A 125,314-nucleotide genomic window follows, 5' to 3' on the forward strand; every position below is an offset into this window, starting at 1 on the left:
TGGGTGATTTCTGTTGTTATTATTTAAAAAGAATCCAAAAAATGATGTGATAAATGGATTCATGTAATTGCTAGCAATCACATGCCTTGCTATTTTTTTGGCATGATCAGTCATATTTTTAATATTAATGGCTTGCCGACCAGCCGCTGTATAGATTATACTTCGGCTCCTTTAAGCGGGATAGCAGGTCGGAGATGCACGTACATGCCCGCTGCACTGCAGGGGTGCTGATGCTCGTGGCCAATGTATGCGATGACCGCAGGCCACAAGCGATCATGGGCAAGAGAGGGAGATCAGGGATATGTGTGTAACACACACATCCCTGTTCTGTTCTGTGAGGAGAGACAGATCTTGAGTTCCTAATAGCTAGGAACCACAATCTGTCAGTTCCTTTAGCTCAGTCCCCTCCCCCTACAATTAGAAACACACACAGGGAACACTGTTAACCCCTTGATCGCCCCCTAGTGTTAACCCTTCCTTGCCAGTGACATTTTTACAGTAATCAGTGTATTTTTATAGCACTGATCATTGTATAAATGCCAATGGTCTCAAAAATGTGTCAAAATTGTCCAATTTGTCTGCCATAATGTCGCAGTCCCGATAAAAAAACGCATATTGCCGCTATTACTAGTAAAAAAAATGTATCAAAATGCTATAAATCTATTCCCTATTTTGTACACGATATAACGTTTGCGCAAACCAATCAATATGCTCTTATTGCAATTGTTTTAACCAACATTATGTAGAAGAATAGATATCGGCCTAAACTGAGAAAAAATTAGCTTTTAAAAAAAATGGGGATATTTATTAGAGCAAAAAGTACAAAATATATATATTTTTTTAAATTGTCTTTTTTTTGTTTATAGCGCAAAAGATAAAACCACTGAGTTTATCAAATACCACCAAAAGAAAGATCTATTTGTGGGGGAAAAAGGAAATCAATTTTGTTTGGGTGCAGCGTTGCAGGGCCGCACAATTGTCAGTTAAAGCAACACAGTGCCGAATAGCAAAAAATGGCCCGGTCATTCAGCAGCCAAATCTTCCGGGGCTGAAGAGGTTAATGCCAAAATTTCTGCCAGGGTATGGAAACTTTTGAGCACAACTATATATATCAGTGATGGCGAACCTTGGCACCCTAGATGTTTTGGAATTGCATTTCCCATGATGCTCATGCACTCTACAATGAAGTTGAGCATCATGGGAAATGTAGTTCCAAAATATCTGGGGTGCCAAGGTTCGCCATCACTGTTATACATAGTTCTTCTCCACCCTATATACAGTGCATCCGGAAAGTATTCACAGCGCTTCACTTCGTCCACATTTTGGTATGTTACAGCCTTATTATAAAATTGTTTAATTACATTATTTTCCTCAAAATTCTTGAAACAATACCCCATAATGACAACGTGAAACAACTAGTTTGAAATCTTTGCAAATGTGTTAAAAATTAAAATAAAAATAAACTAAAAAAATCACATGTACATAAGTATTCACAGCCTTTGCTCAATACTTTGTTGAAGCACCTTCGCCACCAATTACAGCCTCAAGTCTTTTTGAGCATTTTGCTACAAGCTTCAAGTTCTGATGGTTCCAAACTCCTTCCATTTATGGATGGTGGAGGCCACTGTGCTCATTGGGACCTTCAATGCTGCAGAAATTTTTCTGTACCCTTCCCCAGATCTGTGTCTCGATACAATCCTGTCTCTGAGGTCTACAGACAATTCCTTGGACTTCATGGCTTGGTTTGTGCTCTGATATGCCCTGTTAACTATGGGATCTTATATAGACGGTGTGTGCCTTTCTAAATCATGTCCAATCAACTGAATTTACCACGGGTGGACTCCAATCAAGTTGTAGGAACATTTTAGCCCCCGTTCACACCTATGCAAATTAGATGCGGCTTACACCATCCAACATCCAATTCATAGGACTTTTTAAAATCCATTCATTTGAATGCATTTGGTTCACATATGCACCGTGCATTGCACAAAAAATGTGTTATCTTCTATGGGAACTCTTATGATTCGCAGATGCATTTCGTTCTGAACACAAATTCTCTCCTTCTCCTCAACACATCCCCCTCTCCCTGCTTACTGATTTGCAGATAAAACGCAGAGGAACCTCTGAAGAACTGATTTTTATCTATGCAATGAAACCGGGGCTTCAAATCACAATGCACATGTGTGAACCCGGGCTTAGTGTTACTAAACCCAGTAACAGCTTATAAATCTTTTTACATTAAAATACTGCCACTATATACCTTTTTGGCTGATCTGCATACTACGGTCCCATGATAAACTGCAGGGTCTACCTGAGTGTTCAGGTAAGAGGAGATTTCGACTATAGCCTGTGTCCTCATGCTGTTATGGGAGGCGGATCATCCATCAGTTAAAATGTGACATCCCATCCACTGTGGTTTTTTTTTAGTTACTGGGCATACACACTCAAATATGTGATGTCAATACCATGTGACCTAGCTAGCTCTGATCAACCAGGAAATGTTCTCTCCAGCCATCAGCCTCCAGGCAGTCATGACGGCCTCCACTGTCAGGTTCAAGAGGACCTCAGGGTCAACTCCAGGGATAAAAGTCCTGGGGGAAGAAACCTACAAGACAGAATGCTAAAGCCTCTTATGAAGGAGTCGCCCCCGCTTGTTCAAGTGGGGGGGGGGGAGACTTCTGCAGTTCTCAAGGGTCTGGCAGGAGGAGTTTCGAGACAGATGGATGGTCTCCATAATAGCTCTAGGCTAGAGTTCTGAGATTTCCTATCTCCTCGTTTTCCTCAGGGCAAATGTCCAAAGATCCAGAGAAAAAGAAGTCCCCTTTTCTAGCATTAGACTGACTTTTGTCTCGAAAAAGGTCATGGCGGTCCCTGCAATAGAGCAGGAGTTGTTGTTTTTTTCAAACCTTTCACGGTACCAAAACCAGATGGGGATGTCAGACCCATGCTAGATCAAGGATCTAAGCCGGTTCCTGAATATCTGCTTTTTTCACATGGAATCAATCCAATCTGTTGTCTCGATCCTATAAGGAGGAGAACTTATGGCATCAGTCGACATCAGGGATGCATAACTGCATGTGCCTATTTTCCCCGCTCATCAAAAATATCTGCGTTTTGAAGTATAAATACTTCACTTTTAAGTTTGTAGCCTTGCTTTTCAGTCTAGCTACTGCACCTCAGGTCTTTACAAAACTTCTGGCCCTTCTTCTGGCCAGTTTAAGGACTCAAGGTATAACAATTGTAGCATACCTAGATGATCTGCTCTTGATAGACAGGTCAGTAGCCCGCTTAGACCAAAGCACAGTTTCCATAATCAGCTACCTGTAATACCTAGGTTGGGTCCTCAACCTAGAGAGATCTGTTTTAAAACCATTAAAGAGGAAGTAAACCCTGATGGGTTTTACTTCCTCTTTGTTTCCCTGCAAAGGTAAAGCATAATGGGCTACTATGTATCTAGCTTTCTGCCAAAGGTGGTTTCAGGTTTTCATTTAAACCAGAATATTTTTCTGCCTTAATTTTTTCCAGAACCCTTTTCTACGGAAGAAGAGTCACTACATTCTTTGGATGTAGTGAGAGCAGTCAAAATCTATTTGAAGGCGACTGCTCAGTTTTGGAAAACAGAAGTTTGTTTGTGTTGCCTGAAGGTCCTAGGAAAGGACAGGCAGTATTGAAATCCACTATTACCCTGGATTCGGCAAGTAATTATTCAAGCTGAAGAGGAAAGTTCCACCTTTTCAAATCAAAGCGCAGTCCACCAGGGCTGTTAGTGCTTCATAGGCAGTGCATCACCAAGCCTCCATGGCTGAAATCTGCAAGGCTGTAACTTGGTCTTCAGTCCATACATTCACTAGATTCTATCAGGTGTATGCAAGAAGGCATGAGGATATTGCCTTTAGGCGCAGTGTACTGCAGGCACATAGGTCTGATTGCACCCCACTTTTGTTTGTATCTTCCTCCCCTCAGATAGCATTGCTCTGGGACATCCCATACAGTAATTACTGTAGCTCTGTGTACCGTGATGTACAATAAAAAAAAAATAGGATTTTTATAACAGCTTACCTGTAAAATCCTTTTCTTGGAGTACATCATGGGACACAGAGGTCCTTCCCCTCTTTTAATACGTGTATATTGCTTTGCTACAAAACTGAGGTACTCCCAGTAAGGGGAGGGGTTATATAGGGAGCTAAACTTCCTGTCTAGGGTGTGCCAGTGTCCATTACCTAAAGGTGCCTATATAACCAATACAGTAATTACTCAGGCTCTGTGTTCCATGATGTACTCCAAGAAAAGGATTTCACAGGTAAGCTGTAAAAATCCTATTATTATATCTTATCAAAGAGATTTAAAGGGAACAGATAAAAACCTGCCCCTAATAGTTGTTGGGACTTTGAAAGATGCATATGTCTGTCATGAGGCAAGCACGAGCATCCAGGATATTTGAAAAATTCATTTATTACAAAAACTAAACAAGTTAAAACAATATTAGTCATAGAACAAATGACAGAAATTGATACTCATTATGAGAAGATTGAACAGATGCTTGTTGCAAAAAACATTTGACATTAGTATCAGCAAACCGTTATTATACAAACAATATAACAATATATATAAAGCTCACCCAAATAGTTTGACAGTGATCGTGTCACAGCATTGAGGAGAGCGGACAGCATTTCCTGACAAAAAGGAGAGGTCAGAGTCGCCTAGATAGTCTTTTGGATGTTGAACCATGGCAGAAAAATATGGAAGCTGTACAAAAAATTAGCTAAGGTAGCTGCATGCCCCAATGTGCATACAAAAATTGGAGGATATTTCCCTGTGGGGTTTTGAATTGCAGCAATGGAGTCCTATATTAGAAAAAATTATTTTATTACAACAATTAATAAAGTTACATAGGTATAGCCATTGTTAAAAATATGAGCTCTCTGATAGAAATTGGCATACATACAGAGGATACATACAAAATACCGCTGAGCAATGTATATTGAAACATAGCATGAAATGTCATAAAAACCATGCTGGAAGAGCTCCAACGCATTTCGACCATGTAATGTTGGTCTTCTTCAGGGGAAAAACGTTATTGATTTCTAAAAGATACAATATATAAGTAAATATATTAAACAATGTGTATACAATAGCACATAGGTTCAAAACTAGTATATATAGATAAATGATAACTAATTACCATTGACAGGAGTAGAACAGACCACCCAGATGTATGCCTTGGAGTGTCATACAAGGATCCAGACCACTCGGCAGGAGCCGAGCATGGAACCCTCCATGCCAACAATGGGGTGACCACCCGCCCTGCCAAGAAGGGAAAGTAGGAGAGGCCACACTTTACACCGAAACCAAGAGATGTCGGGGGAGAGAGAAAGGGGGTGTAGCGAAGAGGCAGGCTGGACACCAAACCCCAAAATAAGAGTCCAAAATACACTGTAGGGATTTAATAATACATATAATCAATTGTTGGTTGTTTTATACTAATAAGTGTCATAACAGACACAATTTGTAAAGTGCCCGTGCTGAAAAAAGGGTGAAGAATAATGTAGTGTGAGTGGAAAGTGCTAATGAACATAGTGTGAAGAACCATCGGTTGAAAACGAAGAATCAGTGCAAGTGATGTGATAGAAGTGATGCAAGTAGAGAATAGGGAATTTCATATGAGATCAAGGTGAAGGGTGAGAATTGGGGCACCACGCGAAAGAAGGACAATGTGAATGAGCAACACATTTGCATGTTGAATAGAAAAGAACAAGGTAAAGTGCAAAGGCAAGAAGCAAAGCAAAAAGGGTAAGAAAAGGGAATTAGAAATGCGTTCAAGCAAATCTGTGTTCTAGTCTTGAACTAATCCAGTGGAAAACGTGAAACATGAGAAAAAGACACACTAGGACGAAAAGGAGAAGAGAACAGAAAAAGAGAGAAACACGAAAAGAGGGGGGAGGGAAGGAGGAGTGAAACAAAGTGGGGAAGGGAGGTAAACAAAAGCGAGAAAGCAAGAGAAGAAAAAGGAAAATTAAAAATGAAAAGTGAAGGGGATGGGAATGACAAAGAGGGAAAATAAGTGTAAAACAAAAAATGCACGGAAAGAGAAGAAAAGGAACCAATGCACAAAAATGTAGCATTAGGACAACTGAAAAAAGATGAAAGTGAGTGCCTGGTGCTGAACAACGGATGTGAACACTGGTAAGAGTGAAACTTCTGTGCTGGGATACAGAGATGTGCATAAAGAGTGATAATAATCAACAGATGTTAAACACTTTGGGGGTTATTTACGAAAGGCAAATCTACTTTTCACTACAAGTGCAAACTACAAGTGCAAAGTGCACTTTAAATTTAGCTGAAAGTGCACTTAGAAGTTCAGTCAATGTAAATCTGAGGGGGACATGCAAGGAAAATACAAAAACGCATTTTAGCTTGCACATGATTGGATGATAAAATCGGCAGAGCTTCCCCTCATTTCAGATCAACCCCTCAGATTTACAGCGACTGCACTTCCAAGTGCACTTTCAGGGCAATTTCAAGTGCACTTTTGTAGTGCAAAGTGGATTTGCCTTTTGTAAATAACCCCCTATACACCTTATTATAGAAGTGAATTTAGGAGTCTGTATAGCGGTGTACAGGACAAACCTGTAGACCCAATAACAGGTCATTACACTAGGTATAGTATGTTTAGCATAGAGGTCCAACAGATACTAAGTCAATCCACAGAAAATTACTTACTGTTATGTCATGCATGAGTTCTATCCAATCTGATGCCTGTTCAATCTAGCGGTGATCTGGAACCTAGCCTAAGCTAATGTGTCCTATTTATCTTCATGACTGCTAATGAGGGGGATGACCCAATTGGTCCGGTGACCAGGTAAGCCCCTGCCACCCCCCACCACCACCAACCTGTCCCAAACTCCTCCAGCCAGGTGAGGAGGAACGCCACTTCTTCTTAATACATATTTTGCATAATTTTTTATAACTCCCAGCTCATTAACATTCGATTATCTTTTGGGATTATTCTAAGAATTTGATATTCACTATATTATATTTGGCCCTTTTCCAATTAACGTTTATCATTGCCTATATATGCTTTATGTTTCCACTAATATATGGACCTAGCAAGTTTCTAAAATTAAAGTATAGGTGGGCTCTGGCTATTAGGTTTATATAATATTTATTGCTATCTTCTGTAAGAGTGAGTTTCATCTCTCCCTTTTATTATGTTCCTCTCTTTTTTATCCCAAGCCCACCCTTAGTCTTTACTTCATATATGCAAAGTTTATCATTGCATAAACCTGTGTATAGGATACCCAAATAACCTACTCTGTACATAGTTGTACTATTTACAGTATTTATATGCCTCAATTAGGGATGCTAGTGCACCTTAATATATATATGTATTACTATGTTTTAGATATTTCTTACTTGCACACATGGTTCAACATCCACAAGACCATCTAGGCAACTCTGACATCGCCTTTTTGTCAGGAAATGTTGTTCGCTCTCCTCGATGCTGTCACGTGATCAATGTCTAACTATTTGGATGAGCTTTATATATATTGTTATATTGTTTTTATAATAACTGTTTGCTGATACTAATGTCAAATGTTTTAGTAACTTGAACTATAAAGACGCATGGGAAACAGCCCTGAAGAAGCAGTAACTCTAACTGTGAAACGCGTTGGCTGCTCAGTATACCCAAGCATCTGTTCAATGTTCTCATAATGAGTATCAATTTTGGTCATTTGTTCTATGACTAATATTGTTTTAACTTGTATAGTTTTTGTAATAAATTTATTTTTCAAATTTCCTAAATGGTCGTGCTTGCCTTATGACAGACATATGCATCTTTCAAAGTCCCAACAAATATTAACCACTTAAGGACCGCCGTATTGCCATTGTACGTCATCACAATGGCACAGGCAGGCACAAGCACGTACATGTACGTGCCTGCCTTCCAGCGGATGGGGGGGTCCAATCGGACCCCCTCCCACTGGATACGGTGGTCCGGTTCGCTCCAGGAGCGATCCGTGATGAGAGGATGGCCGTTGGTTTCTGGTCACCCCCTCTGGATCGCTCCTGGCCAATGAGAAGCTTCCTCCCACTGTGTTTTGTTTACACAGGAAGGAGGAAGTGATGTCATTCTCCTCGGGGCGGTCTTTTTGACCGGACTACGAGGAGAAGACTAAAAGTAAGTGTGCACCAACACTACACTGACATGTAGGTACACACAGGCACACAAACCCCCCCCCCCCGATCCCCCCCCGATCGCCCCCTGCCCCCCCTCCCCCCAGTCACAGTGTCACTGATTGCATTGATCATTTCTTTACTGATCACTGCATTCAGTGTCAGTTGTAACAGTTAAAACTGTCAGGGCAGTTAGTGTTAGGTCCAGGGTAGCCCCCTATCACCCCCCAATAAAGATTTAACCCCCTGATTGCCCCTAGAGTTAACCCTTTCACCCCCTTTTGCCAGTGTTACTAAGCGATCATTTTTCTGATCGCTGCATTAATGTCGCTACTGACGCTAGGTAGCTAGTTATTTTTTTAGGTTCACCGCCAGGTTTTTATATCGCTAGGTACCCCGATATACTACCCAATAATGGTTTTAACCCCCTGATTGCCCCAGTTAACCCTTTCACCCCCTTTTGCCAGTGTCACTAAGCGATCATTTTTCTGATCGCTGCATTAGTGTCGCAACTGTCGCTAGGTAGCTAGTTATTTTTTTAGGTTCACCGCCTGGTTTTTATAGCGCTAGGTACCCCGATATACTACCCAATAATGGTTTTAACCCCTTGATTGCCCCTAGTTAACCCTTTCACCCCCCTTTTGCCAGTGTCACTAAGCGATCATTTTTCTGATCGCTGCATTAGTGTTGCTACTGTCGCTACGTAGCTAGTTATTTTTTTAGGTTCACCGCCTGGTTTTTATAGCGCTAGGTACACCGATATACTACCCAATAATGGTTTTAACCCCCTGATTGCCCCTAGTTAACCCTTTCACCCCCCTTTTGCCAGTGTCACTAAGCGATCATTTTTCTGATCGCTGCATTAGTGTCGCTACTGTCGCTAGGTAGCTAGTTACTTTTTTAGGTTCACCTCCTGGTTTTTATAGCGCTAGTTACCCCGATATACTACCCAATAATGGTTTTAACCCCCTGATTGCCCCTAGTTAACCCTTTCACCCCCCTTTTGGCAGTGTCACTAAGCGATCATTTTTCTGATCGCTGCATTAGTGTCGCTAGTGTTGCTAGGTAGCTAGTTATTTTTTTAGGTTCACCGCCAGGTTTTTAAAGTGCTAGATACCCCAATATCCTACCCAATAATGTTTTTAACCCCCTGATTGCCCCTAGTTAACCCTTTCACCCCTTTTGCCAGTGTCACTAAGCGATCATTTTTCTGATCGCTGCATTAGTGTCGCTAGTGTCGCTAGGTAGCTAGTTGATTTTTTAGGTTCACCGCCAGGTTTTTATAGCGCTAGGTACCCCGATATACTACCCAATAATGGTTTTAACCCCCTGATTGCCCCTAGTTAACCCTTTCACCCCCTTTTGCCAGTGTCACTAAGCGATAATTTTTCTGATCGCTGCATTAGTGTCGCTAGTGTCGCTAGGTAGCTAGTTTTTTTTTTAGGTTCACCGCCAGGTTTTTATAGTGCTAGGTACCCCGATATACTACCCAATAATGGTTTTAACCCCCTGATTGCCCCTAGTTAACCCTTTCACCCCCATTTGCCAGTGTCACTAAGCGATCGTTTTTCTGATCGCTGCATTAGTGTCACTAGTGCCGCTAGGTAGCTAGTTATTTTTTTAGGTTCACCGCCAGGTTTTTATAGCGCTAGGTACCCCGATATACTACCCAATAATGGTTTTAACCCCCTGATTGCCCCTAGTTAACCCTTTCACCCCCTTTTGCCAGTGTCACTAAGCAATCGTTTTTCTGATCGCAGCATTAGTGTCACTAGTGTCGTTAGGTAGCTAGTTATTTTTTTAGGTTCACCGTCAGGTTTTTATAACGTTAGGTACCCCCATATACTACCCAATAATGGTTTTAACCCCCTGATTGCCCCTAGTTAACCCTTTCACCAGCGATCACAGTATAAGTGTCACTGGTGACGCTGGTTAGCCAGTTAGTTATTTAGGTTCCCCGTCAGGTTTTTATATAGCGCCAGGGACCCCCATGTACTACCTAATAAAAATTTGAACCCCCTGATTGCCCCTAGTTAACCCTTTCACCACTGATCACCGTATAAGTGTTACGGGTGACTCTGGTTAGTTTGCTTTTTATAGCATCAGGGCACCCACCATTTATTACCCAATAAGGGTTTAACCCCCTGATCACCCGGCGGGTGATATCAATTAGGTTTTAGGGTCAGGGTCTGCGTCGCCCCAGGCAGCGCTAGGTTAGTGCCAGTACCGCTAACACCCACACGCAAAGCATAAACCTCCCGTAGTGGTATAGAATCTGAACAGATCAATATCTGATCTGATCAGATCTATATTAGCGTCCCCAGCAGTTCAGGGTTCCAAAAAAATGCATTGTTAGCGGGATCAGCCCAGATACCTGCTAGCACCTGCGTTTTGCCCCTCTGCCCAGCCCACCCAAGTGCAGTATCGATCGCTCACTGTCACTTACAAAACACTAAACACATAACTGCAGCGATCGCAGAGTCAGGCCTGATCCCTGCGATCGCTAACAGTTTTTTTGGTAGCATTTTATATTTAAATCAAGAAAGGCAGTGCTTGGTTTTCGGGGTCCCGTACGTGGCTAGGCTCCCAAAAAGTCCCCCACATGTGGTATCCCCGTACTCGGGAGAAGCAGCAGAATTTATTTTGGGGTGTAATTTGACTTATGCCCATAGCATGTGTGAGCAATATATCATTTAGTGACAACTTTGTGCAAAAAAAAAAGTTTGTAATATTCCCGCAACTTGTGGCAAAATATAAAATATTCCATGGACTCAACATGCCTCTCAGTAAATAGCTTGGGGTGTCTACTTTCCAAAATGGGGTCATTTTGGGGGGTTTTGTGCTATTTTGGCATTTTATGGCCTTTGAAACTGTGATAGGTAGTGAGGAGTGAAATCAAAAATTTGCACCCTTAGAAATCCTGAAGGTGGTGATTGGTTTTCGGGGTGCCGTGCGCGACTAGACTCCCAAAAAGTCCCACACATGTGGTATCCCCATACTCGGGAGAAATAGCGGAATATATTTTGTGGTGCAATTCCACATATAACCATGGCATGTGTGAGCAATATATCATTTAGTGACAACTTTTTGTAAAAAAAAAAAAAAAAAAATTATTTTTTGTCATTATTCAATCCCTTGGGACAAAAAAAAATATTCAATGGTCTCAACATGGCCCTCAGCAAATAGCTTGGGGTGTCCACTTTCCAAAATGGGGTCATTTGGGGGGGTTTTGTGCCATCTTGGCATTTTATGGCCTTCAAAACTGTGATAGGTAGTGATAGGTAGTGAGGAGTAAAATAAAAAATTTATGCTCTTAGAAACCCTGAAGGCGGTGCTTGGATTTCGGGGTCTCGTACGCAGCTAGGCTCCCAAAAAGTCCCACACATGTGATATCCCTGTACTCAGGAGAAGCAGCAGAATGTATTTTGGGGTGTCATTTCACATATGCCCATAGCATGTGTGAGCAATATATCATTTAGTGACAACTTTGTGCAAAAAAAAAAAAGTTTGTAATATTCCCGCAACTTGTGGCAAAATATAAAATATTCCATGGACTCAACATGCCTCTCAGTAAATAGCTTGGGGTGTCTACTTTCCAAAATGGGGTCATTTTGGGGGGTTTTGTGCTATTTTGGCATTTTATGGCCTTCGAAACTGTGATAGGTAGTGAGGAGTGAAATCAAAAATTTGCACCCTTAGAAATCCTGAAGGTGGTGATTGGTTTTCGGGGTGCCGTGCACGACTAGACTCCCAGAAAGTCCCACACATGTGGTATCCCCATACTCGGGAGAAGTAGCGGAATATATTTTGGGGTGCAATTCCACATATAACCATGGCATGTGTGAGCAATATATCATTTAGTGACAACTTTTTGTAAAAAATTTATTTATTTTTTGTCATTATTCAATCCCTTAGGACAAAAAAAATAAATATTCAATGGGCTCAACATACCCATCAGCAATTTCCTTGGGGTGTCTACTTTTCAAAATGGGGTCATTTGGGGGGGGGGTTGTACTGCCCTGCCATTTTAGCACCTCAAGAAATGAGATAGGCAGTCATAAATTAAAAGCTGTGTAAATTCCAGAAAATGTACTCTAGTTTGTAGACGCTATAACTTTTGCGCAAACCAAAAAATATACGCTTATTGACATTTTTTTTACTAAAGACATGTGGCTGAATAAATTTTGCCCTCAATGTATGACTAAAATTTAGTTTATTCAATTTTTCTTATAACAAAAAGAAGAAAATATCATTTTTTTTCAAAATTTTCGCTCTTTTTCCATTTATATCGCAAAAAATAAAAATCACAGAGGCAATCAAATACCATCAAAAGAAAGCTCTATTTGTGGGAAGAAAAGGACGCAAATTTCGTTTGGGTGCAATATTGCATGACCGCGCAATTACCAGTTAAAGCAGCGCAGTGCGAAATTGGAAAAAGACCTCTGGTCCTTAAAGCGGAGGTCCACCCTAAAGTGGACCTCCGCTCATCGGAACCCTCCCCCCCTCCGGCGCCACAATTGGCACCTTTCAGGGGGGAGGGGGGTGCAGATACCTGTACAGTACAGGTATTCTGCACCCACTTCCGGGATAGCTCTCTGCGGAAAGGGGCGTAGATTACGCCCCTTTCCGCAAGTGCCCGCCCCTTTCCACAAGTGCCCTGCTGCCTGCTGGGAAACACACAGATCCCAGAGGCAGCGGGGACCATCCTTATTGCGCAGCGCGATTCGCGCATGCGCAGTAGGGAACCGGGAAATGAAGCCGAAAGGCTCCATTTCCTGATTCCCATACCCAAGATGGCGGCGGCAGCACCCGACAAGACGATCTAGAGATCGGCTTCGGGTGCCGACATCGCGGGCGCGCTGGACAGGTAAGTGTCACTATTTTTATTTTTTTTCAAATAACGTTTCATTAACTATCAGTGGTAGCATAGGTATATAAACAGTACAGAAGTACAATGAAAGGCTAACATCTGTAGAGCTGTGCAAGAGAAAATATAGATATGCGATAAGCAGCAACAGATCACAGGCATGTGCAATAGAATCCAGTAGTTTGGGCGGCGGAGTGCTAGGGGGCGGAGGACACCAAAGGTCATCCGCCCACCCCCCAATCCCCATGGCCCAGTGTGAGTTGCCATGCGGCCCATACAAAACACAAAATACATAGCAGACGAGATCCGCTATAAAAACAGGAGAGGTGAGAGGGGAAAAGACAGAGAAGAGAAAGAAAAGAAAGTGCCAGAGATCCAGGTCGCCGTACCTTAACCATTTCGCCCCTAGTCTTCCCGCAGCCGCCATCTCTCCCATACTTGGTCAAATTCCTCCAGCCTGTCCCTCACTCTGGCCGTCATTTTCTCCATTAGTTCCACGTCCTTAATTCTGGAGTAGAGGGCCTCCATAGATGGGGCCAGTCGACTCTTCCAATTAAGGGCTATTAGACAACGGGCTGCGGTAAGAATATGCCGTAGGAGCTGCCGGGACGGCTTAACCATCCGCGGTTGGGACAGGCCAAATAGAAAGAACTTGGGCACAAACGGAACAGGCACCTCAAATACCCGGACAAGGAGCTGTTGGATTGATGTCCAGAACGGGGCTATCAAAGGGCAAGTCCAGTATATATGGAACAGGGTACCCCTGTCCTGTAGACAGCGCCAGCATCGATCAGAGGTGGAGGGATAAATTTTGTGGAGCACAGCTGGGGTCTGGTACCAGTGGTAGAGAATTTTATAAAAGTTTTCCTTATAAAGGGTACATAGGGAGGATTTGGCCGCCTGTCTCCATATCCCCTGCCAAGCTTCCAGTGGAAGTTCCTCACCCAACTCTTTTTCCCATCGCAGCATATACTTGTGCTTGCCCTTTGCGTGAAAGTGGTGCGAGTTAAGGATGCGGTAGAGGTCTGATATCATTCCCCTGCGGTTCCGTCCCTCGAGTATAATCAGTTCGAAGGGAGTGGGCGGGGAGAATTGAAGTCTCGGTGCTATGGTTTGCGCAAAATGTCTGATCTGTAGGTAACTGTAGAACGTCCGCTGGGGGAGGTCGTGTTTAGTCTGCAGCTCTGAGAAAGACAGCAGTTTTCTCGATCTGGGGTCCACTAGGTGTCCCAGGTGAAATAAACCCCGGGACGCCCAGGGCCAAGACATCTGGTGGGTAAGGCTGTCCGGGAGTTTAGGGTTACAAAGAAACGAGGTTAGCAAGGATGCCTCCGAATGGAGCCTGTGTTCCCGGGAGAGTTTCCTCCAGAGCTGGTTAAGCTGAGCCATCGGCCCCAGTAAGCGGTTCGTATCAATCTGTGTTTCCGTGCTCCAGAGCAGGCTATTCGGGTGCACCGGAGCCAACCATAGCTTCTCTATCTCTGACCACTTGTTGTACGACCGCTGCGTGAACCATGAGACTATGGCCCGTAATAAGTGTCACTATTTTAAAAGTCAGCAGCTGCAGTATTTGTAGCTGCTGGCTTTTAAAAAAAAAACGCGGAGTCCCGGCGGACTCCCGCTTTAAGGTGTTTATTGGTCCGGGGCTGTAGTGGTTAAGGGACAGGTTTTTATCTGTTCCCTTTAAATCTCTTTTATTTGCTATTTACTAGGGATGTGGATGCAATACTCTGTTTCTAGATTCTGTCCATAAATGTTTCTATATATATTTTATTATCATATCTTTTCATGTGACAAGACTGAAGAAATGCAACTTTGCTACAATGTAAAGTAGTGAGTGTACGGCTTGTATAACAGTGTAAATTTGCTGTCCCCTCAAAATAACTCAACATACAGCCATTAACGTCTAAACTGCTGGCAACAAAAGTGATTACATTCCTAAGTAAAAATCTCCAAATTGGACCCAATTAGCCATTTTCCCTCCCCGGTGTCATGTGACTCACTAATGTTACAAGGTCTCAGGTGTGAATGGGGAGCATACTAGTCAACGGAAGTTAAACATGGCACCCCATGGCAAAGAACTCCCTGAGGATCTGAAAAAAAGAATTGTGGCGCTACATAAAGATGGTGTCAAGCGTGTGTGGTGGCAACCAGGTAAGGAGTACAAAGACAAGTGTATCTTGCCTACAGTCAAGCATGGTGGTGGGAGTGTCATGGTCTGGGGCTGCATGAGTGCTGCTGGCACTGGGGAGCTACAGTTCATTGAGGAAACCATGACCTCTTACCTTAAGATAGGCCCATTTAAAAAAAAAAATCAGAAAACATAAATGATTGACTTTGAGGGTCGTGGCTCGACGACCAGGGGTCACGTAGAGAATTTAAGGGGTAGGTAGCAAAAGGTCTACCTCACAACTGGTCAAAATGTGGGGCTCCTATCACCTATGGTCCTGGAGATACAGGGCTCCTTGCGCAGCCTGTCAGAAGCTACATACAGAGTGGCCAGTATAAATACAAACTGGCACACTCTGTTTGCAGAAGACTGAGAGGATGAGCTCACAATGCCTCTCCTCACTTTTTGTCAGAGGCACTGAGCTCAATGGACAGCTTGGAGCCTGCAGAGTTTCACAGGCAGCACTGCCTGTCAAACTGACTCGCAGTATCAGCATAGTCACACAATGTAAAAATGCCATTCAGCAATGTAAAAACAAAACAAAAAGGAGGCGACAGTAGCACCTCATGAATGCCTGTCAGCTGCTGCTATACCACTTGTTGAAAAGCAATACAACACAGATCACTTTTCAGAGGGCATGAAACACATCATCCATTTCCAACTCACCACCAGCCAGGTCACTCCACATCCACTTTCCATGATAGCCACCTCCCTTCAACTTATAGCACAAGTGACCATTTCCCAACCTGCAGATGACAGACCTTACTCCAAAAGATATCACTCCCAGTTACTCCCCCCACCCGCTGATTGATATCCCTCCATGACCACCTCACACCCCCCCCCCTGCTCACTGTCATACCCTTCACATTCCTCTTCTGTACATACTGCCCACTGCGGTACCCTCCACACTCCTCTCCATGCTGCCAGCTGTCATACCCTCTGCACTCCTCTCCTGTACATACTGCCAACTATCTTTCTCTCCACACTCCTCTACTGTACATACCACCCCCATAATACCTTCCACACTCCTCTCCTGTACATACTGCCCCTATCATACCCTCTACACTCCTCTCCTGTACATACTGCCCCCATCATACCCTCCATACTCCTCTCCTGTACATACTGCCCACTGGCATACCCTCCACACTCCTCTCCTGTACATAGTGCCCACTGTTATACCCTCCACATTCCTCTCCCTTACCTGCACATATTTCCCACTTTTATACCATCCATACTCCTCCCCTATGCCTCTTACACACAAAAACAGTTCTTTAAAATTATATTGAATATCCTCAATGTTACCAGCTCTAGAATTGGAACACTTTTGTTCCATCTTCACCCTGTCTTCCTTCCGAGTTCTGTGCCTTCGGTCACTTGCCTTGGCCGGGCTGTGTTGCTGTCACTCCCACGCATGCTCATTCGCATCCTCTCTCTCTAATACCCCCTCTATCTCTCATCCTCCCTCCCTTACCTCTCACCTATCTCTCACTCCCTTTCTCTCCCTCTCATCCTCCCTCTCTCTATTTCATTTAATTTGTTATAACAAAAAATTGTTTGCATTTTTAATTATTATTTATTTATTTTTTATAAAACGCCCCACCATAATCCTCAGCACCAGGCCCATGATGTTCTTAATCCGGCCCTGGGTAAAGGTGATGGACTGGCCAAGCATGTCTTCAGACTTAAACCCTATTGAGGATCTGTGGGTCATCCTCAAACAAAAGGTGGGGGAGCACAAGGTCTCTAACATCTACCAGCTCCGTGATGTCCTCAAGGAGGAGTGGAGGAGGACTCCAGTGGCAACCTGTGAAGCTCTGGTGAACTTCATGCCCAAGAGGGTTAAGGCAGTGCTGGAAAATAATGGTGGCCACACAAAATATTGACACCTTGTGCCTAAATTGGACATTTTCACTTAGAGGTGTACTTGCTTTTGTTGCCAGCAGTTTAGACGTTAATGGCTGTGTGTTGAGTTATTTTGAGGGGACAGCAAATTTATACTGTCATACAAGCTGTACACTCACGACTTTACATTGTAGCAAAGTGTCATTTCTTCAGTGTTGTCACATGAAAAGATGTAATAAAATATTTACAAAAATGTGAGGGGTGTACTCACTTTTGTGAGATACTGTATATACACACAGGTGTCTACTGTACACACATGCATGCACCGATTAGCCACAACCTTATGACCACCCACAATAACCCGTTGAGGCACTAGGCCTCTTAACCACCTCAATACAGTGCACTTACACCCCCTTCCTGACCAGACCAATTTTCAGCTTTCAGCGCTCTAACAGTTTGAATGACAATTACTCAGTCATGCAACATTGTACCCATATGACACTTGCGTCCTTTTTTTTACACAAATAGAGCTTTCTTTTAGTGGTATTTAATCACTAGTGGGTTTTTTATTTTTTGTACTATAAATAAAATAAAATGTAAATTTTGTGGAAAAAAATGCCTTTTTCTTTGTTTCTGTCATACATTTTTGCTAATTAGTAATTTTTCTTCATACATTTTGGCGAAAATTTATAGTGCTACATATCTTTGGTAAAAAATAACCCACATTAGTGTATATTATTTGGTCTTTGTGAAAGTTATAGAGTCTACAAACTATGATGCCAATCACTGAAAATTGATCACATCTGATCAGGCCTTCAGTACATCAGGTGTATCTCATTTTTTGAGACACTAACAAGTCAGGAAAGTACAAATACCCCCCAAATGACCACTTTTTACAAAGTAGACATTCCAAGGTATTAAGTAAGTAGCATGGTGAGTTTTTTTAAGTTGTCATTTTTTCCCACAATTCTTTGCAAAATGAAGATTTTTTTTTTTATTATGATTTTTTTTTACAAAATTGTCATATTATCAGGTTATTTCTCACACACAGCATATGCATACAACAAATTACACCCCAAAATACATTCTGCTACTCTTCCCGAGTACGGCGATACCACATGTGTGAGACTTTTACACAGCCTGGCCACATACAGAGTACCAACATTGATGTAGTACCTTCAGACGTTCTACGAGCAAAAATGATGCATCTCATTTCTCAACCACCAATTACATTTTTGAAGGCCCTGGAGTACCAGGACAATGGAATTTCCCATAAAATGACCCCATTTTGGAAAGCAAACACCCCAACGTATAATCTGTAAGGCATAATGAGTCTTTTGAACGGTTCATTTTTTTCCAGAAGTTTTTGGAATATATGAAAAAAAAATTAAAACACATTTTTTTTTTTTACACAAAGTTGTCAATTTATAAGATATTTCTAACACATAGCATGTATATAGCAAAAATTACGCCCCAAAACACATTCTGCTACTCCTCCTGAGTATGGCGTTACCACATGTGTAGGACTTTTACACAGCCTGGCCACATAGAGTGGCCGAACATTGAAGTAGTACATTCAGGCGTTCTAGGAGCATAAATGACACATCTCATTTCATTCCTACCCATCACACTTTTGAAGGTCCTGGACCACCAGGACAGTGAAATTACACACAAAATTACCCTATTTTGGAAAGCAAGCACCCCAATGTATATTCTATGAGACATGGGCTGCAAATAGTTACTCGGGTACTCTGATGGGCTGGAGATAGGTACTCTGATGGCCTGGTGACAGGTACTCAGGTACTCTGATGGCCTGGTGACAGGTACTCGGGTACTCTGATGGCCTGGTGATAGGTACTCGGGTACTCTGATGGCCTGGTGACAGGTACTCTGATGGCTTGGTGACTGGTATTTGGGTACTCTGAAGGGCAGTGACAGGTACTCATATGGACTGTGACAGGTACTCGGGTACTAAGATGAACTGTGACAGGTACTCAGATTAACTGTGACGGGTACTCAGATGGACTGGGACAGGTACTCAGGTACTCAGATGAACTGTGACAGGTACTCGGGTACTCAGATGGACTGGGACAGGTACTCGGGTACTCAGATGGGCTGTGACAGGTATTCGGGTACTCTAATGGGCTTGACAGGTACCCGGGTACTCGGATGAACCGTGACAGGTACTCGGGTACTTTGATGGGCTGTGACGGCTACTCGGGTACTCGGATGAACCGTGACAGGTACTCGGGTACTTTGATGGGCTGTGACAGGTATCCGGGTACTTTGATGGGCTGTGACAGGTACTCGGGTACTCTGATGGACCGTGACAGGTACTCGGGTACTCTGATGGGCTGTGACAGGTACTCGGGTCTTCTGATGGACCGTGACAGGTACTCGGGTCTTCTGATGGACCGTGACAGGTACTCGGGTACTCTGATGGACCGTGACAGGTACTCGGGTACTCTGATGGGCTGTGACAGGTACTCGGGTACTCTGATGTGCCGTGACAGGTACTCGGGTACTCTGATGGGCTGGGACAGGTACTCGGGTACTCTGATGGGCTGTAACAGGTGCTCAAATACTCTGATGGACTGTGACAGGTACTCTGATGGACTGTGATTGACAGGTACTATGAGGGGTGGTAACAGGCCCTCTTTATTGGAGGGGGGGCAATCAGTGTGATTGGTGTACACTGTAGGCGGTAATGAGATGTTACCGCAATCTCCTCCTCACACACGATCGGTGTGTGAGGAGGAGGACCCGGTAACATCTCGTTACCACGGTTTGTTTACATTTTAGTGAAAGGATCACAGCCGATCACGTGGGTAAACAGCCAGCCAATGGCTGTTTACCAGCGTCGGTGACGAGCAGTGTTCCCGGGGAACGCGCCGTCACCGATGTGCACGAGCAGCATGCGCAGTGCACAGTGGGGGTGTGACCATCTGTGATCGGCCGTGATGAAGATCACGTGGTAAACAGCCATCGGTGGCGAGCGGTATCTCTGTGACACGCCGCCACTGAAGAAACAGGGATGCGTGCGCACGATCGCGCGCATTCCCTGTTTAAACGGGAGACCGTCATATGATGGCCTCCCGCCACAATAGGTGCACCGCCTGGCCGTCATTTGACTGCCAGCGGTCAGCAAGTAGTTAAAGGAGTAAAGGTAGAAGTTTTTTTTGCTCCCCCCTCCCGTGTCACATTTTGCACCTTTCAAGGGGGAGGAGGGAGCAAATACATGTCTAATACAGGTATTTGCTCCCACTTCCGTTGAAAGATTGCCACAGAATCTGCAGCGATCTAGACCATGTCCGGCCCCTCCTCTGTCCCCCACGCTGTCTTCTGGGAGACACACAGGTCCCAGAAGGCAGCAGGGACCAGTCAGGATGTGCAGCGCGATTCACACATGTGCAGTAGGGAACCAGGCTGTGAAGCCGCAAGGCTTCACTTCCTGATTTCCTTACTGAAGAGGCCGGTGCCTGCACCCGGAGCCGAAGGACGGGTCGGCTTTGGGTGAGGACACGTAAGTGTCCTTATTTTAAAAGTCAACAGCTGCAGTATTTGTAGCTGCTGACTTTTATTTTATTTGTTTCGGCGGAACTCCGCTTTAATGCATTCTATGCAATAAGAGAAAAAAAACCTTCTGTGTGTAGCAGCCTCCCCAGCACCCCCCAATGACTTACCTGAGCCCTATCTCTATCCAGCAATGTCCACGAGTGTCTAAGCTATTCGGGACACTCCTCCTGATTGGCAGAGACACAGCAGCGGCGTCGTTGGCTCCCGTGGCTATCAATCAAAGTCAGTCAGCCAATGAGGGGAGAGAGGGGGTGGGGCCAGGTCAGAGCTCCGTATCTGAATGGGTACACGGAGCTCTGACTCGGCTCAGGTGCCACATAGAGAGCTGCTGGCTGTGGGGGCACTCTATAGAAGGGAGGGGCCAGGAGCAGCGAAGAGGAAACCGAGAAGAAGAGGATCAGGGCTGTTCTGTACCAGTGGTAGCTGGTGGGTTCTCCTTTTGGGGGAGCGGAAAACATGTGGTGCACTGACCATTGCTCCTCTGGTCCAGTTATTATGCTCACATATAATTTATTCACATTACAAAATACCTTATAACAAAGCTCCTGCAGCGTGCCTGGTCACCGCTGAGGGAGCTGACATGATCCCTCTGCGTTTCTTCCGGGATCGCTGGCTCCAGCTATGTGAGTGGCCAGAGCCTTGATGACATCACTCCCACGCATGTGCGTGGGAGCCCTGCGTTCGGCAAGTTCTGACAGGATACACCGGAACTGCAGAGCACATGCACAGCTGATGTCAGCGGCTGAATGCAGGGTCAATATCTAGGAGATAGTCTTTTTACCTACAGGTAAGCCTTATTATAGGCTTGCCTGTAGGTAAAAATCAACAAGCGGGCAATACAACCACTTTAGTGAGCCCCTGAAGCTCTGCACTCCAGTTCGCCTTTGAGTTTCTACATTCCAAAGTAACATCTAAGCTTGTATATCTCATTCCCTTGGCTGAAATGTTGAACTTTATTCCTGCTGACATGGACCCTACTTCACTTTCCTCCAGGCTTAGACTCATATCTATGTCATACATCAAATTTGTGTTTCATTCAGTCATGTAAAACCCCACCCTCTTGTTTCCTCCAAAACTGAGCTTGGTGCCGCTAAAGTAAACCTGTCTTTTCTGAGTCAAAGCCATTCTTTTCTGTGTGTGCATTTACCTTTTCCATACAAAATGCAGGCAATCTAAAATCTTTTCATATCTCCATTAGAGGTTTCTCCAGAGTGCAACATTTGGACCCGGGATGTGCTCCTTCTTAATGATTTTTTGTGCCCGAGACTCAATAAGTGTTGCTCTTTCCTAAGTCACACCTAATCAGTGTGAAATCTCTGGGTTAGAGGATTTACTGTAGTAATGTGATATTTGAAGTCGTCAGTAAAAATGTGCATTGTCAGTACATTTTCTAAGTTTTTTTAATAAAAATAAGTTTCAGGAGGTTGGAAAACCTGCTGAGCAGAAGGTAATGAGCAGTGGCACCTTGCAATAAAGACCCAAAGCAATAAAAGCAGTTGCTTGCTGTCTCCCCATTTCCTCGTTTCAAATTTCTTACATTCTCTACTTTTGTGTCAAATGGATAGAAAGTAATAGAAAACTTCTGCAACCAGGATACCTATAACAATAAAAATTCAACAGTGGTTCAATTCAGTATACATATTATATGTGCTACAGGTAAAGAGAAAAAAAATGGTTTGCTGAGGTTCCATATTAAGATACATTGTCTTGAAAGACATACTGTACTTGCTGATCTCATTCTCTATACAGTATATTAATTTCTTGGCTGACATGCTGCCCCTTTCGTTTCCATGCATTGTGAGTGACTGACCCAGAAGAAATATTAAAAGATAAGGAGTTCTGCCCTTTTTCCAAGTATTTTTGCTGTATGCTTGTTCCAGGTCAGCAACGCAAAAAGGCTGGGCTTCTAGGATTTTTAGATGGAGGTCACCAATGAGTACCCATACTTCTCCCTTGACAAGTTTCCTTCTAATACCAGCAACATACAGGATGTAGGAGTTGTTCTTTAGGCTAGAATCACTCCTGTGCATTTTTTTTACTGCATTTTCAAAAGGGCAGGAATGCACGACACTTGATTTAATTGATGCGTCCTAATCTAAACTATGCAGCTTCCTGCAGTGCATTTTTGGAGGAGGTGCAGGGACTATTTTCATGCAAAAAGATGTATTTTTGGGTCCATAGACTTCAATGCAAATGCATCAAAATGCATGAAAAACGCACGTACATCCATTTTTGGTAGGGTTTTGTGTTTAACAGCCAGTGTCCTCCACCTACAAAAAAATACATGAAGCATGAAAATGCATCAAACGCGAGCTTGAAAGCGAATGAAAAATGCGCTGCAAAAAAACACCAAATATGCATAAAAAGCACACGCACGTGTGAACCTAATCTTAGTTACAGAGCTGTTTTTGTTTATTTTAAAATTAGTTTTGTAAGTATTAATGTGCCCAATTAAAACTTATTTTATAGGCGTATGGTATCCTGTTAAAATGATTTTAATGTATTTGATGATTTCATTATAATGGCTAGTTTAGATGCCATGGGGGTTATTTACTAAAGGTAACTCCATTTTGCACTACAAGTGCACTTGGAAGTAAAGTCGCTGTAGATCCGAGGGGGACATGCAAGGACAATAAAAAACAGTATTTTAGCTTGCACATGATTGGATGATAAAATCAGCAGAGCTTCCACTCATTTCAGATCTACCCCTAAGCCCTTGTACACACGGTTGGAGATTCCGACAACCAAATCCGTCGGATTTTGTCCAACAGATTTTGTCCGAAACTGTTGCATACACACGGTCAGACAAAGTTGTTGGAAAATCCGACGTGATGACGTTATTTCGTTACGACGGGACTACGTTCAGGCTAGTAGCCAATAGCTTTGGTGTAGGAATTTGATCTGAGCATGCGTGGCACTTTGTCCGATCGGAATTCTCTACACATGATCGGAGTATGTCTGATCGGAGCATTTTGTCTGAAAATTTTGCCAACAAGTTAGAAAACTTGGTCCGTCGGAGTATCCGACGGAAACAGCTCGATGCAGACCACACAAAGTCGGAATATCCGACAAAACGGTCCTATCGGACACATTCCGTCGGAATCTCCGACCGTGTGTACAAGGGCTTAGATTTACAGTGACTGGACTTCCAAGTGCACTTTCAGTACAATTTCAAGTGCACTTTGCACTTGTAGTTTGTACTTGTAGTGCAAAGTGAATTTGCCTTTCGTAATAACCCCCCTTGTGTTACTGCAGAATGACTTTCGTGGAATTTTGTGTTCTCCTGAAATCTTCCTACGGCTTGTCAGCTTGCACTGCACTGTCAAAATACACGGTCTTCCTCATATGTTAGCTTGGGCAAGCAGAAACCATCCTAGACTTTTGGCATTTGGGAAGAATCTGTGAAATTCTTGTTAAACTCAATCTTTTCTATCCCAAACTCTTACAGGCTTATTATGTAAAATAGTAAAAGGAATAAAGTACATTACTTGTAGAAACCAATTAAATGCTGACTTGTACTGAGGTTTTCAATAAAGTGTACTGTAGATTTGTTTACATCAAGTCAAAGATGTCTTCTCTGAAAAGGTCTACCCTCCATGAGTGCACAGCTTCCTTTAAGTAGTGTGGTGTGCCTGAGTGAATATACATTGAATGGAATCGTTAGGCAAGCCCTCATACTATGTAATAATTGGTAAACGTAAAGCTAATCATTTCACATTTTTTAATTTTTTAATATTGAAGAAAAAATAATACCAGCAATCAAATGACAGATTAGGCAAAATTGATTTTGTTCCTAGCCCTGCGTATACTAATACTGTAAGTAAAAAAAAATTCTACCACAATGTGCTTTAAGAGTCAAGAAGCTTTAGATCAAATTTTACTTAGTAGTCTGATCTGGATTAAAGTGGTAGTAAACTGCATTTATTTATTTATTTTTTAAACCCTGTAAGACAATTGCATAATGAGCTTGTATGCATTGCATACTAGTTCATTATGAAATACCTTACAACAAAGCCTTCCAGCGCCACACTGTCACCGCTGAAGGCGCTTCCATCTTCACCCGGTCTTCCTTCCGGGTTTGCATACACCGGCTGCCTGATTGGCTGCGATGACATCACTACTGCGCATGCAAAAGTCACGGAGCTCTGAAGCGACGGCACAGGTATGCTGTCCCTTCAGAGTGCATGCACTGGAGACATCTCCAGCTGCATGCAGTGTGAATATCTCCTAAACAGAGCTATAATAAGGCTTACCTGTAGGTACCACTGTAAAAAAAAGGGTTTTCTTCCACTATAAACTGCACAGACTTTAAAGCAGTATTAAACCTAAAATCCAACATGAATTATATATTGCAGCTTACTAATCTTTAGATGTGGTGGCTGCATTTTCTTTTTTTTTTAAGCTTTTTACCCTCTGTTTTCACCTAGTGATCAAGCCAGTAACATTTCCTCCATTAAGTTGCCTACACCCTGAAAGAAAGAAGACAGAGACACCTTTGAAAAGAAGTATTGTTTGTCTGGGGGGAGGGAAGCGTTGGACGTACTAGCAGATTTAGATGCATTAAACAAATTAGAGCAAAGTCTAACTAACATTTTTTTCAGCAGTTACAACAATTGTGTTGCTTTTGGGATAAAGGGTTTAAATAAATTAATAAAAGCTGACCATTGTAAGCACTCCTGTTACTGGTAAATTATTTGTCTTAACCCCGTTACTGATACATCTGCAGGACAGCTTGTTCTGTTGAAAAACAACAGAGATACTGGCTAGGTGAAAAAAAAAATAAAGCCCCAAAAAAACAAAACAAATGCAGCCATGACATCTAGGAATTGGTGAACTGCAATATTATTATTATACATGATTTATATAGTGCCAACAGTTTGTGCAGTGCTTTACAACATGAGGGCAGACAGGCAGACAGTACAGTTACAATACAACACTGGAGGAATTAGACATAATAAAACGTTTACTTTTTGGTTTAATATTGCTTTAAAGCCTCTTTCACGTGGGTTTAGACACTTTCAGAGTACGTTTTTGAAGCATTTACAGCATTCACTTCCCCTTGTAAAAAAACAGAAAACCAGAGGTGGTAATTGGGTAACATTTATTATTGCAACCTAATACCGCGTACACACGACCGGATTTTTCGACGGACTTGGCCCGGCAGACTGGAATCCGTCGGACAATTCGATCGTGTGTGGGCTCCGGCTGAATTTTTTCTTCCCAAAAGTTCGGCGGACCTAGAAATAAAATGGTCTGGTCAAAAAATCCGGTCGTCTGAGTGCTAGTCCGACAGACTAAAACCAACGCTAGGGCAGCTATTGGCTACTGGCTATGAACTTCCTTATTCTACGTCATCACGTTAGAATCCATCAGTCTTTTGGAGTGATCGTGTGTGGCCAAGTCCGTTCATTTGAAAGTCCGGCGGACCTCAGCTGCAAAGTTTGTCGGGTTGTCCGCCGGACCAAGTCCGTTGAAAAGTCCGGTTGTGTGTATGCGGCATTACACATGTGAAAAGAATCCCCCATTTGTCATTTTGCCATATCTCAAAGCTGATGTGAAAGAGGCCTTAATCTTTCAGCGCCATCAATTCATGTCTAAAACATTCAAGTCAGCAGAATATAAATTACTTATCTGTCAACAAAAAGTTCATTTTAGGATTTTATGTAATTACAAATCTCAGTAGTTTAGACTGTACTCTTTGCTTTACTGTTATCATGTTTTATATTTGATGCCTTAATATACTTCAACTTCACCTGTGATGGTAACAGTCCAACATTGTCAATCACATCTCCAGATGTTTCTTCTGCATCCCTTTCCCGTTGGATTTCCTGCTACGGCCAGCTAAATATTCCCAGTAGTTACGAGTTAGTATAGTATAAAGTAGAGGATTTACACAGCTATTAGCATATGTTAAGCAGGTAACGCCAATGTTTAGATAAATCTCAGCTGAATGACCCAGTGCTGAAAGTTCCTTCTGATAACATTTGGCTAGCTGCCATGCCCAGAAAGGTACAAAACAAGCCCAATATACAATGATAATTGTAAATATACGCAGCCCAACACAATGCTTTTGTTTTCGCCTTGATTGGTGGACCTCTAGGCCAGATATCCAATATGCCCTAGCAAGGCAACTATAGATGTAAACCAAGATGAAGCCAGGGCCTAGTATGCTGGTGCAGAAAAGGATTGTTAAGTAAGTTCTGAATGAATCTTGTGTCCAAGTGGGAAAACAAATCTTCTTGTCAGATCCATAATGACTGTCCTGTAACCGTATCATGCACATCATTGGTAAAGTGAGAAAAAATGATGTAAGCCAGATTCCCAGACTTGTTACCTTTTGGTGACACTGAGTAATATGTGCCTTGAAAGGTTGCACAATTACCTGATATCTCTGCAGACTCATTGCAGTGAGGGTGTAGATGCTAGCATGCATGGTGAATAAGTCCATGCTTAAAAGAACTCTGCACCCTATATCTCCAAAGTACCAGTTTTGGGCCAGGTATGTGCTTAGAACAAAAGGAATCGTTGAAAGGTAAAGTAGATCAGCCAAAGCAAGATTTATGACATTGATAAACAGGGAGCCAGCTGGCCTGGGTGACAAGACAGTTATCACAAGTACATAAATGTTTCCAGAGGAGCCTAAGACAAACATAATAGAAAGTACAGCGCTCAAGCTGGATGTCACCAGAACCTCGCCATCAAAAATACCTGGAGTTTCCATGGACATGTTTGCCTCATAATTACCTTCCATTTTCTTTACTGCCGCCTACTTCGCAAAAAGCACGATGGGTTGTGTGTCATGATCAGTAATATAACAAATTCTTCATGTATTCATGGTGGCAATGAAAAAATAACTCAATCTATAATCAGAATCCCAGCTCTCCTGTGTTGCCTGGCTTCTGTCATGGTCTCCGAAGAAGTTCCTGTGTATAGTAAACATTCCACGTCTACGAGCTAAGACCTTTCAATGAGGGTGTGAGCGTTTCTTCAGTTTGATTAATAATTGTGATAGAAAGCTAGTCTTAATCCAGGTTAGCTTTCGCACTGGAAAAATAAGGATATATTGTGCCTGTGTTGCAGCATTCTATTTGCTTGGTCTATGCTCATTCCTCACCTCCGCTTCAGATATGCTGGACAAACATCGACAAATCCTATTCACAAAGAAATGTGCAGACTGAGACAAAACTGTTACATTTGTGGTGTGGTCTATTAACCATCTCCCCATACTCTTCTCAGTACACTTTCTGACATTATGAACATATTTTTGCTTTTAAGACTGTTAGAGAATATACTTTACAGTTTACTACCTTTAAATTGTGTTTAATTCAATTATAAAACAGAATTTTCATTCTCCTTAAAATATTATAAGTATATTGAGTAGGAGAGGGTAAAACTGCTGTCATTTTTTATTTTTTTGCCATCTGTGTATCATTGGTGAGATTTCCCCCACTTCCTGTCCTGTAGACTCAACAGGAAGTAAGAGGATATTTATCCAATATATAGGATATCCCCTCTTGGACAGCAGTCATGAGAACTGGAAGATTTTTCCACTATTTCTGTTTTGGTGGCAACTCAACATTTTGGCGTTACCCTCACTTTTATTCCCAGTGCAACTGGAATTTAGGACAATTTGAGAGAGTACATCTCCCTCATGGGATCACAGATAACAATACAATACTAAAAAAGTGGTCTATCCAAATCTTAATTTTGTTTCGCATTTCATACTTTAATTGAATGTTAAATATGTCCCATTTCTGGAACATAGGTGATACACTGCCATACAAATGTAGTCATAATTACATATGCTTGTGCATAAAAAATGATAAAAGGAAAAAATTTATTTTAAAGTCCAGTAATGAGATGTCCTGATATCTGTCATGAGAAAATGAAAAGTTGGAGGACCTGAATCAGGAACATGCTATGTATGATGCTTTAACCTCGATTGGACTAAAAAGAGAGAAAAAAAAGAGAGAAAATTTGAGTATCAATTTGAGTATCAATTTATAACAATGAATAATTACACTATTGTGGTAAAAAAAAAAAAAAGCAATTTAGATTTCTGTAAAGTGGATATCTTTAGTGAAATGTAGGATTTTTAAATCTCAAGCTTTATATGGTTGTATTTTGTCTCTCTCAGGTCCCGATAACCCGCCCCCCCCCCCCCCCATTTACTACAAAATATGAAATAAATAATATTAGAGAAAAACATCTTTTCATTACATACCTTATTTTAGACCAAGTGATCTAATCACTGCGTCTTTGTGCTTCTCTATGCAATAAAGGCAGATCATGGTTGGTGGGAGGTGCCAGTGGGGTTCTGTATGTGGCCCCCTAAAAAACATCACAGCTCCCTGCCTCAGTACTCCCCTCAAGAGCCCTCAGCCCTGATTGCAAGCAAGTGACTGTGAGAAACTATACAAATATTAAAATGTCTTGATGGGTGAATGTCAGTCTAGAGGAGTGTAAGAGGGGTTGAAATTTAAGCGACACACCACTTGGCAGGCAGCTTCTACAATCCAGAGGATATCCACAGTCTCCTTGGCTTGTAGTGTAATGTAAGAAGGCAGTGGCAGTATGATTATTTCAGATTTTTGTTGCACAAAGCGGTACAATGTTTTGCATGGAAATTTGGCATTTTATATTGTAGGCCTGTAATTCTTAGTAATATCTCACTTAAATCTATCCAAACAAGAGTCTAGTAGACATCCCGGGTATGATAAAGTTTGAAACATGAAATCATAAGTTATAATACAATAAATAACTATAAATAATTATAACAAATAATAATAAAAATAAAATGTAATCAAATCAAAAACACATAAATTTGCTCAGTTGCAGAATTGTCTATGTCGTTACTTTCAGTGTTTGATGATGGATTTCCCCACGAATCACTATCGCTCAATTCTGCGAGTGATTCAAATTTATTAACGCTGTTTTCTAGCTGGTCTAAAACCACTTTTGATGTAAAGGGACGCTTTTTGGTTGCTATGGACAATCTCCAGTTTTCAGGCAGAAAGAACAGTATTTATGATATAAAACTGCATGCAGGGCACTGGACAAACCACTAGGGACAAAAGGAATGTGAAATAATTTGATACAGTAATGTAATCTGTAAGATTACAGTGTACTGTATGTATTGTGTGTTTTTCACTGTTTGAATTTGGTGCTGTGATCCGTCCATATTTGTCACAACGCTCGCAGGGAATGGAGCTCGGCACTGTGATAGATCGAGCAGAGGACACAGCTCGCACACACAGTGGGGAGACATCACAGGATCCTGGGGACAAGGCAAATAACTTTGCCTGCGATGCGTTCCTGAGTGTGGCTCGGGGTTACCGCTTTTGGTACTGAAAATTCACCCCGAGCCACACTCGGGAATACCATTAAGTAGGTTAAAGGTCAGGGGTACAATTTAAGAAATAGCCAGCATTTTTCGGGGGTCTACGTGCCCCCTTCATCAGGGCTTAACTGGCAACCAAGTGAACTGGACCTACAATGGTATATATTCCAGTGTGAGTTGAAAGCACAGGCCTAATCAGCAGCTTGTTTGGTTCACTACCGGTTTGTTCACTTGGTTGCCAGTCAAGCCCTGATGAAGGGGGAACGTAGACCCCCAAAGTGCATTGGCTATTTCTTGAATTGTACCCCTGACCTTTAATGGAATAAAGTTACATAGTTACATAGTAAGTGAGGTTGAAAAAAGACAGCCCAAAGTCCATCAAGTTCAACTTATGTGTTTGATTATATGTCAGTATTACATTGTATATCCCTGTATGTTGTGGTCATTCAGGTGCTTATCTAATAGTTCTTTGAAACTATCAATGCTCCCTGCTGAAACCACCGCCTGTGGAAGGGAATTCCACATCCTTTACACTCTTATAGTAAAGAACCCTCTACGTAGTTTAAGGTTAAACCTCTTTTTCCTAATCTTAGTGAGTGGCCATGTGTCTTATTAAACTCCCTTCCACAAAAAAGTTTTATCCCTATTTTGAGGTCACCATCTCCAGTATGGTATTTGTAAATTTAAACCATATCCCCTCTCAAACGTCTCTTCTCCAGAGAGAAAGTTGTATCTGGACCTCGTAGCAGCGGTGTGACGGTTACGTTTCAACCCTTCTTACATTACACTACAAGCCAAGGAGACTGTGGAGATCCTCTGGGATGTAGAACCTGCCTGCCCAGGTACTAGATTGTTTACACCAACAATAACACCTTAAGATAACAATACCAGTAAAATGACCCTATGTGTCCATAACTAACTTTTCACTTTTGTCAACAGTCTAGAGGAGTGGGCATTCCTGGGCAGACAGCATTTGCATGCAGACTGCCCCAGGTAATGCCCACATGTAATGCTAACCAAGGACAGCCAGGCTGGGGAGGAAAGAATGAGATGAAGCTGGATGTCCTCCAGCCTGAAAATGAGGAAGGCTCTGCCTGTGTGAACTCTAATTAGCGTAAGCAAATTTAGGTGAGGTGCTTGTACAACTGTATTATTTATTCACTGTTGATTGCTAGTAATTATTTTGTTCTATACGAGACTAGCAAAAGGAAGTTTTTTTTGTCACAGGGTAGGGCTCTTTATATATTTCTTTCACATTACAATTTTATTACCTTTATCTTTTTTTTTCTTTAATTATCCCTTAATATATTTTTATTTTAAACTAGACACCATTTAAAAACATATGCTTCACAATTAATTTAAAAAACATTTTTTTTAAAAGTTGAAATGTTACCTGCATAATATTCTCGAATATTCATAGGAAGACTGGTCACTTTCTTGAATGCACTGAGCCAGTTATCTCGGTCTGTCTCACTCTCACATGTAAATAGGTAAGTACGATCAGGGGTACTTATGGATATACCATAACTCCACAAGTTGCCTTGTGTACATGAAATTGTTTCTGGCTTTACTTGGTATCCATTCTCACTGCTTCCCAAAAACACTTCACCTTTGGCAAAGGCATCCTGAGTGAAAGAGATCAAACAGTGGTCAGATTCGATACAGAAGCGCAATAGGCCTGATTTACTAAAGAAAGCAAACACAATTTCCTTACATATGGATAAAGACTCCATTATAGGGGCAATTACTATGGCAGTGAAAGGCACCCAGGCATGCTGGCTGTGGTAAGTGACATCTAAAGCATATATAAACACAGCTTACAAATCCTTAGATGCGGTGTATGAATTAGTTTGCTTTTTTTTAACATTTTCTCTTAATTTTCTTTTTTTTTTATTCTTTATTTACGGATTGCAGGTAATACAGAGACAACACAAATCACTCAGTTTTCCAATACATCAAAATAAACAGTTAGTACATCATGGGGGACCGGGTGAAACCTAATATATTACAGCAGCGTTGGCCCTAAGAATACTAAGGCCACTGCGTTATCTCACGTCAATGAGCCGTATCCCCAGTGATCACCTATTTGCCAAGGCGGTCCCCGAGGTGGTCCCCCTCCAAGCCCAGTCTGAGGGGTCTCCGTCATTGGCTGCCTTCATTCTATAGAGCAGTGATGGCGAACCTTGGCACTCCAGATGTTTTGGAACTACATTTCCCATGATGCTCATGCACTCTGCAGTGTAGCTGAGCATCATGGGAAATGTAGTTCCAAAACACCTGGGGTGCCAAGGTTCGCCATCACTGCTATAGAGTATAGAGCTCAACCGGGACCACCCCAAGGGCCGCCGAACCCTGGCTGGGAAACTAAGAGAACAGAATGGTAAAGCCCTGGCAATCAACAGTTATTTTGATTATTCCTTTAATTTTCATCTGGTAACCCTACAAATAACATACTTCCTGTCCCCTTTTGTTTACACCCACTTCTCTACTATCTAGTGAGGGGGACATTTTTAAACTTCAAACACATTCTCATTTATTCATCTCCTTTACATTGTAGCTGATGGGATTAGTAGGCAGCACAAGGAAGATAATGTTGCTTTTCTTTCTTTTCAGCTCACAGTGACAATGACATTTCTAGTAAGATCAATATGTATTTTCTGTACTTGCTGAAATGTTCTAAGCCTGAAAAATGAAAACTAATGTAGTCACCATGTGCAAGGACTGGTAATCTGCAATATATTACATTTGTTTTTGAGTTTAGCTACATTTTGATGTCACTGCTACACATCACAGGGACTTATAACAATCATAATTTAAAAAACTGTCTACAACTTTCTTTGGTGCCTGTGACCTGTATAACAATGCAAAGTGCAGCATGTGATTTTTAATTAAGGTAATCTCTGCTTAAGCAGGCTTCCATCATAGGCTTTGTTTTAATGATCCAGATTTGTGCCTTCCTACTAGGAATTAGTGCATGATAGAGCACACATATGTAGCCCCCGTAGAGGATAATATCCAGTGCCAGGCTCATTTCACTGAAACTACAGCAAGTAGCCAGGAAAATTTAATCCAGCTGACATTTCCTCAAAGACTAGTAGTACAGCCGTGACCAAAAGTTTTGAGAATGACACTAATATTAATTTTCACAAAGTCTGCTGCTTCAGTGTTTTTTGATATTTTTGTCAAATGTTCCGATGGTATACTGAAGTATAATTACAAGCATTGTATAAGTGTCAATTGATTTTATTGACAACTACATTAAGTTTATGTCCCAGAGGATGCTGGGACTGTGACATCATAATGGGCGGGGACATCATCCGGCGATGTCCATATATAAGTGGCCGCACGCAGCGTCCCTGTCATTGTGACTAGAGACAGCGACGAGGCAACAGCTCAAGAAGAGAAGAACAGAAGGCCAGAAGACAGCGGCGACAGAAGACCGGGCCACCGCTTGTAAAAGAGCTAGAAGAAGGCGCGGTGGGCAGACAAGACCCCCAAAGTCGCAAGAAGAGGGCGGCGGCGAAGAAGAAAGCCAGGCTCCTCCGCTAGTAAAAGAGCTAGCAGAAGATAGCGGAGGAGTCCGGCGAGAAGACCCCCGAAGATGGAAGAAGACCCCCGGAGCTGTGCAATAAACTATTTTAATCCTTGTGTGTTGTGTTTTTTTACATTTTTTTCACAGGTGAATGGGTAGGGGTACATTGTACCCCATACTCATTCACATAGGGTGGGGGGCCGGGATCCGGGGGCCCCCTTATTAAAGGGGGCTCACAGATTCCGATAAGCCCCCCGCCCGCAGACCACGACAACCAACGGCCAGGGTTGTCGGGAAGAGGCCCTTGTCCTCATCAACATGGCGACAAGGTGCTTTGGTGTGGTGCGGCTCAGGAGGGGGGCGCTTGCTCGTCCCCACCCCCTTTCCTGGCCGGCTGGGTAGCGTGCTCAGATAAGGGTAATATATGGACCTGGGGGAGACCCCCACGCTGTTTTTTCGGCGTAGGCATTCCCCTTTAAGTCCATACCAGGTGACGGGGCCAGCGACGCTTCCTTCGCTGGTCATGGCTACCTGGCTAAAATGAACGGACTTTACTCCATGTGTGTGGGTGAGTCCGTTCATTTCAAAAGTACGGCAGATAGTCTGAGACGTGTGTACGCAGCATTAGAAGGAAATTGTGGTAGTCTCATTATTCTTAGTGCTCTGACAGCATTCATCTTTTAGATCTAGCCTTAAGAGATTTAGGTGGCAATTCTGGATGACTCGCAGCTATCTCTGCTGATCATGCAATGAGACAGTGCTGTGATTCACATCCTATGAGCACTCTTCTGATATGCCTTGAACATTTGATATGTTTTGAAAAAGGAAAAAAATGACATCTTCACTTATATATATGACACTAAAGCTTTACAGTAAGAGAGGATCCAAAGGAAATGGCACAATATTTTTTTGAATGTAAGGACTGGACACAATCAAATCTGAAAACAAACATAGGCTACAATGTATAAAACATTTACAATGTACAGTGTTTTCTACTTAAGCAGCTATAATACAAGTGAAGATCTTACCAGGGGGTCTTTGAAGTACATGAGCCTTCGTTGATCCAGAGTAAACCACCTCTTCTTAAATGCATCAGTTGGCTACAACAACAAAAAATGAGACACCTTCTTAGCACTTTTGTAATATAATGTACCAACTGCAAAAGAGACTATATTTCCCACAAATATAACTGTTAAATGATCAGTACTATTATGATTTTTGTTCAAGCAGCTTACAATGGTATCCAAATGTTCTTGAAATCTTTAATCCCAGCAGGGTAAAATATCAATGTTAAGTGAGGCCTAAGGCAATTATGGAATTCATAACCTAACTGGATTTTTAATTGCATTTGGAAATTGGTGAACATAATACGGGAATTTATAATGTAAGTATTCTATAGTGTGAATGCCTTCTTTTCTAAAAAAAAAGGTGCTACCCAATGATTCAGTTGGAGGGCTTTTTGATTCCTTTAGTCCCTTTTCACTATAACCTTAATTGTTATACTTTCTCATAGCAGCACATGCATGTTGTTTCTGGGATCTCTAAATTTCTAAAGTAAACCTCAGGTGTCAAAGATATTTTGTTTCTCTAAAGACACAGGCCTTTACGAATCTGAATACCTGTCAAATGACATGAAAAGTCGCTCCAATGTGAATAAGGGTTAAGGGCAGATCACTTTGTTTATTTTCTGTAAAACGCTTCAATTAAATAAATAATAACAGAAAAAAGAGCAATCAGTGAAAATTGTGGTGTCCAATAACATAAGTGGTTAATGTCAAAGTGACCCTTTACATTGGTGAGCAGTGGAAAATTGCCCCTTGCATTGGTGATCATTGTACGCAGGCCATCAATTTACCGCTAATCAAGCAACGGCAGCACCCTCAGGGCGATTTGTAGGATTCCACAGAACCCTGGCTGAGAAAAAGTTGCTCTACCCCAACCATCAAACTCCTACCCATTTACCAGTGACCAAAAAACTTTTTTGTTGTGGCTTTTCTGTTTTTCAGACTTAAAGCAAGTGCCTTAGATCCCTTGTTCTTTTCCTGTGCTAAAGAAACATGGAGGTAGCTATTGCTAAAGTTTCTTTCCCAAAATGATAGCTGCTTGACTGACATACTTACATAATGACTTTAATAGTATGATCACTGATATGAAACAAATACAACTCCATTGTTTTGGCCTCTTCTGCTGCATATTTGTTCTTAATCAGCAATTCAAAGTATTGAATCCAAAGCGTTTTTAGTTGTTACTTTACAACTGTAAAACTAAAGCAGTGCCAGTGCCTTATACTATGGTCCAAGCAAAATGAGCTCTGCTTCTTTATCAAATATTATTGGCTAGCCATCAGAAAACCAGGGCTGTATATAGTACTGATCCCAGCATCCTGAATGACTCTTAAGAGAATGGATAGATGGATGTTCAAGTAAATAGGCTTGAACCCCTCTCTGCTCCACGTCACCTACTGTCCCTCCCCCTTCTCCCCCTATAAAGGCTGCTGCAATAGTGTTGGATAGCTAAAGAGGGTTTCACCAGCACTAAGGGCATTCCGTGTTCACAAGGGTGCATTCCAAAAGGGGGTTACTTAAAGATGTGCCTTTCCTGGCAATCTATGGGTCTGTACAAGCTTGGGATGAGGCAAGGTTAGGGTAACAGAGGTGTCCATTGCACCATTGCCATCGTGTTTCTAAAGGCAAACTTATATGTTACTTGTGTTTTTTTAGAGTGCTTTGCAAGCAATTTTGACCTTCGCCAGAATCCTGCAAATAACAGTTTGAAAACATTTAGCCCCTGTACACACGGTCGGAGATTCTGCCAACCAAATCCGTCGGATTTTGTCCGTCGGATTTAGTCCGACGGATTGTGTCCGAAACTGTTGCATACACACGGTCGGGCCAAGTTGTCTGACTTAGCGGTTGCCAAGAACACGGTGACGTAAGCCGTGTACGGCGGGACTAGAAAAAGGAAGTTCAGCACCACGTCTGGCACCCTTTGGGCTCCTTCTGCTGATCTCATGTTTTAGTAGAAGTTTGCTTAGACGATTCGCGCTTTTCAGATTAGTGATTCAGATCGCTACCGCTCTTCAGTTTGTGCTTGTCTTTGCGTATCTGATAATCAGTGCGTGCAGTCATTAAGTATTTGCTTCTCATTGTGGACTATATCTTGGTATAGTACGCTTTGAAAGGCATTTTTTATTGTCTGCTTGCTTCTGCTATTCAGGTCGTCCTTTCAGGCCTTGCTGTTTATCGGTGCTTTCTGGTGTCCGTTCTGACCAGCCGACCGTTTTTCAAACATGTTTCGTCTACGTACTCATCGTACAGTTTGTGCTGTGCAGGGGCTTCGTGTTGGGGTTCTTACTTTGACTTTGACACAAGCCCGGTCCATGAACAGGGAGGGGAGGCGTTTGTGGACCAAGAATTGGTTGCGCCAGCATCACCAGTTCTCCCACATGCCTTTGCTCTGTGAGATCCACGAGAATAATTCTGATCATTTCTGGATTTTTCTCAGGATGACGGACCCCGTTTTTCACCGTCTGCTGGCTTTGCTGACCCCTTATATCACCAGGCAGGATACCTCCATGTGGCAAGCCATCACTCCGGAGCAGAGGCTCATTGCCACGTTGCGCTACTTGGCGACAGGGAGAAGCCTTCAGGACCTCAAGTTCTCTACAGGCATCTCCCCCCAGGCTCTGGGGATCATTATTCCAGAGACCTGTTCTGCCATCATTCAGCTCCTGCAGAAGGACTATATTATGCTAAGTTTTATCCTTAAACATCACATTCTATGTATTTCATGATTGCTAATGTCTTGCATTTCTTTCCTCATTCCCTAATTACCATCATTGCAATATGCTCTGATTCATATGGTCTGCCCCTTTGTCCTCATGCATATTTGCCTCACTAACTTCCCCACCATGCTCTTCTTGGCCCCTAAAACTATAGTCTAGTCACTTAACAATGTCTTTTGGCAGCTCCATAGTATTGCTTTCCCCTAAACTCCCCCTAAAATCTCTACAAATGTGATGTGTGTGCTTCAATTCATGCAAAGTGACCTTTTTTGGATTTTTGGAGTTGTGCCAAACTCATTAGTAACCCCCCTCTCCCCAACTGCTAGCTCAGCTGATAGCAATCTTCTATCTGATGACTTGACCCAACCCAATACACACTCTAAATACCTTTTTCATGATCACATATATGGACAAATTCACCAAAGCATGTAGTGTAAGGGCCTGCCTCAATACTTTCAAATGCTATTTTTATTTTTTTAACACATTCATTTTCTTGCTATGTAATAGCAGAATGTCAGAATGTGCTTCCATTGTGTTATTATGACACTTCTTACCTCTCCGGTGGGCTGCCAATAGTGTAATTAAGGAGGGGCTTCCCAAAGTATCACACATTATTTAGGCATTCAGCTCTCAATCAAGTGGAGAGGGTTACCTGTCCTAAACATCCCCCCTCATTTTTTAGCAAGGGCCCATCAGATGGGGGGTGGGGGGGTGGGGGGGGGGGGGTTATGACTCTCATAAGGGGACCTTATACTTTAGGCTTTAAATACTCAGTTAAAAAAATGTTATACTAATTTTGTCCAAAAATGTGGGTGTCTAATCTGCATGCAATGTTGATTTGTCAAATTACTAGTTTTTGTTCTTGTGTTACTACACAGTGTCCTTCAACGCCACAGAACTGTGGCCTCCCACTTTGCCAGTTTTATTAAAGTTGTGCCTTTTTCACCAACAGTGCAAACCTAAGTTCAGAGCGAGATGAGGGGACAGTCTCTTCTTAAGATAATGTTATTATGTTGTGGGTCTGCTACACACACACCTTCTTTTTGTTAACTAATGTATGTAGTGCATTACTGATCAAAATCATGCTCATTTTCAGCACCATGGCAGGAAAATGGCATGATTGTACAAATGTACACCTCACTGTGGGTGCTTTTTACTAAAGGCACATCCACTATGCACTACAAGTGCAGTGCAAAAGTACACCTGAAACTGCACTTGGAGTGCAAAGTGGAGTTACCTTTAGTAAATCGCACTCCTTCTCAGCACAAACTCAAATTTGACTACAAATACATTTTAGGACCAATGAAAAAGGAAGCCACACATTGTTGACAATTAAACTTTTTAATACAAGCACATTCATATGTGCGTTTATTAAAGGTTTTTACAACAAACCAAGAGATTTTGTGTATCCAAAACAGAGTTTAATCATATTTTTTTTTACTTGTTTTTTTTGTGTAAACAGGCATGTATCAAACCGTAAAATACAGAACACAGGAATTTACAAAGTTCAACTTTGAAAAGTGAAGACAATATCAGACAGTATGTACAAACTGGGCTGATATTGCCTTCATCACATGGGGTGTGACCCCTGAAAAATCCAAATTTGGAAGATGCACACAGTGTGCCAACATGTGCTATCTCCCATCATGGGGGATCAATGTACATGCTTTGGGGCTGCAACCCCTTCATCTCAGACACTTTACACAAAACACGTACATTGATCCCCCATGATGGGAGATAGCGCATGTTTACACACTCTGTGCATCTTCCAAATTTTAAATTTTGCAAAATACAGCATTTTTATGTTAAAAAGCAAAAATAAAACCCTATCTAGTTTTTTAGTTTTCACACTCTCCCCAAAACATCAATGATGCTCTTCATTTTATTTTTAACATCATTGATGTTTTGTTGTACAATTTCCAAATCCCGATTGCACCCCATTATCTCCCCGATCAAGATCTGGGCACTTTCACTGGTAAAACGGGAATCTTCTTCCACATCACCTAGAAAACAAAGCAAACAAACACACCATGTAATCCAAATATGGTGATATACATTGATGAGCTTACCGGAAGCTGTGTTCTCCGACACTCACCTGTTGTGGTGACAATTTGTCCAACCTCCACAATCTCTTCTTCCTCCTCCTCCTCCGGCTCCTGCTCCTGCTCCTCTGTTTCTGCTTTTGGAAGTTGCCCTTCTTTGGGAGGGGTGTGGTCCCTGGTGTCCTCATACTTGCCGAGTCTTCTCTCCCCTATGAGAATGTAAACAAAGATTAATTAGCACACAGGGGGCAGAAATAGGAATATGAAACATTGCTTGGAAGTGTTGTACAATTGTGTTTTGGGCCGAGTTACAAGGTGAGAACATTATTGGGGACACTTTGTTAAGCTGGAATACTTCCCTGCAGAACGATGTTTCATACGAACGAACGAAACCATGACCTTGAAAGTGGCCATTTTAAAATGCACAACATGAAATCAAAGCACATGGAGCATGTATGCAGTCAAGAATAATCACATGAATACACGACATCTACTTACTTTTTTTAAGAACACGCTTGATCCTTAGGTACTGCTCGTGCTCCCTCAGTTTCAGGTCTGACCAGCGTTTTCTCAGTTGATCCTTGGATCGGCGTACCCCAAAATTCTTCAGAAGACTCTTCACAACTTTATTCATGATCTTGGCCTTTCTGATATTTGGGTTTGGGTAAGGTCCATACTTCCCATCATAGTCGGTCCTGTTCAATATGTCGACCATCTCCAACATCTCTTCAAAAGACATATTTGAGGCCTTAAATCTTGTCTTCCTGGATCAGGAAGTTTCAGGCTCCAGGCTTTCCTCACCCTCCTCCTCGTTAGTGGAACTATTAGTGCGCACCTGCGTTCTCTCCGCCATGTGCTCTACCCACTGCGCGGGAAGCGAAGGGGCGGGAAATAGTCTGGAAAGAACGTCAGGGGCAGGCGGAGTTTCACGCATGCGCAATGTATATAAAACGCAACACGTGTGTATCGTTCGTACAATCTGGGAGGAGAGTGTGAGGCATGGAAGCGACGAACGTGGAAACGAAGGTAACATTTTTAACTTGGTGCTTCACTAGACTAGACTGCTTCTATCTAGGCCGATTTGGGACAAGATTAGAAGGGATTTTAATTGCATTATTAGTATTTGAGGGTTTGTCTTGTGTTGTGTCTTGCAGACAATATGGATCCATTCACCAATGCCAACTTTATGGGGCTATTCATAGAACTGTACATGGAGATGCCCTGCCTGTGGCAGTTCCACAACAAGTTTTACAATGACAGATCAAAGAGGAACGCAGCACTGGAGAAACTGCTTGCTTTGTTGCGGATCATGGTCCCCACGGCAGACATGACCTATCTGAATCGCAAAATTGTGGCCATGAAGCTTACATATTTCAGGGAGAGAAAGAAGCACCTGGAGTCATTGAGAGCAGGAGATACAGATGCTGTTTATTACCCCAGGATGGTGCACTTTGACAGGCTGCATTTTTGGTAGACCAAGGGGTACCCAGGCCACCACTCTCCAGGCTTCCTCCAAGGCATCCGTCACCCCCAGCTGAGGCTTCTGATGTCCAACCTGGGCCTTCCAGGCAGCACCATGTGGTGGGGCCCAGCTTGAGACAGGTATTGCATTGTTGAACATATTTCTTGTGTTACATTTAATGATGTTAACTAGATGTTCTTATTGATCAGTAAGTTGAGATTTCTCCAAGTGGTTTACATCTCAAGAGACAGTAGTGACCAAAAATGTTTGGGACGGGAAATAAAAATGCTGGTGTCAGAATGATAGTCTGTTCTATTTGGTAACATTCAATTAGCAAAAGCCAGGAGCACAAAATGGTGTGATTGATGATCAAAAAACTAAAACTATGTCCCCTTTTCATACACAGGATGACCTCAGTCGGGGGGAGGCTGTGGCAAGTGGCAGCCAGGAGGTTGACCAACGCCCTCCTCCTCCTGCCCCAGCTACAGGAGCCCAGCCACAGCCTGGAAGGATGCCTGGTGTGGGAAGTCCCAAAGGAAGACCAGAGAATGATGGCCTGGGTTGAGTCTGGTGTGCCAGAAGATGCAGCCTCTTGAAGATCCACATCCTGGGGACATAAATGGCATCTGAATTTCCTGCTCTCTAGGACTTCGGGACCAGACTTCTCTCCCTGAGATATCTACTCCTCAGGCCACCCATTTTTTAATATCTAATTTAGTCATGTCTGCCCTGGGGGCCAAAGGCTGCACCAAAGTTAAGAAGTTTCTCCAGTGCTGCGTTCCTATTTTTAGTTTCTAGCGAACAAAATAAATTTTTTTTTGTTTGATGAAATACTTGTGTAATGTGTTTTCCTTCAAAAAGTACAGTTTATTTGTGAGCAGGCAGGTACATTTCAAAAATACAAAGTGAACTAAATAACAAGGGGTAACAACACTAAACAACCTCCTGTAGATTAAATAAGAAAAAGAAAATATAAAAAATACAATAATGTTGTTGTTGTAAGTGTCTTTAAAGGAGATTTTTAGGGAATCCCCCCCCAAAAACATCCAAAAAATAAAAAACCAAATCAAAAATTGTGTAGATGTGACGCAAACTAAAATTGTATTGCTGAAATGGTTAAAAAAGAGTAATGAAATCCGTTCGGGAGAAGTGTGTGTGACTATGAGCATCAAAAGAAGTTAGTTCTTGCAGCATTGTAAAGAACAAGAGAATGCGCTTGATGAAAGAATTTTTAACATTGCAGCGTGACGAATGTGCTATATCGCTTACGAGCAGTAGTTTTACCTGAATGAACACTTCCGTGTCGGAATTTGAATGTGAGCATGCGTGGCACTTGGTCCGATCAAAATGCTCTACACATGATCGGATTAGGTCTGACCGGCCCAGTTGGTCGGGAAATATTTCCAACATGTTGGAAAATTGGGTCCGACGGAGATTCGGACGGAATCAGTCCGATGCATACCACACACAGTCGGATTATCCGACGACACGGTCCGATAGGACACATTCCGACGGATTCTCCGACCGTGTGTACAAGGCTTTACTGTTTTCAGGTGTGCACTGTGTATGGGAATTCTGTAGGAAATTATATAGGCATAGCTCCCAACTTTCCCTGATTTCGGGGAATTGTCCCTGATTTGGAACAAAGGCACTCTGTCCCTCTTTCATTCTCATTTGTCCCTCATTTCGGGCTCATCTATATAGTCTTATATAAAATGCAACCTTTTATCTTTCAAAAAGTGTTTCCCAGTGCTAAACCTTTCATCCAATGTCTACATTGTTGCATTTGTACACTTCAAAAGCCAGTATAAAGGAATACTAGTGGTAAAAAAAAACACTTGTGGGTTTAACTAATATTTTTTTTTGTATACAGTGCCTTGAAAAAGTATTCATACCCCTTGAAATATTCTACATTTTGTAACCAAAAATGTAAATCTATTTTATTAGGATTTTATGTGATAAATCAAAGTGGCAAATAATTGTGAAGTGGAACGAAAATTATAAATGGTTTTCAAATTTTTTTACAAATAAATATCTGAAAAATGTGATGTGCATTTGTATTCAGCACCCCAGAGGTAATACTTTGTAGAACCACCTTTCGCTGCAATTACAGCTGCAAGTCTTTTTGGGGATGTCTCCACCAGCTTTGCATATCTACAGAGTAACATTTTTGCCCATTCTTCTTTGCAAAATAGCTCAAGCTCTGTCAGATTGGATGGAGAGGATCTGTGAACAGCCATTTTTAAATATTTCCACAGATTCTAAATTGGATTCTCAATTTTATTTAGGCCTGGACTTTGACTGGGCCATTCTAACCATTCCACTGTAGCTCTGGCTGTATGTCTATGGTTATTGTTCTGCTGGAAGGTGAACCTCCACCTCAGTCTCATGTCTTTTGCAGACTCTAACAGGTTTTCTTCTAAGATTACCCTGTACTTGGCTTCATCCATCCTCCCATCAACTCTGACCAGCTTCCATGTCCCTGCTGAAGAAAAGCATCCCCACAATATAATATATATATATATATATATATATATATATATATATATACAGTGGTGTGAAAAAGTGTTTGCCCCTTCCTCATTTCCTGTTCCTTTGCATGTTTGTCACACTTAAGTGTTTCGGAACATCAAACCAATTTAAACAATAGTCAAGGACAACACAAGTAAACACAAAATGCAACTTGTAAATGAAGGTGTTTATTATTAAAGGTGAAAAAAAATCCAAACCATCATGGCCCTGTGTGAAAAAGTGATTGCCCCCTAAACCTAATAACTGGTTGGGCCACCCTTAGCAGCAACAACTGCAACCAAGCGTTTGCGATAACGTGCAATGAGTCTTTTACAGCGTCCTGGAGGAATTTTGGCCCACTCATCTTTGCAGAATTGTCCTAATTCAGTTACATTAGAGGGTTTTCGAGCATGAACGGCCTTTTTAAGGTCATACCACAACATCTCAATAGGATTCAGGTCAGGACTTTGGCTAGGCCACTCCAAAGTCTTCATTTTGTTTTTCTTCAGCCATTCGGTGGTGGACTTGCTGGTGTGTTTAGGATCATTGTCCTGCTGCAGAACCCAAGTTCGTTTCAGCTTGAGTACACGAACAGATGGTCGGACATTCTCCTTCAGGATCTCTTGGTAGACAGCAGAATTCATAGTTCCTTTATCACGGCAAGTCTTCCAGGTCCTGAAGCAGCAAAACAGCCCCAGACCATCACACTACCACCACCATATTTTACTGTTGGTATAATGTTCTTTTTATGAAATGCAGTGTTCCTTCTACGCCAGATATACTTGGACACACACCTTCCAAAGAGTTCCACTTTTGTCTCATCGGTCCACAGAATGTTGTCCCAAAAGTCTTGGGGATCATCAAGATGTGTTGTGGAGAAATTGAGATGAGCTTTGATGTTCTTTTTGCTCAGCAGTGGTTTTCTCCTTGGAACTCTGCCATGCAGGCCATTTTTGCCCAGTCTTTTCCTGATGGTGGAGGCATGAACGCTGACCTTAACTGAGGCAAGTGAGGCCTGCAGTTCCTTGGACGTTGTTGTGGGATCTTTTGTGACCTCTTGGATGAGTCGTCACTGCGCTCTTGGGGTAATTTTGGGCGGCCGGCCACTCCTGAGAAGGTTCACCACTGTTCCATGTCTTCGCCATTTGTGGATAATGGCTCTCACTGTGGTTCGCTGGATTCCCAAAGCTTTGGAAATGGCTTTATAACCCTTTCCAGACTGATAGATCTCAATTACTTTCTTTCTCAATTGTTCCTGAATTTCTTTGGGTCTCGGCATGATGTGTAGCTTTTAAGGATCTTCTGGTGGACCTTACTGTGTCAAGCAGCTCCTATTTAAGTGATGCCTTGATTGTGAACAGGTGTGGCAATAATCAGGCCTGGGTGTGGCTAGAGAAATTGAACTCAGGTGTGGACAACCACAGTTATAGTATGTTTTAACAAGGGGGGCAATCACTTTTTCACACAGGGCCATGATGGTTTGGATTTTTTTTCACCTTTAATAATAAACACCTTCATTTACAAATTGCATTTTGTGTTTACTTGTGTTGTCCTTGACTATTGTTTAAATTGGTTTGATGTTCCGAAACACTTAAGTGTGACAAACATGCAAAGGAACAGGAAATGAGGAAGGGGGCAAACACTTTTTCACACCACTGTATATATATATATATAAAACACAATATACTTCTAAGCTGCTGTGCCTAACCTCCTCTTTTGACCTAAAACAATGTACAAGCGCTTCTACTCACTCTGTTGGCAACTACCTTGACCTCGTATTCTCCTACCTATGCACTCCGCACATGCCCTATCCAATATTCCTTTTCCTCTCTCTGATCACCACCTTATTAGTTTCACTCTCTCCTTGTCTGCCTCCTCCTTGCCTTCCAACTACCAAACTATTACCTGTAGAAACCTTTGTCATCTTAACCCTTCTCTTCTTTTTTCTGCTACAGATTGTCTCTATGCCAGCAGCTATAAATACTACAGCTGCTGACTTATAATAAATAAACACTCACCTGTCCCAGGGTTCAGCGATGTCGACAGCCGAGACCGAGCGATCGCTCGGGTCTCGGCTGCTGCCGCCGCCATTCTAGGCGAGGGAATCAGGAAGTGAAGCACTGCAGCTTCACTTCCCGATTCCCTACTGCGCATGCGCGAGTGGCGCAGAGCACTAGGAATGGTCCGCGCTGTCTCTGGGACCCGTGAGTGTCGCCGCAAACAGCGCGGCGGGACAGGAAACGGCATAGACTCCCGTGGGAGTCTATGCCCGGAAGTGGGTGGAAATACCTGTCTTGGACAGGTATCTGCACCCCCTCCCCCCTGAAAGGTGCCAAATGTGACACTGGAGGGGGGGAGGGTTCCGATGAGTGGAAGCTCCACTTTAGGGTGGAACCCCGCTTTAACTCATATCTTCAACCTCTCACTCTCTACTGGCATCTTCCCCAACCCTCTAAAACATGCATTAGTCACTCCCATACAAATAAAAGGCCTCAGACCCCACCAATCTTGACAACCTAAGACCCATCTCTTTACTCCCTTTTGCCTCCAAACTCCTTGAACGTTTAGTCTACAACCGACTGAGTGACCATCTCATTGAGAATAACCTTCTTGATCCCCTTCAGTATGGATTTCGTCAACACAGCACTCCACAGAAACTGCCTTCCTAAAACTCACAAAAGACTTACTAACAGCCAAAACCAACAGTCATTATTCTATACTCTTACTCTCTGACCTTTCTGGTGACTTTGATACAGTTGACCACGTCTTCCTTCTAAAAAAACTAAATTTGCTTGGCTGCACTCTCCGTTGGTTCGAATCTTACCTATTTCATCGCACCTTCAGTGTCACTTTCAACTTCACTTCCTCTTCTCCAACTCCTCTTTCTGTTGGAGTCCCCCAAGGTTCTGTCCTTGGACCTCTACTATTCTTGATCTACACATCCTCCCTGGGTCAGTTGATAGCCTCCCATGGCTTTCACTACCATTTATATGCTGATGACACCCAACTCTATCTCTCTGCCCCTCAGCTCACCCCATCAATCTCCTCACGCGTCACTGATCTAACTATCATCCTGGATGTCAAACCACTTCCTCAAACTTATTCTAAATCTAAAACCGAGCTCTTAATATTTCCTCCCCCACGTGCCCCTTCCCCTGACTTCTCTGTCGTCTATCAGTCCAGCCCCACATGCTAGGGTGCTAGGGGTAGCCTTAGACTCTGAACTGTCCTTTCAGGCCCACATACAATCCCTGTCCAAATCATGCCACCATAGCCTCCGCAACATTTCCAGAATACGCTCCTTTTTAACTAATGACACCACCAAGCTTCTAATTCACTCCGTGGTCATCGCTCGCCTCAACTACTGCAATTCCATCCTCATTGGATTACCTTTACATAGACTATCCCCCCTTCAGTCCATAATGAATGTGGCTGCAAGACTCATCCACCTTACCAACCATCCACCCCTCTCTGCCAATCCCTCCACTGGCTTCCACTCACCCAACAAATAAAATTTAAAGTTCTTACAATAATTTCAAATTTTCAATTCTACAACTCTGCCCCCAGCTACATCACTAACCTAGCCCCAAAATACCAACCAAGCCGCTCTCTTCGGTCATCCCAAGACCTCCTGCTCTCTAACTCCCTTGTCACCTCCTCACTTGCTCGCCTCCAGGATTTCTCCAGAGCTTCTCCCATTCTTTGGAACTTCCTACCTCAATCTGTCTGACTGTCTCCTAATCTTTCCTCCATCTTTAGGCGATAATTGAAAACCCTTCTCTTCAAAGAAGCCTATCCTGCTTCTAACTAACACTGTTATAACCCTTCCTTTTTAGATTGTAAGCTCTAAGGAGCAGGGCCCTCTAATTCCTCTTGTACCAAATTGTAATGTAACTGTAATGTCTGCCCTTATGTTGTAAAGCGCTGCGCAAACTGTTGGCGCTATATAAAACCTGTATAATAATAATAATAATAATAATAATAATAATAATAATAATAATATAATGCTGCTACCACCATGTTTCACAGTGGGGATGGTGTGTTCAAGGTGATGTGCAGTATTCGTTTTCCGCCACACATAGCGTTTTGCTTTTAGGCCAAAAAGTTCAATTTTGGTCTCATCTGACCAGAGCACCTTCATCTAAATGTTTGCTGTGTCCTCCACATGGCTTCATGCAAACTGCAAATGGGAGTTCTTATGGCTTTATTTCAGAAGTGGCTTTCTTCTCGCCACTCTTCCATAAAGGCCAGATTTGTGGCGTGCATGACTAATAGTTGTCCTGTGGACAGATTCTGCCATCAGAGCTGTGGATCTCTGCAGCTCCTTCAGAGTTACCATGGGCCTCTTGACTACTTCTCTAAATAATCTTCTCCTTTCAGTTTAGGTGGACGACCATATCTTGGTAGGTTTGCAGTTGTGCCATACTCTTTCCATTTCCGGGTGATGGATTGAACTGTGCTCCGTGTGATGTTCAAAGCTTGGGATAATTTTTTTTTATAACCTAACCCTGCTTTAAACTACTTTACAACTTCATCCCTGACTTGTCTGGTGTGTTCCATGGCCTTCATGATGCTATTTTTCACTAAGGTTCTCTAACAAACCCAAGAGGGCTTCACAGAACAGCTGTATTTATATTGAGATTAAATTACACACAGGTGGACAGAGCAAAGGGGCCTAAATACAAATGCATGCCACACTTTTCAGATAATTATTTGTAAAAAAATGTTGAAAACATTTAAAATTTTCCATCCACTTCACAATTGTATGCCACTTTGTGTTGGTCCATCACATAAAATTCCAACAAAATACATTTGCCTCTTTGGTTGTACCATGACAATATGTGGAAAATTTCAAGGGGTATGACTACTTTTTCAAGGCACTGTTTTTGCTAATAGGCGTCCCTCGTTCCCATCTTAAAAAGTTGGGAGGTGTGTACAGGAAGCATACATCTAAACCAGTGTCTTCCAGTAAGCTGTAGTGCTGGGCACTGGTTAGGAGCAATGGCTACAGCACTCTATGTTTACCCGACTCCACCTTTCAATTGTAGCTTATAAGTTATTAAGGCCTCATGCACACTGCAGCTCAAAAAAGGTGCTCCTACAGGCGTTTGAATAGTGGAAAACAGAGAAGAAAGGGAATGACTCAGGAAAAGGTCAGGACCACATAAGGATCATAATGCCGTGTACACATGATCAAACTATCCGGCGGACAATCCGCCCGTGTGTGGGCTCCGGCGGACTTTTTTCCCCCAAAAGTCTGGCGGACTTAGAGAGTAGTTTTGACTCAAAAATTGTGGCAACAGAAGACCGGGCCACCGGTAGTAAAAGAGCTGGAAGAAGAAAGTGGAGGCCCCGGCAAGAAGAACTGAAGAGGGGGACAAAACCCCCCAAGTCGGAAGAAGAGGCGGCGGCGACGGAAGACCGTGCTATTGCTAGTAAAAGAGCTATAGGAAGAAAGCGGAGGCCCGGCAAGAAGAACCGAAGAGGGGGACAAGACCCCCCAAGTCGGAAGAAGACCCCCGGATGGCGACTAAGAAGAAATCCGGGCTCCTCCGCTAGTAAAAGAGCTAGCAAAAGAGCAGAAAATATCGGAGGAGTCCGGCAAGAAGACCCCCTAAGACAGAAGAAGACCCCAGGAGCTGTGCAATAAATTATTTTAAAACCTTGTGTTGTCTTTTATTTAAATTTTTTTCACCAGTTGAATGGGTAGGGGTACATTGTACCCCATACTCATTCACATAGGGTGGGGGGCCGGTATCTGGGGGCCCCTTATTAATTACTGATTACGATAAGCCCCCCGCCCGCAGACCCCGACAACCAACGGCTAGGGTTGTCGGGAAGAGGCCCTTGTCCTCATCAACATGGGGACAATGTGCTTTGGGGTGGGGGGACACAGGGCCTCCCTTCCCCAAAGCACCCCCCAGGTTGAGGGCACATGGCCTGGTATGGCTCAGGAGGGGGTGGGGACGAGCGAGCGGCCGGGTTGCATGCTCAGATAAGGGTCTTATATGGACCTTGGGGGGGACCCCCACGCCGTTTTTTCGGCGTAGGGCTTCCCCTTTAAGTCCATACCAGGTGATGGGCCAGCGATGTGTCAATCTCGCCGCTGAAGTCCGGTTGTATGTGGGAAGGTCCGCTTGTTCGGAAAGTCTGGCGAACTTTCCAGCGGTTTGTCTGCCAGACTAAGTCCGCCGGATAGTCTGATCATGTGTATGTGGCAAAATCCCCACATATATGTTTTTTTATGTTCAACCCACTGATGAGTAACAGAGGAGCTGGAGTTTCTCATTATTATTGGAGGATAGCGGCATGGTGAGGTGGTAATTTTATGTACTCCTGGTTGATGTGGCTGGCATAAGTGGATGAGTTGGAAATTCTAGCTATAAGTTACAGAGAACGAAGCCTGGTTGTTGTTTTACATATTACATCTGGCTCATATGACCTGCTTACCAATAGGAGATCATAGGTTTCTAGTGTGCTTTCTGTGTGTACAGTTTTGGTCACTAAGGTGGAGAACAAAGGAAATAAAGATTTTCACTATCAATAATCTCTTATATACTGGACTTTTTAAATCATGGACACATGAGTTTTTTGTACAATTGTGTGTATGCTGGAATATTGCAGATGTCACTTTGTATACCGTATTTATCGGCGTATAACATGCACCCCAAATTTAGGAGGGAATTTTAAGGAAAAAAACTTTTAGGAGGGAAGTTTAAGGAAAGAAACCTACATTTAAATGCCCATCAATGCAGCCTTATCAGTGTCCATCTGCAGTAGGGTTGCCACCTTTTCATCAAGCCAAACCCGAACACTTTTTTTGTAGTATACATTCTAAATGTACATTGTAAATACCTGGGACACCTTTGGGTGCACTAATGGGAGCAATAATGTGGACAGTGTTACCTCCTATAACAAAGGGGTCATTGTCACCTCCCTTCATAAAATACAGGTCAGTGTTACCCCCTCCAAAATGTAGGGGTGCCCCATAGAGGACCCCCCATTAGGTCCCCTTATATCAGCACCCCCCTTAGACCCCTAAGCACCCCCTTAGACCCTTATTAACACCCCTCTTAGAGACTTCTATTAGATCAGGGAACCCCTCCCCCATCAGTGTACCCCGCCCCTAAATACCCATATTAGACTGCCTTACCGAGAGCCGCTTCGAGCCAGGAAGTGTGGGAGTCGGAGTTTGGGGCAGAGCGAAGCTGCTCTACTGTAGTGCTATTTTCCTTCTTTCGTTCCATTGTGTGTGGGGACTTGGAGAGTAGAGGCAGGTGCTGCATCGCTGTGCCCAGTGTGTCGGCAGGACACAGGAATCAAAACGCCTCCAAACTTGTGCACTCACTCCAAGGGCCGCTGTTAGGAATCATGGGGACCTCGCCCCTGAGGGGGAAAAGAGGTGGGAGAGGGAGGTGAGAAAGGGTGAGAGGAGGAGGTAAGGGGGTGAGGAAGAAGAAGAGAGAGGGGGGTGTGAAAGAGAGAGGGGGAGTGTATTGGGGGTGTGGGGTGAGAGAGAGAGAAGAGGGGTGGGAGAGAAAAGAGGGCTGAGAGGGAGAAGGGGTGAGAGAGAAAGGTGGTAAAAAAAGGGGGTTGCTGACAGAGGGGGGAGTAGCTGACGGGGGGGGGGAGTAGCTGACAAAGAGGAGAAATAGCTGACAGAGAGGGGAAGTAGCTGACAAAGAGGGGGAAATAGCTGACAGAGAGGGGAGCAGCTGACAGAGGGGGGAGTAGCTGACAAAGAGAGGGAGTAGCTAACAGAGAGGGGAGTAGTTGACAGAGGGGGGAGTAGCTGACAGAGGGGGGGAGTAGCTGACTGGGGAGGGAGCTGACAAAGAGGGGGAGTAAGTAGCTGACTGGGGAGGGGAGCTGACAGTGGTAACTGACAGAAGGGGGGGCAACTGACAGGGGATGGAAGCTGACAGAGGGGGGGGGGGAGTAGCTGACAGAGGGGAGACTAGCTGACAGAGGGGGGCAGAGTAGCTGACAGAGGGGGGGAGAGTAGCTGACAGAGGGGGGAGTATCTGAATAAGGGGGGAGTAGTTGACGGGGGGGGAGTAGTTGACATGGGGGGAGTAGTTGACAGGGGGAGGTAGTTGACAGGGGGGAGTAGCTGACGGGGGGTAGCTGACAGAGGGGGAGTAACTGAAAGGGGGGATAACTGACAGAGAAGGCGGTAACTGACAGGGGAGGGGGTAACTGACTGGGGAGGGGGTAACTGAGTGGGGAGGGGAGCTGACAGAGGGGGGTAAATGACAGAAGGGGAGTAGCTGAATGAGGGGGAGAGTAGCTGACAGAGGGGGGGAGTAGCTGACAGAGGGGAGTATCTGACATAGAGGGGGGAGTAGCTGAATGAGGAAGGGGGAGTAGCTGAATGAGGAAGGGGGAGTAGCTGACAGAGGGGGGTAGCTGAATGAGGGGTGGAGTAGCTGAATGAGGGGGGAGAGTAGCTGAATGGGGGGAGTAGCTGACAGGGGGGTAGCTGAATGGGGGGGTAACTGACAGAGGGGGGGTAACTGATAGGGGATGGAAGCTGACAGAGGGGGGTAACTGACAGAAGGGGAGTAGCTGAATGAGGGGGAGAGTAGCTGACAGAGGGGGGGAGTAGCTGACAGAGGGGGGGAGTAGCTGACAGAGGGGGGGGGGGAGTAGCTGACAGAGAGGAGGAGTAGCTGAATGAGGAAGGGGGAGTATCTGACAGAGGGGGGGTAGCTGAATGAGGGGGGTAGCTGAATGAGCGGTGGAGTAGCTGAATGGGGGAGGAGTAGCTGACAGGGGGGGTAGCTGAATGAGGGGGTAGAGGAATGAGGGGGGGTAGCTGAATGAGGGGGGAGAGTAGCTGACAGAGGGGGAGGGGAGCAGCTGACAGAGGGGGGAGAGTAGCTGACAGAGGGGGGAGAGTAGCTGACAGAGGGGGGAGAGTAGCTGACAGAGGGAGGGGAGCAGCTGACAGGGGAGGGGTTAACTGACAGAGGGGGGTAGCTGACAGGGGAGGGTAGCTGACAGGGGAGGGTAGCTGACGGGGGGCTAGTTGACTGGGGAGGGTAGCTGACAGAGGGGGGAGTAGCTGACAGGGGAGGGGAGCTGACACGGGGGGGGGAAACTGACAGAGGGGGGTAGCTGACAGAGGGGGGTAACTGACAGAGGGGGGTAACTGACAGAGGGGGGTAACTGACAGAGGGGATGGAGCTGACAGAGGAGGGAAGTAGCTCATGACAGGGGGGGAGCTGACTGGGGAGAGTAGCTGACAGGGGAGGGGAGCTGACAGAGGAGGGTAACTGATAGATGGGGGGTAACTGACAGAGGGGGGTAACTGACAGGGGAGGGGGGCTGACAGAGGGGGGTAGCTGACATGGGAGCTGACAGAAGGGGTAACTGACAGAGGGGGGTAGCTGACAGGGGAGGGGAGCTGACAGAGGGGGGTAACTGACAGAGGGGGGTAGCTGACATGTGTCCAAACCTGGACTGTCCGGGTCAAAACCAGACAGGTGCCAACCCTAATCTGTAGCCTTGTCAGTGTCATTTTGGGCTTTGGCGTTTAAAAATGGCGCCGCCGAGATACAGAGCCTGATGTCCTGTGTATCTCGGCGGCGCTCGGTAGCTCTCGGCCGTTCTTGGCGGCTTTCGGCCTTTCTCACCAGCTTTCTTGCTGAGAACGGCCGAAAGAGGGCGAAAGCTGCCAAGAACAGGGAAAAGCGGCCAGAGGCTCACAATTGGTGGGGGATCGCACCACGATTTCCACCTGATTTTAAGGGGTAAAAAGTGCGTGTTATAGGCCGATAAATAGGGTAATTGTTTAGAGAAATAAAAAAATATGTATTTCTGCGCTGTTGTGGGGCGGCAAAAGTAAATGAACAGCTATGAAATGTGAATAATGTGTTATAAATGAACACCACATTGAAATAAAGTCCAAAAAGAGTGTTAAAGTGAAAAAAACGCTAAAATGAAAAAATATATATATATAAGTCCAACATTTATGTATTTTCTTTTGAACAACTTTTATATATATATAGTAACTTTGTGGGAGAGGCACACGTTTTCATTGATTATTTATGTTTTATATATGGTTATAATTTATTGATATATTGTCTGAAGGTCTTAGCATTAGTATACAAATAACTACCTGTATAGCTACAGCTTCACAGTGATTGCTATCCACAATCCAACCAGCTGGTTAAACCATGTTGTTTGGGAGAAGAGCTAATTACTCTATTGGAGCTAGATGCCTTGTATGTGTACAGATTTTCCCAGCAAGCTGAATCAGCAGAAGTCTGTTACTTTAGAAAGGAACTTGACCTCCTCTAACCCTTTCACACAGGACGGATCAGTAATGATCCGCCCCTTGATGATCCGCTTGCTCAGCGGGGATCGCTCCGTTGTCCCCGCTGAGCCGGTGGATAACAGAGCGGCGGTCCCTGCACACTGTGCAGGGACCACCCTGTCAGCTCTCCATTCTCTATGGGGGATCGGACGAACACGGACCGTCTGTCCGTGTTCATCTGATCCGCTCTGCAGACGGATAGAAAAATCAGATTTTCCTCCGTCCGCAGAATCGGACAATAGCGGAGGCGGACGATATCGGGTGTCTGCGGATGTTCATCCGCAGACACCCCCTATCCCATAGGAATGCATGTATGTCTGTATTTCATCCACAAACGGATGGATGAAAAACGGACATAATGTCCGCATGTGTGAAAGGGGGGGAGGTATGATGATAGTGAGGTCTGAAAAAAACAAATCATGTGGAGAGAGTGAAGGAGTGGTGCTGAACAACAGGTCACCCTCATTTTCTCTATAATTTGCAAGTCAGTAACAAAAACGGTCAGATTTTAGGCCCCTTTCACACAGGACAGATCAGTAATGATCCACCCCATGATGATCCGCTTGCTCAGTGGGGATCGCTCCGTTGTTCCCGCTGAGCTGGCAGATAACAGGGCGGTCCCGACACCCTCTCAGCTCTCCACTCTCCTCTATGGGGGATCGGATGAGCACGGACCGTCTGTTTATCCGATCCGCTCTGCAGACGGATAGAAAAATAGGATTTTCCTCCGTCTGCAGAATAGGACCATAGCGGAGACGGACGATAACATCCGCAGACACCCGCTATCCCATAGGAATGCATGCATGTCCGTATTTCATCTGCAAACGGATGGATGAAATACGGACATAATGTCCGCATGTGTGAAAGGGGCCTAAATCTCATGTTTGACAAGAACATTTCAGTTTAAGGCTGGGTTCATATATACAGCTGCGGGTTGCAGTCTGGAGTCTTGTGTGTTTCTGTTCACCGCTTCAGGTGCGATTCATTTGCAAATTTTTCCCTAAATTCACACCTGAACCATCCCAAAAACACACAGGATCCTTTTCAAAACCGCACAGCGGCCTCCCTGCATTTGTGTGAACCGGCTCCATTGAAAGCCAGTCACATTCACATGCTATGCAAACTGTTAGGCTCGGTTCACACAGGGGCAACACAACTTTCAACACGACTTTTGGAGGCAACTTGGACACGACTTGAACACGACTTGGACACGACTTGGGGCGACTTACAACACGACTTTAAGTCGCCCCAGGCCAGGCGACTTTTGCCATGGCCAATCAGAGAATGAGCTCTCAAGGGGGAACTCCCCCCCTCCTGAGCCGTACCAGGCGGGGGTGCCCTCAACATGGGGGGGTGCCTTGGGGAACGGGGAGCCGTGCAGCTTCCCCACCCCAAAGAACCTTGTCCCCATGTTGATGAGGACAAGGGCCTCTTCCCGACAACCCTGGCCGTTCACCTGTGAAAAAGGGTTAAAATAGTTTATTTCACAGCTCCGGGGGTCTTCTTCCGTCTTCGGGGGTCTTCTCGCTAGCTTCTGCTCTTTTGCTAGCTCTTTCACTAGAGGAGGAGCCCGGCTTTCTTCTTCGCCACCGCCCTCTTCTTCCGACTTCGGGGGTCTTGTCCCCCTCTTCAGTTCTTCTTGCCGGGCCACTGTGCCTTCTTCTAGCTCTTTTGCAAGCCGGTCTTCTGTCGCCACTGCCGCTGTCTTCTGTTCTTCTCTTCTGGAGATGTTGGTACATTCTAACCCATACTCATTCAAATAGGGTGAGGGACCGGTATCCAGGGGCCCCCTTATTAAAGGGGGCTCACGGATTCCGATAAGCCCCCCGCCCGCAGACCCCGGCCAGGGTTGTTGGGAAAAGGCTCTTGTCCTCATCAACATGGCACCCCCTACGTTGAGGGCACGCGGCCTGGTATGGCTCAGGAGGGGGGGGTGCTTGCTCCTCCCCACCCCCTTTCCTGGCTGGCCGGGGAGCGTGCCCGGATAAGGGTCTGGTATGGATCTGGGGGGACCCCCATGCTGTTTTTTCGGCGTAGGGGGTTCCCCTTAAAATCCATACCAGACCTAAGGGCCTGTTATGCTCTCGGGGGGGCGACTCTCACAGAATTATCAGCTCTCAAAAGGGAACTCCATGCCAAATTTATTTTAAAAAATTGGCGTGGAGTTCCCTTTTGAGAGCTGATAATTCTGTGAGAATCGCCTCCGTATAGACTGATATCCGACTTTGAGGTGACCTCCATTGAAATCAATGGGTACCAGTCGCCTACAAGTCGGATAGAAGTAGTACAGGAACCTTTTCTGAAGTCAGAGCGACTTCAGTAGTGTGCATTAAGACGGCTCTCATTCACTTACATTGATTTTTACATGTAGCGCGACTTAAGGCGACTAGGGGCGACCTGAAGTCAGATCTGAGTCGCCCCTGTGTGAACCGGCTCTTAGTGAAGCCAAGTTGTGAATAGCTTTTCGTAATTGGTAGTAAACAGTCTAAGACCTTGTACACATGGTCGGAGATTCCGTCGGAATGTTTCCTATCGGACCGTTTTGTCGGATATTCCGACTGTATGTGGTCTGCATCGGACTGTTTCCGTCGGATATTCCGACGGACCAATTTTTCCAACTTGCCGGTAAAATTTTCCGACAAAATGCTCCGATCGGACATACTCCGATCATGTGTAGCCTACTTCGACGGACAAGGTGCCACGCATGCTCAGATCAAATTCCTAGACCAAAGCTATTGGCTACTAGCCTGAACGTAGTCCCGTCCTAACGAAATAGCGTCATCACGTTATGTACAATCAGATTTTCCGACAACTTAGTCCGACCGTGTGTATGCAACATCACTTCCGGACCTCTTCCGGAATTAATCCGTCGGAATTACTCCGATGGACTTGGTTGTCGGAATCTCCGACCGTGTGTACAAGGGCTAAGAGCAATACACATCTGCGAAACTATACAGCCAAAGCCAAACCCTATCCATATGCGATAATTCCTGCTGTATTAAAGTCACCTTTCTAAAAAGTGGATACACTGATGTTTAACCTCCCTGGCGGTATGATTATTTCAGATTTTAGGTGCTGAAAGCGGTACAATTATTTTGCATGGAAATTTGGCGTTTTATATTGTAGTCCTGTAATTCTTAGGAATAAATCTGTCCAAACCAGAGTCTAGTAGACATCCCGGGTATGATAAAGTTTGAAAAATTAAATAATAAATTATAATATAATAAATAATTAGAAATAATTATACTAAATAATAATATAATAATAATAAAAATTATTCAATAATGTAATCAAATCAAAAACACAGAAATTTGCTCTGTTTCAGAATTGTCACTGTCATTACTTTTCAGTATTTGATGACGGATCTCCCCACAAATTGTTATTGCTCAATTCTGCGAGTGATTCTAATTTATTGTCGCTGTTTTCTAGTTGGTCTAAAACCATTTTTGATGTAAAGGGACAGTTTTGGTTGCTATGGACAATCTCCAGTTTCCAGGCGTAAAGAACAGTTTTTATAATATAAAACTGCATGCAGCACACTGGAGAAACCACTAGGGACAAAGGGGATGTGAAATAATTACATACAGCAATGTAATCTGTAAGATTACATCATACATGTAATGTGTGTGTTTTACTTTTTTTAATTTCGTCCCAACGCTCGCAGGGAACGGAGCCCGGCGATGTGATGAATCGAGCAGAGGACGAGCCGCTCACAGTGCGGGGAGACATCGCTGGATCCAGGGGACAAGGTAAGAAACTCATCCTGGATCCAGCAATGCGATCCCGAGTCTGGCTCGGGGTTACCGCTTTTGGTTCTGAATTTTCACCCCGAGCCAGACTCGGGAATACCGCCAGGGGGGTTAGGGAGACACCAGGCAGTTAGATATTGAACATGCCTATGATATAAGGTCCAGAGGACTAATAAAACAAGAGAGAAATCCAAGAGAGAAATATGCATGAGATTCATATCATATTGTTAAATAATATGCTGGTTGCCGTAACTGTGAAACCTTATCATATTGACACACAGATGTGCCCAAGATTACTGACATAAGAGTGTATGGGATGAGCGTAATAATGTCCTGGCGTGGCAGAAACTGAAGCAGGCATTTTGCAAAGGTAAGAATGTCAACAGTGAATGCTGTGAAGTGTGCATGTTTCTGTTTAAGCGCATGGTGGAAACTACTATGCGTATGTAAAGGGTTAGGCCAGGTTCACATCTGTGCAGTGCAGTATTTCTGATTCACGCTGTTATGCATGTTACACATGTTTCTAGGTGAGCAGCCATTGAACTTGTTAAATTTATTAGAACGTGCGTTTTATGACAGCGCACCAAAGATGCAACATGCAAGACTTTAATACTCTTTCATAAAAATGTACATTCCAATAGAGTTTAATGGTAGTGCGCATAAAAATGTGTGTAAAACGTGCATAATAACGAGATGCGGAAAAAAGAGCAATATTATTATTATTATTCAGGATTTATATAGCGTTAACAATTTACACAGCGCTTTACAATATAAAAAGGAGACAATACAGTTACAATACAATAAAATACAAGAGGATCAAGATGGGCCGTCTCAGAAGAGCTTACAATCTAATAATACATCTCATATTGTTATGATGCTGGAATTCTTCATCGTGACACCAACCCAATAGACAAGTTTTATAGCCCTAAAAAATCCCAGATGTTCTCGGCAGAGTTTGAAATGATAGAGAATTTTGTCATTTTTACACCTGATATAATTCCCTTTTTTATTATTACCTTTGGTCCTGTCTTCTCCATGTAGCCTTCTTTTATGAAGTTCTGAGGCAAACGTGTTAGGATCTAGAGGTAAGAACAAAAAAATTTCCTTGAGAAGAGAGTCTACTTAGCTGAATGGCTATGTTGAAATTACTGTAAACAATCTAGCAAACATGTCTGAAACATGTTTAACCACTTGCTGTCTGGGGTGGTTTTGACATTTTTCACATACATGTTACAATCAGCATATTTTCACTAGAAAATTTCTTAGAACTCCAAAACATTACATATTTTCTGAAAGCAGAGGCCCTGGAAAATAAAATTGCGGTTGTTTTATAAAGAAAGGTATTTGTGCAGCCGTTTATCAAATGCAAAGATGTGCTTACGTGAATTTTAATGCATATGAACACAATATAATACCACATTTTTAAAAAATATATAAAAGATAATGGTGAATCAAGTAAAGAGATAACAAACATGTCAAAATTAAAAATTGTGCATTTCTGTGAAATGGTGACAAACTACAGTACCTAAAAATATCCATATGGGATGCTTTAAAAGCATGATAGGTTATCAGTTTAGCGTTAAACATGAGCCATAGGACTAGAACTATCGCTCTCACCCTGATGTCTGCAGCGATACCTCACATGTGTGGGGGCAATCGCTGTTTACATATGCGTGTGAATTTGCACTTGCGAGTGCGCACGGGAGTGCTTTAATATATTTTTTTATTTGATTTTAAAAAACATTTTTTTACACTTGAAAAAAATAAAATATTTAATGTTAATGTTTTCACAAGGATTGAACAAACACCCCTTGTTATAGCTTTGGGCAGCGATAGGTACTCCTATATAAAGAGATCAGGGGTCTCTTAGAGTAGGTCAGCAGTATACATAGTTTACCTTCACTGTTTTCAATCACAGAGGGAGAATTTATTTTTGGAAACTATTTTTTACTGCAGGTCACACAGAATTTTTGTAGTATTTTAAGTTGTTATATAAGTATGCATCCATTATTGCATAAAAACGAAAACCTTCATAAATATTTCATCACTACTAGTAACTAGGCATGAGCTTCGAGTTCGAGTCGAACTCATGTTCTACTCGAACATTGCCTGTTCGCCTGTTCAGAGAACAGTGAACAATTTGGGCTGTTCGCAGCAAATTCGAAAAGCCAGAACACCCTATACAAGTCTATGGGAGAAATCTAAAGTGCTAATTTTAAAGGGTAATATGCAGGTTACTGTCCTAAAAAGTGTTTGGGGACCCGGGTCCTGCCCCAGGGGACATGGATCAATACAAAAAAAAGTTTTAAAAACGGCCGTTTTTTCAGGAGCAGTGATTTTAATAATGAATAAAGTGAAACAATAAAAGTGTAATATTCCTTTAAATTTCGTAGCTGGGGGGTATCTATAGTATGCCTGTGAAGGGGCGCATGTTTCTGGTGCTTAGAACTGTCCCTGCACAAAGTGTCATTTGTGCAGGAAAAAAAGTCTTTTAAAATCACTTGCGGCTATTGTCGGGTCCCGTAATACAGAGAACACTCAATGAGTGTTCTCTGCATTAGCCGACAATTCATTCATTCATTGATAAAAAAAAAAAAAAAGCGTGGGGGTTCCCCTAAATTCAATTACCAGGCCCTTCAGGTCTGACATGGATATTAAGGGGAACCCCGTGTCAAATTAAAAAAAAAAAATTGACGTGGGGGTCCCCCTAAATATCCATAACCAGACCCTTCAGGTCTGATATGGATATTAAGGGGAACCCCGCATCAAATTTTTTAAAAAATTGACGTGGGGGTCCCCCTAAAAATCCATATCAGACCCTTTATCCGAGCACGCAACCTGGCAGGCCGCAGGAAAAGAGGGGGGGCGAGAGAGCGGCCCCCCCTCCCTCCTGAACCGTACCAGGCCACATACCCTCAACATTGGGAGGATGCTTTGGGGGTCTGTGACCCCTCAAAGCACCTTGTCCCCATGTTGATGAGGACAAGGGCCTCATCCTCACAACCCTTTGCGTCACACTTGAGCTCAACATAGTAACTTCAATGAAAACACACATATTGGAATACTTTGGAAGTGTTAACAAATCATTTGGATTCTAGCTGACCTCATCTTAAGCTGGCTATATATTTTTTCCAATCATCCAGGGGGCTGCCAGATCAGCGACAGATTCCTCCATCCACACAAGCCAGTTGGATATAGGATTCCCCCCCACAGGGACATTGTATTTTGACGGTGGGACTCCTCTGCTAACAGAATACACTGATCAGCAGCTGAAGCTGATTATCGACTAAAGTTTTCCAACACTCCCATATGACAGAATTTTTTTTTAAGTGATACCTAATTGCATCACCATCCACTCCAGGTTGCTTTATGTCAGGTCTAATCCTTTGTCAAGTGCCCCTGGATTTTTTTCATTTTTTATTGATTTTGCCATTGTCAGGAAGAAGTGAGATTGTTACCTTGCCCAGCTTGTTTATGGCTATTTTTAAATTAGAGACACAATAGGGTTGATTTACTAAAGACAAATACAATGTGCACTTTGCAAAGTTCAGTTGCACTCTGCAAGAGCAGTTGCTCCAGAGATGAAAAGCTTTTTCTTGCACGTAATTGGTTACTCTTTGCAAAGTGAAGCTTCACCTCATTTAGTAAGCTCTGGAGCAACTGCACTTGCAGCGTGCAACTGCAAAGTACACAGTCTATTGGCCTTTAGTAAATCAAACCCTATGAAGCTTGCCATATCTGTGCTGTCATGCTCAAGATAAGATATTAGAACCCTTTCACAAATAAAAGCTGCATGTCTGAATTTGCAATGTACCCGATGACATTATTTTTCTCACTTACCTCTTCGTCAGGAGCTATGGGAAATGCAACTTTCATATAATGAAACTGTGCAGCGCGGATAGCATTAAACCAGCTAACAATTTCCTGCAAAAGCAAAAATATATTTAAAGAGTAACTCCAATTTTGTTGAAAAAGAAACAAACCCCTCTGGGTGATCTATGTACATTGCAAGGACTTTAACAAAAAAACTTTATAGCAGACTCCTCCTACCTGTTTATATAGCTGTATATTCAACTATGTCCTTGGAATACTGTGTCCACTGGCTACCCTGCCAGAACACAGTGATCAGTGCTTGCAGCTATTGGCTGAAAGCACTGATCGGATGCTGGTTTTCCAGCATGCTTGTTAGACGCTTCTGTCAGATGAGGAGCTCTACACATGGGCTAAAGAAGTCAGCCGGTTCCTGATGAGTCTGTGTGTACCCCGCTTAAGACCTTTGCACGGTAGTGTATGTGCACAGGGACAGACTTATTTTCTCACTACATATGCCGGCTTTTCTTCCTGTAGAGCTATTGAGTAGTGTGCTTTATTAGTCCTTCTAATGATGCAAATCAATGTGTCAGATGATCCATTGAAAACAATGCATGCATTGTACAGCTCATATGTTATCTCTACAGTTGCTAAACAATTATGACATTGGAGGAATCTAGGATGGAAAAGGACCTGGGGGTCCTAGTAGATGATAGGCTCAGCAATGGCATGCAATGCTAAGCTGCTGCTAACAAAGCAAACAGAATAGCCGCATGCATTAAAAAAGGGATTAATTCCAGAGATAAAATGATAATTATCCCGCTCTACAAGACTCTGGTCCAGCTGCACCTAGAATATGCTGTCCAGTTCTGGGCACCAGTCCTCAGGAAGGATGTACTGGGAATAGAAGGAGTACAAAGAAGGGCAACAAAGCTAATAAAGGGCCTGGAGGATATTAGTTACGAGGAAAGGCTGCGAGCTCTGAACCTATTCTCTCTGGAGAGGAGTCGCTTGAGAGGGGATATGATTTAAATTTACAAATACCGTACTGGTGAACCCACAATAGGGACACATTTTTTTTCAAGGGAGTTTAACAAGACATGTGACCACTCATTAAAATTAGAAGGAAAAAGGTTTAACCTTAAACTACATAGAGAGTTCTTTACTGTAAGAGTGGCAAGGATGTGGAATTCCCTTCCACAGGTGGTAGTCTCAGTGGGGAGCATCAATAGTTTCTTGAAACTATTAGATAAGCACCTGAACGACCACAACATACAGGGATATACAAGGTAATACTGACATATAATCACATAAATAGGTTGGACTTGATGGACTTGTGGCTTTTTTTTTACCTCACCTACTATGTAACTATGTAACATTAAGTCACTGCAGTAGCTAATGTATCCAGTCTTTAATGGATAAATAAAAATCTTCAAAAATAAACATTTTACCTGCCCATTATTGTGGTACACAAACATATTTCTGGTCCTGTTATCCTTAATGTATGTGATCTGTAAGCCATGATTTTGTTTCATTTTTTCTGGCTGAAAAGTGGCATTAATACTGTCAATTTTAATTACAGCTTTTGGTTCCTTGGCCTAAAAATTAGGACAGATGAAAGTTAAAGAAATGCAGCACATTGATTCATGTTTGCTAAGCAAGTTATTTGTACATTTAATGCATTTTATACATTGTATCTAAAGAAAGTGAAGGTGAAAAACAGCATTCAGTTGTGTTTGGCATTCCTATTTATGCAGCTGACATTCTGCCTTGTAGAAACCATACCAGAGACAGCTAGCCAACTGGCATTTTCAGTAGGAGGTTAACAATGGCATCCATATTGATTGTTGTGCAGGTTTCCTTTAACAAGTGTCTTGCATGATAACTAGGATATTAGATACCTTTCTACAAATCCTTCTACTTTAAAGACCTTATATGTTATGGGTGCTATATGTGGGTGTTGTGTGATGCCAATGAAGATTCAGAATAAACACAGACATGTACAGAACTTCTAGTATAAAGCTGAAGTTTAAGCTTTATTTAAGCAACCATACGTCTGCTATTTTAAGGTTGTGAATCCTTTGTTTCAAGTTGCAAATAAAGTCAAGCACTTTGACAAAGCAAAAGTACGTATCTTGGGTAGTGACCATTGAAGTTACTGCACAATGGAGTAGATCTGCAGCTAACAGTAGCTAATATAACTTGCCCATTCTTCTATCTTTCAGCCAATCTAATATGATGCCAGTCAGGGCCGGTGCAAGGATTTTTGTCTACACGGGCGAAGGTGCATTTTGGTGCAACCCCCCCCCCACTATCTACAGCCTCGCTGGTACCTCCTTTATGTTGTATTCGAACAGGATGACACACAACATTGAAAATTTGATCTGTGCCGAACTGGCCCTAGACAGTATGTAGACAGTGTGTAATGAGGGGGTAGATTTATGCATTCCCCACTTCCCCACACTGGTTACGGGCAGCTGGCAGGTGAGGTAAACTAAAACATCCGTACTGTGCCCGGTAGAAGAGAGGGCACAGCTTTGGGGAATGCATACCCCCCAACACAGAAAGCAGGAGACAGGAGTGTAATGCACAGAATGCATGGGACAGAGGTGTTATGCACAGAATGCAGAGAACAGGAGTGTAATGCACAGAATGCAGGAGACAGGAATGTAATGCACAGAATGCAGGAGAAAGGAGTGTATTGCACAGAATGCAGGAGACAGGAGTGTAATGCACAGAATGCAGGGAACAGGAGTGTAATTCTCAGAATACAGGGGACAGGAGTGGCATGCACAGAATGCAGGGGATAGAGGTGTTATGCACATAATGCAGGGAACAGGAGTGTAATGCACAGAATGCAGGAGACAGGAGTGTAATGCGCAGAATGCAAGAGACAGGAGTGTAATGCGCAGAATGCAGGGAACAGGAGTATAATGTGCAGAATGCAGGGGACAGGAGTGGCATGCGCAGAATGCAGGGGACAGGGGTGTTATGCACAGAATTCAGGAGACAGGAGTGTTATGCACAGAATGCAGGAGACAGGGGTATAATGCACAAAATGGAGGGGGCAGGAGTGTTATGCACAGAATGCAGGGGGCAGGAGTGTTATGCACAGAATGCAGGGGACAGGGATTTAATGCACAGAATGCAGGGGACAAGGGTTTAATGCACAGAATGCAGGAGACAGGAGTGTGTAATGCACAGAAAGCAGAGGACAGGAGTGTGTAATGTACAGAATGCAGGGTACAGGAGTGTGTAATGCACATAATGCAGGGCACAGGAGCGTGTAACACAGAGTGTAGTGGTAAGGAGAGTACAAAATCACCCCTCCCCCAACTTCACCCTTTCAGCAAAAATCCACACTCATTCTCCCCTCACCCCCCCCCCCCCCCCAAAAAAGAAAGAAAAAAATGCAGCCTCCCCAAATCCCCAGTCCCAGCACAATCCCCCCTTCTTCCTCATCCTAGCACTTATCCCCACACCTCTCAATTCCTCTTCCCAACACCAATCCTCATCCCCTCCCAGCACCAATTCTCTTTCCCTCCAATACCCCTCTCAGAATAAATCCTCTTCCACCCCCCAAATCATTCCTCCCAGCACAACCTCCTATTCCAGTACAAATCCTCCCCCACCCCTCTCCAAATCCTCTTTTCCCCCAATCCTCCTTATCAGCACAACAAATCCCTCCCAGCAAAACAAATCCCCCCCAATCCTCCTTCTAGCACAGATCTCCCTCCTAGTGTAAATCTTTTTCCCATTTCTAGCACAAATTCTCTTCTCTAAATACCCCTTCCTAGCACAAATCTTCTTCCACCTCCTAAATACCCCCTCCCACCACAAATCTTCATCCGAGCACAAATACATCACTCCAAAATCCCCTTCCTGCACAAATCCTCTTTCCCCCCAATCCCCCACACCAGCACAAGTCCGTTGCCCAGTTCCATCATAAATCCTCCCACTCAACTCCCTCTTCCCAGTACAAGACCTCCCCCCAAACACTAATCCCCCTCCCCAATACAAATCAATCATCGATACTTCCCAACTGTCCTGCTTTTTGTGGGAACAAAAGAACAAAAGGGCCAGTTCCCACCAACACACAGTGTGGGAAACCTGTGTTCCACGTGCGCTTCCTGCACCACAAGTTCAAAATGCACTGCAGTTGCGATCTGAAGTGGGTGTCAATGTTAATGACACCCCAAACACAGGTTGCAAATGTAATGCTTTTTCCTGCAGCAGATTGTTATGGTACAGCAGTACAATGTGATCCGGTTCCTGTGAATCTTATAACTACTGGTGCAGTCTGAAACGATTTCAGCCCATTCAAATCAATGGGCTGAAATTGCACTGCACCTGGAACTCATGTAAATCACACAGAAACGCACAGTGTGTTTTTGTGCGATTCATGGCGTGAACTGGCTCTGGAGTCCAATACCAAAAAAACTTGAGCCACTTGGCTCTACTAACTTGCCTGGCAGGGAGGCACTAATGTGGGCATTTCTAGCGGGGTGCCCAGGGTCCTAAATGCCAATGTATTCCCTATGAAGAAGCCATTGTGTTTTATTGTGTAATAATCCTCAGATCAGTGTGAAGAATGCTTAGCAGCGTCTCTCTTCCTGATCTCCTCCTGTCTGTGTATAGGAATAGACAGAGCCAAGGAGGAGGGGGCGGGTTCAGTGCACTCTATAGTAGGTGGGGACTGGGCAGAGATGACAGGTGCCGTGCAGACTGCAAAGCGCAGATTGCGCCATGTGGGACTCCAAACACCCTGCAAAAGCTGTGGGGTAGGTGAAACTGGTGCCCACACTAGCCACTCCCCTGCCTGTAAGTGACTGGAGCTATGTTCCAACACTTTTTTTGCTCCTGAATTCGATGGGGCTCCTCCCTAGGAATGGAATTTACCGCCCCACCATCCTGGCGCCCTCAGGCAGCAACCTAAATTGCCTTATGGTGGCACCAACCCTGATGCTAGTGATCATGATGATGAGAGAAATGTTGACATTACAAATGGATGGTAAATTATGCTGTTGACAATCTACTACAATAACTAAATTGGAGATTTTTAACTAGGCATTTATTTACATTGGTACAGTAAATCAGTGAATAATTGTCTGATGTTCATAACCACATCATGTGTCCATTTTAAAAGACACTAGCTAACACATCACTAGTCCTATTTTTCTGATGTTTAGAAGTTGCTCACATCTGCTTTTATGAAGTATTTTAAAGTGCCATCTAGCAATGTAAGGACAAATCTTCTTGCAAAATACTGGCCGTTATCTCGTCCTCGCTTCAATAAGGTCCCTTCCTTCACTCCTGCAAGGAAACATAATAGTTCTGTTAACATCAAGTGTCAGTTTGCCAAACTATCTTAGGTTAATAACATTCCACTTAGGTTAATAACATTCTAGTTGACCACTGTTCGGGTGGCCATGGCTACAATGATCTTCACCTGGCTGTAGCAGTCAGTATTTGGGGAAGACTTATTTGTATATTTCGTACTCGAATAACACAAGGTTCTTGTGTGCTCGATTATCAAATGTAATTGTTAAATGGCAACAGGAAGGACAGTCAACAAATGTAAATTTCAGAACCAGGGAAATCAAGCAGTACCTGTAGTCAGGGCTGCCATCAGGGGGGTACAGGCATTACACCTGTAAGGGGCCTGGCGCCTGTCTCCAGGGCCCCCCCCCCCCCCCCGACAATCAGGTGGCAGCAGAAGAGGAGGAAAGTAAACATGAGGAGATCGCCTCATCAGCACCCCATATCAGCTGAGGAGGAGAGAGGAAACATGAAGAGATCACTAATGTAATGTTCGCCAAACCCCACCCCCCTAATTATCGGTGTGCTATTGGAGAGAGGAGAGGGGGGAAAGAAAAAGAAAGCTTGCTGAGATTAAACTCACAGCGGCTAATGTTTTCTGCTTATCCATCCCTGCGGAGGCAGAGCCTAAGGATTTGTGGCAAGCTCATCGATAGTACACATGGACATGGACACCAAAAACAGATCGGAGAGTGCAGCATGGAGGATAAGTCGCAATTTAATGTGTCCTGCTGACTGTTTCCCCATGTGCTGTTTATCTCCTTCTTGAATGGGACACCCTAAGACCCCTTTCACACTGTGCCGCCACCGTCATCAGCGATCCGGAGCTGCATTTTGCTGGTGGTATCGCAGCGCTTACCCATTGATTTCAATGGGGATAAGCGGTGGAGGAGCGGTGAGTTCACCGCTCCTTCACCACTCCAAAGAAGCTGCTGGTATGACTTTTTCTGCCCTGCCAGCGCACCGGTCCAGTGTGAAAGCGCTCGGGCTTTCATACTGGAGTGAATGGAGCCGCTTTTTACAGGCGCTATGCAGGTGCTATTTTTAGAGATGTAGCACCTGAAAAATGCCAGCAGTGTGAAAGGGGTCTTAGGCTGACTAGGTGTAAGAGTGTTAAAATAAAAGTGGGCACACCAAAGAACTCGGTGGGATGGTCAGTGGGCCGATTCAGTGGGACAACGAGTGGGCGTGCCCTGGAGAATGTTGGGGGCCTGGGCCCCGGAGGGCCCAGGCATAAAGCTGTGTAAGGGGCCCCATTTCTGATGGCTGCCCTGCATGTAGTACACTCAAGTTCAAGCTTAAAGTCTAGCCAGCAGAGTGCACATGAATGAGTGAACAGTCAAGAGACAAGCCAGAAGGTCATAAAAAGTCAATCCAACAAGCTGAAACTTAAACCCAACAAAAAAGTGGGGACAGAGGGGTTGATTTACTACAGGCAAATGAGGGAGGGGGATTTACTAAAACTGGACGGTGCAAAGTCTGGTGCATAGAAACCAAACAGTTTCCAGGTTTTGTTGTCAAAGTTTACCTGAACAAGCTGAAGTTAGAAGCTGATTGGCTACCAAGCAAAGCTGCACCAGATTCTGAGTGCTCAAATTTGAGTAAATCAACCCCGAGTGTTCACTTTGTAAGGGAAGTTTCCCCAGACTAGTGAATGAGGGGAAGGTCTTCCATCATTCGATCATAATCAAGCATAGTTATTGTTTGCAAAATGAAATTTCACCATACCCACTCAGCTCTGGGGATAATTTTCCTTTAGTAAATTGACCCCATTGACTTTGTGGCAGCAAATATCAGGACATACCAGGCCACCAACAGAGAAAGGTATAAAAATCTGTAATCCCAGACTGACCAATCACTGAGAACACTATTGTGTGCCGGAGCACTTGTGTGTGAGAACAGACCTAAGGGGATTCAGAAATGTATACGCAGATTTGTCAAGTCACATGTGAAGCAGCAGTACAACAGGAGCAATCAAGGGGGGTATACAGGAATACCCCACTTTTAAGTACACAATGAGGTTTATTTACTAAAGCTGGAAAGTGCAAAATCAGGCTCACTTCTGCATAGAAACCAATGAGATTCTAACCCCAGCTTGCTCAATTAAGCTTTGGTAATAAAACCCGGAAGCTCATTGGTTTCTATGCAGAAGTGAGCCTGGTTTTGCACTTTTCAGCTTTAGTAAATAAACCCCATTGTGTACTTAAAAGTGGGGTATGCCTGTATATCTTGAGCGCATATAAAAATCCATCTTGTGGACTTGTCAATGAGGCAGTTCATTACATAAAGGCCTCATTCACATTGGCAGATGTTCCGTGCATCCCTGTGCAGACAGTCCCATTTATGTTAACTGTGATGCAGTGGCTGCATGGACACAGCCGCTGCTCCTGAATTCACAGCTATGCAGGTGTGCGGCCCCAAACACAGACAGAAACAGGAAAGTGAGTAAGAGGCAAGATTTGCATACACCCTTAAGGTAACATGTGCTTTTGCATTTTCTTATCGTACATCACGGGACACAGGGCCATAGTAGTTACTATGTGGGTTATAGGCTGCCTTCAGGTGATGGACACTGGCACACCCTAAGACAGGAAGTCCACTTCCTATATAACACCTCCCACTACAGGGAGTACCTCAGTTTTTTTTGCCAGTGTCTAAGGTGTTGGTCACAATTAAAGATGTGCTGTGCTGAGCTCCACTAGAGCAATACTTGCTGGGGCCAGCTATGCAGCCAGATCCATTCAAAGTGTCTTTTCAAGCTAAAATTGAATGGTAACCGGGCCTCGTGGCGGAAGAAACAAGGTTTTGCCTGTAACTCTTCTCTTTTTAAGAGAGTTGGACCCCGGGATCCAAAGCTTTGGTTTTTTTCAGCAATACAGTTATTTCTGGTGAGGTGTTTTATGGGTCCAGGAGTGTGGGTTCCCCGAGGGTCCCTGGTTCCTGAAGGTTTTGTAACATTGAGAGGTGAAGATTGGGTCTGTGGATTTTTACCACAGAAAACCCTGCGGCGGGAAAGGTAGGTGGAGGCTCCTAAATGTTATCATGCCTAAGTTACCACTGGGGGCTATATAGAGCACGTACCTTGTCATGCATTCCTCAAACATCCCGCTGTGTCACAGAAGCAGCAGGCTTCCCTTCAGCGAGCAGCTCAGACCTCCAGTAAGATGGGGAGGATTTTCTTCCATGAAACACCCCCCATCTGGAAAAACCTCTCCCCCTCTTCCTGCAAGGGGGAGGCCAAAAACGATCAGTGATGCCGCTCCATTTTTTCACCGCCCCGCTTGTTACAGGTCTCCTCCTCACCACTCCCCCTCCACACACACACGCTGATCCCATGAGATTCAAGGCACCACGCTTGCATGTGAAAACCCTATTTTGAAAATAGAGGGAGGGGCCGAGATGTGATGTAAGGGACAGGGCTTAGCGCGGCATTGCCGTCCTCCAACATCCAGCGTGGGAGTATGTTTAAAAGCTCAGTTTTTGCTGGCTGCAGATGTCGGAGGGACGCAATAGCAAAAAAGGGGCATATAAGAGGTTGGTGACACAGGCATTCCCTGACACATTTATTAAAAGCATCAGGCTGAGCGTTAATAGCAGCAGCAGTTGCTGGACTATTACTTAAGCAGTGGAATGCGATTTCTTCTGCTTTTGTGCATCCGGCTAAGGTCAGAAGGGGGGGTTGAAACACCCCCAAAAAAGGGATAAAAGGGTCTCCCTCAAGTGCTGGAAAGCCTATTCATCTTTACAATGGTACCCTCTCCTGAGAGGGGGTGGCTGGTCAGAGTGAGCATCGGGGCCATGAAATGTTTGCAACTGTTTTCAACACTGCATCCCCTGTTTATGTTACTAAAAAGGTATTTTTTCCTCAGCCATAATAGGATTGAGAAAAAAAAAAGGTCAGTGGCTTTAATCGCATCCCAGTGTGGGACAAATATGGCAGCTTCTCTTCCATTACCCAGGACCCTCAAACTGAGGAACTAGGGGTGGCAGAAGATGAATTCCCTCAGGGGACCATGGTATGCGGGGGGATCAACTTTCACAATCTATAAGATTGATGGTGTAATTTCTTACTGAATGGTCCGCTTCACATTTATGTACCCTTAACTGAGTGTTTGGGTTCGCTAAAGCCTCCTTAATCTGTGCATGCCTTTCCTGTCCATTTATTGCTAGAAAAGCTTTTTTGTATCTGAGTGGATCACCCAGATAAGCATTTTTTTTGCTTCCTAAAAAGTTTTTTCACACTTTATCCTATGGAGGAGAAAATTCACTAAAAGCAATTAACGCTGCTATATCCTCTGTGAATAAGAGTTTGACTTGTCAGGCAGACAATGCTCAAATGCTTAGGGATCCAATGGATAAAAAGTTGGAAATCCTATAAAAAAAAAAAAAAATACACACTTTTTTCTCTCGCAGATTGAGTATCTCAGCCTGCGCTGACAGTAATTGGTTAATCATTGAGAGACCAGTTTAACCAGTAGAGATTCGCACTATAGCCAAATGACGGCTACAGCGCGGACCTCCTTTGCCGGGACTACATCTATTGACGTCGTCCCGTGCACAAGCGGCCTGCTCTGTGATTGGCGAGTCTGTCAGATGCGAGTAGAGGAGAGCCGATCGGCTGCTCCTCTGACAGGGGGGTCTGTGCTGATCGATTATCAACACAGCCCCCCCGAGGATGCCCACACTGGACCACCAGGGACGCCACCAGACCACCAGGGATGCCCAGCAAACGGTAATCCTCCCTAGACCACCAGGGATGCCAGTCAGTGCCATAATGGATGCCAATCAGTGCCCACAATGGGCATCACTGATTGGCATGCATTATTGTTCGGCACTGATTGGCATCCATTAGTACAGTATAACACCAATGCCGCCTATGAGTGCCCTCCTGTGCTGCCTATCAGTGCCCACCTGTTCCGCCTATCAGTGCCCACCTGTGCCGCCTATCAGTGCCCATCCGTGCCCATCTGTGCCGCCTATCCATGCCCATCTGTGCCGCCCATCCATGCCAATCCGTGCCAGCTATCAGTGCCAATTTGTGCCACCTATCAGTGCCCATCCGTGTCGACCATCAGTGCCACCCATCCGTGTCGCCCATCAGTGCCGCCTATCAGTGCCACATATCAGTGTCCATCAATGCCACCTCATCAGTGCCACTTCATTGGTTCCACATCATTGGTGCCTATCAGTGCCGCCTTATCAGTGCCCATCAGTGTAGCCCCATCAGTGCCCATCAGTGAAGGAGAAAACGTACTTATTTACAAAGTTTTGAAACTGAAACAAAAAAAACTTTTTTTTTTCCAAAATTCTCGGTATTTTTTTATTTGTAGCGCAAAAAATAAAAACTGTAGAGGTGATCAAATACCACAAAAAGGAAAGCTCTATTTGTGGGGAAAAAATGATAAAAATTTCATTTGGGTACGGTGTAGCATGACCGCGCAATTGTCACTCAAAGTGCGACAGCGCTGAAAGCTCAAAATTGGTCTGGGCAGGAAGGTCTTTAAGTGCCCTGTATTGAAGTGGTTAAAGAAACTTTAAAAAACTTGTTTCCAGGGGCTAGGCAGCGCCATCTTAAGTATTGTTTTCTGAGTCCACGGTGGAGTGTATTTCCGCCCTTACATTGAGCACTTCCTGTACTGTTAACCAAGCCTCCTTCTCAATCCAATGTTTCTATGGCAACCCTGCTTCCCTGTACATAGCTGACTTGTTTTATTTCATATTATTTACTTGTGCTGATTACCTAATGTTTGCCGGTATGAGTCCTATCAGCTTCAGCTGATAAGACTGCAGTACTGTTGTCCCATTCCATGGTTTACACTGTATGTCATGTCACATGGTCACATGGTGTGTAGAAGGAAGCTCTGAGTGATTAGCAGCCTGCTTCGAGTTCAGTGCTGTGCCATAGGAAGTCCTGATAACAGATAGATAAGACATAGAGAGTGTGCCGTAAATCAAGGGAGATCTGGGCATGCTCAGTGATGTTTTTCTAAAGAGCAAAAAGGATTACAACAATACTAAGAAAGTAAGGAGATATCTACAAGCAGTGTTCATTAGGGTTTTTTATGCTGATTTACATGGGACAAAGTTGTGGGGCGAGGGTTTACAACCACTTTAAGGACCCAAGGTATAACGATTATAGCTTACCTTGACGATCTGTTCTTGATAGACCAGTCGGTAGCCCGCTTAGAACAAAGTATGGTCACCAGATTCAACTACCTGGAATACCTAGGTTGGATTCTCAACCTAGAAGAAATCTTCCTTAAAACCATGAAGAAGGCTAAAATACTTGGGTCTGATCATAGATACACCCAGAAAAGGGTATTCCTGCACCAGGCAAAGATCAGCGCCATAAAGGAATTGATTCAGGTGGTCGAAGCAAGAGGAATTCTTCTATTCAGCTTTGCATGAGGTTGTTGGCAAAGATGGTGGCTTCATTTGAGTACATTCCTTATGCTCAGTTTTATTCGAGACCGCTGCAAAACAGTATCCTATTGGCTTGGAACAAAAGAGTTCAAGCTCTAGATTTTCCAATGTGTCTGATTTCAAAGGTTTATGGTTAATAACCAAAAATCTGGAAAGGGGAAAATCCTTCCTTCAGTTATCTGGGAAGTGGTAACAACATATGCCAACCTTTTTTGGGTTGGGGAGCAGTCCTGGAAGAGGCAACTGTCCAAGAGAAGTGGCCCAGATCAGAAATGGCCTTGCCCATTAACATTCTAGAAGTTCAGGCAGAGCACTTGGTCCTGAGGGCCTGAACGTTCAGTTTACGAAATTGTCCTGCCAGGATTCAATCCGACAATGCCACAGCAACGGCCTATATTAATCATCAAGGGGGCACAAGAAGTTGTGTGACCCAGAGAGAGGTGAATTATATCCTATCTTGGGCAGAAACAATGTACTTTGCCTATCGGCAGTCTTCATTCTAGGAAGAGAAAATTGGCAGGCGGACTACTTGAGTCGCCAGCAGTTGTTCCCGGGAGAATGGTTCCTTCACCCCGATATCTTCCTGTCAATATGTCAAAGATGGGGGATCCCAGACATAGATCTGTTTGCATCCAGGTTCAACAAAGAAATCGACAACTTTGTGTCAAGAGCAAAGGATCCGCTAGCATGTTGAACAGGTGCCTTGTTATTCCCCTGGAATCGGTTCTCACTGATTTATGCATTCCCTCCTATTCTACCTGCGTCCACAACTTCTTTGCAGGATCAAGCAGGAAGGGAAGTTGGGGATTCTTGTGGCCCAGGAGATCTTGGTATGCAGCGATTGTAAAGATGGTGGTAGGGGACCCATAGACCCTACCGCCATGGCAAGACCATCTCTCGCAAGGTCCGGTATTTCATCCTACTTTACAAACACTGCATTTAACGGTTTGGCTATTGAAACCCACATTGTGAAGTGTGGGCTGTCAGGTTCACTGATGTCTACTCTGGTTAATGCAAGGAACCCAGCCTCCAGATCCATATATTATAGAGTCTAGAGGACATACGTCTCCTGGCGTGAATCCAGGGGTTGGCACCCCAGGAAGTATATCATAGGTAGAACCCTTGACTTTCTACAGATGGGATTAGAAATAAAGCTGCTCTTGAGTACTATCAAGGGCCAGGTTTCGGCCTTATTGGTATTATTTCAGCGACCACTTGCTTTACACTCTTTGGTTCGTAGCTTTATTCAGGGGTAACGCGGCCTAATCCTCCGGTTAGGTCACCCCTGAATCCTTGGGACTTGAATTTAGTCCTGTCGACATTACAGAAGCAGGCTTTTGAGCCGATACAACATATTCCCTTGGTCCTTTTGCCAAGTAAACTAGTTTTTCTGGTAGCCATATCTTCTGCCAGAAGGGTATCAGAGTTGGCTGCTCTTTCTTGCAAAGAGCCATAATTAATTAATTATTCACAAGGATAAGGTTGTATTGCGTCCCCATCCTAATTTTATACCGAAGGTAGTGTCAGGTTTTCATTTAAACCAGGATATTGTTCTACCTTAATTTTTCCCAGAACATCGTTCTGCGGAAGAGAAGTCACTACATTCTCTTGAAGTCAAAATCTATTTAAGGACAACTGCTCAGATTCGAAAAACAGATGATTTGTTTGTGCTGCCTGGAGGTCCTGAAAGAAGACAGGCAGCATTGAAATATACTATTTCTAAATGGATTTGACAAGTGATTGTTCAAGCTTATGGTTTAAAGAGGAAAGTTCTACTTTTTAATTTTAAAGCACACTCCACCAGTGCTTCCTGGGCAGTGCATCACCAAACCTCCACGGCTCAAATCTGCAAGGCCGCAACTTGGTCTTCAGTCCATACATTTACCAGATTCTATCAAGTAGATGTTAAAGACCTCGTCTCATGGTGCCCTACTTTTGTTGTGTCTCCCTGCCTTCAGTTGGCATTGCTATGGCATATCCCACATAGTAACTACTATGGCTCTGTGTCCCGTGATGTACGATAAGAAAATAGGATTTTTATAACAGCTTGCCTGTAAAATCCTTTTCTATGAATTACATCACGGGACACAGAGGTCCTTCCCTTCTTTCTGGTATACACGTGTATTGCTTTTCTACAAAAACTGAGGTACTCCCAGTAGTGGGAGGGGTTATATAGGGAGTGGACTTCCTGTCTTATGCCACATACACACGTAGCAGACTATCCGGCGGACTTAGTCTGGCGGACTGTCCGCCGGACTTTCCGAACGAGCTACTTGCCCACACACGGCACTTTTTCAGCGGACTAATATGGTGTACTAAGTCCGCCGGACTATCCGCCGTACTTTTGAAATGAACGGACTCTCCCACACACGCGGAGGAAAGTCCGCTCATTTTGAGCGCGTCTCCAGGTAGCCGGGGCCAGCGAAGGAGGCGTCGCTGGCCCCGTCACTTGGTATGGACTTAAAGGGGAACCCCTACACCGAAAAATCGGCGTGGGGGTCCCCCCCAGGTCCATATCAGACCCTTATCCGAGCACGCTACCCGGTCGGCCAGGAAAGGGGGTGGGGACGAGCGAGCGCCCCCCCCCCTCCTGAGCCGTACCAGGCCGCGTGTCCTCAACATGGGGGGGGTGACTTCCGAAGTCGGAAGAAGAGGGCGGCAGCGAAGAAGAAAGCCGGGCTCCTCCGCTAGTAAAAGAGCTAGCAGAAGATTGTGGAGGAGTCCGGCGAGAAGATCCCCGAAGAGGGAAGACCCCCGGAGCTGTGCAATAAACTATTTTAACCCTTGTGTGTTGTGTTTTTTTTTTTTTTTTAACAGTTGTGTTTTTTTTGACATTTTTTTTCACAGGTGAATGGGTAGGGGTACATTGTACCCCATACTCATTCACATAGGGTGGGGGCCACTATCCGGGGGCCCCCTTATTAAAGGGGGCTCCCGGATTCCGATAAGCCCCCTGCCCGCAGACCCCGACACCCAACGGCCAAGGTTGTCGGGAAGAGGCCCTTGTCCTCATCAACATGGGGACAAGGTGCTTTGGGGTAGGGGGGCAGCACGGCCCCCCCTTCCCCAAGGCACCCCCCATGTTGAGGGCACGCGGCCTGGTACGGCTCGCTCGTCCCCACCCCCTTTCCTGGCCGGCCGGGTAGCGTGCTCGGATAAGGGTCTGATATGGACCTGGGGGGGACCCCCACGCCGAAGTCCATACCAGGTGACGGGGCCAGCGACGCCTCCTTCGCTGGCCCCGGCTACCTGGAGACGTGCTCAAAATGAGCGGACTTTCCTCTGGGCCGGAAAAGTCCATTCATTTCAAAAGTGCGGTGGACTCGCACACACACGGCCGGATTGTCCGCCGAAATGCGAGTCCGGCAGACAGATTGGAGTGCAAAAATACTTTCTTAGTCCGCCGGACTTTTGGGTAAAAAAAAGTCAGCCGGAGCCCACACACGGCAGGATTGTCTGGCGGACTTGAGTCCGCCGGACTTTTCCACCGGATTGTTTGATCGTGTGTACGAGGCATACGGGTGTGCCAGTGTCCATCACCTGAAGGTGGCCTATAACCCACATAGTAACTACTATGGCTCTGTGTCCCATGATGTACTTCAAAGAAAATGATTTTACAGGTAAGCTGTTATAAAAATCCTATTTTTTCATGAACGGCTTGAATTGTCTGTGTTTTGACAAGTTCATTTTAAAGTAAATTCCTTCCTGTGTGTGTTTTGTCTGATTTGGCAACCCGTCAGAATGTATAACAGAAGCGATGTTTTGTCAATGCCATTTTGCTACACCCCACACTCGCTGACAGTAAGGATACAGTGAGAAGGGGGAAAGCGGACATCTTGTTACACCCATGGAGTTTTGCATTTTACACTTATTTTTAACTGTAAACTGAGGTTATACAGTGAAAAACAGTACTTAGAACTCCACCTGACAGTTTAGATGTCAAATTTTAAAAGCAGTGAACTTCTGTCAGATTAGCAAACCTGTGAGATCAGCAAGCTTGCCGTTGCTTTTAAAATTCAACATGTAAACAGTCAAACAGAGTTCTAAGTACTGTATTTCACTATATAACCTCAGTTTACAGTTAAAAATATGTGTAAAATGCAAAACTACAGTGGGTATAACAAGATGTCCGCTTGCCCCCTTCCCATTCTATCCTTACTGTGGGAGAGTGCGGGGTGTAGCAAGATGTCGACAACGTAATGTCACTTCCGTTACACATTCTGACGGGTCGCAAAATCTTATGAAACAGTGTGAAAGCAACAGTTGGCTGATTGATTTCACCTGGAGTGAGTAACATATTCCTCCATGCATTGGTTCTTGACACTAGAGGTCTACATTCACATAAACACTTAAATATAGAAAGTGTACTACTGGCAAACTTTTATTTTTCTTAGAAAAAAGAGGAAAGGAGATAGTGAAAGGGCATTGGCTTTATCATATTGTCAGGTGATTCTCATCCAGATCTGTTAAGAATGCCCTACATGATTAAAAAAGAATAGATGTCTGCCTACCCCTATAAAGTGCAGTGAGAGGTTATATTACTGAATAAGGCATACGGAATATACTGTAGATGGCTGGTCCTATAACATGTAATAAATATTTAATTACAGGCAAGTGATTAGAATCATAGGGGTCTAATAATGTTGATAGATATAGCTATAGATATATAGAGACTGTCACTTTAAGAATTTATATTATGCTTGCTTTGTTTTTTTCCTTCTTAGATGGCTTGTTTCCTGAGAAACGAAACTAAGGAACACCTTTTACAACACAAACTACTGATAAGGATTTTAATACTAGATACTGCTGAAATCTCTTTTTTTTTTTTGCTAATTACATGATGTAACCACCTACTTAACTGTTCCCTTACTGTTAAGAAGATATGAATGCTGATTGGACTAAACTATACTGTCACACCTATAACACGCCTAGACCTAATGCATAGTCATAAATATATATTGTTAAATTTGATGTTTGTAAGTCAGAGACACTTCTTTCTATCTTCATTCGGCCTGGTAGAGCTGGATATTTGTGTGTGTTGTGTCTCTCCACTGCAGTGTATGAATAAAGCACCTAATATTCTTTTACAAAGATTTGGATCTACTATCTGAATGTCTTGTTTGGAGACTCCCTAACCTGATTTAACACTAAATATGGCTGGAGTCCCCAGAGGAGATGGTAGCTATAGCTAACAAAACTACTCCAAGTTTAGGGAAGAATGGACTCTGTGGGTGGAGTTTTTTGATTCTCCCCTGCTATTGCCTTTTATGATGTTGGCTATACATTATACAATTTTCTTCTATAGATTTCCTTTTCGATTTACTAATACCATATAATATGAGGTCAAATCTAAACACTTATATTTGTGTGCAATCAGACAGGCCCTTGTACCACACAGTTGAAGGGAAATCTAAACTGAATAAGAAAATTGTATGGTGTATGGCCAGCTTAAGATTAATAGATATTGGTATCTTGTGTTCAAAAGTCATGTTTGCTTGACCTTCACAGTTAAAACACCATGGAATAACATGTTTTTTCACAAGTTATCCCTGGTCGAACCCAACCCCCCCCCCCCCCTCCCCCATCGGAGACGTCAGCCGCCGTTTGTTTTTTCCCTTTTTTTGTTGTTTTTTTGGGGGGGGGGGGGTCTCTCTTAACTGGAAAAAGATGGCCCTAAACACTTTGTCATTGTACAACTATTCTATTTTGTGTTATGCAGTTGCTGAGGGATAAGATTGTATGTTGTCACTATTAATTTGTGGAGGTTATATCTTACCAATTTAAATGTTAGTAAGTGTTATTATTACTGTCATAGTGCCACATTTTTCAATAAAATTTTATTATGCAAAAAAAAAAAAAAAAAATTTGATAAACATAACAGTAAAATAAAAAAGAAAATGATCCTATGGCATGTTCAATTCATGACATTTCTGAAATATCATTCTTTGGTTTTGCTAATGATATTTTCATCATCACACCTTCCAGGAGAAATACATAATGTTCTTCACAATCACAATAAATTTTAGTATACTATCTATGTGTATTTGCGGTTTATCCAACTCCACTCCCCCATGCCTTCTTACCTTTGATAAGACCATCTGAACTTTCCTTTTTCATGAATTCTTTACGTTCATATTTAGCGCGTATCCACTGCTCTCGCAACACTCTGTAAACAAGGAAAAGTTAACCTATGAGAAAAACATTAACAATAATGTAACTATCAAATGATAACAGGAAAACCAAAAGAGTAATAGAAGCTAGAGAAAAAGTAGTAAGATAAGGAAATAAGTGAATGATAAGATATTGTGAATGTTCTGCTTGACAGCAGATGGGAAGTTCATAAAGTCACTGGATCAGTTTGCTTACTGGCAGTCTAGATGTGTGGGTCTGTAGAAATACACAGGAACATACGCCTCATATTTTGCTTTGGCTGCATCATTTCCGTGCTTTTGTAGAAACTGAGAAAGCAAGAAGTAGGTAAATAAGCAAACGCAAACAAAGAAAAAAGGTCAAAACATTTGGGGTTTGTTACTTGAACTAATGGAAACACAGCAATGATTGGAAACATTTAAAACGATAAGTTAATTTAAAAAAAAGCACATTTTTTTTAGGTGGAAAAAATTTGCATTTATTTATTTATTGGAGCCTATAAAGCATTGCACCAACGATCAACAGATTACTGGTGCCATGCGGGTCTCCTGCAGATCTGTCAGTGTAACTGTGTGCCCGTTCATCCTGAAATACAAGCCGACAGCTGCAAAGGGTGTCAGGGATTGTAGTTCATTCACACATAGAGCTGTGTGGATGAATGACACTGCCATGGGGGCGGAGCCCCGCACGGCAGTGCTGATTTAAAAAAGTGACAGCTAGTATGGAAACTTCTCCCCGTACTGCTGTCACAGGGAAGGGGGGATCGAGCAGTGGCTGCAACATTGGGAACATGTTATATGTTCCACCCTAAAAATGGGGGGAACATGTAACATGTTCCCAATGATGAACTTTTCCTTTAAGCTGGCCATATACAGTACAATACCTGGAATTCATAAGGACTGACAGACAGATTTTGCGAAAGTGTCTCGCATGTTCTAAAAGTGAAGCAGAATGTGCCAAATTCATGTACCTGTCTAGAAATTGTACTTCTTGAATTTGGTACATGTTGCGCCACTTTTACAATGCATGCGAGACACTTATGCAAAAGCTGTCTCTGTAGACCAAAAGAGAATTGGTGTTAATTAGCTCCACTTTCATTAGATACTAACTGTCTGTATTTTATTTTGTATTTGGTGCAGAAAAGTGCCACAGCAGCTTTATGGAAATCACCCCCCCCCCCCCCCCCCATCTCTGAGTTACGAACCTCCGACTTGCAAACAACTCCTACTTACGAACGGCAGGTGGCGCCAGCGGACACATCGGAAAACAGTGGAAAAGCCATTCTCCGAATTACGAACAAATCTGATTTAGAAACAAACAGGCAGTCCCTAACCCGTTCGCAACTCGGGGACCCCCTGTAAACAAATTGCTTAGTACCAGTTGTGGTTCCAGAGACTTTTTTGTGCCAGTGTAGGGAAGCCTGCATTTAAATCTAATGTTCTGCATAAATAAACTTTGCAACAAAAAGTGCTTCATATTACCATACATTATTTTATTACATTATTATATTCACATTGAACCATATGGAGAGTTAAACTTGTTCGCGTGCATAAAATGCCTGTATATAAAAGGCTCTATCTCCACATGCTACATATCACCTGTGCCAACATTAGCTGCTAATACATACTGTCCTGGGAACCTGGGCAGATCTCTTACTATCATACTGTATACTGCCAGATCTGTAAGCTATAAAAACAGAGGGGCGCCAGACTGAGTGCAGTATTAATCATAGATTTAATAAAAAACAAGTAGGAACTCTGGAAATCATCCTAATAGCCTTGACAGCCTGGGGCACAGATGGTATAATGCAATGGATCCAAGAAGGGGCCAGGAAGCAGGAAGCAAGGAACAGCCGATCATGGCTGTTCTTGGATCCATTGCATTATACCACCTGTGCCCCAGGCTGTCAAGGCTATTAGGACAATTTCCAGAGTTCCCAGGACTGGCGATTTTCATCACACATGCTGATCTTACTAATTATAATTGTCAGTTACTACAACAAAACCTTGGATTGAGAGTAATTTGGTTTGAGAGCATTTTGCAAGACAAGACATTTTTTTAAATACATTTTGACTTGCATATATATGATATACAAAATCGGTCAGGGACTAGCCGTGCTGGAGCTGAGGGACTCTCCTAGCTGTCAGGGGAAGAACTCCTCCAGTGAGAGTGGGGGGGAAGCGAAGGGAAAGGATAGACAGATTCTGGTGGTAGGGGACTCAATTCTTAGAAGGACAGAGAGGCCAATCTGTGACAAAGACCTGAAGCGCCTGTGTGTTGTCAACCGGGTGCTCGGGTTTGGCACATCACGGATCTGGCGGAGAGATTACAGGGAGGGGTTGGGGAAGACCCGGCTGTCATGGTGCACGCTGGCATCAATGACAAAGTCAGAGGCAGATGGAGTGTCCTAAAGAACGATTTTAGGGACTTAGGAGCTAAATTGAGTTAAAGGACCTCCAAGGTAGTACTCTCAGGAATACTACCAGTACACCAGTGGCTGAGGAGCTGGTGTAGTAAGGAGGGGTTTGGGTTACTGGAGAACTGGGCCGAATCTCAGTCGGTTACCAGTTCTATAGAGGAGACAGACTGCACCTAAATGAGGAGGGTGCAGATCTGCTGCGAGTGAAGATGGCCGAAAAGTTAGAGGGGTTTTTAAACTAGGCGACGGGGCGGGGGGTCAAGAGGTAGAGATAGTCAGCAATGAACATATTACAGAGGGTAGTATTGGGGGCATTAGTGGTAGGTGGACTAAAGCACATAAACCCGAGACCTGAGGTAAGTAGAGTAACAAGTCCTATTTGCAATCTCGGAACACCCAATAAGTTTAGACTGGTCTAAACTACATGGCATGTTCACCAATACCAGGAGCCTGGCACACAAGATGGGTGAACTAGAGATACTGTTGAACAAGGAGGATTTCAAATTTGTGGAAATTTCAGAAACTTGGTTCAACAGCTCTCATGATTGGATGGCAACCATTCAAAGGTATTCTCTTTATTGCAGGGATAGAGAGGGTAAAAAGGGGGAGGGGTATGCATATATATCAAGAATAATGTACAAGTGAATGTGAGAGATGATATCAATAAGGGAGCCAAGGAGGAGATGGAATCCTTATGGGTAGAGCTCCCAAGGGATGAAGCTAAGGGAAAAATAGTACTGGGAGTATGCTATAGGCCTCCTAACCAGTGGCGGCTGGTGCTAAAAAATTGTGGGGGGTGCAAACAAACTGAACAATTCTGAAAAAAAACATAAATTCTAGCCCCAATGTACCTTCAATCGTAGCCACTGTGCCATCAATCACCACCACTGTGCCTTCAAACCCAGCCACTGTGCCCATCAAACACAGTCACTGTGACCATCAATTTGCCTATGGCTCTAATCAGGTACTTCAAAACCAACCCCCTCTGCTTTAATTCAGGCATCCTGTGCCCCCGAAAAGGGGCCTGAATAGGGCACGGCAGCGGATGCCATAGATAGATTCATGCATTGCATGAATCTATCTATTGGTGCTAGGGGGTGGCAGGAGAAGGGGGGCGGCGCCCGTGAGCCCTTATGGATGCACAGCCACTGCCCCTAACCTAGCACAATTTGGATTAGCAGCAAGGATGGGAAGCATCATCATAACAGAGGATTTTAGTTATCCAGACATAGAGGGATTCACACATTTGTCTAAGGCTTGTCAGTTCCTAAATGTCTTGCAGGACAATTTCATGGGTCAGATGGTAGAAGCACCAACTAGAAACAAGGTGTTACTAGATCTACTGATTGCCAACAATACAGACCTGATCATGAATGTGGACATATGGGGCAATTTAGGAAACAGTGATCACAGGTCAATTGGCTTCAGTATAAATCACACAAATCGGAATCAGAAGGTGAACACAAAGACACAGAATTTTAAAAGAGCCAACTTCTCTAAACTACAAACCTTGCTAGAAGATATAAATTGACATAAAATCTTAGAAACAAAGAACACGGAGGAGAGAGGAAAGGAAAGGAGAGTCCTGGGTGGCTTAACTCCAATGCAAAAAATATAAAAGCAAAGGAGAAGGCCTTCAGAAAATACAAGGCTGAGGAATTATCCATTTACAAAAAATGCAACAAGATATGTAAGGGTGCAATTAGGGCAGTTAAGAACACGAACGACACATAGCGGAGGAGAGAAGAAAAATCCAAAGAAATTCTTTAACTATATAAACAGTAAAAAAAGGAGGACAGCCCATATTGGCCCCATAAAGAATGAGGAAAGACATCTGGATACAAAGTATGGGGAGATGGCGAAGGTATTGAATTTATTCTTCTCCTCAGTCTTCACGAGGGAATCAGGGGGCTTCAGTAACCAAAACTGCAGTGTTTGTCCTCATGACACATCACTGGAAGCACCCTCATGGCTAACAGAGGACCGAATTAGAAATAGATTTAACAATAATAAATCACCGGGACCAGATGGCTTGCACCCGAGGGTACTTAGAAAACTCAGTCAAGTAATTGTCAGACCATTGTTCCTAATTTTTACTGATAGTCTACTGACTGGAATGATAGCAGCTGATTGGAGAAAAGCCAATGTAGCACTAATATTTTAAAAAGGGCTAAAATACATCCCTGGGAATTACAGACCAGTTAGCCTAACATCAATAGTATGCAAGCTTTTGGAGGGGATGATTAGGGACTATATACAAGATTTTAGTAAAGAAAGGGGTATCATTAGCAGTAATCAGCATGGATTCATGAAGAATCATTCTTGCCAAACCAATCTATGAACCTTCCATGAGGAGGGGAGCTGCCATCTAGATAAAGAAAGGCACGTAGACATGGTGTATCTGGATTTTTCAAAAGCATTTGATACAGTTCCCCATAAACGTTTACTGTACAAAGTAAGGTCCGTTGGCATGGACCATAGAGTGAGTACATGGATTGAAAACTGGCTACAAGGGCGAGTTCAGAGGGTAGTGATAAATGGGGACTACTCAAAATTGTCAGGGTTGGGAAGTGGGGTCCCCCAGGGTTCTATGCTAGGACCAATCATGTTTAATTTGTTCATAAAGGACCTGGAGGATGTGGCAACTTCTCCGCAGGATGTGGAAACCTTGCTAGAAGATCTGAACAAATTAATGGGGTGGGCAACTACATGGCAAATGAGGCTTACTGTAGAAAAATGTAAAATAATGCATTTGGGTGGCAAAAATATGAATACAATCTATTCCCTAGGGGTTGAACCTCTGTTGGAATCTAGGATGAATAAGGACCAGGGGGTCCTAGTAATGATAGACTCAGCAATGGCATACAATGCCAAGCTGCTGCTAACAAAGCAAACAGAATATTGGCATGCATTAAAAAGGGGATTAACTCCAGGGATAAAACTCCAGGGATAAAGTGATTATTCTCCCACTTTACAAGACTTTGGTCCAACCTCACCTAGATTATGCTGTCCAGTTCTGGGCTCCAGTCCTCAGGAAGGATGTGCTGGAAATTGAGCGAGTACAGAGAAGAGAAACAAAGCTAATAAATGGTCTGGAGGATATTAGTTATGAAGAAAGGTTGTGAGAACTGAACTTATTCTCTCTGGAGTAGAGACACTTGAGAGGGGATATGATTTCAATATACAAATACCATACTGGTGACCCCACAATAGGAAGGGAGTTTAATAAGACATGTGGCCACGCATTAAAATTTGAATTAAAGAGGTTTAGCCTTAAACTGCATAGAGGGTCCTTTACTGTAAGAGGGGCAAGGATGTGGAATTCCCTTCCACAGGCGGTGGCTTCAGCGCGCGGGGGGCGCGCATCAGTAGTTTAAAAAACTATTAGATAAGCGACCGCAACATACAGGGATATACAATGTAATACTGACGTATAATCACACACATAGGTTGGACTTGATGGACTTTTTCAACCTCACCTGCTATGTAACCAAGTGTAAAGTCTTTGCACAGGTTAACTTTAAAATGATTGCACAGCTTGATTTGTTTTTAAAACAACAAACATGTCATATTTACCTGCTCTGTGCAATAATTTTGAACAGAGCAGCCCAAATCCTTCTTGGGTCCCCCGCCAACACTTCTGCCCCCCCTCACGAGTGCCCCCATAGGAATTGCTTTCCCATGGGGGCATTTGTGCGTGCTCAATCCTGAGCCAGGCTGTTTTCATCTATTCAGACACACAGCCCAGCTTGGCCCCACCTCCCGCCCTCTGCTCACACACTTTGATTAATAGTAGGAGGAGCCAATGGCTTTGGCTGCTCTCAACCAAGCCTCTGAGAGCAGGGAGAGGGGATGCTGCAGACATGCACCATGCTGGACCCAGATTGAGTTTCGGTGAGTATTTGTGGGGGGTTCCTACTTCTGGGAGCGTCAGCGGCTGGTATTGACGTCACCGCCCGGGCTCCCTCCTCCTCTCCCTGTCACGGGCCAGTAGGAGAGAGGAGCGGAGCCTCGCACATGCGCAGTAGGGTTCCTGGCGTGAAGCCGTAAGGCTTCACTGCCAGGTTCCCTTATTCGCAATGGAGAGGGCATGCACCCAAGAGCTGATGGAAACTAGACATGTGCATTTCGTTTTGTTCCAAATTAGAAATTCGGACGAATTTTCATTATCTGGACATTTGTATGCATCCGAATTACCGAATTACAATGCTAATGAATTCAACCGAATGCGGACGAAATTTCGAATCGAATTCGAAAAAAAATTTGAATTTGGAAACAATTCGAACCAAATTCAAAAACAATTCTAGTCTAATCGAATTTGAAAACAATTCGAATCGAATTTGAATAAAAATCGAAAAAATATAAATCGATTTCAAAAAAAGAATACAATAAAATAGAATATAAAATAATAACACAATAGAATGAAAATAAAAGAATAGTAAAGAACACAATAGACTTTAATAGAATGTAATAAAATACAATAGAAGAATATGAACTTCTTCTGAAATTCTAATTTCGAATAGTATAAATTCGAATTGTAGAATATATTTGAAAATAACTCAAAAAAATGGAAACAAAAATAATATATATTATATTTTATTATAGTCTATTCTTAGTCTATTCTTTTATAATCTAATATTTTCTTTTCGAATTTGATCCAAATTTTTATACTAAATTTCGGAAGATGGTTATATATATATATATATATATATATATATATATATATATATATATATATATATATATATATATATATACACACATCTCTATATAAATATATCTATAACCATCTTCCGAAATTCGAATTTCCTATAGAATGAATTAGAATAGAAAAGAAGAGACTAGACTAGAAAAACAATTGAACAGAATAGCATAAAATATTACTTTATTCTATTCCAATCACTGAGTCCAAGCCTTATTCTTCAAGGGGAAACCCTAACCCCAACCCTAACCCTAAGCCTCACCCGAACCCCAAGTTGTGGACTGCCCACTTGCCACATCACCTGCCACAAGGGGTGTATTGTCCACTTGCCATGACACCTGCCACAAGTGCCACGACACCTGCCACGAGTGCCACGTGATCGGCCACAAGTGCCACGTAACCTGCCACATGACAAAGTTGTGGATTGTCCACGTGCCACGTCACCTGCCACAAGTTGTGTATTGTCCACTTGCCACATCACCTGCCACAAGTTGTGTATTGTCCACTTGCCACGACACCTGCCACGAGTGTCACGTGACTGGCCACGAGTGCCACGTGACCGGGCACGGGTGCCACTTGACCTGCCACGTGACCTGCCATGAGTGTCACGTGACCCGCCATGAGTGCCACGTGACCTGCCACAAGTTGTGGATTGTCCACTTGCCACATCACCTGCCACAAGTTGTGGGGTTCCTAGCACCAAGTGACCCCGAGATATGGGCAATATGCCAAGTACTTTTCTGCAGCAGAAAATTACATTTTGTGACCCGACTTTGGGGCCACGTATCTCGGGGCCACTTATAGCTAGAAGCCCCAAATTTGTTATGCAAACACAGTAGAAATAGCTCTACAAGATCTCCAATTTGGGGTTTCTAGCACCAAGTGATCCCAAGGTACAGGGCCCCAAAATGAGAAGTTGATGTGACAGATGTATATAAGTAAGTAACTAACCATCTTCCAAAATTTCTAATGCAGATAGTACTTAATGTGAGTACTTAATCTCCTCCAATACACAGAGAAAAAAAAAAATAACCGAGTACCTCTAGTCACCACATACAACCCAGCACTAGAAGGGATCAAAAAGATAATCAAAGATTTACAACCCATTATAACAGAGGATGAAACTCTGAAAGGAATATTCCAACAACCCCCATTATTGGCTTTCAGACAACCACCCAACCTCAGACACAAACTAATCAGCGGGAAACTTCACTCTGATTATGAAGTCACAAATAATGAAAGCAAACCCTGCAATAAAAGGCGCTGCAAACTATGCAACCAGATCAATCTATCCAAAAGTGTCACACACACAAACGGGACCTTCAATATCATGGGATCTTACAACCGTACCTCCAGTAATGTTGTGTACCTCATCCAATTCAAAAGGTGCAGCAAAGGATCTTATGTTGGTGAAACAGGACTGCAAGCGAGGATGAATTTACACAGACCTACCATCAAGGAACATAAAGAAGACAGTTTATGCACATCTATAAGACATCACTTCTCACAACCGGACCACACTATAGAAGACCTCAATGTTTTAGTTCTTAAAGGGAATTTCAGAACTATCCAGGAAAGGAAAACCTTTGAACTAAGATTGATAATTCTTTTTGACACAAAAAATAATGGCCTGAATTTAGATATAGGTAGGTTTCCTTACCCATTATACTAAAGTTTTACAACCCCCTCTGTGACTAGCACCCCCCCCCCCCCCTCCATTCCATAGCTCTCCCTCTGTCTTATCCCACTAACTCCTCTGTTATATTTATTGCCATTGATTTGTATGTGTTTTTTTTTCTCTCCTTTCCCTCAGAGGTGTTTTTTTTTTGTTTTTTTTGTTTTTGTTTTGTTTTTACATTCTGCTTAAAAATGTGTAAATCAGTACTGCTTGGACCTTGAAGAAGGTGTCCACAAAGCTTGTCCTGAAAAATTGTATGTTAGTGCAAATAAAAAAAAGTATCACGGACAGTACTCAATTCAATAGAAAAGATTAGAACAGAATAGAAAAAAATATAATTTAATAGAATAAAATAGAAAGAATATACAACCATCTTCTGAAATTCGAATTTCGAATAGAATACATTTGAATTTCGAATAGTATGATTTCAAATTTTTTAATTAATTAATTTTATATTTGGATAGAAAAAATTATAATAAAATAGAAAATAGACTAGAAAACCAATAGAACAGAACAGAATAGAATATATTATATTTTATTCTGTTCTGTTCTATTGTTTTTCTAGTATTATTTTTCTATTTTTCTATTTTCTACTACTAATTCTATTAAAATCTTTTCTATGAAAATTGAAATCATTATATACTACATTCGAATTTCGGATATATATATATATATATATATATATATATATATATATATATATATATATATTTATATTTATTTCCGTCATTTGAATTTCGTATAGAATGAATTCGAATTTGAAAAAAGTCGAAATCATTATATACTAAATGTGAATTTCGGAAGATGGTTATATATAGATTTTTTTTTTCCGACATTCGAATTTTGTATAGAATGAATTCGAATTTGAATAGAAAAGATTAGAATGGAAATAGAGAATAGACTAGAAAAATAATATAACAGAATAGAATATAGATACTATCTATTTCATTTTCATAAGATCTCCTGCAGACTATTGGCATCTATTTCATTTTTTTGCAGCTCTCCTGCAGACTATTAGTATCTATTTAGTTTTCTCACCAGATCTCCTGCAGACTATTAGCATCTATTTCATTGTTTTTGCAGATCTCCTGCAGACTATTAGTATCTATTTCGTTTTCTCACCAGATCTCCTGCAGACTATTAGCATCTATTTCATGTTTTTTTTTTTTTGCAGATCTCCTGCAGACTATTAGTATTTATTTAGTTTTCTCACCAGATCTCCTGCAGACTATTAGAATCTATGTCTTTTTTTAGCAGATCTCCTGTAGACTATTAACAGCCATTTCACTTCTTTTTTTGCAGATCTCCTGCAGACTGTTAGAATCAATTTCATGATTTTTTTTTACAGATTACTATTTATTTCCATCAGATCTCCTGCAGTATATTAACATCTATTTAATTTTTTTGCAGATCTCCTGCAGACTATTAGCATCTATTTCATTTTTCTTTTCTTTTTTTGCATTAGAGCAGCAATTTCCTTAATTTCAGCAGATCTCCTGCAGACTATTAGCATCTATTTCATTTATGAATGGAGGAACAGTTTGAGGAAGAGACAACAAGAGAAACATCATTACCGCTTATATCTCTATACACAGGGAAATGGGTGCTAATAGTTTGCAGGAGACCAGCAAAAAAATAAATAAATAAATAGATGCTTATAGTCTGCAGATCTGATGAGAAAATTAAATCGATACTAATAGTCTGCAGGAGATCTGCTGAACTAAATGAAATGGCTGCTCTAATGCAAAAAAAGAAAAATGAACGAAAAATGAAGTAGATGCTAATAGTCTGCAGGAGATCTGCAAAAAAATGAAATAGCTGTTAATATACTGCAGGTGATCTGATGGAAATAAATAGTAATCTGCAAAAAAAATGAAATTGATTCTAACAGTCAAGCAAGTGAAATGCTAAAAGCTAAAAAAATAAAGAGATGCTAATAGTCTGCAGGAGATCTGGTGAGAAAACTAAATAGATACTAATAGTCTGCAGGAGATCTGCAAAAAAAAATGAAATAGATGCTAATAGTCGGCAGGAGATCTTATGGAAACAAATGGTAATCTGCAAAAAAAAAAAAAAAATGAAACAGATAGTATCTACAGTGGTGTGAAAAAGTGTTTGCCCCCTTCCTCTGCATGTTTGTCACACTTAAGTGTTTCGGAACATCAAACCAATTTAAACAATAGTCAAGGACCACACAAGTAAACACAAAATGCAATTTGTAAATGAAGGTGTTTATTATTAAAGGTGAAAAAAAATCCAAACCATCATGGCCCTGTGTGAAAAAGTGATTGCCCCCCTTGTTAAAACATACTATAACTGTGGTTGTCCACACCTGAGTTCAATTTCTCTAGCCACACCCAGGCCTGATTATTGCCACACCTGTTCACAATCAAGGCATCACTTAAATAGGAGCTGCTTGACACAGTAAGGTCCACCAGAAGATCCTTAAAAGCTACACATCATGCCGAGACCCAAAGAAATTCAGGAACAATTGAGAAAGAAAGTAATTGAGATCTATCAGTCTGGAAAGGGTTATAAAGCCATTTCCAAAGCTTTGGGAATCCAGCGAACCACAGTGAGAGCCATTATCCACAAATGGCGAAGACATGGAACAGTGGTGAACCTTCCCAGGAGTGGCTGGCCGCCCAAAATTACCCCAAGAGCGCAGCGACGACTCATCCAAGAGGTCACAAAAGATCCCACAACAACGTCCAAGGAACTGCAGGCCTCACTTGCCTCAGTTAAGGTCAGCGTTCATGCCTCCACCATCAGGAAAAGACTGGGCAAAAATGGCCTGCATGGCAGAATTCCAAGGAGAAAACCACTGCTGAGCAAAAAGAACATCAAAGCTCGTCTCAATTTCTCCACAACACATCTTGATGATCCCCAAGACTTTTGGGACAACATTCTGTGGACCGATGAGACAAAAGTGGAACTCTTTGGAAGGTGTGTGTCCAAGTATATCTGGCGTAGAAGGAACACTGCATTTCATAAAAAGAACATTATACCAACAGTAAAATATGGTGGTGGTAGTGTGATGGTCTGGGGCTGTTTTGCTGCTTCAGGACCTGGAAGACTTGATAAAAGGAACTATGAATTCTGCTGTCTACCAAGAGATCCTGAAGGAGAATGTCCGACCATCTGTTCGTGTACTCAAGCTGAAACGAACTTGGGTTCTGCAGCAGGACAATGATCCTAAACACACCAGCAAGTCCACCACCGAATGGCTGAAGAAAAACAAAATGAAGACTTTGGAGTGGCCTAGCCAAAGTCCTGACCTGAATCCTATTGAGATGTTGTGGTATGACCTTAAAAAGGCCGTTCATGCTCGAAAACCCTCTAATGTAACTGAATTAGGACAATTCTGCAAAGATGAGTGGGCCAAAATTCCTCCAGGACGCTGTAAAAGCCTCATTGCACGTTATCGCAAAGCTTGGTTGCAGTTGTTGCTGCTAAGGGTGGCCCAACCAGTTATTAGGTTTAGGGGGCAATCACTTTTTCTCACAGGGCCATGATGGTTTGGATTTTTTTTCACCTTTAATAATAAACACCTTCATTTACAAATTGCATTTTGTGTTTACTTGTGTTGTCCTTGACTATTGTTTAAATTGGTTTGATGTTCCGAAACACTTAAGTGTGACAAACATGCAAAGGAACAGGAAATGAGGAAGGGGGCAAACACTTTTTCACACCACTGTATAATCTATTCTGTTCTAGTCTATTCTCTATTTCCATTCAAATGTCGGGAAAAAAAATACAATATAAAAAAAATATATATATATATATATATATATATATATATATATATATATATATATATATATATATATATATATATATATATATATATATAACCATCTTCCGAAATTCACATTTAGTATATAATGATTTAGATTTTAATAGAATATAAAAAATAGACTAGAAAAACAATAGAAAAGAATAGAATAAAATATAACATATTCTATTCTGTTCTATTGTTTTTCTAGTCTATTCTCTATTACTATTCTAATCTTTTCTATTTGAATTCGAATTCATTCTATACAAAATTCGAATGTCGGAAAGAAATGTATATGTATGTGTATATATATATATATATATATATATATATATATATATAAAACCATCTTCCGAAATTCAAATTTAGTATATAATGATTTCGATTTTAATAGAAAAGATTTTATATTTAAGAATATTTTTATTGAATTTTCGAAGTTATACAGAAGAACAATGCATCAAATATAATGATGAATCATATAACAAAAAGTTAACCGGTACGATAGTACATCCATACAGGAGCAGATAGTGCTAGTTAATCATAAAGATCACAGTGATCCAGACAATCACTGTGGATAACAAAATGTATTAATAAACACTCACATTGTGGTCTGGTCTGTCGGGTGGACCCCGTCCAGCCCAGAGCAACCCGACCCAGAAAACCAGAAGTATAAAAAATTCAAGAGTAAATGAAGAGGGGGACCTAGTATAAGGCCACAGGGTGACCCCCGAGAGTCCAGGCTCCCCCACCCCAATGGGAGCTAACTGTGTGAGAGCCCAGAAATCCCAAGGACCACCCCCGACCCATCAGCCAGGGCTGCCCTCTTCTGGAAAAGCCTCTCCGAACAGCGGGTTTCCCAGGCGCCTGAGGCAGAGGTAAACAATATATAAAACTAATACAGAGAGGTCATAGGTTGGAATGTAACCCCTCAACCCACCACTTACCACATAGTGTGTGTGGGTGTCGTTACAGGTTTTTGTAGAAAGAGTAGAGAGGGAGGGACAAGAACGTCTCAAGAGAAGAAAGACGAAAACGTGTGAAAGGAAAGAGGTGAAAAGGAGGATAGTGCCAGAGAGGGTAGGACTTGTGGATCCAGAATCAAATCTTCATTCCTGGTCTAAGGGATAAGTTGCAATAAGTTGCCCAGGGATCCCAGGTGGCATAAAAGCTCTCCACCTTATCATGCAATTTAGCCACTAGGTGTTCCTGAGACATAATCCAAGAGATTTTCCTCCTACAACACTGGAATGAGACCGTAGGCTTCTTCCAGGCTTTCGCTATCATGGTTTTTTCTCCCAGTAAGATAAAGAAAGCTAGTTTCTGTTGATGTTTGGGGATGTATTGGTTAAGGAGAGCCACATTGGGGTTGGGATGGGCAGTGGTATTGGTTAATACGCTAATAGTGTGAAAAATTTTCTGCCAAAATGGGCGGATGCGAAGACAGGTCCACCAAATATGCATCATTGTACCCTCCAGCTCACAGCCCCTATAGCATAGGGGTGAAGTACCTGGGTAGATCCGTGCCAATCTAGAGGGGACATAGTACCAATGGAATAATATTTTTAAGCTGGCTTCTATTAATGAAATATTACAAATACCTTTGAAGGAACGTGTAGAAGTCTGGAACCACTCGGTCAGGGACCATGAACTGCCCGTGTCTTCCTCCCAGGCCCGAGCATAAGTCGGCTTTTCCACATTTGTCATGAGGGCTGTGTGAATCAAAGAGATGCCGCCTTTCTGGTCTGAAGTGTTAACACACCAGTGTTCGTAAGGGGTGATGGAGGGGGGTGTCTGTTGATCTGACCAAATGGATTTTAAAAAATTAGATATTTGGGAGAATCTGAATAATTCTGTATCTGGCATTTCCAGTTTCTTCCTACAGTGGGAAAGGGACAGGGGACCCACAGGAGAAAGGAAGTGGCCTATGCAGTAAAGCCCCTTGTCAGTCCACCATTTGAAAGCCTGTATATTAAAACCCGGGGGGAAGTTTGCATTGTGAAATAGGTGGGCCAGCGGTTTCAAGGGGGAGGTCAAAGTGTTACGTGTGAATACCTTCGAGCAAAGCGCTACGGAGTGGGATAGGGTGGGTGACATAATGGCCGGTCGCACTTTCGGATCACACCATAGAAGGAAGTCAATCGTGTTAAGGGGGACAGCCTTCCTTTCCATTGAAAGACAATCAGGTTTTGGGCCCTTGGAGAAGATTAGAGAAATTTGTGTCAATTGTGCTGCCAGATAATAGCTCCAAAGATCCGGGAGACCCAACCCTTCTTGGGATTTCAAGCGAAGCAGAATTCTTGATGGGCATCTGTAACCCTTTTTCCCCCAGACAAAGCGTATGATCTCAGATTGTAATTTGCTGAGGAACTGCTTTCGGACAGGGATGGGAAGGGACCGAAATAAGTACAGTGAACGGGGAAGGAGGGAAATTTTTACAGCATGTACCCTACCCAGCCAGGACAGGCCACATCTCAACCACTGATCAAGATCTCTTCTGCAGTTGGTTAGCATAGGGGGATAATTTGCATTAAAAAGGTCCTTGATGTCAGGTGTTAGTTTGATTCCAAGATAAGAGATTTCTTTAGGTGCCCAAACAAAGTCAAAGTTTCTAACTAGCTGCGTAAGGCGGTCCGGTGGGAATTAGAAAAGATTTTAATAGAATATAAAAGAAAAGACTAGAAAAACAACAGAACAGAATAACATATAATATATTCTATTTTGTTCTATCATTTTTCTAGTCTATTTTCTATTTTATTATAATCTTTTCTATCCAAATTTAACATTTATAAATTTTTCTAGTCTATTTTCTATTTTATTATAATCTTTTCTATCCAAATTTAACATTTATTAATTTAAACATTTTAATTCATACTATTCGAAATTCTAATTTATTCTATTCGAAATTCAAATTTCAGAAGATGGTTGTATATTCTTTCTATTTTATTCTATTAAATATTTTTTTTTTCTATTCTGTTCTAATCTGTCACATCAACTTCTCATACTTGCAGTGTACCAGTGCAAAAAAACACACATCTTATTTCATTTATATTTATCGCATCAATGAAGTTGTCAGCATGCCTGATTGAAGAAGTCACGGATGTCGATCGCAAGGCAAGTACATATGCTGTATGTCATTGTCCACTTGCCACGTCACCTGCCACAAGTTGTGTATGGTCCACTTGCCACGACACCTGCCACGAGTGCCACATGACCTGCCATGAGTGCCACGTGACCTGCCATGTGACCAAGTTGTGGATTGTCCATTAGCCACGTCACCTGCCACAAGTTCTGGGGTTCCTAGCACCAAGTGACCCGAGATATGGGCAATATGCCAAGTACTTTTCTGCAGCAGAGAATGACATTTTGCGACCCGAATTTGGGGGCACATATCTCGGGGCCACTTATAGCTAGAAACCCCAAATTTGGTATGCAAACATAGTAGAACTAGCACTACAACATTACAAACTTGGGGTTTCTAGCACCAAGTGACCCCGAGAAACGTGGCCCCAAAGTTGGGTCACAAAATGTCATTCTCTGCTGCAGAAAAGTGCTTGACATTTTGCGACCTGAATTTGGGGCCCCGTACCTCGGGGTCACTTAGTGCTAGAAACCCCAAATTTGGAGATGTTGTAGTGCTAGTTCTACTATGTTTGCATACCAAATTTGGGGTTTCTAGCTACAAGTGGCCCCCAAGATACGTGGACCCAAATTCTGGTCACAAAATGTCAAGCATTTTTCTGCAGCAGAGAATGGCATTTTGCAACCCGACTTTGGGGCCACATATCTCGGAGTCACTTGTAGCTAGAAACCCCAAATTTGGTATGCAAACACAATAGAACTAGCACTACAACATCTACAAATTTGGGGTTTCTAGCACCAAGTGACCCAGAGATACGTGGCCCCAAATTTATTTTCGAACCCGGTTGAAATAATTTCGAATCATGTTGAAACAATTTCGAATTTGGTTGAAATATTTTCAAATGCGACCGATTTTTTGAATTTGGTAGAAAATTAAACGAAATCCGAAAATGAATTTAACCAATATAACTAAACTAAATTAATTAATTAATGAATTAAAACTAAACTAAACTAAACAAATTTTTTCCTTTTACACATGTCTAATGGGAAACATCAGCTGCAGTGCCAACATCGCTGGACTCCAGGACAGGTAAGTGTCCGAGTATTAAAAGTCAACAGCTGCAGTATGTGCAGCTGCTGGCTTTTAATTTTTGCAGCGGTGAGCGGACCTCCGCTTTAAGTAGGGAAATTGTCAAAAAGACCAACGCAAATCCAGTATATAGGTAACAAACAAATCTCTCTTACCAGGTGCTAACGCTAACCCTCTCTTTAAATGTGACTTGTAAAGAGAAAAAGATGAAAACAGGTTTTTGGAGAGTTGACCTAGTATATCGTCTAATATACAAAACTTTATTTAATCTTCATTTAAAACCACAAGTCCAAAACTTAAACATCAATGTTGAAAAGATATATTATCTCAAACATAATCAAAGAAGCCAGACACTCTTCACATACTATAACCAGCTAACCATGTCTAGTCATATATCCCCTTAGCGCCGACCGTACGCACATATGCGGCCTCGGCTTTAAGGGGTTATACCGGTATGATGTCTGCAGCTGCAGGCATCATCCTGGTGTTGTTTTTTAGAGCAGGCGGTCTGCTCTTTAGGGATAACAACTGATGTGGCTAAAAGCCGCTCGGCTGTTATCCCAAAGGAGTGAGATGGGACATCCCCCCCTCCCGCCGCCTTCTGCTGCTCTTCCCGGTCCTCCCGTCCTACCAGGAGAACCAAGCCACAATCCAGCACTTCTGCCGGCTACAGTGAGACTGGAAGGAAGCCGAAAGTGGCTTGGTACCAGTCTTCTATACGTAAACACGGAAGCAACATCATAACGTCACTTCCGGTTTACTCGGCTACCAATGGTGCAGTTTAAAGAAAAAATGACAGTATTCAGAATCACTGTTTTTGGCAATTTGAATACTTTGAAGTGCAAAGGAGGGATTTGGAGTCTTTTAGAGTACCTGTCCCCACCTATTACTGTCACAAATAATGTTTTACATTCCTTGCGACAGCAATAAAAGTGATCACATTTTTTTTTTAAAGTGACAATGTAAAACAATAAAAATAAATAATAAAAAAAGATAATATTTTTAAAGTGCCCCTGTCCCTGCGAGCTTGCGCAGCAAAGAAAACACACACATTAGTCGTACCTGCATATGTAAACGGTGTTCAAATCACAAGTGTGAGGTATCACCGTGATCATCAGAGTGAGAGCAATAATTCTAGCACTAGAACTCCTCTGTAACTCTAACCTGGTAACCGTTATTTTTTTTAAAGCGCTGCCTATGGAGATTTTTAGGTACTGTAGTTTGTTGCCATTCCACGAGTGTGCGTAATTTCAAAGCATGATATGTTAGGTATCTATTTACTTGGCGTAACATCAGCTTTTACATTATACAAAAAAATTGGGCTAACTTTACTGTTTAGTTTTTTTAAATTCATGAATGTGTCTTTTTTCCCAAAAAATTGCGTTTAAAAGACCACTGCGCAAATGCAGTGTGACGTAAAATATTGTAACGATTGCCATTTTATTGTCTAGATTCTCTTCTAAACAAAATATATATATAATGTTTGGGTAATTTTCTAGTAAAAAATACAGAGTTTAACTTGTAAGCAACAAATAGTCTTAGGCATGAAAGGGATATAGATCAGAAAGAGTTGTTGAAGCACTTCCTCATAACATCATAATGTAAAACAACATTAGCTTGTCACATTTGATGTCACATTCCAATACTGGGGAAAATTCTTATTTTTTACACTCTAAATTTCCTTGAAAGGAAAACATAAGAATTTTTCACTGTAAAACTCTGTCCTCAAAAGACACTTTATAGATGAAATCAGCTTTGGCAACAATTTACCTGATCTTCCATGACTAATTATTTTTAATTTTGTGCAAAAGTAATAAACATCACAGCCTTCATTTTCCACAAAATCTTTTCAAATTGTATCACGACAAAGGTTGTTTGCCTTTCCAACCTGTATATCTGACAGCTTAGAAATTTTGCAATATTTTTGTGGAGGCTGAATTATATATATATATATATATATATATATATATATATATATATATATATATATATATATATTGTGACAGAGCGAGGCTCTGTCCCTATGAAATTAGAGGTAAAGGAGACACAGAGTTTGCATATCTGCGGACTGCAGGACTACAGAGTGTAGAGTTTAAATGGAGAAAACTGCTCTGTCAGTTTTCTCCAGGTTTTGCTAGCTCCAGATGGGATTCTGTAGTTTGGAGATCCCTGAGAGTTATGGGTGGGACGGGATCTCCAACCCTGTGTCCGGGTCTTGAGGCTAGCGAGCAGGGTGTGTGCCCAGCTGCACACAGCCCATATAACGAGGGGATTTGTGTAGGATGGTGGTGTGTGAGCAGCTTGCTGCTTGAAGCTGTGCATGTCCAAAGCTGTGTGAAGGACTTGAAGCTGTGTGCGTCCAAGGAGCCGTGTGCTGTGTGTCGAAGGGTTGGAAGCTGTGTGCGTCCAAGCAGTTTGTTGGACGGGGCAAGTACCTATAGCAGCAGTACTGCTGAAGAGTAGCCAGGTGGGCTAGCATTTTCGTTCTGATTTTGCTGTATTTAATTTAAGCTTGGACCCCTGCGTGGGATTACTGGATGGACTAATATTTTGTTTTCTTCTAATAAACATGGGCTACCAGGCCCTTAACCATACACGCCTGACTGATGTGGACTAAAAAAGTGCATCTACCAATTGAGCTAATCACCCCAATGTCACAAGTGGTGCTCGAATGCGGGCATGTAGACGGTGGAATCCGGGTCCTTGCTCCATGGTGAGTCGCATCAGGAACTACTGCTAGCTGTGTGTGGCAGCCAGGCGAACAGCATTGCGTATACGTTTATTTGATGGACTGTGTTGCATGCGGGTTGTGTACCTGTGAAGGAAGAATCAAACATCAGATTTTTATTTTTATTTTTTTTCTTTCTCTGCTGAGAACTGTTACAAGCTGCTGTGTGCATGTGATTGCAAGGATGGGACGGTCAAAGCAAAAAAAGGAAGCAATCCTTGCTAAAGCCAGGGAGCGGCTATTGTGGCTAGAGGGTATTTCACCACATGCCCCAGCCACACCAGAGAATTTGTCTGAGTCTGACATCGCTGTGATCTGGGGTAAATTGATCATGTCACCCCGAGTTAAAGGAGAAGTGAAAGAGGATGTTGTTCCTGGCAGCCTGAGCCCAAAGGTGCCACAGCATGACGCAAGGAGGCCTCTGCGCTGCATTAGTTGTAGTGAGTGGGGACATGCTGTTGCCCATTGCCCCTTGTCACAGGAATGTTTGTGGAATAACCAAGCTGGATGGGAGGTTGATGAATTCTGGAGCTCATCTACTAATGATTGTGATCAGCTGTGTCCTCAGAAGTGGTATCCAATGGCAACGAGTGAGAGCCAGTCATGGAGGAGATGCCAAGAAGTGAGCTCAGCATGGCCTGAGAAGATGTCTCCACCTTGTAGGACCAGTAAAAAGGGGCCAGTGACATGTGAGACAGCGAATGAATGGTTCAAGCGGAATCGCAAAGAGTCGGGTGCACTGCAAGGGGCTGAGATCTTGGCCTCTGACTATGTGCAACCCATGCTGCCTACAGAGGAGGTGGGAGACTTCCTTGTAAGATTTGAAAAAGTTGCTGTAAAGAGAAAATGGCCTAGGGACCGTGGCCAAAACTGCTGCAAACCTTATTGCGGATAGAGTTCCGGTCGGTTTACCATTTGATGGATGGGGACCAGGATGACTACAGCAAGTTTAAAGAGGAAATCCTTCTTAGAGGAGAGTTCCATCGTATCACGGGCCGCCAGCAATGCTCCAGGACGGGAGAAGTGTCGCCGGAAGACCTAGGATTTGGAAATCCAGAGAAACGTAAAGTTTTCTGTCATGGCCGCTTAGGCAAAGGGGTCAGTCCCGAAAGGAGAGTACATCAGCCTGAATCCTACATGAGTTATAGCCAACCAGCTTTGGAGTGCAAGTCTGCAGTTACCCCTATCAACAAGGATCTTGTGTTGCCTACAGGGGGCGTCAGTGGGTCCAGAAAGGCTGCAGTTTTCCTCCATGGCCACATGGGGGAGTCAGCCTAAGGAGACACCACACCAGTGAGACAACGCACTCAAGTGAAGGCTATGACATCAGCTGCAGGAACTGGTAAGACTGTTTCAGTTTATGATGCTGAACCCAGTGAAGTGGGAGTATGTCCAGTGGGGAGATCCGCAGTACAAATGGACATAGACTTTCTGCATTGTGCTACCCAGAGCAGTGGGGAGGCGCGGCGTAAAGCCCAACTAGACGCAGGGCTAAAGACTAAAAAGGACATGGGGACTCTGCATGTGCCTGCTATGATCCAGCAGATGGCTGGGAAAATTGAGCTAGGGGTGACCAAAACAGTGCTGGTACCATGTTCCCTAGTGACAGCTGCTGCAGGGTTGCCCAGGGAAACTTCCAAGGAGCTTGCAGTGTTGGAGCAGAGAGTTTCCCAGGTCAGCTATGGAGCTGCCCAAATAGGCAAGAGTGCCCCTTTACAGAGAGCGGGTGCTGTGAAGAGTTGCTCAGAGGTTATGGTGGCTCATAGACAACCCACAAAAGCAGTAGCTATGTCTACACATAATGAGAATGCTAATGATCGTACTAACAAAAGTGATACTATTGGTAAACGTGATGAGTGTAATGACATTGTAACATGTATTTCTTGTAATGTCATATCTGAGAGTGAGGTTGGTAATGTGTTCACTACCAGTGATGAGAGTAGGAGATCTCCCATGACAGGCAGATGCACAGGATTGTCCATGGAAGTCTCATGGGGTCTCCATGTGTTGGAGTCAGAGGCTGTCCAGGATGGCTCTGGTGCTATGCTGGTGGAACAAGGGGGGACTAATTCACACAGTGAGAGCGTGTGGGCGCAGCCCCACAACCCTACGTGTAGCCCAGTGGGCAAGGGGTTAATTCAGCCTGCAAAAGTTGAGGGTACAAAGCTGAATGTGTCTGTAGTGCCACCAGAAAAAGGTGTTCAAAATGGTGTGCTGCACCAAGCTTTAGGTGACGAAGCATCACCCCAATGCAACGTTGATAAAAGTGTGGTGTTACAAAATGATGTATATAGAAATGACGAATGTGCAGTTAAAGCTAATGAATCCCAGGTTTCTGTGCGGCTTTCTACAGCAGGTGATGCAACACTGTGGAACACCCATGGTGGAACCACAATGGACTGGGACAGCTGGGCCAAACAATTGCTAGCCATGCTGGGTAAGGCTAGCTTAAATAACAAGGGTGTGGACACAACCGCTATGCCAGACAGGGGGATCGCAGAGCCGCCGGTGGTTGAGGGCGTCTTGGTCCCTGCAAAGGTTGCTGCCCTCCACTCTGAAGAAACAGTTCAGGGCACTGGCATCGCAGATGTGTTGTCCACAGCCCCACAGCTAAATGATATTGAGTATCAAAGTGATAGTGTGACTTGTAACGACCTGCAGAGGCTCACCAACACTGGTGCAGAAGGGATAAGTGTGAGACATGTGTCTGACAGCTCTCCAGGGGAGAAACAGGCCGTGATGATGAGTACCTCCAAGGAGGATGAGGTCTCTTCAAATGTCTCACCCTCTCAACCTGCAGTCGCTGAGCCCCTCCATGTCTTGGACAGGGTAAAAGACCCTAGAAAGTTCTGGTGTTTAGACATGGGATGTTTAGAGATGACCGAAACCTTACTGGAAATGCTAGAGTTGGTAAAAATGAACTTGCTGTATACTTGGGTATCTCCACCACAGTTGGACCAGGTGGTGCTGCGTAGCACCAATGGGTGGAGCCAGGTGGTACAGGCAGTGCTGGGAAACCTTGACCAACAGTGGAATTGGTGGGACCAATGGTTACCCATTTGGCACAGGATCTCCAGATTCTCTGTGAGCGTACTTCTAGTTATTGATTGGTATGGAAGGCATGCGAGAGAACTGCTTGAGATATCAGAGGTCTCTCCATCTGATGCGATGACTAGAAACATCTCTGCTGGTGTGGTCCGAGGTGCGGCGGAGCAGTTGTCAGTAGAGGGCGCAGATGCTGCCTTACCCGCTAGGCCTCATGAGAAGGAACGGCCCAGAATGGACTCAGCAGTAGCAGAGATGCTTTCTGTCACTGGCCCAGAGGTACAAGTTAAGGTGCCCGGAGACACTGTGGGAGAAAGTATTAATATTGGTTGCCATAACAATGTAATATGTACACCTGGAAAAAATGGTTTATGCTTAGGTCAGGGTAGTTTGTTAGAACAGGTACCCATGGAGTGTTGGACAACGGGTGAGGTGGAGCTGTGCTATGGTCCCGTCGGACGTAGTCCCTCCTCAGGTCTTCTTCTAACAAACACTGAATTGGAAAGCACTGATAATATGGAAAGCTGTGATCTGTTAAGAGTTCGTTCTGTAAACAATGATTTGGTTGCAGTGGGTACCAAGAAAAACAGTTTTGAACCTGAAATACCGATGGTGAAGGGTAAAATGGGTATTTGTAAATTGAAAGGAGGGCTCAAGGAAGGCAGAGTTCCCCCAAGAAAAGTGAATAAGCCCAGGGACCCCAAAAGAAGAGGAAGGCTGAGTATAAGACAATATAGGAACCTGTTAAGATCCAGGGGGGAATGTTCCCGGAAAAAGGGTTGGGCCTACGTGGCTGACAGCCAGCACAGAGGTGTCCCAACCATCATGATGGGTGCTGGTGTTCCTCCCTCCGGATCGAAACAAAGGGGGGGGATATGTGACAGAGCGAGGCTCTGTCCCTATGAAATTAGAGGTAAAGGAGACACAGAGTTTGCATATCTGCAGACTGCAGGACTACAGAGTGTAGAGTTTAAATGGAGAAAACTGCTCTGTCAGTTTTCTCCAGGTTTTGCTAGCTCCAGATGGGATTCTGTAGTTTGGAGATCCCTGAGAGTTATGGGTGGGATGGGATCTCCAACCCTGTGTCCGGGTCTTGAGGCTAGCGAGCAGGGTGTGTGCCCAGCTGCACACAGCCCATATAACAAGGGGATTTGTGTAGGATGGTGGTGTGTGAGCAGCTTGCTGCTTGAAGCTGTGCATGTCCAAAGCTGTGTGAAGGACTTGAAGCTATGTGCGTCCAAGGAGCCGTGTGCTGTGTGTCGAAGGGTTGGAAGCTGTGTGCGTCCAAGCAGTTTGTTGGACGGGGCAAGTACCTATAGCAGCAGTACTGCTGAAGAGTAGCCAGGTGGGCTAGCATTTTCGTTCTGATTTTGCTGTATTTAATTTAAGCTTGGACCCCTGCGTGGGATTACTGGATGGACTAATATTTTGTTTTCTTCTAATAAACGTGGGCTACCAGGCCCTTAACCATACACGCCTGACTGATGTGGACTAAAAAAGTGCATCTACCAATTGAGCTAATCACCCCAATGTCACAATATATATATAGTATAGCCATATAAGCACTAAATGGTTGGTCACAAAGAGCTGGAAATAGGTGCATATACTGTAGGTATACAATTGTTTCTATGTTTACAATAGTATGCAAATGATTATTTACAAATGTTAGCCTGGGACTCTGATTAATTATTGCGAGATGCCAGAATTGCATAACTCCATGTAGCAAGACCATGTGACTGATCAAAGGTGGCAAGAGGAAAGTGCTTGCAAGTGCCAATACCAAAGGTTCTTTTTTACATAGTTACATAGAAGGCGAGGTTGAAAAAAGTCCATCAAGTCCAACCAACAGCCACTCACCTGTCCCACGGTCATGTGATGCGGCCGCATGGAGCCTCACTCCTCTCCCCTTCCTCTCCACAGCACCTCCATTGAAACTGTGGGCACCTGGCTGTGACAGCTTGTGGCTTCGCGGCCTGGCTCACACTGCTCATGCATGAGTCGTGCTGCGCTCTCCGAGTTGACAGGCAATCTTCTGGGACCTGTGACATGTCCCAGAAGATTGCAGAGGGGAGAGGCCGCCTAGGGGGAGAGGAGGAGTAGCATTGGCAGCCTGTAGCCACTTTTGGGTGGAACTCCACTTTAATTTGATCCAAGTTGCCCCAAACAAACTATTTAAATTCAAAGTAAACAAGTGCCATTTATTGCTAAGATTTGTTCTCTCATGTACTTTCTGTAGGGCCTCCCTTATTTTTTTTCTTGCAGTTTTCCACGTATATATATTTACAGTCTGTGCTCAGGCAAATACCTGTGGTTCTTCGAACTTTCTCTGTTGCTGGACACATGGTTATGCCATTCTTGTTTTATTGGGGAACAACAGAAACTCAGCGAGACAGCATTACGTCACAACCATGTAGTTCCACAAAAAAGAAAATCACATTTAAAAAAAAAATAACACTACCACCTAACTTATAATGAAAATGCTTGTTGCACCTACTGTATGTCTGTATAAAAATCAACAGAAAAGCAGTTACTTAAACAAATGGTTCAATAAGTCTTATATTGACACTATGTCAGTAAATTATAAAACTCTCTTTTAAATATTCTTATTTCAAAGACACACATTTAAAGGATAAGTTTACAAGTATAAAAACCTGGTTGGCTCAGGATGCCAAATCTCCCTGTCCCTGTCTTGGAGTATTTATGTCTAGTGGATTACAGGAGGTTGATATAAAGATAGATTGAGTTATGCATGCTAGTTGAATCTACAAATACATTTAATAATTTGTTATCAATACGTAAATACTGGCTGAAAATAAAACTTTTTTTTAATGGATCATAATGATGGTTAATTAGACTCATCGCTATAATTAAAATTCAATTAAATGCTGACTTAATTCTACTAAAGAACTAAAAAACAATGGAAAAGTATCTTTAAATAATGCAATTGTTTGTGTATTTGTGTATTTTCTGACATGGCCCAGACAAAAGAAATAAAGGGCATGTTACCTCTATTTGGTCCTCCTCCCACTTGGCCATACTCAGTGATTTCACTTTACTGATGTCTGAAAGATTTCTGTGTATACCACAACAAGTCACACACAAGAAGACGCCCAGTGTACTGGATGCCCACTGTGGGTCTAAAAAGAAAACAAATGAATTATAGTAACCAAGGTTTCTACAACTTGATAATGTACTCACCAAATACATGTCAACTGATAACTGACCATAAACATAACCCGAAGCCAATGCCTAACCTTAGTATCGAATGTAGTAGATATAACACTCAACATTAAGGAAAAATTTGGTTTCATATACAAAGGTTCCCTACTAGCTGAACAGGATGTTGAGCAATAGTGGCTTCCTATAAACTTGCAACCGATGTATATTGTATGTACCGGTTGACCACCTCAGACCCTTAAGGGATGCAAAACAGCCAGATTGTTAGGTACCCAATTAATATTTTGCCTAAATTCCTAAACACATTACTGTGCCTAAAGCAACAGAAGACACATGAGCATTAAGGAGTTGCACAGCATGTAAACATTTTGGCAAGACAGTCAGATGCATAACACTCACACCTATACTTACAAGCTGACTGGTGTTATTTCATGTTTCTCACCTTAGGCAGAGGAGTGAATATACATACAATCTCTTTGAGTAGTATGGCTTTCTTAACTTAATATTATTTATTGCAACAATTACCTTCCTTTGCTGCAAGCTCTAGTAAGTGCTCTGGTAAGTGCTAGTATGTGCACAATCTGTGAAAAAACAAATCTACAGAAAAAATGTACCCAATCTGTAGGTTTATATAATGTACTGGGAAACTGTGCCCATCTTGGTGATATTATAGTTTATAGTGTGATGGTACTTAACTAAACTACATTTGCCAGCCTCACTTCCTCTTCAGTGTGTTCTCACCTGGCTCTCCGCAGTCTGCACATTTTGTATTTCCGTCCTTTTTTGTCAATATCCTGACAGATTTCTTGTTCCAGTCCTGATCTTCAGACATTCCAGTTTAGGTATAAAATAAAATACTGAAAAACGTTAACAGTCTTGTGATACGTCAGATATGACACTCATGCAAAAGCAGAGCAAATGAGGAAGATTAAAGGTACAACTACGTTGTTACTATCACCTTTACCTGCCTCCTCTCAGGGCGAGGCCAGTAGTGCTGTCTGCCAAGCAAAGCTGAGCAAACTCCTATGCAGGCTCCTTAAAGTGGGAGGGAAATTTTAATTAGTAAACCTGTTTTTCAACATTTTAGTCTCACAAGACTTCCTTGAGAGGAGCTAAAGAGTATTCGCCAGGACTTGTACATATCAGCACACTCGCACATATAATGTGACACTTATAAATACACTTAAATGTAATTACCATAAATAATACAAGTATATAGTTACCTATATGAATACAATATGTAGACAATTTATACTATAAAACATTAAACCAATATTTTTTTAATATTGTTTTCAAGACTTTCTATATACTGCAATTTGATTTTGATCTATACATACATACAGAGGCCCTGCTTTCTGCTTTGCAGTGCTAAACAAAGGTGGTGTGGTACTGTTCTTTCTCACAATACAAGTCTATGTTTTTTTTTGGGAGCTTTGCGAAAATGTCTATCAATTCCAGAAGGGCAACAAATCTTCACCATAATTTTCATACTTTTTTTTCCCCCTAATATTATTCTCACCATCTAGTGGCAATAATGAGGTGGTATTCTTAAAATAACTCAAAAAGAAAAAATACCACATTATTGCTACTAGATGGTGTTGACAATCCTAGTAAATAAACCTCTAACTTAAAGTGCAATGAAGATTTGTTGTACATGTGTGAATGATTGACACATTCGCACAATAAATCTTTTTTACATTTACATGGATTTGAAGACTCTGATAACAATGCGCTTCCTACGAGGCTTATGTTGATAAAATTGGAACTTCTGTTTTTAGGCTGCCTGTGTCTCTATAGGGATGATTATATCCAAAAAGTAGCATGGAAAAAATGGTAGGCTATTTTAAGACTGTAGGCATAGTAATTGCATTCTCAAAACGACAGAATACCAAAATCTAAATATCATATAAAAATGTACTGCACCTTTTTTTCCTTTTCAGTTTTCTACTGCCATATTTTCACTTAGAAAAGTCCTAAAATCACCCCCACGTCTCCTTTTTATTGAAAACAAATAGTTTGCTTATGGCTGTCTCCTCATCCCTCTACGATACAACAGTGAATTGTGCAGATCAATTGCATATTAATCAGAGAAAAGGTAACCTATCAACTTCCCAATGGCATTAAAAAATTCTCCCACGGTCCTCCCTCCCAAAGTGACACCCATCACAGGAACTACTGCCCGCTAACCACCCCATTCTTCTTATGCTTAGACATACACATTATTTTTTTTTAACTGTGAATTGAGAAATATACCTCTGCAGCGCTGCAGGCATTGACGTATGTATTCTGAGAACAGCATCCTGCTGCTTTCAGAATACACAGATCAATGCTGCAGCTCATTGGCAATCCTGCAAAGTAAACACCAAAAAGAAAAAAACCTAACCAGATAGGTCTTCACTGGTACTAGAAAGGAACGATTGCACAATGTATTTATATTTGTTATATTTTTATTATAAGCATTTATTAAGAACAATTGATAAAAACAGAGTTTACAGTATCCCGTGCCGTTGGCAATATAACAACAGTTAATAATAAACACATGAAAAAACCTCTGCCAGAAAAAGTGTTTGGTATGTCCACCATTAGAATCTTCCACCACACATCCACCCACTTTTCTAATGTTGGGCATACACGTAATGTTCTTGTGTATGAGCAGCACTTTTGCATATTATTTGGTCCGAACTTGTGTTTGGACCAATGACTGAGCTCATCCCTACTGAGGATGTGAGCTGGATGGCAGAGAGACGCAAGTTCAGACCAAACACTGGCTTGCTCAGTTGCAAGGTTTCTCTATTCAAAGTTCAGACATTCATGCAAACGCTGAACATTTACAGTGTCTTGCGAAAGTATTCGGCCCCCTTGAACTTTTCAACCTTTTGCCACATTTCAGGCTTCAAACATAAAGTTTCAAAATCCAATAGATTTCGTTCCACTTCACAATTGTGTCCCACTTGTTGGTGATTCTTCACAAAAAATTAAAATTTTATATCTTTATGTTTGAAGCCTGAAATGTGGCAAAAGGTTGAAAAGTTCAAGGGGGCTGAATACTTTCGCAAGGCACTGTAGGCATTCGGTGTGGACAAACATGACAGCTTCTGGCTGTCAATGGCTGCTAGGGAAGCAGTGGGTGCAAACAACTTCTGCTTTCCTAGCAACCACTGACAACTGGAAGCTGTCACGTTCATCCGCATAGATTGTTTAAATGTTCAGCGTTCACATAAATGCCTGAAGCCCATGGCGAACAAGATGTATTAGTATTATGTGTCAACAAAAATCCCCCTCAGCCCCAAAAAAGTCTCCTCCAAGTACAAATCCCCTCCCCTCTACCATATCATCTCTGCTAGCACAAACCAACCCCGTTGACCCTCCTAGCACAAATACTCTTCTCCCATCCCCCTCCCAACACAAGTCACCCCTGAATCACCACTCACCCCCAAATTTCTCCTCCCAGAGCAATTCTTACCCCCTGCTGCCTGCCAAATTCCTATTCCCAACACAAATCCCCTCTAATGCGGTGCGCCCCCCCCCCCACCTCATATGGTACCACAGTGTCCAGGGCAACCGCCCCTCCTGCCCACCCCTTGTCCTGGCCCTATAGCAAGTGTTTGGTCTGAACTTCTGAACTTTTACATAGTTACACAGTTAGTCAGGTTGAAAAAAGTCTAGTTCAACCAATAAAAAAAAAAACAAAAAAAACAAAAACAACCATACAATCCCATATACACAATCCTATACCCACGGTTGATCCAGCGAAAAACCTCAGCAAAGCATTTGCCACAGCAGGGGAAAAAATTCCTTCCTGGTCCCTCGAGAGGCAATTGAATATTCCCTGGATCAAGTTTAGCTATAAATGTTAGAACTCAGTTATAATATTTACATTTAGGAAAGAATCCAGGCAAAGTAAACTTTGAATAGGAAAAAACTTCAAGCTGCGCTAAAAGTGATAGAGGCAAGCACACCAACAGATATAAATTGGTCACAAAAACTAATATACAAAAGGTTCACAGAGTGTGATGACATCACAAATGTATACTCCACCCTATACGTTTCGCTACATACAGCATCTTTCCCCTGAAGATGCTATTTGTGGCAAAAAGCATGGGGCGGAGTCTAAGTTTGTAACAGCAGTTTAAAAAAGTAGTAAAAACAGCACATGCGTTTTGCTACATATAGCATCTTTCCCCCAAAAGATGCTATTTGTGCTTTTTTTTAAACTGACGTCACAAATTTAGAATCTGCCCTATATGTTTTGCTACATATACAGTGATATCTTACAGCAGCGTCTCCTTTTTCCCTTTCACATCCTCTTGCTCCTTCTTCTGCTCTTCTTTACATCTGTGATGGAATCTCAAAAAAAAAAAAATAAGTTAGGTTGATGTACATATTTTAAAGTGGAATTACATTCAAAACATTGTTTCTCGGTTGGTTCCCTATCAGGTGTGGAGAGGGCATGCCATTTCCTAATAGAAACCCAATGGGCAAATGAAGCAGCATTATTACTTTTGGATAGAACAGGGAAGGCTTAAAACCCCTATTAAGTCTAGTCCCGGCTAAGGGTATTTTCTTTACTTACTGTTTTGGAGATGCAACAGGAAGTGAGAAGAAATCTCCCTAAAGAGAGCGGAATTCCTATCTTAGACTGCAGTTCCCAGAACATTGGATGATCTACCTTCAGCGCTTGTTCTCATGACAACTCTAAAATTTAGAATTGTCACCAGAACAAATAAAGGGGAATCTCCCCAGCGGGGACACAGACTGCAATAAAAAATTGGCAGAGGATCAAATTTTACCTTCCTGTTGGAGGATACTTACTGTTATGGTTTTGCTGCTCACAGCTTTTTCAGACTTGGCTTTCTCTCTGGGCTACTTTCTGGACTTTTTTCTTCTCCTCTTTACTGCAAAGAATCCTGTAAGAAAGGGTGTAATTTAACCACTTTAAGACCGGGCCTATTTTTCAAACTTGTTGTTTACAAGTTGAAATATTTTTTTTTTTTGCTAGAAAATTACTTAGAACCCCCAAATATTATATATATTTTTTTCTAACACCCTAAAGTATAAAATGGCGGTCAATATCACCCAAACCGTCCCCTCCGTTCTTCTCAAGACCTCCTACTCTCAAGCTCTCTCGTCTCCTCCTCCCACACTCGTCTTCAGGATTTCTCCAGAGCCTCTCCAATCCTCTGGAACTCGCTACCTCCACCGGTCCGGCTATCCCCTACTCTTGCTACCTTCAGACGATCCCTGAAAACTCATCTATTCAGGGAAGCCTATCATGTCTCAAACTAATCTCCTACCACTTCCATAAACTCATTCCCAACAGTTATAACCTTCTGTACCACCTGCCCCACCCTTTTAGATTGTAAGCTCTTCTGAGCAGGGTCCTCTTAATCCTTTTGTATTTAATTGTATTGTAACTGTATTGTCTCCCTTTTATATTGTAAAGCGCTGCGTAAATTGCTGGCGCTATATAAATCCTGAATAATAATAATAATAATAATATAATACTTTATGTCACACAGTATTTGCGCAGCGGTCTTACAAGCGTACTTTCTGTGGTAAAAATACACATTTTGAATTAAAAAAAGACAACAGTAAAGTTAGCCCAATTTTATTTTAATATTGTGAAAGATAATGTTACGCCAGGTAAATTGATACCCAACATGTCACTGTTTGCACCCGCTCGTGAAATGGCGACAAACGTTTATCCTTGAAATCTCCATATACAATGTTTAAAAAATTCTATAGGTTGCATGTTTTGAGTTACAGAGGAGGTCTAGGGCTAGAATTATTGCTCTTGCTCTAACGATCGTGGCGATATCTCGCATGTGTGATTTAAACTCTGTTTTTATATGCGGGCGCTACTTACGTATGCGTTCGCTTCTCCTCCCAGCTTTCACTTTTCTCTCACAAACTCCATTTATTCTTATTGTTCTCTGCCAACCATAAGACTCCAGAAGTCAGCGGAGCGCAATGCACATTTGTAAGGCCCCTTTCACACACGCAGACAGTATGTCCGTATTTCATTCATCCGTTTGCGGATGAAATACGGACATACATGCATTCCTATGGGATAGCGGGTGTCTGCGGATGAACATCCGCAGACACCCGATATCGTCCGCCTCCGCAATTGTCCGATTATGCAGATGGAGGAAAATCCTACCTTTCTATCCGCCTGCAGAGCGGATCGGATGAACACGGACAGACGGTCCGTGCTCATCCGATTCCCCCATAGAGGAGAGCGGAGAGCTGACAGGGTGGTCCCTGCACAGTATGCAGGGACTGCCCTGTTATCCGCCGGCTCAGCGGAGACAATGGAGCGATCCCCGCTGATCTGTCCCGTGTGAAAGGGGCCTTAAGCACATCGCTGGGCTCTATTAATGCTCAATGCTTTGGGGGTTTTTTTGTTTTGTTTTTTAAAGCGCCAATATCTCTGCTTTTTAAATCCCCCCAAAGAATTCCACTATAAATAAGACTATTAAAGGAATGTCCTACTTACGAATTCCATTGTTTTCCAGTGCAGGGAAAGCCTATTTTGTTGATTATCTTGTGGGTGATCAGTGATCACTTGCTGCATTCGTTTCCGGATGATAAAGATAGAAAGTTATATGAAATATCAGTTCTACAGAGAAGAATATAACGCTTCTGAACACGAGCTACCAATTATTTTTTTATTATTTTACCTAATGTTTTTAATTTGTGCACTTTTTTTACATTTTTTTTAATCCCTTTTATTCCTATTACAAGGAATGTAAACATCCCTAGTAATAGGAATGGTGTGTGACAGGTCTTTATGGTGAGATGCGGGGTCAGTAAGACCCCACATCTCTCCTCCTGGCTGGAAAGCATGAGATTGAGAAAAAAAATTCACCGATCTCATGCTGACAGCCGCGATCGTGGCTTTGTTTACTTCCGGGAACCTGGGCGTAACGTCATAACGTCGCACCTGGGCCTCCGACGGTCATAGAGATGACTGGTGACCATCTCGTCACCAGAAATCTCTATCGTCGTCACCCGGCACCAGCCGATTCTTTCTCTGGGCCCCGATGGCACGGGAGAGCCCAGAGAAGCACCGGATGGCACACGGAAGGGGGGTCGTCCCCTACTGTGGCCTATAAGAACGATCTAGCAGGGGAACTGCCACTATGATCGTTCTTATCGTGCACAGAATCGCCAGCTTGAAAAAATTATATCTGAATAATGCCTGTAGCTGCAGGCATCATTCAGGTATCCCCACTCAATGTCAAGGACGTCATATGACGCCCTAATGTATTGAAGTATATATATATATATATATATATATATATATATATATATATATATATATATATATATATATATATATACATCGGCATAGCAAAAACATAAAGAAAACTAAATATACCAACCTAAACAAAGCCATAACCACCCCCTAAAACACCCTCAGGCTAAAAAACACATTTACACATTTAACCCAATCTAGGGTACGTGAAAGGACAGAAAGAAAGCCCCAACCTCACCCAGAATGTCATACACCACCACCTCAACAGGAAGGACTTTTTTCCGAATGGAAACCTGACATTGCGCATTCCATGTGAAGAAATGCACTACTAAGATAACGAGAAAAAGTGTCTCAAAATCAAAATCCTGATGTGTCTCAAAGGCCCCGTACAACCACTCTGCATAACTCAAGCGGGAAAGGAAAGGGATACCCAGAGCCCCACCCACACGCTTGTAGACTTCTATATTGAAGGGGCACTGAAGCAAGAAGCGGTTCATTGTCTCCTCCACCCCACCACATTCCACTCTTGGACAACCATAGTTCTCCGCAGAGCAATGTTTCAGGTTGCCCTTTACATAGAGTCAGCCATGAAACGAGCACCAGGCCAAATCCTGAAACTTTAAAGGGATTCCTTCTAGATTGAGCAAACACAGACCCTCCCTCATAACAGGGATTGGGCAATCCCTCAAGGCCAGTGTCTTGCTAAAGGCAGATTCAACAACCCTCCTCTCCAGGTCTTTCCTAGGAATAGACTTAATTTCCTCTGCCCTCACCACTGCCAAAGCATTTTCAGGCACGGGGTAATATAAGCTGGAAGCTTGCCATGTCGGACCCTCAGGCTTTTCACTCGTCCACCATTCTCCCAGCTTTGCAGAAAAGGCCTAAACCAGGACTGAAAAATGTCTACCCACCCTGGTGGTTCCTCTGCCAGCATGTTAGCAAAATTATGTTTCAAAAACATCAGAGAAAAAAAAAACACTGGGTTGACCATACCTAAGCAACCCATCCACCTGGGAAGGTAAGTTACAGACCTCTTAACGAGATTCAGTTTGTTCCCCCATAACAGTTGGAAGAAACAGCTGTAAATTCTTGCATAGAGAGACACTGGCAAAACACAGACAAAGCTGACATACAGAAATATTGGAATCAGGTAAGTTTTAATCAGGTCAATCCTTTCCCTGTAAGAGAGTTTCCAGTCCTTCCAGGTGGCAACCCTGGCATCGGCATCTTGCAGCTTGCTTTTCCAATTTGAAAGGCTATAATCGCCAGGACCAAATTTGATGCCTAGAACTTGAATTTCCTGTCAGGGCTCTGGGCAGACGTCTGGAAGCTCAAAGCCATCGCCTTCCTCACCCATCCGAAAAAACTTCACTTGTATCATGATTGATCTTTGAACCAGATGCCTCAGCATACTGCTCCATAACTGAGACCACCTCCTCCACCTCCTCTGTCCTAGAGATGAAAACAGATACATCATCAGCATAGGCCATGACTCTCAGAGGAGGCTCACAGGAATGCCCAAAGGCACTCTGCACAACGGTCCGCTCTCTAACCTCCGGATGAAGGGATCGATTGTGAACGCATATAGCAGAGGACTCAAAGGACACCCCTGATGCACACTCGAGCCAATCTCAAAGGCCCTTTCGATCCAACCATTCACAAGCATAAAGCTTTCAGCCCCTCTGTACATGGACTTCAGCCAATTGATAAAGCCCCCCTCCAGGCCATATTTGCCAAGAAGCAGCCATAGGTACTCATGATTGACCCGATCAAAAGTTTTAACCTGATCCAATGCCAGCAAGTACTTTCTCCAGCCTGCAGGCCTGCACCACTGGTCAAGTCAGAGCCATCTGCAAGGGTGCTCCTGGTGAGGATGGGTGCTGCATTGGGTCTGGCCAGAAGGCAGGTCCCTGGCCAGAAGGCCTAGATTGGTGTAGTTCTAGCTCCGGTCAGTTATTCGGGAAAGAACGCTTGCTCCCCTACAGCACCGGGGGGAGCGGTTAGTATTTCCCAAATGTAATTAGGTAGGAGTGATGGGAGCGAGGGTTGAGCCTTAGAGATAGGGGATCTTCCCAAGCTTTCAGATCTTCGGGCCTTCCTGGCTGAAGCTGGCCTGGGCTGTTGGTCAGGGTTGTGACGTAAAGCCTGTGGTGAATATGCCCCTGAAGTGGCAGTTCAGGGTTGCCAGATGATCACTGTGAGTGAGGGTCACATTGATTTAATGGCACCATGGTCACTTCACTAACACACTTTTTCACACCTGCCTCTAGGACTGAGCCTTTTGGCTAGGACCAGGGGAAATTTTTATTCCTGGCAAGGGGGCCTGGCCATTGTATTGCACAATGTTCACTCTTTCACTTCTTCCCACTTTCCTATTTATCTTACCCCTGTGTTTGTCACTTTTTTTATTTTTTTTGTTTGGTGTCCACGTTTGTCACTGTGTGATCAGTAGGGTGTGAATCCCCGGGCCTACCCTGAATGTCTTGGGATGGGGGTGGACTTAGGCCTTTTGGCTTGGTTCACCCTTGCTCATGGGGTCTCCCTTTGGGGGAGTGCCACCGAATACTTGGGTGGGTCTGTTTCAGCAGACATTCCAGAGAAAGAAGGTCCGTCTGGTTTTGGCCAGATGGACCCAAGTGAAGTACCTTAGTCCCTGTCTGGATCCTAATGCCCCGGGGGATCAGGGTAAGGTCCTTCCTATGGAGGACCAGTGTAACACCCGTTTCACGTTTTGTGTCACTCTTTAAGTGTGTGCACTTTTTTTGGTTCCAGGTGGAGTTTTTGGGTGTTTCACACACCACAGGCTTTTCAAAAAGAAAAAAACATATCAAGCTGTTTATTTCTTCCTTTGGCCTTGAAAAACCCAACAATCCTTTGTTTTGTAAGCTCCCACCACTCTGACCTACTGCTGCAAAAGTGCATGATTGATACCTGTGCCTAAAAAAAATTGACTCACCTTCACATCATCCAGGAGTGCCGAATTTAGCTCCCAGGTACCCTTCCCCCTAGGTGGTTCATCTGGGCTATTCAGAGTCACAGACAGAATACAGTGATCGGAAAACTCCACTATCTGACACACTGGTGCTGAGAAGGCAGAGTTCTCCTTTAAAAAAAAAACTATCTATTCTACTCTGACTACTACCTCGCTGAAAAGTGAATCTCGTGTTGTCTGGGCAGCAATGAATGTGCACATCAACCAGACCTGCCTCTCTAGCTATTTTGTTCAAGAAAAAGCCGTCACAGTCCAGCCTGGCTCCGGTACCTTTCCTGTCCTTAGTCCTAGTGACGGTGTTGAAATAACCACCAAAGTCAACTTGCCGGGCTGTAAAAAGAAAAAGCTTGATTTTTTATGAAGAGGCATTTCCTGTCCCACTTTATCTAGGGCCCATAGATGTTGATCAGGCGCAAGTCCTTCCCCCCCATGGAGACGTCCAAGACCATGCCTCTCCCCATTCCTACTTCAATAATCCACCAACAGGTTACCATGCCGGAAAAAAGTACCGCAACTCCAGTGTAAGGCTCAGCAAGAGGGGCCGTGCTTTCACTCCTTCTTGGCCAGATGAATATCAGCCAAACTAGACAATCGGGTCTCTTGCAAAAAGAAAATATCAGCATCAAACCTACTGAGCAAAATAAGGCCATATTACAAGCACTTACTGATTTTATACTGGCGACATTAATAGTCGCCACATCCATCAGGATGATGGAGGTATACGTTTCTTAGCCTGCTTACCCCTCTCCCTTCCTGGAGACTAGGGCTGCAACTAATGATTATTTTCATAATCGATTAGTTGGCCGATTATTGTTTTGATTAATCAGTTAATAACCTTAAAGTGTGGTGTATAATTTAGTTAACATGTAAAGTTTAAAAAAAAAGGCAATTTATTCTTAAATATCTCTATGCAGTGGTAAATATAAATAACCAAATATATGATTAGGGAGCAAAATTCCTAATCCACTCTGAGAATAACAGACAAAAGAGATATAATGTATATACTATTGGAGGTTGAAGCTAATTAATAGAGAGATTAACTAGTTTTTTGTTCTTTAAATAAAAAAATTTGAAGACTTTTTTGCAGATTTTCAAACAGAACTGTAATATATTGTATGCTGGCCATAAAAAAAATGTCTTCCTTGAAAAAAAAAAAAACATTTTTAGTGGTGGTTAGTGGGGTCAAATCGACATTTGTTTTCAACCACGGGAAAATTTTAAAATAATAGAAAACTTATTGGTCAAAGGAATTTTTACACAGTGTATGTGGTTTTCTTTCAGAAATTATATTAATTTTAAAACAGAATGTTAAAAGCAAGTGAAATTTTCAAACAACATTCTTTCATTCGGAGAAGGTACAATGATTTTTCGTATGAATATTCTCATCTGAAAATTGATCCATGTGGCCAGCATAAGGCATGGTGCACACTTACTCAGTTTGCTTTTTATCTTTTTCTGCAGGGCTTTTTGCTGTGCGTTTAGATTTTTGCAAATGTGATTTTGCGTTTTTGCTTTTTTTTTTGGCCACTTTGTTGTTGGGCAGAATTGCTGCAAAAACACACTACATGCTTTTCTGCAGCTTCTCCATTTAAGTATATTGAACCAAAAAAGCACGTTTTGCATTGAAAAAAGCCCTTGACACTTTCCAAATATGCAGCGGCTGAAGAAAAAGCATAGATGTGAACGTGTCCCATTGGAAACCATGTTAAATGAACTGTAGTGTGTTTCTGCAAAAAGCACAAAAAAAAACACATAGTTGTGAACCAGGCCTAAGATGTTTAGTAAAATAATGGGGTTAAGAAAACTAAAATGAACCCTTTATAGTACAAAAACAGCAAATCACTGTAAGTAAATTTTTTTTACTACGGAACAGTGAAAGTAATACTTACAGTAGCGATTATTTGCTCTTTTTGTACTATAAAGGGCTCATTTTAGTTTTTTAACCTTATTGTTACTGGCCGATTAATCGATCATGAAAATAGTAATCAAAGAATTTCATAATCGATTATTTGTCGATTAACTGATTAGTTGTTTCGGCCCTACTGGAGACCCTACGCGCTTCAATGTCCCTTGTGATTCCTCCTACATAGATTCATCACCAGAAGAACTTACACCCTATACCTCACAAAACACCTCAAAAGCACTTGCCACCTCCACCCTCCTAGGTTCATAAGCTTTGACATCCTTCCTCTTTCTCCGCCTCTTACTCTTTTTCCTTTTAGCCTCCAACAATTCCATATCCTCATTTGACAATCCCGATGGCAGAACCCCCTCCCCTGTAAACCCCAGGAAATCCTCAGCTAAAACCTCCCCCATTAACCTGGGGTCACCATGTAAAGCCACTTCCTTACCCCCCATCCATACTGTCGCCGTTGCTCTGGCATCCACCCTCTGGCTGGTACTGGCACAGGCACTATCCTTTATCTATTTTAATCTTTCCTCATTCTCATATTTTTCTCTAAATGCACCGCTGCTATGATTCAGAGAAGCAACTGGCTTCTCCTGCTTCAATGCCTCCTCCAGAGACTTTAGCTTGAAATCTTCCCTCTTCCCTCTTACTGCTCCCAGACTTACTGTACAGATATTTCTTTTTCCTGAAATCCGCTTTTAGGACACCAAGTTTCTGCACCTCTGCCGCGTTAGACCCCCATATCAAAATTTTTGGAAAATGTTGTTGTTTATGTTAGATCTCACACAGAAGCAATATTAACAATTATTTGCTGGGGGGCTAACTCATCATCAGCCCCCCCTTATCAAAAAATTTACCAAACAGTTAGCTATTTTGGAAGCTATTTGTTAGATCCGGTAAGATCAAGTGGTTTTAATGTTAAATCTCACATAATTAGAGACTTATTAAGTGATTAAGGAGGGGGGCTGGCCCCTTCTTATCAAATGTTCTGGCCAAAAATCATTCAGGCTAATAGATATTTGTTAGATCCAGTAAGATCAAGTGGTTTTAACGTTAGATCTCAAATAATTTCAGAGATATTCCACATCAAATTAGAGATATTAGGTGGTACATAAGGACGGGTTAGCCCCCCCTTATCACATTTTCTGGCCAAAAATCATTCAGGCTAATAGATATTCGTTAGATCCGGTAAGATCAAGCCGTTTTAACATTAGATCTCGCATAATTTCAGAGATATTTCACAATAAGATAGAAATATTAGGTGGTACATAAGGACAGTAGCTTATCCTTATCAAATTTTCTGGCCAAAAATCATTCAGGCTAATGGATATTCATTAGTAGTGATGGACGAACGTTTCGCCCGGCGGTCGTTTCGCGGCGAATTTCCGACATTCGCGGTCCGCACGTTCGAACGCCTTTTTCCGTCGTTCGCCGCGGCGGACTTACGTGTTTAATGTATACAAGAACTTTAACCTTTGGTGACACGTTTATCATGTGATACAGGACAGCCAATTGAGACATGACAGCACATGGACACTTGGACATTCCCCCTAACCTATAAATACACCCGATCCGGTGGCCATTTTACATTCTTTCTTCTGTTACGATAGGGACAGGTTCCTGTGTGGAGTAGGGAGAGATAAACCACTAGCTATTTGGTACACAAAAGTTCTTTTCAGGACTGGTATAGGTGTTAGGTGTTGATAGGTTTGCTGTGCTGCTGATTCTTGCAGCAGCCTGAGTGTCTTTTGTTAGTTTAGAGAAAGGGAAAGGACGGTGTATGCTACAGGGACAGCCAGATTAGTCTTTCATCATCATCATCATCATCATCATCATTAGCTGTTACTATCAAGGTCCACAAAAGAGCTGTTCCAGTAACCACTAATCGTTCTCTTTTTTTGCCAATTTGTATAGGGACAGGAAGGAAGCAGTGTTGTCAGGCAGTGAGGGTAATTTTAAAGACTTGCTGTTATTATTAGTTCCACAAAGGTTCTTTTCAGGACTGGTATCAGTGGTACAGTAATAGGCTTGTACATGTATAATATTCTTTCTTCCAAATATAGAAAGGATATTATACTTGACTGCTGCCCTTCTGCTGCAGTCTGCTAAACATTCACAACTCACTTGTTCCACAAAAGTTCTTATAAGGACTGGTAACTTGGTATAGGGTGCTACGGTACATAGGCTTGAGTGCGGTACAGTCTGCTGTTCTGTAAGGACCGCTATCGGTCCACAATAGATAGGGTTGACGTGCACCACTGCTGACCGCTGCCCTATACTGCAGCAGTCCTTCAGCGGTATAGGGACTGACGTACAGTCTGCTCACTTCCTTGACCCAAAAAAGCACACCGTACTATATGCCCCTACCCTCCTCTTTGAAGAGGTTGAGCGGTGTCATATTTCTACTGGGGCTGCTTATGATATCCCTGTGCTGTGCTGACTTCCTCCTGGGGGTTCTTATTATGAAGGGATCACACTATCCCTGTGCTGTGCTGACTTCCTCCTGGGGGTTCTTATTATGAGGGGATCACACCATCCCTGTGCTGTGCTGACTTCCTCCTGGGGCTGCTTACGGTGCTGCTGTCAGTGCTGTATGTCACGGTGCTGCTGTCAGCGCTGTATGTCACGGTGCTGCTGTCAGCGCTGTATGTCACGGTGCTGCTGTCAGCGCTGTATGTCACGGTGCTGCTGTCAGCGCTGTATGTCACGGTGCTGCTGTCAGCGCTGTATGTCACGGTGCTGCTGTCAGCGCTGTATGTCACGGTGCTGCTGTCAGTGCTCTGTATTACGGTGCTGCTGTCAGATGCCTCTATCACGGTGCATGTGTCATTCCGGTATGTCACGCTGCTGGTGATCATCTCCTGCACCCTCTTCTTTGCCTACCCTGGTCCCTGACCTTCCCTCTCCTCCATTGCCTTCATTAGCTCCATAGTCCTGAATTGTTAGAACAATTTCCCAAATAAAATAAAAATGCTTGTAGTTATCGATCCCAAATTCACCTCATACATGTATTATGTCATTGTCCAGATGGTGGGACTACGTTTTACCCCCTAATAATTACCACGTGGCCGCAAATTCGACATGAAGGTTTGCAAAGTTCGCCTCCCATTGAAGTCAATGGGGCCCGCGGCGAACGTTCGGTTTCGCGAACGTTTGGGTCCGTTCGCATTTCGCTTTCGCGAAACGTCCCGTCGGAAGTTCGTCCATCACTATTCATTAGATCTGGTAAGATCAAGTGGTTTTAATGTTAGATCTCACATAATTTCAGAGATATTCCACATCAAAATAGAGATATAAAGTGGTACATAAGGAAGGGTTAGCCTCCCTTATCAAATTTTGTGGCCAAAAATCATTATATGGATACTAAGAGGCATACAGACACCGGAAAGGACGTTCAGGTAGGAGCTCGGCGCTAGTTTTTACATTGTGCGATCTACACATTGAAATGTGAGTTTTTTTACTGCTTCACTAATAAACTTCAGCTTTTATTGAAAACATACTACACCATGGTAGGCTCTTTATCCCCTTTTTATACCCTGATATACTGAGCATCTGAGCGATCAGTGACCCCTATTCAGTGGAAGGAAAGGAAAGGATCCCCTCTGGCTCTGCTCCATACACATAAGGAAAGCGCAGGAATATACCAATCCGAAGGGATTCAACTCCCCCTATCTCCTCTATATGCTGTTTACCTTACAGCAGTAAGGTAATAATTTAGTACAGCCATGGGTGTCAGTGACACTGAAGAAACACTCTGCACTTAAAGTCACAGTGACACTGGATATTACTGCATTACCACTCAGTGTTCCTGTGAAACACTTCCGTACTTGCACTATTTTGCACATTGGACCCTGAAGAGCGTCCAACATCTCACTCTGGACTTTTTATTCATGTAATTTACGGCAATTTACTCTGCATATTTGCAAAAAATGTTCTGCTTATTTGCACACTTACTTTGCACTTAGTAGTATTTATATATTTTGCATATTTGCACATTCATCTATTGCACTCAGTAATATTGCTGATTACGTTTGCTTTTATTTGCACATTGCTTATTACGTTTGTTCCTATTTGCACATTGATCTTGCACAGTAGCACTTTATTGTGAGAGACTTAATTTGATATTGCATATTCTATGTGAATTCATTCTCACTTTGATGTATGGCAATTGTTTATATTGATTTCAAACATTAATTTTAAGAGTGCAACACCACCTACTACTCTAATCTTTTATTTGTTTGGGCATAAGTTTGACCCTTACGGTGTATGCAGCACCTATTAGGGATGAGCCGAACTCCCCCCCCGGTTCGGTTCGCACCAGAACCTTCGAACGGACCTAAAATTCGTACTAACTTTAGAACCCTATTAAAGTCTATGGGACTCAAACATTCGAAATCAAACGTGCTAATTTTAAAGGCTAATATGCAAGATATGCAACAGACAACACCAGCAATAAGGGGCATCTTCAGGTGTATACTGTACTGGAGGCACACAACACCCACTTTAACTCCTGCAGATGCCTGTATTAGAGAACACCAGCAATAAAGGGTAGATACTGGTGTATATTGTGCTGTGCTGGAGGCACACAACACTCACTAATTCCTGCAGATGACTCTATTTGAGAACACCAGCAATAAAGGGTAGATACAGGTGTATATTGTGCTGGAGGCACACAACACCCACTAACTCCTGCCAATGCCTTTATTATAGAACACCAGCAATAAAGGGTAGATACAGGTGTATACTGTGCTGGAGGCACACAACACCCACTAACTCCTGCAGATGCCCTAATTAGAGAAAAACAGCAATAAAGGGTAGATACAGGTGTATACTGTGCTAGAGGCACACAACACCACTTTAACTTTAAGATGCCTGAGAAAAGAACACACTGTCCCTGCCTATCTAGCTCTTTCCCTGCACGCCGGAACACACTACACAAGGCCGCCGCGCTGGCAGCCTTATATAGTGTGGTGCATGTACTAAATGACAAAAAGGGGGGTGAGATTGCGCTATGGGTTGTTGAAGTGCTGACAAAGATGGGTATGAGCAGCCTCTACTAAATATCTCCACAAGTGTACTAAACCCAATGCCTGTGACCAATTATGGCTCTCCTCGCTGCCGGCGCTGTGATTGGCCAAGCATGCGGGGTCACAGTGCATGCTTTGCCAATCATGAGCCAGCAATGCACTGAGATGGCGTAGTGCATTTGGTGCGAACGGTCCACAAAGTTCTGAATTCGCTGAACAGACGAACGACTGATGTTCGAGTTGAACATGCGTTCGAGTCAAACACCGAGCTCATCCCTAGCACCTATACACTTTATTCACATTTCCTTTTAGCACAGGAGTACCTATTTTACACACCGACTGTAATTGCTACAGCAATTGGGGTAGCTTTAGGCATACGCTGTGCAGGTGACACAATACACCAACTGTAATTACTGGAGCTGCCTGCCTGTGGTATAGGATCAGAAGAACACAAGCAATTGGGGTAGCTTTAGGCGTACACTGTGCAGGTGGCACAATACACCAACTGTAATTGCTGCAGCAGCTGCCTGTGGTATAGTATCAGAAGAACACCAGCAATTGGGGTAGCTTTAGGTGCATACTGTGCAGCTGACACAGTACACCAACTGTAATTGCTACAGCTTCCAGCGGATAGGATCAGCAGAACACCAGCAATTGGGGTAGCTTTAGGTACAAATTGTGCAGATGACACAGTACACCGACTGTAATTGCTACAGCTGCCTGTGGTATAGGATCAGAAGAACACCAGCAATTGGGCTAGCTTTAGGCACACACTGTGCAGGTGGCACAATACACCAACTGTAGTTGCTGCAGCAGCTGCCTGTGGTATAGGATCAGAAGAACACCAGCAATTGGGCTAGCTTTAGGTGCACACTGTGCAGATGACACAGTACACTGACTGTAATTGCTACAGCTGCCTGCAGATAGGATTAGCAGAACACCAGCAATTGGGGTAGCTTTAGACGTATACTGTTCAGATGACACAATACACCGACTGTAATTGCTGCAGCAGCTGCCTGTGGTATAGGATCAGAAGAACACCAGCAATTGGGGTAGCTTTAGGTGTACACTGTGCAGGTGGCACAATACACCGACTGTAATTGCTACAGCTGCCTGTGGTATAGGACCAGCAGAACACAAGCAATTTGGGTAGCTTTAGCTGTACACTGTACAGGTGGCACAATACACCCACTGTAATTGCTACAGCTGCCTGAGGTATAGGACCAGCAGAACACCAGCAATTAGGGTAGCTTTAAGTGCACACTGTGCAGATGACACAGTAAACCCACTGTAATTGCTACAGCTGCCTGCTTTTAGGACCAGCGGAACACCAGCAATTGGGGTAGCTTTAAGTGTACACTGTGCAGGTGGCACAATACACCGACTTTCATTTCTGCAGCAGCTGCCAGTGGTATAGGACCAGCAGAACGCCAGCAATTGGGGTAGCTTTAGGTGTACATTGTGCAGGTGGCACAATACACAGACTGTAATTGCTACAGCTGCCTGTGGTATAGGACCAGCAGAACACCAGCAATTGGGGTAGCTTTAAGTGCACACTGTGCAGATGACACAGTACACCCACTGTAATTGCTACAGCTGCCTGCTTTTAGGACCAACGGAACACCAGAAATTGGGGTAGCTTTAAGTGTACACTGTGCAGGTGGCACAATACACCGACTTTCATTTCTGCAGCAGCTGCCAGTGGTATAGGACCAGCAGAACGCCAGCAATTGGGGTAGCTTTAGGTGTACATTGTGCAGGTGGCACAATACACAGACTGTAATTGCTACAGCTGCCTGTGGTATAGAACCAGAACACCAGCAATTGTGGTAGCTTTAGGTGTACACTGTGCAGGTGGCACAATACACTGACTGTAATTGCTGCAGTAGCTGCCTGTGGTATAGGACCAGCAGAACACCAGCAATTGGGGTAGCTTTAGGTGTACACTGTGCAGGTGGCACAATACACAAACTGTAATTGCTGCAGCTGCCTGTGGTATAGGACCAGAACACCAGCAATTGTGGTAGCTTTAGGTGTACACTGTGCAGGTGGCACAATACACTGACTGTAATTGCTGCAGTAGCTGCCTGTGGTATAGGATCAGAAGAACACCAGCAAATGGGGTAGCTTTAGGTGTACACTGTGCAGGTGGCACAATACACTGACTGTAATTGCAACAGCTTCAAATGAAATTCAAAGACACTATCTCTCTGTCTATCTCTCTCTCTCCACCGACGCAACACACTACGCAAGGCTGCCGCGCAGGCGGTCTTATATAGTGTGGGGCGTGTACTAAACCCCCTGAGCCATAATTGGCCAAAGCCACCCTGGCTTTTGCCAATTACAGCTCGCTGTACAGACGGCGCTGTGAATGGCCAAGCATGCGGGTCATAGTGCATGCTTGGCTAATCATCAGCCAGCAATGCACTGCGATGCCGCAGTGAATTATGGGCTGTGACGCGCCCTCGAATTTGTCGCGAACGGCCCATAATGTTTGGAATTCGCCGAACGGGCGAACAGACGATGTTCGACTCAAACATGAAGCTCATCCCTACCCAGGATCCAATGCAACATGAGCACATGGTGTATGCCTCAGTGCCTCTGGGGAGCCTTCACCTTTGTCTTCCCCAACATGGTCCATGCTTGCCTGGGAAAAGCCTGCAGGACAGGCCCAGTCTTGCTGCTTCTTTCAGGTGAGATCACAACAGAGTGAGCCAACGGCACCACCTGGTGGAGATGCTCCTTAATAGAGTGTAATGTCCTCTGCTGCAGAGACTGATGTCTCTGTCTCAGTGTTACTGTTCTCTGTACAGAACCATATATGTTAGCGCTATATACGTGTATAATAATAATAGAGTGACTGTGGTGGTGAAATTAGAGTGTAAGCTCTCCCGCAGCACGGACTGATGTGGCTGGCTCTGTACAGCACCATGGTATATGTGAGACCTAAATAAGTATTTAATAATAATAATGGTGGGTGACTGTGGTGGGGGCATTAGAGTGTAAGCTCCTCTGGTGCAGAGACTAATGTTACTGGCTCAGTGTTCTCTGTACAGCACCATGGTATATGTGAGAACTATATAAGTATTTATTATTAATAATAATAATATTTATATGTAATTATTATATATGTGAGAGCTATATAAGTATTTAATATGAATAATAATAATTATTATTATATATGTGAGAGCTATATAAGTATTTAATAATAATAAACCCAGTGTGTGGCTGTGGTGAGGACATTAGGGTGTAAGCTCCTCTGGTGCAGAGACTAATGTAACTGGCTCAGCGTTCTCTATACAGCATCATGGTATATGTGAGAACTATTTAACCATTTAATAATAATTATATTTATATATGTGA

The 125,314-nt window shown here is 43.1% G+C and overlaps 2 protein-coding genes and 1 long non-coding RNA gene across 3 annotated transcripts; all 3 read right to left on the minus strand.

Annotated features, from left to right (window-relative positions):
- Positions 1-25,456: 25,456 nt before the first annotated feature.
- Positions 25,457-28,185, minus strand: LOC143927888 (urotensin-2 receptor-like). Its single transcript, XM_077452332.1, has one exon. The coding sequence runs from the start codon at positions 27,379-27,381 to the stop codon at positions 26,413-26,415; it is 969 nt and encodes a 322-aa protein (XP_077308458.1). The 5' UTR covers positions 27,382-28,185; the 3' UTR covers positions 25,457-26,412.
- A 150-nt stretch (positions 28,186-28,335) lies between these two features.
- LOC143927887 (arf-GAP with dual PH domain-containing protein 1-like) lies at positions 28,336-105,769 on the minus strand. Its single transcript, XM_077452331.1, has 11 exons — positions 105,507-105,769; positions 104,595-104,725; positions 79,290-79,381; positions 79,007-79,089; positions 66,382-66,494; positions 62,633-62,779; positions 61,212-61,295; positions 58,388-58,450; positions 34,531-34,602; positions 31,364-31,595; positions 28,336-28,577 (listed from the first exon to the last, which is right to left on the minus strand). Exons 1-11 carry the CDS (start codon positions 105,595-105,597, stop codon positions 28,549-28,551), a joined length of 1,137 nt encoding a protein of 378 aa, XP_077308457.1. The 5' UTR covers positions 105,598-105,769; the 3' UTR covers positions 28,336-28,548.
- LOC143927890 (uncharacterized) lies at positions 38,829-40,032 on the minus strand. Its single transcript, XR_013262337.1, has 2 exons — positions 39,382-40,032; positions 38,829-39,289 (listed from the first exon to the last, which is right to left on the minus strand). It is a non-coding gene; the product is annotated as an uncharacterized LOC143927890 (long non-coding RNA).
- Positions 105,770-125,314: the final 19,545 nt, after the last annotated feature.

This window comes from Lithobates pipiens, unplaced genomic scaffold, assembly GCF_037356315.1.
Source record: "Lithobates pipiens isolate NorthernLeopardFrog02 unplaced genomic scaffold, aLitPip1_a1.2 Scaffold_23, whole genome shotgun sequence".
Lineage (NCBI taxonomy): Eukaryota > Metazoa > Chordata > Amphibia > Anura > Ranidae > Lithobates > Lithobates pipiens.

Bases quoted from the DNA above. Each gene is read 5' to 3' on its own strand.
- LOC143927887 (XM_077452331.1), bottom strand. From the start codon at position 105,597: ATGTCTGAAGATCAGGACTGGAACAAGAAATCTGTCAGGATATTGACA. The intron at 79,090-79,289 runs GTAAGCAAACTG...CCTTGTTTACAG, and splicing joins CCCACACATCTAGACTGCCA to AGTGTTGCGAGAGCAGTGGA. The intron at 31,596-34,530 runs GTAAGATCTTCA...TCTTTCACTCAG, and splicing joins TGTACTTCAAAGACCCCCTG to GATGCCTTTGCCAAAGGTGA.
- LOC143927888 (XM_077452332.1), bottom strand. From the start codon at position 27,381: ATGGAAGGTAATTATGAGGCAAACATGTCCATGGAAACTCCAGGTATT.